Raw genomic sequence first — 121,068 nt, forward strand, 5'->3', positions numbered from 1 at the left:
TTCTCGAGTTCCCTGTCTCCTTCTCGTGTTCGCTCTTGATAGCCGTCGTAGTAGACTATCGCTCGACGATGCTTACGATAGTCGGAGGGCGTATGAGACGTGCGCTCTTCCGGATCGGCTAGATCGGTCCCCGTGCGCGTTGGCGCCGGTCACCTGATCGCCACGACTCCCCTGTTGGTTCCTAGTGTTCCGGTGTACGCCCTCATCCGAGGCACGACCAGTATGCTTAGTCATGTATACTACGTTCCCACGCATTGTACAGTACTATGCCGCCGTATCGTCCTAGATCGATATCCAATCTATCATCCTATCCACCATCGTCGTCCTATCCGACACCCTGTCCGTCATCCGGCGTCCTTTCGCCTCTACGGCTCTCTTCGTCCACTGCTCGATTCTTCACAGGTTATGAGCCCTGCCATGCTCTAGCGTCAAGAGCCGCTACCTGTTCGATCCCCACGGCTCTATCTTCATCTTTACTCCCCATCATGCCCTAGCGTCGAGAGCCGCTCTGCGCATCTTCATTTTCATCCACCATCCATCCTCTGCCGCTCTTCCCTCGGCCCCCACTCCTTCATCAAGATTCAAGGATCATCTCCTCCGACATCGGCATCCACATCCCCTGCTCCATCCACAGCACCATCTTCACCATCGCCGCTGAGCCTCTGCTCGCCGATCGGTTCGTCTTTGACATCACTCTTTCTGTCATGGATTGAGTCGTCACCACCCCGCTACGCGGACGCTGTGCCCCGCGCGATCATGAAGACATCGCCGGCATCGCGCGCGCCTCCTTCGGACTGGCGCGCTTGTGCCGATCAAGACGGTCCGGTGCTGTAGGACCACGGAGGGTTTGCGGATCGTTATCCGCTTGGAGATCCACGTTGCAGGATCGGTGGGAGTTTGGCTATTGCAGGGCCGCTGAGATATTCGGTCTGTCCCCATCCATCACATTCTCTCTGCGTTGGACATTCGTTGCTATCATTGGGAGCGGAGACAATCCCGGTACTGTTTACGGTGCTCTTACCTCAGACGTTCGTGCATGTCGATATGACTGCCATAGTCCATCCTCCTACGTATCTTGCTCGGTGAGAGTTTGCGGTATCTATATTTTTCTACGTATCATCTATTGCGTCTCTACCTCGGCTTCGTGCGGGTGGGAGTGTTGGTTCCTAGTGTTCCGGTGTACGCCCTCATCCGAGGCACGACCAGTATGCTTAGTCATGTATACTACGTTCCCACGCATTGTACAGTACTATGCCGCCGTATCGTCCTAGATCGATATCCAATCTATCATCCTATCCACCATCGTCGTCCTATCCGACACCCTGTCCGTCATCCGGCGTCCTTTCGCCTCTACGGCTCTCTTCGTCCACTGCTCGATTCTTCACATCCCCTTCCTCATCCGTCTCCTCGTCTCGGTCCCGCTGTATCCTCCACGTCTCCCCTCGTATCATTGACTCGGACTACCCTACGTATATATAGTAGTACAGGTGTAGGGCGAAAGCTCCAGTGTTCCGAAGAATCCCAGACCTTACCCCTGTCTCTCCCTTCGTGAACCTCTTCCCCCGTGTCGCACCACCGGCCCGCTTGGACCGCGAGCGCGACAACACCCCTGACTCGAGATAAATGAGTCAGCTGGTCCCAAGCATGCGCGCGACATGCCGATGCAACGAGGATTAAGGCAGGACTGCCGCAGTGCTTCGCCGCGCCGCCGATGACCACATCCCATGGTCCATGCGCGGTGTGGACAGAATTATCGCCCCGGAACAGTATGCACCGACGATCTTCGCAACCTCAGTCGGTCACAAGAGCACGTCCGCGTGAATAGCAGAATCCATGATACTGAAGAGCAGCAGAGCAGCCGGCATCAATATCCAGGAGTAGCACCTTGAGCGCAGGAAGGCTGCAGACTCACATGATCACCGCGGTGCGCTCGACCACCATGTCCAGGAGGACGTGCCGAACAGAGGGTTCTGGGATCATCGTGCAAGACGCGAAACAGCAAGAAACGAGCATTCGGTTGTGTTGCGGCTCTAGACTCGGAGGGGGAACTTCGAGGGGAGCTTCCGTAGACGACATGCGCCGCGTGTTTTGGTGGGGACGCAATTGGCTCGATACGCAGGCACCAGCGCCGCATTCTGTCGGTATCGGCGGCCGTCTCTTCCTCGTTTGCTGCAGGCGTTCATGAGCGATATATCGTCTTCTGTTCCCGCGGCGTTCGTTGATGTCGCAGTGGGAGAAGTTCGGGCCCGAGTCACTCGTGCCAAAGGGGATCGTGGTGTTATCCCCCGCGATGCCTGTGGACACGTCACACGGTGCTGCGGCGGATTGACGGACTCATCTTCCGTCGAGGCGGCGGAGCGAAATACGTGGAAGGCGGGACCGTGCAGGTGGAGCGGGCGCGGCTGACCAGGCGCGGCGTAGCCAATAGGATGGGGAAGAAGACATGGCGAGGACGTCCGCGCCGCCAGGATCCGGAGGGGGACGGAAATGCGCGGGAGTCGGCACCAAGCGATACGAGCTCGCGGAGCGCATTGGGCGCACAACGCGCACCCCGTTTTCGTCCTTCGTCTCGTCGAGACGCTGCCCCGGAGATGAGCGTCGCCGTGCGCACGGCAAGCAGATGACAATCTGCAAGCGCCGATGACGACGCGCCTGTTTACGCCCTGCGGACCGGCGAGCGCCGGACACCGGAACACCCGCAGGCCGGGAGGCGCAGGTCTGCTCTTCGTCCACACTTCTCCTCCTCTCCAGCTGTCTCAAGCCTTGCACCTCTTCCCTGGACGCAGACGACACGCTCTTGTTTCCTCTCGTTGGTCCTCGCGTAGCCAAGTTCCAACCCTTTGAGACCAGGGTGAGTCGTCCGACTTAAAGGGTGCGTTTTTTTCAGTTTGCGTATCGTTGTGTCCACAGGTACTGAACACGCTGTCTAGCTATCTCCCTGGCTCTTTATAGCAGATCTAGGCTCCTCCGCCACCTGTCATCGAATCCAGATTAGTATGTATCTGCCATTATCTTCATTCTTTGTCAGGGCCCTTCTGAACTCCGGTTCCGCTCAGGACTGTCGGCCACCTCATCAGATCGGTGACCACCCACTCTCCACAACCATCCGACGGACTGGGTAGTTTGGGCGAGAGCGTCCGGTGGCTGAGGTCAAGAGTGAGTCCACAGCCGCACCCTCTCCCCATACCGTGACCAACGCCTGCCCTGCCCTGTGGCTGATGTCGATTGCTTACCCTCGCAATCGCCGTGTCCTCTCAGACGTGCGCGGTCTCGCTCTTTCATGGTATGGTTACCATCGGCAGGCGATGCCAGTCGTACAGTCGCATGTTCAATGCCTCATCGAAATACAAGACGTTGTCTATGAGTGTCGACCCGTTCAACGTGTACGTCGCTCGGGAATCCCTGGCGGGTGCGCTCAGGAAGCAGCCGAAGGTGAGTTCAGGTCATCCCTTTAGTTACCGCGTCCCGCAGCCGACGCTCCCCTGCGATGTCCATTTTGTCATGCAGTTGCTGACGGGGTTTTTAGCGAACTTTAGGTCTCGCGCTCGGACGAGAGTATGTCGCTACGTAGGCTGCCTACAAGCCGGCGTGGCGGACACTCCCGTAGCCTCCTCGACGTCTCAACCCGAAGTCGGAAGGGCAGTCAATGGTAGCAGAGGAGCTTTCTGCACTTTGGCTCCGCGCGACTACTGAGAGGTGTGTATCGTGCTACGATCGCGTGGGGCGACTTGTGCTGATGATGGTTCCATTCAGTCCGCACCTATAGCTTCTCTCTTCCCCGGTCTCTGCGCAATCACAACTTCTTGCGTTTGCGGCTGCTCCGGGGTCTTTATCCTCGCCTGCCCGTTGGGAGATCTTCATTGTCTTCCGCCACTCGGTCTCTGTTCCAGAACAACCCCGTCGAACATTCCTGTTCGACTGGTCAGAACCCACGAGACGAAGGACCGCTCGGCCAGTCGACTACCAAGAGCCTCCCACGTGCACATGGCAAGATGATCGTCTCGAACAAGGACTATGCCGCGAAAGAACTCGACGCTTCTACTCGCGTCGCGATGCTTGCGAAGGACAACACCCCGTGCACGCTCACTGCTCAGCCGAAGTCCGGCGGAGCGGCGGGTCCACCACCATCGACGCGTCTGCTGCAAGATGCAGAAGCACAAGGAGGGCTAGGGTCATCTCGCACGCCGCGTCGGAGTTCCAGGCACACTCTAATGTGTCCAACGAGTACCGCAGAAGCTCCAGAGTCCTCAACAAGGCCCCACCCGACGCGATGGATGTCGATCCCCCATCTCCACACAACGGCCCGACGACGAAGGACAGCACACAGCTCACGGTTCCGGTCTCTGTCGGCCACTGCGAAGTTGATGTCCCTGTCGCCGGCTTCACCCCGAAGTTCATGGATATCGACGCCCGCTCCCGTCGCCTCCAATCCCCACACGCTACTGCACCCGTCCGACGCGGTTCCGCCCCCAATATCACAGGCTTCGCCCGAACTCGTGAAGGAGGTCCGTCGCGCGGCGATGGGCGTGTCGCCGACTGCCTCCCGCGCACCAGTTGCCGCATTCTGCCTGACAGGAGCCAGCGGCTGCACGTGTTCGAGTGGTGGCAACAGCGGCGGCTCCGCGGGTCCGAGCAGTGGGAACGCGCGAACCTCCCCGTCCTGCGGCCAAGCTCGCCAGCGATGAGCGCATTGGACGGCACTCCCGAGTTCCGTCATCGGAAGGACGGGGAGGTCGTGCGTCAACGTCCTGGTCGACGAGCTCAACCCCTTGTCCCTCTTCGACGCACCCCGCGCCGTCGGTGGGCTATACGGTTGCTAGCTCGTCTTCGCCGCCGCAGGCCGAAGGGTCTTTGTCCTCAGACCTGTCGCTCGCCGCCCAGCTGTAACGGGTCTAGAACTCATGGCGGTCGGAACTCCAGTCTCCGAACGAGTGGCACTCGCCCTCGCCCCCTGCAGTGCTCACCGCTGCCGCGGGCACTTCCTCCCCCGCTCCTGTCCTCCTCTGCCAACGCCAAAATCCGCGGATGGCATTCCAGACCTCGGATGGACGCCCCTCGTCTGACGGCACGATGCGGGTCGCGGAAGCGTCGCCGCCGCCCCACGACGCGCGCAAGCTGCACTCGGACTCGTCGCCATCGTTGCTGTTAACGTACGACCCCGACCCGACCCGACCCGGAGTGTGATCAAGGACGGATGAGCCCCCGCTAGATCCGGCGCTAGAATGTCATTGTTCACGCGCGATCGCCGAGGGCTCTTCGATGGTTCAAGTCGACGAGGAGAAGCGGCGCGGCGGGCGAAGCACCGCGCACACGCATCCGCGTCCACATCCTCAGCGGGACCGTCTCCTCCAGCCCCCTCGACACGGCCGCAGCCCACCGACCCTCGCCGCTCAACGCCAACCTGGGCACGCACAACCCGATGCGCTCTCTCCATCTCCCCGCGTCGCCCTTCGTGCCCCACGCATCGGGCTCCGACCACCCCATGAGCCCCGCGTGCGTGCTGTTGAAGACGCGGAGCGTCTCGGAGATGCAGTCCGGCGACCTCGCGTCCGACGCAGGCGCGAGTCGAGGACGGCAGAGGTGCGACAGAGGAGTAACTACATATCCAATGTAGTGCCATGCATGTCGTACAAATCGCAAGCGTCATGAAGTACCAAGTATATATATATATATATGAGAGTCAGCGTGGCGGAGGCACTCGACGGACGGATCGCTCGCTAGTCGCGACGCTGCTCGTTGACGTCATCGCTCAGATGATGACACGACGGCGCCGATAGACGCCGTAGCCGGTCGCGGCACGCGCGTCGGGCACCCCGTCTCACTTGTACCCGTCGCCCGCCTGCAAGCCCTCCCGTACGACACCGCAGACGGAGAGGAGAAGATGAAGTGTGCCGGTACGTCAGCTCACGCCCTCGTTCTTGGGTTCCTCCCCGCGCGTCCCTCACTCTTGCGCGCGCGTCCCTCACTCTTGCGCGCCCGTCCGTCGCTCCGGTGCGTCCATTTTGATGTGCCCACGGCGATGACTTGGCCATGGTGCCATGGTGGAAGGCGTCGACGGCCGCAGGGTGTTTCTGGAGGGTAGATTCCGCTGGGGTCGTGTTCTGGAGGAATGGGCGCAGCTCATTCGTGCCAGAGGGACTCGAGGAGGCGTGGCGACGGTCCTGACGACGTCCCACAGGTGCAATACACATACTCTATGCCGCGGTGCACGCAAGTTCGGGCTCAAGACGCGCTCGCGCGCAGACATGAAGATCCGGACAGAACGATGAATTCAGCAGGCCTAAAGCAGTGCGCTGCCAGGTGTGTGCGGCCTTGAACGTTGAATCCTCAGCCACCGTTCACTGCGTGCCCGAGAGAAGGTGAAAAGCACCTTCTTGTGTGGTCAGTTTGGTGTTTCACCAACGAAGACGGTCACAAGGTAGTGATGGGTGATATATGTAGGGAATATCCCCATGCCTAGAATCACCAAAGAACTCGACATTACTCACCACGCGACGTTGACCGAGTTCGAACGGCGGGCGCTTCAAACTCGCAGACGTTTTAGATGGGACACTCGGATTCACGCAATCTCTAATCGGCTCGGAGTCGCACCCAAAGTGAAGTGGAGTGGGATATATTACGGGCCGGGCCTTATGGAGGCACATCTATGATCTATCTCTGATCTACCCATTACACAGGCGTGTTGTTCCAGGTGACAAAGTCCGCGGGTTCGTTGAGCACGGATGCGGGCGTGAGGCTTCGTCACGCGTGGGTCGCATGGCAGCGACCACGGCGCTGTCATTCTTCTAGGTTCGTTCCGGGGACACGCGGGCGTCGTGGATGCGTAGGCGTCCGTCGCCGCGTCTGAGAGTCATGCGTCCTCCTTCAGCCACTCCCCGTCCGTCGAGGTGTTGCGCTCCGTGGCGTCCGCGGCGAGAAGGAACTAGGCGTCCGCGTCGGAATCAGCGTCGGCATCCTCGCCCTCCGCATCCGCATCCGCATCCATGGTGTCGGAGGCGGACAACTTTCAGCCGCGAGACGAGCTGCTACCTGTGTTCTTCGTCGCGGCCGTGGGCTTGGGGCGCAGGGAGCGGTTCACAGACAGGCTGGACGAGCTTCGCGCGTGGCCGTTCATCGACCCGTTCGGCTTGTGGGCAGAGGACGGGTGGCGCCAGCGGTCGTAGTCGTCGTCCTGAGGGAGCATGGCAATGCTGAGTGGGGTATGGCTGCGGTGAGATGAGCGGTGGTACGGCGATGCGCCGTTCTCGCGCTCGTAGTCCTGGTCGCGATCTTGCCGGGAGTAGACGCCGCTCGAGGAGAGCCCGTTCAGGCCAGGGGCGCACGACGAGTGAGAAGGGTAGGTGGGGAGGGTGTCGGTCCGGTGGACGGAGCGGTCTGAGCCCGAGTGCAAGCTGCACCCGTTGGTGTACAAGCCTGGGGCTGCTTGCGGAATGCCCAAGGGGTGGATCGCCACAGGCTGGTTGTGAAGGTGGGCGTCCAGACTCATCGAGTCCAACGTCCCGCGACGTTCAACGCGCTTCATTTTCTTGCGGCATCTGCTGAGCGTGTCAGGAGAAAGATGTGAGGGTGATGCAGCGGCGGTTGCTCACCGATCGCAGACGGTGCCGGGGCCCTCAGGACTAGAGCCCCACTTCTCGACGCACTTGCCGTCCTTGTAGCGGCCGGCGGGTCCACACTGGCGGCAGAGGCGTTGGCCCAGGTTGTTGGTCGCGGGAAATCCACCGCCTCCGATGGTGGCCGGATCCGAGATGATGCTCCCGTCCGGACCTGCAGGACAGCCAGTAGAGCGCAAGGTGGCTACATCGCAGAGGACTCACCCATCGCCATGATGCTCCCGTTGCTTCCCAAAACGCCCGGCTTGGGCTTCTTGACGCTCGGGCCGGTTTGCGGAGTCATGAAGATGTGGGTCGTCTGTGTTTGACCCGACAGCGACTGGCTGCCCTGCATGGCCATCCCAGGGTGCTAGAATTCATGTGGATGGACCTGCGCCCGCGTGGCATGTGGTAATCAGCGTGGCTGGGCGACGAGGAGCGGCCGTGCGGACCCTGCAGTTGCTGCGGGGGCATCCCATCCGCAGTCGCAGCGTCGATGAGCATGTTGTCGAGGCTCATGGAAGTCTCGCGCGAACCGCTGCGCGAGCGCCGAGGAGCGTCCATGAGAAGTAGAGCGAGGCCCGAGGGTGTCGAGGCTGAGAGTGGTCCCCGTGCGAGTGGCGGGGATCATCGTGCGGGCGGGTGGGGTAAGAGTAGTGGGGGCGGAGGCCGGGCGGACTCTCCTTGGAATAGAACATGACAAAGCGGGACGCGATGAGCTCCTGGAGAGTCCATCCACGGCTATGCCAACGGCTTCTTCGGAAGGCGTCCCACATCTTGCCTGAATCAGTGTCGACGTCGCTGAGGTAGACGTAGCAGATGGCGGAGACGGCGTAGTAGCGGAACATGGAATTGATGCCTTCCGAGAGCTCGGCACTGCATACAGCACGTGTCGACCCAAGCGTACCCATACCCGAGCTTTTGGGCACGCTCAAGGAATGATCGAACTTTTGGAGTGAGGCGATCGCGTGGGTTGAACCATGGTGGTGACGATCGGTGTGGCTCAGCACGTCCTTGGACGGGTGCAGGAGCAGGGGACAACGGTATCGAGGAGGACCTTGGATCTGAGTCTGTCGAGGGGTCTTGGGTCTCGGATGTCAGCGCGGAGGAGAAAATATGTGCTTCAATTGCGCTCACCTGGCTCGCATTCAGTCCCGGGTGTCCTCCTATCTCGGCGATTCCCGTCGGTGCGATTGCGGACGACGGGGGAGGTCTCGGAACGGCAAGGAGGGGGCAACTCGAGCGTCTGCATGATCTGGGATTCCACTCTACGGAGAGCATCTTCCACGTCTTTGCGAGCCGCAGATTCTTTTGAGATTGCATCGGAGATAAGAGCGCGAAGATCGTGGCGGAGAACGGCCGCTTCTTCAGAGACTGCCTGGGAGATGAGAGATCGCAGCTCAGCTCGGAGCAAGGGACGTTGGTCTTCTGGGAAGAAGGTGCTGTTGGATTCTACGTTCAGCTTTTGAACCTTTTGAAATGTGTCTTCCTCTCCTCCCCAGGTGTGTGACAGGATGGCATATCCTCCACGAACATCTTCAGGTTGAGGAAAGAAGACGAGGTTCGCGCGCGCGGTACCCAGGAGCCACATCGCTTCTATCACGAATATTAGCATGCGCGTGGCATGCGCGGGTAAGCACGAACACCAGGTGAGAGTTGAGGTGCACAGTTCGCGGGAGGAGTACAGACACTTCGGGAGCATGAGTGAATGCGATACAGAGCATCGGAAGAGCGGACGTACAGCGAGTATCCAAGACGGTCGATGGGGTTTTCTGTACTTGATATCGCGGATGGAGTCGATGGCTGGGAGGGGATGTAAGATGGACGAGGGGAGATGTGAGATGGGTCGAGACCGAGACGGTAGAGGGCAGGTCGCGGCGAGAGAGACCGCGGTCCCACACGCCCACAACGCGAAGTTCGAACATGCGGTGAAAGCAGCCGAGAGCGTCGGAGCGTCTCTCTCTCTCCTGAGATATGACGGCCAGCAGAGCCCGGGCCGGCTTCGCGCTCCCGGGGCGTGATGACCTGCCTTTCCTCGAACGTGTCAGATGTAGATATCGATGTCGTGCGTGTTATCCGCTAGGCGAAGCTGAGAGCGCTCTATGTCATTCGTCGAGAGGTAGATGTGGCCCGATACTACCTCGGGGGAATGTACGCACGCCGGTAAGTGGCGCCCCAGATGTTCGACGATGTTTGGATCACCGGAGCAGACAGTAAACGCGCGCGAGTCCCTCCGCACCGCTCGTGGATGCACGCGAATGTGCACAACACGCCAGCTGAGCGAGAAGCGGGGGATTAGAGAGCCGTTCAACGCCGTCTCCCGGATGAGCAAGCGCGGCAGTGGCCGCACAACCTCGGAGGTAAATATGCACTCCTGAGATAGATGGCCAGCTGATCCCACATGACTTGGCACCGCGGTGCGCTCGACGACAACGCCTAATATCGAGGAATACGTACCGAACAGAGGCCCGTTCGGAACAGGCTTACACAATGTCGTGGTGCGGCTCAAGAATCGGAAAGGAAACGGCGGGGAGAAGCGCTTACACACACGACATGTTCCGTGTGTTTTGTGTGGATGGTGAGAGCAAAGAGTCGGAGTTGATGCAGTTCACTCGCGGCGCCCACAGGCACCAGCGCCAACGATATCACGGTCCGCATTCTCCGAGGCGTAGACGCGCATCGCCATCGGGCTCAGCTCCGTCTGAGAAGAGCAGCTCGTCCTCTTTCCCCGCCACGCTCCCTTCTCATACCACTCCCATTGCGTACACACCTTTCCTCAATTGTGCCACGACGCACTCGCTCAACGCGACACCGCAGCTGCTTCTATAGGTTGTGTCGTCTGTGCAACGTCGCAAGCCGAGAGACGGGTGCCAGTGCGCGAGGGTTTTTGTCGCATGGGATATACTTGTGATGTGTCGTTCATCCAAGGTGCGTCTCTCCGTCTGAAACAACTTTCTGCAGCTGGCCAAACTTCTGCTCTTCGCCACAGACGTCATCAGCCCTCCAGGTCGGCCTTCGAGACACGCTTTGAAGTTGGGTCCTTCCATCTTGGCTATTCCAACTGGGCGACGAGGATAGGCGAATCCGGATACACCTGAGGATGGATGGAGGGGTGGAGGCCGTCTGCCGTACGTTTGGATCGTCCTCCTACTCCATACCTGTTGTCTTACGGCCGTCGTTTCTCTGCTCAGGACCCGACGGACCCAAAGATCGCTCACTTAAAGGCGTAATCCATGCACGAGATGGGTGGAGGCGTTTCAGTCGCTATGGTCGATCACGAATAGCAGGATCATGGTGCTCGTGTGGTACGTCCTGCTCCTTGGATGTTTCGTCCGGTCTCGATCTCCCCATACTGCTCCGAGAACACCCTGTTCTGACACCCTCGCATATAGTCGGAGGCAGCGTCCGATATATGTGTGCCTCTTAAAACGCATCGTCCAACCCCCAGCTAGTGCTTCCGTGATCCAAGCCCTCTCACACGCCCCGTGGTATGTCTCCGTTCCTTTTACACCATCTGCGCTGGGCCTCATCTCTACGAGTCTTCGTTTGCAGTTCCATACCACTCCCAGGAACGACGACTCGTCCCCTTCCTCGCGGGCGCCATCGAACCCATACTGAAGCGGCGGAGATCCGGCCGACGAAGGTCCCAGGTGACGGATGAAGTTCTGGGCGGGACGACAATGCGCGGTGACGTACTCGAAACGCCGATCGTGCAGGAAGTTCCCGTCTCTGCGTTGCTTTTCTCAAATGCTGTCCTATTGTTACAACTGGTGAGCGACACACTAGACCATATTTTCGCGGCACCAACTCCCCTCTCATTACAGCCTGTTGCGCGCTCTCGAAAACCTGTCGACTCGACTCTCTACGGACGCACCCGAACTTCCTCCTTGGCTGAGCGTTACGCCCGAATCGATCTTCATGGTGTTGCGAACGCTCGAGCTCCGACTGGAAACAAAGAAGTCGACCAAGCCCACAATGTCGGGCCACGCCCGCCAGAGTTTTCGCGCAAACCCACTCACACCGTTCAGCGGTATACCCGGGGTGGTCGAGAACTTGCGGTCGCGCGTGGACATCAGCGTTGCGCATGAATTGGAAAGCATCAAGTACAGCTTCCTCCGGCTCACGGACAACGAGATCGTGCAGATGGATGTTGTCCCGCCCGACGTTCCGCGCTCGGCGAGTGCACGCAAGTGGGTGAACGACAACATCGAGAGGATCATCGACGTGGTCCACAGACTCAGTCCGGCCAGATTGGAACCCGCCTCACAAGTTGTCGCGACACAACCCTACGCGCCCACAGAGGTGTCTGTCAAAACGAGACGACACGTGGGGCGCCCTCCGACGAGCCTCCTCGCGCCCCACCATCCCGGCTTCCCCGTTCCGACGCACTCAGCGTGCTCGCCGTGCGAAGCGGGGCCGTCCTCACAAAGTGAAGTTTTATAGGATCGCCAAATCGTTCCATCTGCCGATAGAGCTGCACGATCGCCGTCCTGGTGTGGCACGCGCGTGGGAGGAGATTGAGGAGAAAGGCGGGTTGGTGCCAACCCTGAGGCGGAAGGTGATATTTGTCCGCTTCGCCCTGTCTATATTTTATCTGAGGCTTTTGACCCAGGTTGTTTCTCGCTTGGAAAGAGATTGACAGACACATTGCCTATATCGACGGGGCTCCACCAGGCCGATGTCCTCGGCGGAGGACTCCTCGGACTCGAGGCCGCCACAGCCGGGCACCGCTCCCACTACTCGCTCTCCCGCCAGCTCGACACCCAGGGCGGCGACATCTTCCGCCAGCGGATCGAGGGTATGCGCGTGCGCTTTCCCGGCGGGACCTTCGCCGTCCGCGTCTACACCTCCTCCCCTCGGAATCCGACTCCGCGGGCGCGCGTGATAGGCGTCGAGCTCGCGGACGGCACGACGGACCCATGCGACCTCGCGTCTTCGCGATCGGGATCACACCCCGGGACGACGTCGCGCGCGCGGCGGGGCTCGCTGACGTAGATGCCCCCGGATCGTCGTGCGTCCCTCGAATTAGTGGTTCCGCTAGCGCTTCTTCGACCTTGACGCACGTGTTGCTCTGCAGGACGGCCTCGTCGCCGCCGTCGGGAGCCTCCCCGCGCTCCGGGTGCTCGTCGTCAGCATCTTGTGCTACCTCGTCGCGGACCCCCCGGGCGCGCGAACGAGCGGATGCAGCTCGGGGAGCAGTGCACGGAGTTCGAGCTGTATGCGGACAGGGTAGGATGGGTAATCCCGGACCCGGGGTACGGAGGCGGTGGGGTGAGTAGATCTGTCGTTGTACACGGATTTTGGGCTCATTTCGTGTGTTTTCAGGGACGAGATTTCTGCAGAACCGCGCGGCACGGAGCATGTGGCTGGGGAGGTTATCAGCGAGGGTGCCGTGCACGACGAGTTGCGTTCAGAGTAGGGAGGGTGATGTTCGTCGACCCTCCGTATCGTGCCACGCGTGTTACGTTTGGCTCTACCTCTTGCTGTGCTACCATGCGCGAAATAAACATCCGGGTTGTTGTTCATGCCGAGCGCGCCCATCGGGTACACCAAGACCTTGCAGATGAGGCCGAGATTTCGATTGTCCAGAAACGGTCGCCTACATGGGTTGTTTTTCCATGTCCACGCACGGGTCCCCGTCCGCAGATGGCGCAATCGGGGTGTTTGAGACGCATGTGTCCATCGAAGGCTACGACTGTACATACTACATACACGTTATTCGAGGCTCTTCAGATCTTCCCCTGATTCGGGATTGCCGTGTCCTCGGTACCCCGCCTATCCCTCTAGCTCTCTGAACCCTACCGGCTTCATCAGCTCTTCGCAAAAGCGCACATCGGCAGGACAAGACATACCTTGTAGTTCGTCACCCGCTGCCAATTGACCCTCCTCAGCAGCCGCTCCATCACCGTCACGCCAGGAGCCTACTTGTCCGGGGGCGCGTTGGCAACTGCCGTAGCGATCCGCTCGCTCTGCTCTCACAGCGCGCACAGCTCGATGGTGTCGTTCGGGCGGGTGAAGAACACGACGGAGTGGCGTTCGTACTGGGCCTGCTCCCGTGAAGGCGGGCTGGGAAGGGTGTGAGACGCGGGGTATCGGATAGGCACGTCGCGCGGACAAACTCACACGACACAATGGATGTTGGATCGTAGGATGCCGCCAGAGAAGATGTTGAAGGCGTCGCCAATGTTGCAGATCGCGTGTCCGGGTAGGGGCTGAGTGATGAACGACTGCGTGAGCATGAGCGCGGCAGATCGAGAAGGGTCGCTGGCTGACCTTGATGTAGAACCACTGGTCAGACCCGGGCGGGAGCACCTGCAAGCCGCCGAGGCGGCTGTGCAGCAACAACTGTGGAGAGGGACGTTGGTATTACGCGAGGGGACACGCGGGGAATCACTCACCAAGGTCCCAAAGTCCGTGTGCGCCGTCAGGAACGTCTTCTCCGGCCCAAGATACGGCGGCGCCCTGAGGAACCGCGCAATGCATCCGCTGAACCCCTCGACCTTGTGGAGAGATGCGAGCGTGCCCCCAGGGAGTCCGAGCTTGTCCTTGAGGACGCCGATGATGCGGTTGTTGATCGCGAGCGACTTCTTCACAAACGGCGTGATGGTGGACTGCATCAGTGCGTTGACGACGGAGGGATACATGCGGCGCGCGACGGCCGGCCAGGCGAGCGCGTCGTCCTTGAAGATGTTGACAAACTCAGGTACGTCGCGCGTGCCTTTGTCTGCCTTGTAGCCGCGCCGATGCGGAGGTTGGTGCAAAGTGCAAAGGCAAGCGGTTGGAGAGAACGTACCCGAACGAAACACCCTGCTCAAAGAGGAGCTTCTCTTTGAGGGTAAGAGCGATCGTCTCTTCGCCCATCGCAAACATACCTTCCGCTTCCTCGTGTACGCCGTGGTTCATGAGGCTTGGAACGGATCGCCGGTTAGTCGTAACGTTCACTCAAGCACAGAGCAGCCACTCACTACTAAAACCCCGTCTCCGCAGCCTTCCAGAGCCTCAATCTCGTCCGCATCTCGAGCTTTGATACGCTCATAGTCGATCACGAAGAGGGGGCTGGTGGGAACGTCCTGGGGGGAAGGCGGGTACGGTGTGAGACCAGGCATCGCGACAGGTATTCAGGGAATATGGATAGCAGCGTACCTATGCTCCTTCAGTTCATGAGAAGACCAGTCTCGGCACTCCGGACTCCGCGAGAAATGTGCCAAACTTGCAGCATGATCTCATAAATCGGAGAGGGATGAAGTGGCGAAGTGAGAGCAAGGTGCGTCTCGGTGGGGGTTCCGCGGGGCAAGATAGATGTGGGTGTGGAGTGGTTCAGTGGGTGTGGAGGAGGTAGTGGATGTCCGAGCCGAGACTCGAGAACGCGGCGCCAACACACGCGACGGCTGATGTAAGCGATCGGGTCCGACTCGTCGCTCGTGTGCAAGCCACATCTTTCAACTTGTTCTTCAGCCAAGGTGCGCTTCTACTTATATCGATGCCGAACATGCGTGTATGTTCGTGCCACCATCATCAGACTTGTTTTAGCTGACGTCCCCCCTCCGTGTTCAGGTACTTCGTCGCCACAACTACGCATACTTCTTGGAGCACTTGAACGCAGGCTGCGGGACCGCACGAGTGGAAAGAATTTGACGCGACCACATGAGCCACGACTCTCGACAGGCTGGCCGTACGAGCTCCTTGAAGAGCACACAACTCGACCATGTGACATCGGAAAGCTCTCGCGCCCTCCGCAAAGGTCGACAAAGTACACCCACCTAGATGGACAGCGGCGGCGACGCCTCGCGAACTGCGCGTTGCGGAAAACTCGGCCAGCCATGTGCCGCGAACACGAGAGCGGTGGCGTCCGTTGAATCCCGACGCCGGCCGTACCAAAACGCGTGCGAGCACGGTCATAGCGCGGTGCATTGTGGACTAACCTTCCGGAGCGGCCGCCCTCTGATCCTGCTACTCCCCTCGACGACGTTTCACGCGGGCCAGTCTGCGTGGGATTGCGGCCACAAGTACCCAGCGCGACCTGGCTCCCGCCTGCTGCTCGCCGTCGCGCCCCAACCGCCGGACGTCCTCTCCGCCACCCCGCGGCTCTCCATCCTTCACGGCTTCATCCTCTTGATTCCCAACGCACGGGAAAAGACGTTCCCCTCGACGTCCCTCACGACCGTGCATCTTCCCGCCGAGCACACCGTCGTCGTCACGCGCTGCTCCCAATAGTGCGCCGTCTCTTCGACGCCCTCCGCCTCGACTCCCTGCGGGCACCTCACCACCAGGCGCATTCAGCCGCTCTCCTGGTTCTTCATCACCATCTCGACGCGTCTCCGGCGCCCACGCGCGTGAGCCTCGACGCCTCACATGACGACCTCACTCGAGTCGCCACCTCTACCTCCGGCCGCGGGCGCCTGTGATGGCACCCCCGCTGCAACCGCACACCCGACGCGCACGCATTCCCCGCGCGCTGGCCCGAGCGTGGCCTCTCCTCCGCCCCCTTGCTCCCCTCCGCACGCGCGCTGCGCCTCTGCCCCGAGACCGACGCATTTCTCGCGCTTGCCACGCTCCTTAAGCATCCAACCGGCCTCGAAGCCCCTACCGTGCGCCTCGGACTGTCTCCGCGACGACTCCTAGTGGGAGCCACCACCGCATTCCTGCACGCGGTACGAGCCGAGCCGGACGCGGGGGAGGCGGTCTGCTCGGCCCTACGCATGTTCCCGCTCGAGCTGTGGCCGCCGCGATGCCGCGCGGACGTAGTCGCACTCACTTCCCTAGGCCAGGTGGTGGGTATACTACAACAATGGTGAGAATACGCACATGACAGCGACACAGATGGAGAACTGACCACAACACTCGCACAGCAAGGTCATCCACTCTTGAGAATACGATTCTCAGTGTGCGCGGTCCTGAGTGCTGTTTGGGTTGTAAGTGAGTTCATTGGACATTATTGGACTTGTCTCGTACTTACACTCACACACGTCCGTATAACGGGCCTATCGACTGATACACACGCGCTGTCGCCGTACGGTGGAACACACCTTCGAGCAGGCTAACGCCCGCGCGATCATCTCCGCGCTTGGTCCTCGTCTTCGCGCACCTAGTCTATTCCGGCTCGCGCACCCTTCGCTATCCGCCCGCGGATACCACAGGACTACCGCGTGGGCATATAGCATGGGCCCGTCAAGATGCGACACATGCGATCGCACCGCGGCGTCATCCGTGCACTCTCGCGGTCTACACCGCGCGCACTCGACCACAACCACCCGCGGCGCGGCGCCCTCTCCCTCTCGCGATGGCACCCCGTAGCCGTAATCGTACGTCCTCTTTTCACTTGATTGCCTATCAAACGCTCCGGAATATCCACCTTCTTCGTCCCCTGTTCATTTCTCTCTGTCTTGGTCCACCTCCGTCCATCTCCACGCTCTCTCTCGCTTCTTTCGTCGTATCACCCGCATCGCGGATTTATAGTTGGATTCGGTACAGTATCTTCTCCTAGATACGCCCTCGCGCCGCGCGCGCTGTATGTATGGAGGCTTTGAGTCAACTTTCCCCCTGAGGCCGCCCTATTCTCGCGTGTGCGGTATGCTCATTCAGCTTCGCCTTGATATCTTCTCGCTACACCTCGACCTCGCCCACGCACACGCCCAAGACCCCTTCCTGAATCTCGCCCTCGCGTCCTTCATCTTGCCAGCCCGTGTGCGCGAGCTCGCCTCCCCTGCGTCTATTCCCTCATCCTCGTCCACTTCGCGTGCCCCGCGTTCAGCCTCCACGCAGGGCGTCGTATCTTGCTTCGTTTTTACCTCACTCGATATCCTGAGCCTTGCGGTTACACGAGATCGCTCCCTCGCCCTCACACCTGCTACTGACTCCACGCCAGAGTTAGCGCCACATCAGTGTGCAACAGCATCGTCACGACCGTTCCATGCGCGGTGCTATCGATAGACGGAACTGTTGGTTGGCTCTAGAAAATGTGCGGTGATATTTACAATAGGCCGCGCTCTACGTCTCGTACCACCAGACCTGAAGCTGTACACAAATCGATTTCTTCATCTAAACAAGAGGAATCATTCCAACCGGAATTTCACTTGCAGCGTTTCTCTACCCAACGGACTAGGAAAGAACAATAATACGACGTCCCAAGCCACACCCTGCGCTCGGCGCTCCACTGGCCATGGTCCATTCATATCGATATGATCCGTTTCGCATGAATGTGCAGCCGCAGCGGCCGGGGCTTCTTCATCGCTGTCGGACAAACGAAGGATGCAGAAGCGTGGTCGGCGTGGTACGCCTGGACCTGGCGTCTCCGTGGCGATCCAGGATGACTGAGAGGTTGGGCTGGATGAGCGTGGGTCACGGTTGTCGATGGCGGACTCGGTACGAGAGCATGTCCCAAGAACGACTACAAGTGTTGCAGAAACGATGTACTTGAAATGAAGGGAGACGTTTTCAGTGGAAGGAGGCGGCGGCAGGGTGCTTCTGTCACCGTCGAAGACCATGAATCTTTTCCGGAACTGGAGGAAGTCGCGAAAGACAAGGTGAAAGGCGGAGCCGGTAGTGGTGGCTTCGCAGAAGCGCCTCAGCGACTCCATCCCTGCGGTTTCGCCCTCGAAGAGGCCACCGGTGTACGGAGGGAGGGCTACAACGCGGAGATCGGTCATCGTCCAGCCATGTGAGTCGATCGCCGTGCTTGATTCCCACAGCGACACAACGGGTTCCTCTGCGGGCTGGTAGTGTGGAGCAGCGCTAGCGTTGACGTCGTCATCCACCCTTTCAAGCAAGAGGAAGACGGGGTCGGGATCTCGGCAGAATAAGTCAACGAGGAGGAATCTCTCTGTATCATCCAGAGGTAGAACAGCCGCGTGGAGCTCGATCCCGCCTGGTGACACGGAGAACACGGGAGCATGAAGTTCTGCGGTCGCGCTTGCGATCGAACCGTGCTAAGATGGTCGTCAATGTAGTACAGCGTAGAATGGCATCCATACCAACGTACCTCATTTTGTCCCGTCTGAGAGCGGGCGCTTGTGTCGTAGAACACAGGACGATTTTGGTACAAACGCTGAAGGATGAGAGGATGGCGACGGGTTCGGATAAAGTTCGGCGAAGTCTGAAGGGGGAGAAGATGACGACGCGTTCGGCTTTGAGGTGTTCCCTGAAGGTCCGATTGGAGTTGTTTCAAATTGCCCGTATACCGTCGATCTCCCAGAAGAAATATCGAAGGATCCTGCGAAGTCTTCAAGATCTCCATAAAGAGCCGGCAGAATGCGTGCTGCCCTTCGCCGTAGAGCGTCGGCATATTGACCCCGAAAAGCCCGAAGAGGCTGTAGGCACCGTCTTCCGGCCTCGTGGTTTCCCGATGCGCCGCCCAGAACATGCGCGTCGCGATGCTCGCGTCGGTAAACGGGATCTCGAAGCGGAGGACTGCCGTGGAGACTCCGGTTGCTTGTTGCAGGTGATCGGCGAGCTCGTACTTGGTGCCCAGACAGATCCACTCCTTGGAATAGAACACGAGGATGCGGGACGCGATGAGCTCTTGGAGTGTCCAGCCCCGCGAGTGCCAGCGGCTCCATCGGAAGTAGCGCCACATGCGACGTGAACGAGTGTCGGAGTATTCGACGTCGCTGAGATAGACGTAGCAGATGGCGGAGACGGCGTAGTAGCGGAACATGGAATTGATGCCTTCCGAGAGCTCGGCGCTGCTCTCCTTGTTGATACAGCATGTGTCGACCCAAGCGTACTCATGCCCGTGCCGTTCGGCGAGCTCAAGGAATGATCGAACTTTTGAAGTGAGGCGATCGCGTGGGTTGAACCATGGCGGTGACGACCGGTGTGGCTCAGCGAGTCCTTTGACGGGTGTAGGAGTAGGGGAAAACGGTATCGCAGGGGCACGTGGGTCTGAATGTGTCGAGCGGCCTTGGGTCGAGTCGTATGTCAGCGCCGACTCGGAGGATAAGTGAGCTTTGATTACACTGACCTGGCTCGCATTCAACGGTATCGGATGCTCGATTCCCTTCGGTAGAATCACAGACTACGGGGGAGGAATTGGTACGGCAAGGAGGAGTCAACTGAAGTATCTGCATGATCTGGGACTCCACCCGATGGAGAGCATCTTCCAAGTCTCTGCGAGCCGCAGATTCCCTTGAGACTGCTTCAGAAATTAGAGATCGGAGCTCGGTTCGAGGCAAGGGATGTTGGTCTTCCGGGGAGAAGGTGCTGTTGGATTCTACGTTCAGCTTTTGAACCTTTTGAAACGTATCTTCTTCCTCCCCCCAGGTGTGCGACAGGATGGCATAGCCTCCAGAAACGCGCTCAGGTTGGGGAAAGAAGACGAGGTTCGCGCGCGCGGTTCCCAGGAGCCACATCGCTTCTATCACGAATATTAGCACATGTATGTCACGCGAGAGTAAGCACGAATACCGGGTGAGAGGTGATGTGCACAATTTGCGGGAGGGGTACAGAAACTTGGGGAGCATGAGAAAATGCGATACAAAGCATCAGAAGAGGGGACGTACGATGAGAGTATCCAAGACGGTCGATGGGTTTTGCGGTACTTGGGTTCACAGAGGATGTCGATGGCTGGGAGGAGACACAAGATGGACGGGAGGAGACGTGAGATGGGTCGAGGGCTGAGGGCGAGACGCAAGAGGCCAAGTTGCTGCAAGGGCGACCCCGGTCTCATACACCGACCGCACGCTCCGCCATGCGGAACATGCATGCGATAGCCTCGGAGCACTTCCGATGCTTCTGCTGAGAAATGAAAGCGAACACAGTGTGGGCAGGCTTCGCGCTACCAGGGCGAGATGACCTTCCCTGCCACGAAGATGTCAGGTTCTGATAACGTGCGTGTTCACCCTTGGGCGAGGCTGAGAGGTATGTCATTCGTCGCAAGGTACATGGTGTGGTCCGATACCCAGATGTTCGCCGACGCTTGGATCGCCGGAGTGGACTCCAGTAACCGCGAGTGTCTCAGTCGCGCTCGTTATAAATGAAAGTGTATGCGCGCGAATGGGCACCATATGCCAGTGGTGGGCGAAGCGGGGGATCGGAAAGCAGCTCGACGCCGTCTCCAGGAAGGAGAACCGCGATGTTCTAGATCTCCCAGCCGCACAGCCCTGGTTTGAGCGGAGATGAACACCCCTGAGACAAATGAGTCAGCTGGTCCAGGCATGCACAAAACATACCGTTGCAACGAGGGTTCAGGCAGGTCCGCGGCAGTGCCCCGCCGCGTTGCCGATGACCCCAGGAGGGTTGTGCACAGAAGCATCGCTGCGGAGATGTTTGCACCGATGATCTTCGCAACCTCAGTCGGTCACAAGAGCACGTCCGCGTGAATAGCAAGATCCATGATACTGAAGAGCAGCGGGGCAGCGGGCATCAATATCCCGGAGTAGCACCTTGAGCGCAGGAAGGAAGTGAGGAGCGAGCTGCAGACTCACATGATCACCGCGGTGCGCTCGACCACGCGGACGATAACGCATGTCCAGGAGGACGTGCCGAACAGAGGGTTCCGGAATCAGAGTCGAAACAGCGAGAAACGAGCATTCGGTCGTGGTGCGGCTCTAGACTCGGAGGGGGAACTTCGAGGGGAGCTTCCACAGACGATATGCGCCGCGTGTTTTGCGGGGGACGCAATTGGCTCGAAACGCAGGCACCAGCGCCAACCAGCCCACGGTCCGCATTCTGTCGGTATCGGCGGCCGTCTCTTCCTCGTTTGCTCCAGGCGTTCATGAGCGATATATCGTCTTCTGTTCCCGCGGCGTTCGTTGACGTCGCAGTGGGAGAAGTTCGAGCCCGAGTCACTCGTGCCGAAGCGGATCGTGGTGTTATCCCCCGCGATGCCCGTGGACACGGTGCTGCGGCGGATTGACGGACTCAAGGCGGCGGAGCGAAATGCGTGGAAGGCGGGACCGTTCAGGTGGAGCGGGCGCGGCTGACCAGGCGCGGCGTAGCCAATAGGATGGGGAAGAAGACATGGCGAGGACGTCCGCGCCGCCCAGGATCCGGAGGGGGACGGAAATGCGCAGGAGTCGGCACCAAGCGATACGAGCTCGCGGAGCGCATTGGGCGCACAACGCGCACCCCGTCTTCGTCCTCCGTCTCGAGACGCTGCCCACGGAGATGGGCGTCGCCGTGCGCACGGCAAGCATAGGACAATCTGCAAGCGCCGATGACGACGCGCCTGTTTGGGCACTGCGGACCGAGCGCCGCCGGACGCCGGAACACCCGCAGGCCGGAGGCGCAGGTGCTACGCTCTCTCCTGCTCTTCGTCCACACCCTCGCGCCTCTTCCCTAGACGCGGGCGACGCGCTCTCGTTTCTTCTCGGTGGTCCTCGCGTGGTCAAGTTCCAACCCTGTGAGACCAGCAGGAGTCGCCTTCACAGGGTGCGTTCTTTTGACAGTCTGCGTATCGTTGCGTCCACAGATACTGAACAGGCGGTCTAGCCATCTCGCTGGCTCTTGACAGCAGAGGCCCACTCGCCACCTGTCATCGAATCTAGCTCGGTACGTATCTGCCAGTGTCTTCATTCTTTGCCAGGGTCCCTCTGACCTCCGGTGCAGGACTGTCGGCCGCCTCGTCAGTGAACACCCGCTCTCCGCAATCATACGACGGCCTGGGAATCTCGAGCGGGAGCGTAGGATCGACGGCAGTGGCTGAGGCCAAGGGTGAGTCCACAGCTGCGCCCGTTCCCCACACCACGATCAACGCCTACCCTGCCCTGTGGTTGTGTCGACTGCTTACCGTCGCAATCGCCGCGTCCTCTCAGACGTGCGCGTTCTCCCTCATCCATAGTTTGGTCGCCATCGGCAGGCGATGTCAGTCGTCGAGGCGCATGTTCAATGCCTCATCGAAATACAAGACGTTGTCAACATTCATGAGCGTCGACCTGTTCAACGTGTACATCGCTCGGGAATCCCTGGCGGGTGCGCTCAAGAAGCAACCCAGTGTTAACGGTGAGTTCAGGTCATTCTTCTGGTTACCCCGTACCGCAGTCGGCGCTCCCCTGCGATGTAGTGCGGTAGCTGACGGGTCTTTTTTGGCGAACCTTTACTCGCTAAGGGGTCTCGCGCGCGGACGAGAGTATGTAGCTGCGTAAGCTGCCCACGAGCTGGCGTGCCAACACTCCTGTGGCTCCCTCGACGGCTCAACCTGAAGAGGGAATGGCAGTCAAAGGTAGCAGAAGGGCTTGTCGCGCTTCGACTTCGCGCAACCGAGGTGTGTATTGTGCTACGATCACATGGATTCACTCGTGCTGAGGATGATTCTATTCCAGCCCGTTGGGACAACGATGTGTTTCACGCGTCCCCACCTATAGCTTCTCGCCTCCCGAGGTCGAGTACTGGTCTATAACGGAGACAATCCTGCTTGCAACTAAGCCGCGGTGCGTTGTTTCGCTTTTTTGATTTTCCATGCACTTTCTAACATATCGAAGATAACAGATGTCCAACATTCTTGACAGCAGTGGACCAACGACTCGCACGGATCATCGATGTCGCAGGATCCTCTCTGCGCAATCGTAACTTCTCGCGTTTGCGGCTGCTCCGGGGTCTTATCCTCGCTCGCTCTTGGGGAGATCTTCACTGCCTTCCGCTACTCGGCCTCTGTCCCACAGCAACACCGTCGAACATGCCTGTTCGACCGGTCAACCCCACGGGACGAAGGACCGCTCGGCCAGTCTACTGCCAAGAGCCTCCCACGTGCACATGGCAAGACGATCGTCTCGAACAAGGACTGTGCCGCGGAAGAAGTCGAGGCTTCTACTCGTGTTGCGATACTTGCGAAGGACAACACCCCCGTGCTCCTCCACTGCTCATCCGGAGTCCGGCGGACTAGTGTGTTCATCGCCATCGACGCCGTCCGCGGCAAGATGCAGAAGCACAAGGAGGCCTATGTCGACGACCTTGTCATCTCGCAAGCCGCGTCGGAGATCAGGGCCACTGAAGTGTGTCCGACGAGCAACGCAGATGCACCAGCGTCCCCAGCGACGCCCCCAGCAACGCGGATCCCCCGGCTCCATCCAACTTCCCAACGGTGACGAAGGGACGACGCACAGCCCACGGTTCCGGTCTCTGTCGGCGACTGCGAAGTTGATGTCCCTGTCGCCGGCTTCACCTCGAAATTCATGGATGTCGACGCCCGCTCCCGTCCGCTCCCTGTCGCCTCCACGCCCCACACGCTGCCGCGCTCGTTCGACGCGGTCCGGTCCCCGACACTGCAGGCTTCGCCCGAGCCCGTGGAGGAGGTCCGTCGCGCGGCGATGGGGGTGGCAACAGCGGCGGCTCCGCGGGTCGGAGCAGTGGGAACACGCGAACCTCCCGTCCGGCGGCCAAGCTCGCCAGCGATGAGCGCGTCCGGGCTCCGTCATCGGAAGGACGGGGAGGTTGTGCGTCAACGTCCTGGAATCGACGTCGACGAGCGATACGGTTTCTAGCTCCTCGACACCGCCGGAGGCCGAAGCATCTTTGTCCTCGGACCTGTCGCTCGCCGCCCAGCTGCAACGGGTCCACTCCTGGTGGTCCGAAGTCCACTGGTCGAAGGAGGGGCACTCGCTCTCGCCCCCCTCCAGTGCTCGCCGCTGCCGCGGGCCCTTCCTGCCCCGCTTCTGTCCTTCTCCGCCAACGCCAACAATCCGCGGAAGGCGTTCCAGAACTCCGGTAGCCGCCCCTCGCCCGACGGCACGACGCACGTCGCAGAAGCGTCGCCCGACCCGCGCAGGCTGCACTCGGACTCGTCGCCGCTGTCGCTGTCGACGCACGACTCCGAGCCGACCTGGCATGTGATCGAGGACATGCGCAAGCAGCGGATGAGCCTTTGCTAGAGCCTCTTTGCTCATCACGCGATCATCAAGGGGCTTTCTGGTGGTCTTCGACGAGGAGAAGCGGCATGGCATGCGAAGCACCACGCGCGCGCATCCACATCTGCGTCCTCAGCAGGCCCGTCTCCCCCAGCCCCTCACGGCCGCAGCCCACCCGCCCTCGCCGCTCAACGTGCACGCACAACCCGAGGCGCTCCCTTCATCGCCTCGCGTCGTCCTTTGTCCCCTGCGCAGCGGACTCCGACCACTCTGTGAGCCCCGCGTGCGTGCTGTTGGAGGCGCGGAGCGTCTCGGAGACGCACTCCGGCGACATCGCGTCCGACGCAGACGCGAGTCGGCAGAGGGGCACAGTTACAGACGACAGGGGAGTAGCTTGATATCCCATGTAGTAACAAGTGTCGACAATATATGTAGCGGTCTGCAGCAATCGCAAGAGTCGCAAAATGCTATGAGAGTCAGCGTGACAGCAGGCACTCGGCAGACGCATCGACGCCGGTCGCCGACGTCATCGCTCAGATCTCAGATGGCACGACTCCGGCCCGGATAAACGCCGTATCCGGTCGTCGCCGCCGCGTCTGCGCACTCGCTTGTCGCCGCACATCCGCCCTCTCTCGCACACTCGCCCTCGCCCGCTCGCCCGCACGACGTCGCAGACAGGTCTAGAGGAGGAGATGGGGCATGCCGGTACGTCAGCTCACGCCCTCGCTCTTGTGTTCCCCCCCGCATCTCTCGCTCGGGTGCGTCCCTTTCGATGCCCCCACCGCGATGCACTCGCAATATGGAAGGCGTCGACGGCCGCAGGGTGTTTCTGGGGGCCCGGGGGTAGATGGCGCTGGGGTCGTGTTCCGGAGGAATGAGCACTCTGGTGGCGGACAGGGGTCTAGCATCCTTGTTCTGTGGACAAGTGATGATGAACTAGGCCGCTTGAGGAGTTCTGTCCGGGCTCAATACGTGCCAGAGGTACTCGATGAGGCACGGTGACGGTCCTGACGACGTCCCACAGACGCAAGACACGCGCTCTATGGTGCGGTGCGCGCAAGTTCAGGCTCAAGACGCGCTCGTGTGCAGATATGAAGATCCGGATGGAACGATGAATTCCGCAGGACCAAACCAGTGCGCTGCCAGGTATGTGCGGCCGTTGAAGCCTCGCCCATCGTTGCTCACAAAGTCACTTCTCAGCGTCCGCGACGCCCGCCACATTCAAGACCGTCGTCTCGTGGTCGGCCATTTAGTCTACGACGTCAACTTCATACGCAGGCCGTGGGACCGCGCGAGTGGAAAGAAGAAGTTGACGCGGCCGCATGGGCCACACCCCCCGACAGGCTGGCCGCACCAATTGCTTGAATTGAGCACACAACCCGACCACGTGCCATCGCAAATCCCTCGCGCCCAAGGTCGACGGAGCACACCCGCCTCGATGGACAGCAGCGATAGCTCGCGAACTGCGCGTCACTGAAGACTCGTCCGGCCCCGTATTCCGTGAACACGAGAGCTGAAGCGTCCGCTGAATCCCGATGCTGGCCGTACCCAAAACGTGTCCCAGCACGGCCGTAGCGCGGTATGGACGAACCTTCCGGAGCGGCCGCCCTCTGAGCCCGTTCCGTCGACGCCGTCCCGCGCGGGCCAGTCTGTGGGATTGCGCCCACAAGTACGCAACGCGGTGATCCAGCTCCCAGGATCCCATCTGTTGCTTGCCGCTGCGCCCCATCCGTCGGACGTTCCCTCTCCGCCGCACTCCGGCTCTCCGTCCTCCACGTCTCCAACCTCTTAATCCCAAACGTACGGGAACAGACGTTTCCGTCGACCCCCCTCCAGACCGTCCATCTTCTCGCCGCGCGCACCGTCATCATCACGCAGTACCCCCACTGGCGCGCTGTGCTCGCCGTCGGATACGTCTCCGCCGGGCGCATCCAGCCGCGTCTTGCGACACAGATCACACTAATTCGCCTCAACGACATCGCTGCGGCCATCAGGGCCATACAGTCAAAGATGACCATCTAATTCGTCGACGGTGGGCTTTTTGAAGATGCGTATGGGCGATTCGAATCGGTTAGAGGCGTTCCTCTCCCACCTCACGCGGATGCGGAGGAGTAACGTTCCGTAAGTCGACGTCTGTCTCCTTTATGGCTTTATCTAACGCACGTGGACCAGGGACTGCACCCATGATCCCATGACCACCACCATCTACCTTCTGCACCGCGACGTGCCTCCAAGATGGCCATCAAGCACCTGTGTCGTGAAACTGTTTGCCATCGGGGAAGAATCCGACGGGGCCTTTCGTACGTATGTTGCTCGCTCGCTTGCTGTTGCACTAGTCATGCTGAACATTCCCAACAGGTACACTCATGCTCCCTGACGAGGTACTTTGCTACACGAGACGCAATCGGATCGACTCCTTCGCCATCATAGACGGGGTCTGTCATAGGTCGCCAGCCACTCCCCACTCCCGCATCCCCTCGCCGAGCTCGCGACGGGTGTCAACACCTGGCCACGCGCGTGCTCGGCAACACCTTCATCCTTGGACGCACACGCCATTCTCCGATGAACGTCTGCCTTCCCCCGAACGTGGTCGCGTTCTTCGGCCTCTCCATGCGCCTCCAACGCGTCGGCCACCTCACCTACTGGCTCTCCGGGTTTCACGCACGCATCCTCAGCGGCTCCACGGCACGTTCCCGATCTCGGATCGCAAGCCGCGGCGCATGCTCACGGACCCGGTGGCTCGTCAACCTCGACATCGTGCTCGAGACCACGCTCGCCGCCCTCCGCTTCTCCGCGCTCCCAGCCGGTTTGGTGCGCGCGCGGACATCGCCGTGCGGGAGGCGCCGCTCGAGCCAACGAGCGCAATGCACATGTTCATGACGGGGCACCCGCCCCCGTGGTGGAGCTGTGCACGCTCCTCGTCCTGTGCCGCGTGGACGCCATCTCTCTCGGCTCGCTCGCCGAGGCCGACCTGGTCCGGCGCGTGTTCGAGGACCGGCCGTGGGGGCCGGTGCTAGGGACCCAGGGACGGCATTCGTGCTCACCGAGCTCGAGTACGTGCACCGCAGCAAGTCCGTGCGGGTCCGGATGAGCGAAAGGCGGGTGGTACGGATGCGGGGTGAGAGGCGGCATGCACGGTGCTGTGCCGAGGCGAGAATCGGTCCCAAGGTGCGCCAGCCTTTTTGCGTTCAGAGGTGATCGTTTGATTGACGTTACTAGAGCTTAGGGTTTGAGACGAACGAGCAAGGCTTTCTGCTCCGCCGGTCCATGGCGACTCGTTCTTCCGGATGCGGGTCGCAGATCTAGAGCGCAGCGCAGCGCTCGACGAAACAACCTGCGGCCCATCGGTTTGAACCTGCTCCGGACGGCGGGCGGGACGCGCTGCTGCTCGATCGCGCGCTGCCAGCTGTGCGGCCTGCAGCGTGCATTAAGCCTAGTCCGACGGGGGCGCGCCCGAAGCTTTCGAGAAAGCTTCAAGACCGTCAAGCCTGCGGGAAGGGATACCGGCGGGATGCAATCGTGATCGGGCTCGGGCGCAATCTCCACCCGAATTACTCGTGTCGAGGGGGAGCGAGCAGGGTGGATGGCGTGACCGTGCAGGTGGGATGTATGCCGGAGTCTGTTCAGTTTGCGCGGGGGCCCAGGGGACGCTGCAGGCGAGACTCCGCGTGTCTAGACACTCGTCATCTGTCAATGCGTAGAGTGCGTTCGCAAATATTGAGTCGGAGACTTTCCTCGTATCTGGAAAAGAACCTACAGGCCTGACGCTACCTGCACGGCGTACGTGCGGCTTCGCCGCTCGCACCTTGGCGCTACTTGTTTTGTCCGTCCGTTGTGGCGCGAAATGATGGCCCTGGAAATGTCTCAGAATCGCCCAATCCGCAAGGTGTGATCGCATCAGATGAATCCGCCACCATCCGTGTAGCCTTATAAAAGCATGAGGACCGATGGGGTTGTTCCCCTCCGTCCGCCCTCTCCTCTGACTCAGGGTATTCTCTACTGTCATGCTCGTCTCATCGACATCAGCCACGCACTGGCCTGAGGAAGTCCCCGCGCTTTGCTCAAAGACCCTTCATCTCGTCGTGGTATGGGATGCATTCTAAAAACTTTCCCGCATGGCTGCCACTCATAAAGATGCTTCGTTTGAGCTAGGTCAGGCGGCGTTCGGTCGGTCTGCACTGTGTGCGACCGCCGCGCGGACACCGACAACTCAGAGGTCGAAGAATGGCGAGAAAGATGTGCGGTAAGCGACGCTTCACACGGGTCATCTGCACTGCTACTGCTACCGCCGCAAAGGGGCCCTCCGCGGCGGTTGGCACGGCGACGACCACAATGAGACACGATATTAGAGGCGTCCGAGATCGCGCGCGGCCGCCTGTCCCTCAGCCGCAAATGGTGGCAAGTGCTCGCTGACGGGCGCGACCACCTCTAAGTGTGCCTGCGACGTTCGGACTGGATCCAATATTGAAGCTCGGAGAACGACGCGCTGCAGTGCTCACAAGAAACGGGTACGCATCCTTCAGTTCAATGCGCAATCGCCGGGTGGCGGCAACGCATGTCACCGTGTTTGGGTCATGCCGATCGTCGAGCGCAACGGCTCACAGCTGAAAGATGATGACATGAGACGACGACGACTGAGTGCTACACTGTGCTACACCATGATGCAAGATACTCAAGCGACCGATGCGCTCATGCTCGGTACCACCCGGGCTAGCATTCCAAACAACCCCGTCCGTGCCCTGCATCACCTGCATGCCATGTTCGTCAGCCGCACACAAGTGTGTGAGAGTCAGTGTACGTACCTTCTGGTTGTTGATGGGCATGTCCTTCATCCAGCGCGTGAGCCACTCGTGAGAGGTCCATGCGAGGTCGAAGATCTCGCGCAGGTTCGGTGTAGCGTGAGCAACCGTATCACTGATGATCGCGCTTTGATCTGCGAGCGTAGCCATCTGGACGCTGTTTCCGGGTCGAGTGAAGTAGACAAGGGAGTATCACTCGTACAGCGTCAGCTGTTCTCCAGGAGGTCTGTTCAGATCTGAGTCAGTGGAGACAGAGTGCGCGTGTGACGGAACGCTTACACGATGCGGTGGAGGTTGGACCTGAGAAAGCCACCGCTGAGGATTGTCAGCGCATCTCCGATCGCGTGGCTGGGAACAGGCTGTATCGCGGCGAGACGGCTGTCAGTTCCATACCAGCGCGATCGTGCGAAGGATACCTACCTTGCGATACCGCCACGTCCGCGTGCCGGCAGCCCCCCAAAACAGTCACGAAAGAACGACAGGTGGTCAAATTAGGTATGAGCGGTGAGCGTCGCCTTGGCTTCGTCGGTGCCCTCGAACGGCTCGCGCGGCCGGCTCCGCGTGACCCGCACCTCGCTCCCGCCCCACTCCTCCTTCCGATGCTTGCATGCGGACGTACTGCGCGGCAGCCTGAGCTTCTCGTTGAGAATCGCGAGCATCGTCCCGTTCACCTCGATCGCGCGCCGGACGAAGGGGCCCACCGCGTCGCCCATGCGCGCATTCACCAGGGCGGGTAGGCATATGGCGCGCGACCATGGGACACAAGCGCGTCCTCCGCGGCGACGTTGAGGAACTCAGTCGTTCGCCCGCCGGCTGTTCGTCGGGTGTATCATCTTGCGGCTGCAGACGTTCGTACGCGCGCGTAGTTTTGCTCAGGGGGCGCGCGAAAGAGCGGGTGCATCTGGGGCCACAGTCCACTGAGTTTGAGCTGTATGCGGATAGGATGGGCAACCACGGTCAGCCCTTGGCAACAGCGCACATCAGCGGAACAGGACACACCTTGCAGTTTGTCACCCGCTGCGATTTGACCCTCCTCGCCAGCCACTCCATCGCCGTCACGCCAGGGGCGTACTTCCCCGGGGGCGCGTAGGCGACCGCCGCAGCGATGCGCTCGCTCTGCCCGGACAGAACCCGCAGCTCGACGAAGTCGTTCGGGGGTGAAGAACACGACCGAGTGCCGTTCGTACTGGGCTTGCTCCCGCGGAGGCGGGCTGGGAAGGGGGTGAGCCGCGGAGTATCAAATGGGAATGTCGTGGACAAACTCACACGACGCGATGGATGTTGGAGCGTAGGATGCCGCCGGAGACGATGTTGAGCGCGTCGCCAATGTTGCAGGTCGCGTGTCCGGGCAGGGGCTGAGCGACGGACGACTGCGTGAGCATGAGCGCGGCGGATCGAAAAGGATCACTGACCTTGACGCAGAACCATTGGTCAGACCTTGGCGGGAACACCTGCAAGCCCCCGAGGCGGTTGTGAAGGAACGATTGAGGGAAGCGATGTCAGTGCAACGCGAGGGGCCACAAGGCAAACCACTCACCAGGGACCCAAAGTCCGTGGGCGCCGTCAGGAACGTCGTCTCCTGCGGCCCGGGATACGGCGGCGCTCTGAACTCCTCGACCTTGTGGAGAGACGCGAGGGGGCCCGAGCTTGTCGTTGAGGACGCCGGATCGCGAGCGACTTCTTCACGAACGGCGTGATGGTGGAATCCATTCGCGCGTTGACGGCGGAGGGGTACGTGCGACGCGCGACGGCCGGCCAGGCGTGCGTGTCGTCCTTGGAGATGTTGACAAACTCAGGCACGTCGCGCGTGCCTCTGTCTGCCTTGTAGCCGCGCCGATGCGGAGGTCGGTGGAAAGTGCAAAAGCAAGCGGTTGGAGAGAACGTACCCGAACGAAACACCTTGGTCTCCCTGCTCAAAGAGGAGCTTCTCCTTGAGGGTAAGAGCGATCGTCTCTTCGCGCATCGCAAACATACCTTCCGCTTCCTCGTGTACGCTGTGGTTCATGAGGTTTGGGAAGGATCACCGGTTAGTCGTAACGTTCACTCAAGCACTGCGCAGTCACTCACTACCAAAACCCTGTCGCAGCCCTCCAGAACCTCTCAACCTCATGCGCATCTCGAGCTCACAGTTGATCACGAACAGGACAGGTGGGGGCATCCTGAGGGAAAGTCGGGTAGTGTTTCAGACCAGGCATGGCGACACTGACTCAGGGAGTATGGATCGCAGCGTACCTATGCCCTTTGAGTTTATGAGACGGGTGTCGGCACTCCGGGCTCCGCGAGAAATGTGCTAAACTTGCAGCATGATCTCATGAATCGGAGGGGGATGAAGTGGCGAAGCAAGAGCAGGGCGCGTCTCGGTGGGGGTTCCGCGGGGAAGGATAGGGGTGGTGAGAGGAGGTAGGAGGAAGTGGATGTCCGAGTCTCGACAGGACTCGAGAACGCGGCGCCAACACGAGACGGCTGATGTAAGCGATCGGGTCCGACTCGTCGCTCGTGTGCAAGCCACATCTTTCAACTTGTTCATCAGCCAAGGTGCGCTTCTACTTATATCGATGGCGAACATGCGTATATGTTCATGCCACCATCCTCGGACTTGTTTTAGCTGACGTCCCCTCTCCGTGTTCAGGTACTTCGTCGCCACAACTACGCATACTTCTTGGAGCACTTGAACGCAGGCTGCGGGACCGCACGAGTGGAAAGAATTTGACGCGACCACATGAGCCACGACCCTCGACAGGCTGGCCGTACGAGCTCCTTGACGAGCACACAACTCGACCACGTGACATCGGAAAGCTCTCGCGCCCTCCGCAAAGGTCGACGAAGTACACCCAGATGGACAGCGGCGGCGACGCCTCGCGAACTGCGCGTTGCTGAAAACTCGGCCGGCCCCATGTGCCGCGAACACGAGAGCGGTGGCGTCCGTTGAATCCCGACGCCGGCCGTACCAAAATGTGTGTGAGCACGGTCATAGCGAGGTGTGGACGAACCTTTTGGAGCGGCCGCCCTCTTATCCTGCCACTTCCCTCGACGACGTTCCACGCGGGCCAGTCTGCGTGGGATTGCGGCCACAAGTACCCAGCGCGACCTGGCTCCCGCCTGCTGCTCGCCGTCGCGCCCCAACCGCCCGACGTCCTCTCCGCCACCCCGCGGCTCTCCGTCCTTCACGGCTTCATCCTCTTGATTCCCAACGCACGCGAAAAGACGTTCCCTTCGACGTCCCTCCCGACCGTGCATCGTCACGCGCTGCTCCCAATAGCGCGCCGTCTCTTCGACGCCCTCCGCCTCGACTCCCTGCGGGCACCTCTCCGCCGGGCGCATTCGGCTGTTCTCCTGGCCCTTCACCACCATCTCGACGCGTCTCCAGCGCCCACGCGCGTGAACCTCGACGCCTCACATGACAACCTCACTCGAGTCGCCACCTCCACCTCCGGTCGCGGGCACCTGTGATGGCACCCCCGCTGCGACCGCACACCCGACGCGCACGCGTTCCCCGCGCGCTGGCCCGAGCGTGGCCTCTCCTCCGCCCCCTTGCTCCCCTCCGCGCGCGCTGCGCCTCCGCCCCGAGACCGACGCATTGCTCGCGCTTGCCACGCTCCTCAAGCATCTAACCGCCCTCGAATTCGCGCGAAGCCCCTACCGTGCGCCTCGGACTGTCTCCGCGACGACTCCTAGTGGGAGCCACCACCGCATTCTTGCACGCGGTACAAGCCGAGCCGGACGCGGGGGAGGCGGTCTGCTCGGCCCCACGCATGCTCGCGCTCGAGCTGTACCCGCCGCGATGCCACGCGCGCGCGCGCGCGCGTCGTCGCACTCACTTCCCTCGCATCCTCCATGCCGACTGTGGCACCCGCTCTTCACAGCGTGCCATTTCGCTACTACACGTACTGGTCCTCTCTCCGAACCCCACGGCCTCTCTCGATATCAACCACGATCCCTCGTGCAGCTCACCCCGACTCCACCTCCAGCGGTCCACGGCTGTTGATATCTGAACGAACCAGGACCACTGCGTCACCCAGCGCGCCGTAGCGTTGGCGACGTTCTGACATCGGATCCCATGTGAGTGCCGTTTGTTCAATTCTCTTGAGAATCCCCTGTCTAGGTCGCCGGATCTCTCTCCACACCCGTCGCGCTATCCCGCTAATTTCTGCGCCCATTTCCCCAATCAGTGTCAGGTCACCTTGACACAGATTCGAGCTGGGAAGCGGGGTGACGTCACTGCGACGTCTGATCTGGACGCGTGCCCTTCTCATCTATACTCCAAGGTGAGTATATGCGCAGGTTGAATGAGGATGCGGGAGGATCAACACGTGCTGGGACCCAGTTTTCAGGCAGGGCGCGTCTTCAGACGAGCTTCCTCGCATCTGGAAGGGTGGACGAGCATGCTACGGCAGATTCGGGATTACGCGGAGAGACGGCCCGCGGAACCGAGGCGCTCTCCCCATGTTCTACAACCCGATGCACGTTTGGCCTTTCTTTGAAAGCGGTCATTGGAGACTGATGACTCTCTTCTGCAGAAATCCCACCCAAAAATTCTTCCCAGTAGGCGGGACTCGTCTGCGGCGTTGGTCCTGTAACAGACGCGCGCGATATTGATAGACCGGGACGGACGATGTGGTTGATCTATTCAACCTGTTGGACATCGGGAGTTCGCCGACGGACCGCCTCTCCGAGCTTGGGTTCCTCCTCGGAGGTGTTGGACTCAATGGTACGTACTCCGAGATACCCTCGTTTGATACAGTGCACTGACTCACCTATCTACAGACCGTCTCGTCTTCGGAGCAGCGTCCCGACGACGACCAAGGAACAAGCCGGCCCCTTCGCCCTCCTCGACATCCATAACGCCACCGTTGGGCGGGACCTCTGCCTGGTTATGCCTCTCGCCCAACTCAACGCCGCCTCAGATCTGACGGAGCGCATCGGGATCCAGGCTACTCTGGTGTGAACGTACTCCGGTGTGAGCATTGGGTTCATGGTACACGCGCTGGAAATATCGCACGCTCACTCACCGCTAATCCCGTTGCATAGGCCCCAGTTCTTGCGCAGCGAAGCCAGTGGATGGCGCATGGCGCGCTCGCGCCGGCAGCCGCATGCTCTCGATCTCCTTGAAGCGGACGTGTCCATGTTAATACAAGATCAGGAGACCGGGCACACTAATATAACGGTGAGAATACGCGGATGACAGTGACACAGATGGAGAACTGACCACAGCACTCGCGCAGCGAGGTCATCTACTCTTGAGAACTCGATTTTCAGTGCGCGTGGTCCTGAAGGCCTGAATGCTGCTTGGTTGTAAGTGAGTGCACTGGAAATCATTGGACCCGTCTCGCACTGACCATCACACCTCCGTATAACGGGTCTCTCTACTGATACGCACGCGCTGTCGCCGTACAGTGCAGGAGCACGAACCCTACACCGTCGACCAGGCTAACGTACGCCCGCGCGATCATCTCCGCGTTCGGTCCTCGTCTTCGCGTACCTAGTCTATTCCGGCTCGCGCACCCTTCGCTATCCGCCCGCGGATACCATATGACTACCACATAGGCATATAGCATGGGCCCGTCAAGATGCGATCGCACCACGGCGTCCTCCGTGCACTCTCGCGGTCTACACCGCGCGCACTCCACCACCACCGCCCGCGGCGCAGCGCCCTCTCCTTTTCGCGATGGCACCCCGTAGCCGTCCTCGTACGTTCTCTTATCACTTGATTTCTTACAAGACTCCCCCTTCTTCGTCCCCTTTTCATGTCTCTCTCTCTTTCTCCACCTCCGTCCATCTCCACGCTCTCTCTCGCTTCTTTCGGAGTGTATCCCCGTCACGGGCTCATAATTGGCTTCGGTACAGTCTCTTCTCTTAGATATATACGCCCTTGCTCCGCGCGCGCTGTATGCCTGTAGGCTATGAGTCAATTCTCCCTCAATTCTCGCGTGTGTGGTGTGCACATCCAGTTTCGCCTCGACTTCTTCTCGCTAAACCTCGACCTTGTACACGCACACGCACACGACCCCTTCCTGACTCTCGCCCTCGCGTCCTTCATCTTACCAGCCGGTGTGTCCGACCTCCTCTTCCTCACGTCTATTCCCCCGTCCTCGTCCACTCCGTGCGCCGTGCGTTCTGCCTCCACGCGGGGCGTCGTATCTTGCCTTTTTTTCACCTCACTCAACGTCCTGAGCCTCGCGGATACGCGAGATCGCTCCCTCGCCCTCACCCCTGCCACCGAGTCTACGCCAGGGTTGGCGCCGCATCAGCGTGCAACAGCATCGTCACGACCGTTCTTAGCGCGGTGCCATCGATAGATGGAACTGTTGGTTGGCTTTGGAAAATGTACGGTGATGTTTACAATAGGCGGCGCTCTACGTATCGTACCACCAGACCTGAAGCTGTACACAAATAAATTTCTTCGTCTATCGTGACCTGACTCGTTCAAACCGGAATTTCACTTGCAGCGTTTCTCTACCCAACGGACTAGGAACGAACGATAACACGACTGCCACTCCCGCCAAAAATTCGTCTTCCGACCGCCGCACTCGGCGCTCCACTGGCCATGGTCCGTCCATGTCAATATGATCCGTTTTGCACGAATGCGCAGCCCCAGCGGCTGGGGCTTCTTTATCGCTGTAGGACAAACGAAGGATGCAGAAGTGTTGTCGGCGTGGTACGCCTGGACCTACTAGCGTCTCCGTGGCAATCCGGGATGACAGAGAGGTTAGCCTGGATGTGCGTAGGTGGTTGTCGATGGCGGACTCGGTACGAGAGCATGTCCCAAGAACGAGCGTTGGATGGCGGTTAAAACAAAGAGAGACGTCTTCGGTGGAAGGAGGCGGCGGCAGGGTGCTTCTGTCACCGTCGAAGAAAAGTCCAATTTTCTGGAGCTGGAGGAAGTCGCGAAAGACAAGGTGAAAGGGGGAGCCGGTAGTGGTGGATTCGCAGAAGCGCCTCAGCGACTCCATCCCTGCGGTTTCGCCCTCGGAGAGGTCACCGGTGTACGGCGGGAGGGCTACAACGCGGAGATCGGTCATCTTCCAGCCATGTGAGTCGATCGCCGTGGTTGATTCCCGCAGCGACACAACGGGACCCTCTGCGGGCTGGTATAGCGGAGCAGCGTGAGGATTGAGCTTGGAGTCGTCCACCCTTTCAAGCAACAGGAAGACGGGGATGCGATGTCGGCAGAATAAGTCGACGAGGAGGAATCTCTCTGTATAATCCAGAGGCAGAACGGCCGCGTGGAGCTCGATCCTGCCTGGTGACACGGAAAACGTGGGAGCACGGAGTTCTGTGGTCGTGCTTGCAATCGAGCCCTGCTAAAATGGTCGTCAATGTAGCACAGCGTAGAATGGCATCCATACCAGCGTACCTCATCTTGTCCTCTCTGCGATCGGGCGCTGTGTTCATATCTAATTACCTCAGGAACAGGGTAGATTAGGCTAAAGGTCGGCGAAGGCTGAAGGGGGAGAAGATGGCGACGAGTTCGGCTGTTGGGTGTTCCCTGGAGGTCCGATTGGAGGTCTTCCAACTTGCCCACATCCCGTCGTCTTCCCAAGAGAAAACTCGAAGGATCCCGCGACGTCTTCGAGATCTCCATGAGGAGCCGGCAGAATGCGAGCCGCCCTTCGCCGTAGAGCGTCGGCATGTTGACCCCGAAAAGCCCGAAGAGGCTGTAGGCGGCGTCTTCCGGCCTCGCGGTTTCCCGATGCGCCGCCCAGGATATGCGCGTCGCGATGCTCGCGTCGGTAAACGGGCTCTCGAAGCGGAGGACTGCCTCGGAGATCCCAGTTGCTTCTTTTAGGCGATCAGCGAGTTCGTACTTGGTGCCCAGAGAGATCCACTCTTTGGAATAGAACACGAGGACGCGGGACGCGATGAGCTCTTGGAGAGTCCAGCCCCGCTTGTGCCAGCGGCTTCTTCGGAAGAAGATCCACATTTCGTCTGGATCATCGTAGGAGTATCCAACGTCGCTGAGGTAGACGTAGCAGATGGTGGAGCGGGCGTAGTAGCGGAACATGGAATTGATGCCTTCCGAGAGCTCGGCACTGCTCTCCTTGTTGATACAGCACGTGTCGACCCAAGCGTACTCGTGCCCGTGCTGTTCGGCGAGCTCAAGGAATGATCGAACTTTTGGAGTGAGGCGATCGCGTGGGTTGAACCATGGTGGCGACGAGCGGGATGGCTCAGCAAGTCCTTGGACGGGTGCGGGGGTAGGGCGAAACGGTGTCTCGGGAACGCGTGGACCTGAACCCGTCGCGTGTGTCAGCGCCGACGAAGAAAGATGAGGTTTCATTACGCTGACCCGGCTCGCATTCAGTACTCGTCTCTTCTCTCTCTCGGGGATTCCCTTCAGCGCGATCGCGGACGACGGAGGAGGCGCTAGAAGGACGTAGACAGTATAACAGCAACGCGAGCGTCTGCATCATCTGGAACCCCACCCAATGGAAAGCACCCCACAAGTCTCTGCAAGCCGCAAATGCTTTTGGGACTGCCTCGGAAATGAGAGATCGTCGATCGTCGCGCCGAGCCGCCGCTTCTTGAGAGATTGCCTGGGCCATGAGAGATCGGAGCTCGGCTCGGGGCAAGGGGCGTTGGTCTTCCGGGGAGAAGGTGCTGTTCGATTCTTCGTTGAGCTTTTGAACTTTTTGAAATGTCTCTTCCTTTCCTTCGAGCCAGGTGTGCGACAGGATGGCATAGCCTCCAGGAACGTCTTCAGGTTGGGGAAAGAAGACGAGGTTCGCGCGCGCGGTGCCCAGGAGCCACATCGCTTCCATCACGAGTATTAGCACGTGTATGCCACGCAAGGGTAAGCACGAATACCGGGTGAGAGGTGATGTGCACGATTTGCGGGAGGGGTACAGAAACTTGAGGAGCATGAGCAAATGCGATATAAAGCATCGGAAGAGGGGACGTACGATGAGAGTATCCAAGACGGTCGATGGGTTTTGCGGTATTTGGGTTCACAGAGGATGTCGATGGCTGGGAGGAGACACAAGATGGACGGGAGGAGACGTGAGATGGGTCGAGGGTCGAGGGCGAGATGCAAGGGGCCAAGTTGCTGCAAGGGCGACCCCGGTCTCATACGCCGACCGCACGCTCCGCCACGCGGAACATGCATGCGATAGCCTCAGAGCACTCCCGATGCTTCTGCTGAGAAATGAAAGCGAACACAGTGTGGGCAGGCTTCGCGCTACCTAGGGCGAGATGACCTTCCCTGCCACGAAAATGTCAGGTTCTGATAACGTGCGTGTTCACCATTGGGCGAAGCTGAGAGGTATGTCATTCGTCGCGAGGTACATGATATAGTCCGATACCCAGATGTTCGCCGACGCTTGGATCGCCGGAGTAGACTCCAGTATCCCGAGTGTCTCAGTCACCGCCTCGTTATCAATGACAGTGTATGCGCGCGAATGGGCACCATATGCCAGTGGTGGGCGAAGCGGGGGATCGGAAAGCAGCTCGACGCCGTCTCCTGGAAGGAGAACCGCGATGTTCTAGATCTCCCAGCCGCACAGCCCTGGTTTGAGCGGAGATGAACACCCCTGAGACAAATGAGTCAGCTGGTCCAAGCATGCACAAAACATATCGTTGCAACGAGGATTCGGGCAGGTCCGCGGCAGTGCTTCGCCGCGTTGCCGATGACCCCATGCCACGGTCCAGGAGGGTTGCGTACAGAAGCATCGCTGCGGAGATGTTTGGACCGACGATCTTTGCAACCTCAGTCGGTCACAAGAGCACGTCCGCGTGAATAGCAGGATCCATGATACTGAAGAGCAGCGGGGCAGCGGGCATCAATATCCCGGAGTAGCACCTTGAGCGCAGGAAGGAAGTGAGGAGCGAGCTGCAGACTCACATGATCACCGCGGTGCGCTCGACCACGCGGACGATAACGCATGTCCAGGAGGACGTGCCGAACAGAGGGTTCCGGAATCAGAGTCGAAACAGCGAGAAACGAGCATTCGGTCGTGATGCGGCTCTAGACTCGGAGGGGGAACTTCGAGGGGAGCTTCCGTAGACGACATGCGCCGCGTGTTTTGCGGGGGACGCAATTGGCTGGAAACGCACTGTCGGTATCGGCGGCCGTCTCTTCTTCGTTTGCTCCAGGCGTTCATGAGCGATATATCGTCTTCTGTTCCCGCGGCGTTCGTTACTCATGTAGAAGGGGATCGTGGCGTTGTCCCCCGCGATGCCCGTGGACACGGTGCTGCGGCGGATTGACGGACTCATCTTCTGTCGAGGCGGCGGAGCGAAATACGTGGAAGGCGGGACCGTGCAGGTGGAACGGACGCGGCTGACCAGGCGCGGCGTAGCCAATGGGATGGGGAAGAAGACATGGCGAGGACGTCCGCGCCGCCCAGGATCCGGAGGGGGACGGAAATGCGCAGGAGTCGGCACCAAGCGATACGAGCTCGCGGAGCGCATTGGGCGCACAACGCGCACCCCGTCTTCGTCCTCCGTCTCGAGACGCTGCCCACGGAGATGGGCGTCGCCGTGCGCACGGCAAGCATAGGACAATCTGCAAGCGCCGATGACGACGCGCCTGTTTGGGCCCTGCGGACCGGCGAGCCCCGGACGCCGGAACACCCGCAGGCTGGAGGCGCAGGTGCTACGCTCTCTCCTGCTCTTCGTCCACACCCTCGCGCCTCTTCCCTGGACGCGGGCGACGCGCTCTCGTTTCTTCTCAGCGGTCCTCGCGTGGTCAACCCTGTGAGACCAGCATGAGTCGCCTTCAAAGGGTGCGTTCTTTTAGCAGTCTGCGTATCGTTGCATCCACAGATACTGAACAGGCGGTCCAGCCATCTCGCTGGCCCTTGACAGCATCGGCTCCTTCGCCACCTGTCATCGAATCTAGCTCGGTACGTATCTGCCAGTGTCTTCATTCTTTGCCAGGGCCCCTCTGACCTCCGGTGCCGCTCAGGACTGTCGGCCGCCTCGTCAGTGAACACCCACTCTCCGCACTCATACGACGGGCTGGGAATTTCGAGCGAGAGCGTAGGGTCGGCGGTGGCTGAGGCCAAGGGTGAGTCCACAGCTGCGCCCTCTCCCCACACCGCGATCAACGCCTACCCCAGTGCCCTGGGGTTGATATCGACTGCTTACCGTCGCAATCGCCGCTTCCTCTCAGACGTGCGCGTTCTCCTTCATTCATAGTTTGGTCACCGTCGGCAGGCGATGTCAGTCGTCGAGGCGCATGTTCAATGCCTCATCGAAATACAAGACGTTGTCAACACTCAAATACTCATGAGCGTCGACCTGTTCAACTACGTCGCTCGTGAACCCTTGGCGGGTGCGCTCGAGAAGCGACCCAGTGTTAACGGTGAGTTCAGGTCATTCTTCTGGTTACCCCGTACCGCAGTCGGCGCTCCCCTCCGATGTAGTGCGGTAGCTGACGGGTCTTTTTTTGATGAACCTTTACTCGCTAAGGGGTCTCGCGCGCGGACGAGAGTATGTAGCTGTGTAGGCTGCCCACGAGCCAGCGTGCCGACACTCCTGTGGCTCCCTCGATGGCTCAACCTGAAGAGGGAACGGCAGTCAAAGGTAGTAGAAGGGCTTGTCATACTTCAACTTCGCGCAACCGAGGTGTGTATTGTGTTACGATTACATGGATTCACTCGTGCTGACGTATTCCAGCCCGCTGGGACAACAATGTGTTTCACGCGTTCCCACCTATAGCTTCTCGCCTCCCCGGGTCGAGTGCTGGTCTATCACGGGGACAATACTGCTTGCAACCAGGCCGCGGTGCGTTGTTTCGCTTTTTTGATTTTCCATGCACTTTCTAATATATCGAAGATAACAGATGTCCAACTTTCTTGACAGCAGTGAACCAACGACTCGCGCGGAGGACCCTATTGGCAGCTCGAGCACGGATCATCGATATCGCAGGATCCTCTCTGCGCGATCGTAACTTCTCGCGTTTGCGGCTGCTCCGGGGTCTTATCCTCGCCCGCTCTTGGGGAGATCTTCACTGCCTTCCGCCACTCGGCCTCTGTCCCACAGCAACACCGTCGAACATGCCTGGACCGGTCAAACCCACGAGACGAAGGACCGCTCGGCCAGTCTACTACCAAGAGCCTCCCACGTGCACATGGCAAGACGATCGTCTCGAACAAGGACTGTGCCGCGGAAGAAGTCGAGGCTTCTACTCGCGTTGCGATACTTGTGAAGGACAACACCCCCGTGCTCCTCCACTGCTCATCCGGAGTCCGGCGGACCGGCGGGTTCATCGCCATCGACGCCGCCCGGCGCAAGACGCAGAAGCACAAGGAGAGCTAGGTCGAGGGCCCCATCATCTCGCAAGCCGCGTCGGAGTTCCAGGCCTATTCAGGTGTGTCCCAGCGCTCTCAGCGAGGCCCCCACCGACGCGATAGATCTCGATCCCCCGGCTCCATCCAACTTCCCAGCCACGAAGGACGACACACAGCCCACGGTTCCGGTCTCTGTCTGCGACTGCGAAGTCGACTCCATGGATGTCAACGCCCGCTCCCCTCCGGCCCCTGTCTCCTCCGAGTCCCACACGTTACCGAACCTGCCCGACGCGGTCCGGCCCCCGACACTGGAGGCTTCGCCCGAGCTCGTGGAGGAGGTCCGTCGCGCGGCGATGGGCGTGTTGCCAGCTGCCCTCCGCGCAGACGTTGCCCCGTTCTGCCCGTCAAGGACCAGCCGCACGTGTTCGAGCGGTGGCAACAGCGGCTGCTCCGCGGGTCGGAGCAGTGGGAACACGCGAACCTCCCGTCCGGCGGCCAAGCTCGCCAGCGATGAGCTCGTCCGGGCTCCGTCATCGGAAGGACGGGGAGGTTGTGCGTCAACGTCCTGGAATCGACGTTGACGGGCTCAGGTTCCCGTCCCTCGTCGACACCGCCCGTGCCGTCAGCGAGCGATACGGCTTCTAGCTCCTCGACACCGCCGCAGGCCGAAGCACCTTTGTCCTCGGACCTGTCGTTCGCCGCCCAGCCGCAACGGGTCCACTCCTGGTGGTCCGAAGTCCACTCGTCGAAGGAGGGGCACTCGCACCTCCAGTGCTCGCCGCTGCCGCGGGCCCTTCCTGCCCCGCTTCCGTCCTTCTCCGCCGACGCCAACAATCCGTGAAAGGCGTTCGAGAACTCCGGTGGCCGCCCCTCACCCGACGGCACGACGCACGTCGCAGAAGCGTCGCCCGACCCGCGCGAGCTGCACTCGGACTCGTCGCCGCTGGCGCTGTCGACGCACGACTCCGAGCCGACGCGGCATGTGATCAAGGACATGCGCACGCAGCGGATGAGCCTCTGCTGGAGCCTCTTTGCTCATCACGCGATCGCCAAGGGGCTCTTTGGTGGCTATCGACGAGGAGAAGCGGCATGGCATGCGAAGCACCACGCGCGCGCACCCACATCTGTATCCTCAGCGGGCCCGTCTCCCCCAGCCCCTCACGGCCGCGGCCCACCCGCCCTCGCCGCTCAACGTGCACGCACAACCCGAGGCACTCCCTCCATCGCCTCGCGTCGCCCTCTGTGCCCCGCGCAGGGGACTCCGACCACTCTGTGAGCCTGCGTGCGTGCTGTTGGAGGCGCGGAGCGTCTCGGAGACGCACTCCGGCGACATCGCGTCCAACGCAGATGCGAGTCGGGGACGGCAGAGGGGCACGGTTACAGACCACAGGGGAGTAACTTTATATCCAATGTAGTACCAAGTATCGACAATAAATGTAGCAGTCTGCAGCAATCGCGAGAGTCACAAAATGCTATGGGAGTCAGCGTGGCAGCAGGCACTGCACTCGGCAGACGCATCGACGCCGGTCGCTGACGTCATCGCTCAGATGGCACGACGGCCCGGATAAACGCCGTATCCGGTCGTCGCCGCCGCGTCTGCGCACTCGCTTGTCGCCGCACATCCGCCCTCTCTCGCACACTCGCCCGCACGACGTAGAGGAGGAGATGGAGCATGCCGGTACGTCAGCTCACGCCCTCACTCTTGCGTCCCTCCCCGCATCTCTCGCTCGGGTGCGTCCCTTTCGATGCCCCCACCGCGATGCACTCGCAATATGGAAGGCGTTGACGGCCGCAGGGTGTTTCTGGATGGTATATGATGCTGGGATCGTGTTATGGAGGAATGGGCACCCTAGTCGCGTACAGGAGTCTACCGTCCTTGTTCTGTGGACAAGTGATGCTGAACTATGCCATTTCAGGAGCTCTGTATGAGCTCAATACGTGCCAGAGGTACTCGATGAGGCACGGCGACAGTCCTGACGAGGTCCCACAGACGCAAGACACACGCTCTGTGGTGCGGTGCGCGCAAGTTCAGGCTCAAGACGCGCTCGCGTGCAGATATGAAGATCCGGATGGAACGATGGATTCCGCAGGACCAAACCAGTGCGCTGCCAGGTATGTGCGGCCGTTGAACGTTGAAGCCTCGCCCACCATTGCTCAAAACATCACTTCTCAGCGTCTGCGATGCCCGCCACATTCATGACCGTTGTCTCGTGGTCCGTCATTAAATCTACGACATCAACTTCATGCGCAGGCCGCGGGACCGCGCGAGTGGAATGAAGAAGTTGACGCGGCCGCATGGACCACACCCCCCGACAGGCTGGCCGCACCAGTTGCTTGAATTGAGCACACAACCCGACCACGTGGCATCGCAAATCCCTCGCGCCCAAGGTCGACGGAGCACACCCGCCTCGATGGACAGCAGCGATGCCTCGCGAACTGCGCGTCACTGAAGACTCGTCCGGCCCCGTATTCCGTGAACACGAGAGCGGAAGCGTCCGCTGAATCCCGATGCTGGCCGTGTCCAAAACGTGTCCCAGCACGGCCGTAGCGCGGTGTGGAACCTTCCGGAGCGGCCGCCCTCTGAGCCCGTTCCCTCGACGCCGTCCCACGCGGGCCAGTCTGCGGGATTGCGCCCACAAGCACGCAACGCGGTGAACCAGCTCCCAGGATCCCATCTGTTGTTTGCCGCTGCGCCCCGTCCGCCGGACATTCCCTCTCCGCCGACCTCCAGCTCTCCGTCCTCCACGTCTCCAACCTCTTAATCCCCAACGTACGGGAACAGACGTTTCCGTCGACGCCCCTCCAGACCGTCCATCGTCTCGCCGCGCGCACCGTCATCATCACGCAGTGCTCCCACTGGCGCGCTGTGCTCTCCGTCGGACACGTCTCCGCCGGGCGCATTCAGGGCCATACAGTCGAAGATGGCCATCTAATTCATCGATGGAGGGCTTTTGGAAGAGCTGATGAATATGTGTATGGGCGATTCGAATCGGTTAGAGGTGTTCTCCTCCCACTTCACGCGGGTGCGGAGGAGTAACGTTCCGTCAGTCGACCTCTGTCTCCTTTATGGCTTTATCTAACGCACGTGGAACAGGGACTACACCCATGATCCCATGACCACCATCATCTACCTTCTGCGCCGCGACGTGCCTCCAAGATGGCCATCAAGCGACTATGCCGTGAAACTGTTTGCTGAACACCGTCGGGGAAGAATCCGACGGGGCCTTTCGTACGTATGTTGTTTGCTCGCTTGCTGTTGCACTAGTCATGCTGAACATTCCCAACAGGTGCACTCATGCTCCCTGACGAGGTACTTCGCTACACGAGACGCAATCGGATCGACTCCTTCGCCATCATAGACGGGGTCTGTCATAGGTCGCCAGCCACTCCCCACTCCCGCATCCCCTCGCCGAGCTCGCGACGGGTGTCAACACCTGGCCACGCGCGTGCTCGGCAACACCTTCATCCTTGGACGCACACGCCATTCTCCGATGAATGTCTGCCTTCCCCCCAACGTGGTCGCGTTCTTCCGCGTCTTCATGCGCCTCCAACGCGTCGGCCACCTCACCTACTGGCTCTCCGAATTTCACGCACGCATCCTCAGCGGCTCCACGGCACGCTCCAGATCTCGGATCGCAAGCCGCGGCGCATGCTCACGGACCCAGTGGCTCGTCAACCTTGATATCGTGCTCGAGACCACGCTCACCGCCCTCAGCTTCTCCACGCTCACCGCGCTCCCAGCCGGTTTCGCGCGCGCGCGGACATCGCCGTGCGGGAGGCGCCGCTCGAGCCGACTAGCGCAATGCACATGTTCATGACAGGGCACCCGCTCCCGTGGTGGTCGCCACAGGCGCCGTTCCAGCTGTGCACGCTCCTCGTCCTGTGCCGCGTGGACGCCATCTCTCTCGGCTCGCTCGCCGGGGCCGACCTGGTCCGGCGCGTGTTCGAGGACCGGCCGTGGGCGCCAGTGCCAGGGACGGCGTTCGTGCTCACCGAGCTCGAGTACGTGCACCGCAGCAAGTCCGTGCGGGTCCGGATGAGCGAAACGCGGGTGGTACGGACGCGGGAGGAGAGGCGGCATGCACGATGCTGTGCCGAGGTGAGAATCGGTCTCAAGGTGCGCCAGCCTTTTTGCGTTCAGAGGTGATCGTTTGATTGACGTTACTAGAGCTTAGGGTTTGAGACGAACGAGCAAGGCTTTCTGCTCCGCGGCTCGGTCACAGATCTAGAGCGCAGTGCAGCGCTCGACGAAACAACCTGCGGCCCATCGGTTTGAACCTGCTCCGGACGGCGGGTGGGACGCGCTGCTGCTCGATCGCGCGCCGCTAGCTGTGAGGCCTGCAGCGCGCAAGCCTAGCCCGACGGGGGCGAAGCTTTCGAGCAAGCTTCAAGCTTTCCGCCAGACCGTCAAGCCTGCGGGAAGGGATACCGGCCGGATGCGATCGTGATCGGGCTTGGGCGCAATCTCCGCACGAGTTACTCGTGTCGAGGGGGAGCGAGCAGGGTGGATGGCGTGACCGTGCAGGTGGGACGTATGCCGGAGTCTGTTCAGTTTGCGCGGGGGCCCAGGGGACGTTGCAGGCGAGACTTCGCGTGTCTAGACACTCGTCATCTGTCAATGCGTAGAGTGCGTTCACAAATATTTAGGAGACTTTCCTCGTATCTGGAAACTACAAGCCTGGTCACGCTACCTGCACGGCGTACGTGCTGCTTCGACGCTCGCGCCTTGGCGCTACTTGTTTTGTCCGTCCGTTGTGGCGCGAAATGATGGCCCTGGAAATGTCTCAGAATCGCCCAATCCGCAAGGTGTGATCGCATCAGATGAATCCGCCACCATCCGTGTAGCATTATAAAAGCATGAGGACCGATGGGGTTGCTCCCCTCCGTCCGCCCTCTCCTCTGACTCAGGGTATTCTCTACTGTCATGCTCGTCTCATCGACATCAGCCACGCACTGGCCTGAGGAACATCAGCAAAAAAGCATTTTAATTGGAACGGCTTGGAAGTGAATCAAATGTCTAGGATATTATAAAATGTTTAAGCGTTCAATAGATAGCTGTTCTGGAGGGTTGCAAGTCATTGCAATGTCTGGTCGAAGTCATTGGAAGCCATTCCAATGTTCACTGCTCCGAGTTTTCCTGGCACCGTCGGCTGTCCGAACTTTGTCCACACATCAAATACGACGGGAAGAAACCTTTTTATTGATCGGAATAACTATCACATACAGATATGCATACATAGAGCGGGCCTATAAGCGTCAACACCCACACTGCCCACCACTGCCATACGGGCGGTTGCACGTACCCACATGTGTGAAGAATCGAGCAGTGGACGAAGAGAGCCGTAGAGGCGAAAGGACGCCGGATGACGGACAGGGTGTCGGATAGGACGACGATGGTGGATAGGATGATAGATTGGATATCGATCTAGGACGATACGGCGGCATAGTACTGTACAATGCGTGGGAACGTAGTATACATGACTAAGCATACTGGTAGTGCCTCGGATGAGGGCGTACACCGGGACACTAGGAACCAACAACATGCACACGACGACAGCGCACATTCATCCTCGTGTTGATGTCCCTCGCGCACGCGCGTAGGAACGGCACGACGCGCTCGCTCGAGCCGCGGAGGCGCCGCCCAGTCGCCCGGAGAGCGCGACGCTCCCGACGCGCTCGCGCCCGAGGAAGTCCGCGAGGAGTGGATCCCTCGCACACTCGTTGCAGGCAATCCGTCGGACCATCCACGCAGCGTGCGCTTAAGCCTGATCGCGGTGGGGTTATTGTGCGAGTGCGGGGACGCAAGTGTTGAAGTGGCCGAGCTTCCGCCGCATCCGCTCCTCCTCGGAGGCGACAATGCGCGAGAGCTCCCACATACAACCTGTCAAACGCCAATCAGCGTCGGCATCCCGTTCAACAGGTATAAAGGGGGAAAGGGGGTGTGCGAGAGGGCAAAGCGAGACCGCAGACCCACCTTTCGCGATGGACTTGGACACTCGCATGCACTTCTGGAAGCGCGGGAACCGGGGTGACGACTCCACGCCCTCATCCTCTGGCACATCCAGCATCTCAACGTCGTCCACCGGAGCGCTCCCGGCTGTGATGATCCCCTCCTTGCCCGACAACAGCGCGAACGCGGGCGTACGCCGCAGCCGCTGGAAGAGCCTGTTGTCCGTTGTGTGCAGACAGGCAAGCCGCCGGAGCTCGTCCAACGTTGTGTTCATGAGCGGTGCCATGTGCATCAGGAGCGCCGTCACCACCGTCGACGAGATACGAGGTGATTGTCTTGAACATGAGCAGCAGTAGAGAGGGGTGTGCAGGTCCGTGAACATGGGTGGGACGTGCGGCAAACTTGGGTACTTGGGAACTTGTTTCAATGCAAGAACATAGTGGGAACTCACCAGATCGCAATCCGCCTCATCCATGTCCATGACCATCCACTTGATTTCCGCCGGGCCACTCTTCAGCTAGCCCATCTTCGAGCTGAGGGAGGGGCTGAGGGACTTGTGTGTGAGCCCCATGAACTCGAGGAGGTAGATGAACCACTCACCACGTAATGGCACGCATCAAAGGCGAGAGCAAAGGTGTGGAATATGCGGGGGATAATCGGCAGGATGTCGCAAGAAAACGTGTGCATAGATAGACCACAAACTCACCGGTACCCTTCTCCCCAATCTCAATCAGAGTGGTGGATGTATGCGCACATAGACATGAGGTACTGGCGAGTGAATAAGTGGGCTGTCATTGTGTGGGATGGGGAAGGTGAACGGCGCATATGGAAACAAACAGATAAGGTGAGGGCGACAAGACAGATGGGAAGGAAGAAGAAGGGCTGGTGAGGACACGACGGGACTTGGCCGTGAATTTTTGTAGCCGCCCGATCACGTGGTTTCCGTGCGCATACTACTTCCAGCCCTCACGCGCACGGCTCACGCCCACCTCGCTTCCACCCGCGCACTGTCTGTGCACTCTATACGGCTATTGTTGCAGATGTAAAAGCGTTGGATCATCATTAACCTAACATTTCCAACAACACCTGGTATTTTTTTCACCACCTACCGGGATTTCATTGGAATGACTTGCATAGGTTTGCGAGACATTGGAAAGGCTTGGAATGTCCTACGGACATTCCAAGCTTTTCCAATGTATCGGAGGTTTTTGCTTTTTTGCTGATGAAGTCCCCGCGCTTTGCTCAAAGACCCTTCATCTCGTCGTGGTATGGGATGCATTCTAAAAACTTTCCCGCATGGCTGCCACTCATAAAGATGCTTCGTTTGAGCTAGGTCCGGCGGCGCTCGGTCGGTCTGCATTCCGCGCGGACACCGACAACTCAGAGGTCGAAGAATGGCTAGAAAGATGTGCGGTAAGTGACGCTTCACGAGTCATCTGCATTGCTACTGCTACCGCCGCAAAGGGGCCCTCCGCGGCGGTTGGCACGGCGACGACCACAACGAGACACGATATTAGAGGCGTCCGAGATCGCGCGCGGCCGCCTGTCCCTCAGCCGCAAATGGTGGCAAGTGCTCGCTGACGGGCGCGACCACCTCTAAGTGTGCCTGCGACGTTCGGACTGGATCCAATCTTGAAGCTCGGAGAACGACGCGCTGCAGTGCTCACGAGAAACAGGTACGCATCCTTCAGTTCAATGCGCAATCGCCGGGTGGCGGCAACGCATGTCATCGTGTTTAGGTCATGCCGATCGTCGAGTGCAACGGCTCACGGCTGAAAGATGATGACATGAGACGACGACGACTGAGTGCTACACTGTGCTACACCATGATGCAAGATACTCAAGCGACCGATGCGCTCATGCTCGGTACCACCCGGGCTAGCATTCCAAACAACCCGGTCCGTGCCCTGCATCACCCGCATGCCATGTTCGTCAGCCGCACACAAGTGTGTGATAGTCGTTGTACGTACCTTCTGGTTGTTGATGGGCATGCTCTTCATCTGGCGCGTGAGCCACTCGTGAGAGGTCCATGCGAGGTCGAAGATCTCGCGCAGGTTCGGTGCGATGTGGGCGACCGTATCGCCGATGATCGCGCGTTGATCTGCGAGCGCAGCCATCTGGACGCTGTTTCCGGGTCGAGTGGAGTAGACGAGGGAGTATCGCTCGTACAGCGCCAGCTGTTCTCCAGGAGGAGGTCTGTTCAGATCTGTGTCAGTGAAGACAGAGTGCGCGTGAGACAGGACGCTTACACGACGCGGTGGAGGTTGGACCTGAGAAAGCCACCGCTGAAGATTGTCAGTGCATCTCCGATCGCGTGGCTGGGAACAGGCTGTATCTCGGCGAGACGGCTGACAGCTCCATACCAGCGCGATCGTGCGAGGGATACCTACCTTGCCATACCGCCACGTCCGCGTGCCGGCAGCCCCCCAAAACAGTCGCGCAAGAACGACAGGTTGCCAAAGTAGGTATGAGCAATGAGCGTCGCCTTGGCTTCGTCGGTGCCCTCGGACGGCCCGCGCGGCCGGCTCCGCGTGACCCGCACCTCGCTCCCGCTCCACTCCTCCTTCCGATGCATCCATGCGGTGCGCGGCAGCCTGAGCTTCTCGTTGAGAATCGCGAGCATCGTCCCGTTCACCTCGATCGCGCGCCGGACGAAGGGACCCACCGCGTCGCCCATGCGCACGTTCACCGGGGCAGGGTAGGCATATGGCGCGCGACCATAGGACACAAGCGCGTCCTCCGCGGCGACGTTGAGGAACTCGGTCGTTTTCCCGCCGGCTGTCCGTCGGGTGTATCATCTTGCGGCTGAAGATGTTCGTAGTTCTGCTCAGGGGGCGCGCGAAAGAGCGGCTGCACCTGGGACCACAGTCCACAGAGTTTGAGCTGTATGCGAATAGGATGGGCAATCACGGTCAGCCCTTGGCAACAGTGCACATCGGCAGGACAAGACACACCTTGTATTTTGTCATCCGCTGCTACTTGACCTTCCTCAATAGCCCACTCCATCACCGTCACGCCGGGGTGTACTTCCTCGGTGGTGCGTTGGCGACTGCCGCAGAGATGCGCTCGCTCTCCGCGGACAGTGCACGCAGCTCGACGGCGTCGTCGTTCGGGTGGATGGTACTGGGCTTGCTCCCGCGGAGGCGGGCTGGGAAAGGAATGAGACGCGGAGCATCGGTGCGTCGTGGACAAACTCAAACGACGCGACGAATGTTGGAGCACAGGATGCCGCCAGAGAAGATGTCGAGGGCGTCGCTGATGTTGCAGATTGCGTATCCGGGCAGAGGCTGAGCGACGGACGACTAGGTGAGCATGAGCGCGGCGAATCGGGTGGGATCAATGACCTTGACGTAAAACTACTACTGGTCAGACCCGGGCGGGAGCACCTGCAAGCCGCCGAGGCGGTTGTGCAGCAACGACTGGGGAGAGCGATGTCGGTACAATGCAAGGGCATACAATGCAAATCACTCACCAAGGACCCAAAGTCAATGTGCACCGTCAGCAAGGTCTTCGCCTCCGGCCCAGGATACGACGGCGCTCTGATGAACCGTGCCGTGCATCCGCTGAACCCCTCGACCTTGTGCAGAGACGCGAGCGAGCCTGCAGGGAGTCCGAGCGTGTCGGTGAGGACGCCGATGAGGTGGTTGCTGATCGCGAGCGAGTTCTTCACAAACGGCGTGACGATGGACTCCATCGGCGCGTTGACGGCGGAGGGATACATGCGGCGCGCGACGGCCGGCCAGGCGTGCGTGTCGTCCTTGAAGATGTTGACAAACTCAGGTACGTCGCGCGTGCCTTTGTCTGCCTTGTAGCCGCGCCGATGCGGAGGTCGGTTGGAGAGAACGTACCCGAACGAAACACCTTGGTCTCCCTGCTCAAAGAGGAGCTTCTCCTAGAGGGTAAGAGCGATCGTCTCTTCGCCCATCGCAAACATACCTTCCGCTTCCTCGTGTACGCCGTGGTTCATGAGGCTTGGGACGGATCACCGGTTAGTCGTAACGTTCACTCAAGCACTGCGCAGTCACTCACTACCAAAACCCCATCTCCGTCGCAGCCCTCCAGAGCCTCTCAACCTCATGCGCATCTCGAGCTCACAGTCGATCACGAACAGGACAGGTAGGGACATCCTGAGGGAAAGGCGGGCAAGGTTTCAGACCAGGCATCGCGACACAGACTCAGGGAGTATGCATCGCAGCGTACCGATGCCCCTTGAGTTCATGAGAAGGGTGTCGGCACTCCGTACTCCGCGAGAAATGGGCCAAACTTGCAGCATTATCTCATGACTCGGAGAGGGATTAAGTGGCGAAGCAAAAGCAAGGCGCGTCTCGGTGGGGGTTCCGCGGGGCAAGATAGATGTGGGTGTCGAGCGGTTCAGTGCGTGTGGAAGAGAGAGTGGATGTCCGAGCCGAGACTCGAGAACGCGGCGCCAACACACGCGACGGCTGATGTAAGCGATCGGGTCCGACTCGTCGCTCGTGTGCAAGCCACATCTTTCAACTTGTTCTTCAGCCAAGGTGCGCTTCTACTTATATCGATGGCGAACATGCGTATATGTTCGTGCCACCATCCTCGGACTTGTTGGAGCTGACGTCCCCCCTCCGTGTTCAGGTACTTCGTCGCCACAGCGACGCATACTTCTTGGAGCACTTGAACGCAGGCTGCGGGACCGCACGAGTGGAAAGAATTTGACGCGACCACATGAGCCACGACCCTCGACAGGCTGGCCGCACGATCGAGCTCCTTGACGAGCACACAACTCGACCATGTGGCATCGGAAAGCTCTCGCGCCCTCCGCAAAGGTCGACGGAGTACACCCGCCTCGATGGACAGCGGCGACGCCTCGCGAACTGCGCGTTGCTGAAAACTTGGCCGGCCCCATGTGCCGCGAACACGAGAGCGGTGGCGTCCGTTGAATCCCGACGCCGGCCGTACCAAAATGTGTGCGAGCACAGTCATAGCGAGGTGTGGACGAGCCTTTTGGAGCGGCGGCCCTCTGATTCTGCCACGTCTCCCCTCGACGACGCCCCACGCGGGTCAGTCTGCGTGGGATTGCGGCCACAAGTACCCAGCACGACCTGGCTCCCGCCTGCTGCTCGCCGTCGCGCCTCAACCGCCGGACTTCCTCTCCGCCACTCCGCGGCTCTCCGTCCTTCACGGCTTCATCCTCTTGATTCCCAACGCACGAGAAAAGACGTTCCTCTCGACGTCCCTCCAGACCGTGCATCTTCCCGCCGAGCACACCGTCATCGTCACGCGCTGCTCCCAATAGCGCGCCGTCTCTTCGACGCCCTCCGCCTCGACTCCCTGCGGGCACCTCTCCACCGGGCGCATTCGGCTGCTCTCCTGGCCCTTCACCACCATCTCGACGCGTCTCCGGCGCCCACGCGCGTGAGCCTCGACGCCTCACACGATGACCTCACTCGAGTCGTCACCTCTACCTCCAGTCGCGGGCACCTGTGATGGCACCCCCGCTGCGACCGCACACCCGACGCGCACGCATTCCCCGCGCGCTGGCCCGAGCGTGGCCTCTCCTCCGCCCCCTTGCTCCCCTCCGCGCGCGCTGCGCCTCTGCCCCGAGACCGACGCATTACTCGCGCTTGCCACGCTCCTCAAGCATCCAACCGCCCTCGAATTCGCGCGAAGCCCCTACCGTGCGTCTCGGACTGTCTCCGCGACGACTCCTAGTGGGAGCCACCACCGCATTCCTGCACGCGGTGCGAGCCGAGCCGGACGCGGGGGAGGCGGTCTGCTCGGCCCTACGCATGCTCGCGCTCGAGCTGTACCCGCCGCGATTAGGGAATAGCACGGGTCGGGTACGGGTAACCAGAGCGTACCCTTACCCCACCCGCGACGTACCCTGACCCTCGTCTGCGGGTACGGGTTTTGACGAGCACGGTACCTTTCATCATTGCTGGTGCGCAGTAGACGTGAGCGTTTCATCAGCACCGGGGGACATTGTCATGCAACAGGAAAGGACAGACGTATGACGAGCTAGGAGATGTGACCATTGGGTTCATAGCACACGCGTTGAGGTAAGATGGGATATCGCGCGTTCGCTCACCGCTAATCCCGTTGCATAGGCCCCAAGCGACCAGCTTGTGCGCATAGAAGACATCGCGCGCTCGCGCCGGCAGCCGCGTGCTCTCGATCTCTTTGAAGCGGACGTGCCCGAGTTAATAGAAGATCAGGAGGCCGGGTATACTACTACAATGGTGAGAATAGGCAGAGTATAGCGACACAGATGGAGAACTGACAACAGCACTCGCTCAGCGGGGTCATCCACTCTTGAGAACACGATTCTCAGTGCGCGCAGTCCTGAGTGCTGCTTGGGTTGTAAGTGGGTGCACTGGAACTTGTTGGACTTTTCTCATACTGACCACCATACCTCCTTATAACGGGCCTATCGACTGATACCCTCGCGCTGTCGCCGTACGGTGCAGGCGCACGAGCACAACATCTTCAACCAGCGTAGCGCCCGCGCGATCATCTCCGCGTTCGGACCTCGTCTTCGCGCATCTCGTCTATTCCGCCTCACGAACATATCGGGACCCGCACGCAGCTATGTTATGAATATTGCGTACGCAAAGCTCATGGAGCTGTCAAGACGCGACGCATGCGAACGCACCGCAGCGTCCTCCGTGCACTCTCGCGATCTACTCCGCGCACACTCGATCACCACTACCCGCGGCGCGGCGCCCTCTCCCTCTCGCAATGGCACTCCGTAGCCGTCATCGTATGTCCTCTTATCACTTTATTGCCTATAAAACGATCCGGAACATCCACGTTCTTCGTCCCCTTTTCATTTCTCTCTGTCTTGGTCCACCTCCATCCATCTCCACGCCCTCTCTAGCTTCTTCTGCAGTGTCCCCAGCGCCACGGATTTGTAATTGGCTTCGGTACAGTATCTTCTACCAGATATGCCCTCGCGCCGCGCGCGCTGTATGTATGTAGGCTATGAGTCAACTTTCTATTCTCGCATGTGCGGTGTGCTCATCCAGCTTCGCATCGACTTCTTCTCCCTACACCTTGACCTCGCCCTCGCCCACGCCCACGCCCATGACCTCGTCCTGACCCTCGCCCTCGCATCCTTCATCATCTCGCCTGCCCGTGTGCGCGACCTCGTCTTCCCCGCGTCTATTCCCCCATCCTCGTCCACTTCGTGCGCCGCGCGTTCGCCCTTCACGCGGGGCGTTGTATCTAGCTTCTCGATCGATTTCCCGAGCCTCGCGGTTACGCGAGATCGCTCCCTCGCCCTCACCCCTGCCATCGACTCTATGACCCGTCGCATCAGCGTGCAACAGCATCGTCACTACCGTTCCATGCGCGATGCCAGCGATAGATGGAACTGTTAGTTGGCTCTAGAAAATATACGGTGATGTTTACAATAGGCTGCGCTCTACGTCTCGTACCACCAGACCTGAAGCTGTGCACAAATCAATTTCTTCGTCTTCCATATCTACTTGACAAAGCGGAATTTCACTTGCAGCGTTTCTCTACCCAACGGACTGGGAGAGAACGATAACAAAATTGTCCCAAACCAATACATCTGTCGGCGCTCCACTGGCCATGGTCCGTCCATGTCGATATGATCCGTTTCGCACGAATGTACAGCCGCAGCGGCCGGGGCTCTTTCACCGCGGTAGGACCAACGAAGGGTGCAGAAGTGTGGTCGGTGTGGTACGCCTGGACCTGGCGTCTCCGTGGCGATCCGGGATGACAGAGAGGTTGGCCTGGATGAGCGTGGGCCACGGTTGTCGATGACGGACTCGATACGAGAGCATGTCCCAAGAACGACAACGAGCATTTCATCCCGCGGCAACCGGGAAGATTTGAAATAAAGGGAGACGTCTTCGGTGGAAGAAGGCGACGGCAGGGTGCTTCCGTCACCGTCGAAGACCATTTTAATGTTCTGGAGCTCGAGGAAGTCGCGAAAGACAAGGTGAAAGAGGGAGCCGGTGGTGGCAGATTCGCAGAAGCGCCTCAGTGACTCCATCCCTGCGGTTTCGCCCCCGGAGAGGCCACCGGTGTACGGAGGGAGGGCTGCAACGCGGAGATCGGTCATCGTCCAGCCATGTGAGTCGATTGCCGTGCTTGATTCCCGCAGAGACACAACAGGGCTCTCTGTGGGCTGGTATAGCGGAGCAGCGCCAGCGTTGACTTCGTCGTCCACCCTTTCAAGCAAGAGGAAGACGGGGTCTGGATCTCGGCAGAATAAGTCGACGAGGAGAAATCTCTCTGTATCATCCAGAGGTAGAACGGCCGTGTGGAGCTCGATCCCGCCTGGTGACACGGAAAACGTGGGAGCACGGAGTTCTGTGGTCGTTCTTGCAATCGAGCCCTGCTAAAATGGTCGTCAATGTAGCACAGCGTAGAATGGCATCCATACCAGCGTACCTCATTTTTTCCTCTCTGGGAGCGTGCACCTGGGTGGTAGAACACCGTAGGAACAGGGCGGAATTGGCCACTGAATGTCGGCGAAGGCTGAAGGGGGAGAAGATGGCGACGAGTTCGTTGGAACACTCTCCGGAGAACTGATTGGAGGCCTCTCAAGTCGTCCTCATACCGTCGTGTTCCCAAGAGAAAAATCGAAGGATCCTGCGAGGTCTTCGAGATCTCCATGAGGAGCCGGCAGAATGCGAGCCGGCCTTCGCCGTAGAGCGTCGGCATGTTGACCCCGAAAAGCCCGAAGAGGCTGTAGGCGGCGTCTTCCGGCCTCGTGGTTTCCCGATGCGCCGCCCAGGATATGCGCGTCGCGATGCTAGCGTCGGTGAATGGGCTCTTGAAGCGGAGGACTGCCGCAAGGATACCAGTTGCCCATTCTAGGCGCTCGGCGAGCTCGTACTTGGTGCCCAGACAGGTCCACTCCTTGGAATAGAACACGAGGACGCGGGACGCGATGAGCTCTTGGAGAGTCCAGCCCCGCGAGTGCCAGCGGCTTCCGTGGAATTCGGTGCGCCACATCTTGTCTGAATATTCGACGTCGCTGAGGTAGACGTAGCAGATGGCGGAGAGGGCGTAGTAGCGGAACATGGAATTGATGCCTTCCGAGAGCTCGGCGCTGCTCTCCTTGTTGATACAGCACGTGTCGACCCAAGCGTACTCATGCCCGTACCGTTCGGCGAGCTTAAGGAATGATTGAACTTTTGGAGTGAGGCGATCGCGTGGGTTGAACCATGGCGGTGACGACTGGACGGGTGTAGGAGTAGGGGAAAACGGTATCGCAGGGGCACGTGGGTCTGAATGTGTCGAGCGGCCTTGGGTCGAGTCGTATGTCAGCGCCGACTCGGAGGATAAGTGAGATTTAATTACACTGACCTGGCACGCATTCAACGGTATCGGATGCTCGATTCCCTTCGGTAGAATCACGGACGACGGGGGAGGAATTGGTATGGCAAGGAGGAGTCAACTGAAGTATCTGCATGATCTGGGATTCCACCCGATGGAGAGCATCTTCCAAGTCTCTGCGAGCCGCAGATTCCCTTGAGACTGCTTCAGAAATTAGAGATCGGAGCTCGGCTCGGGGCAAGGGACGTTGGTCTTCTGGGGGGAAGGTGCTGTTGGATTCTGCGTTCAACTTTCGAACCTTTTGAAACGTGTCTTCTCCGTCCGCCTTGAGCCAGGTGTGTGAGAGGATGGCATAGCCTTCACAAACGTCTTCTGGCTGGGGAAAGAAGACGAGGTTCGCGCGCGCGGTGCCCAGGAGCCACATTGCTTCTTTCACGAATATTAGCACGGGCGTGTCACGCAAGAGCAAGCACTAATACCGGGTGAGAGTGGAGGTGCACAATTCGCGGGAGAAGTACAGACACTTGGGGAGCATGAGCGAATGCGATACAGAGCATCGGAAGAGCGGACGTACGATGAGGACGTGAGATGGGTCGAGGGCTGAGGCAAGACAGAAGAGGCCAAGTTGCGGCGAGGGCGACCCCAGTCTCAGACGCCGACCACACGTTCCACCATGCGGAACATGCACGCGATAGCGTTGGAGCGCCTCCGATGCTTCTCCTGAGAAATCAAAGCGAATAGAGTGTGGGCAGGCTGGCTTTGCGCTCCCAGGGCGAGATGACGTTCCCTGCCACGAACATGTCAGGCTCTGATACCGTGCGTGTCCACCATTGGGCGAAGCTGAGAGATATGTCATTCGTCGCAAGGTACATGATGCGGTTCGATACGCAGATGTTCGCCGACGCTTGGATCGCCGGTGTAGACGTCTCTGGCAGTAACTGCGAGTGCCTCAGCCGCGCTCGTTATAAGTGACAGTGTATGCGCGCGAATGGGCACCGGATGCCAGCGGGGTGCGAAGCGGGGGATCGGAGAGCGACTCAACGCCGTCTCCAGGAAGGACAAGCGCGATGCTCTAGATCTCCCGGTCGCACAACACTGGTTTGAGCGGAGATGAACACCCCTGAGATAAATGGGTCAGCTGGTCCCAAGCATGCGCAAAACATACTGTTGCGATTCAGGCAGGTCCGCGGCAGTGCCTTGCCGCGTTTTCGATGACCCTATGCCACGGTCCAGGCGGGTTGTGTACAGAAACATCGCCCGGAGATGTTTGGACCGACGATCTTCGGAACCTCAATCGGTCACAGGAGCATGTCCGCGTGAATAGCCAGATTAATGATACTGAAGAGCGGAGCAACCGGCATCAATATCCAGGAGTAGCAGCTTGAGCGCAGGAAGGAAGTGAGGAGCTAGATGCGGACTCACATGATCATCGCGGTGCACCCGGCCACGCGCGCGATAACGCATGTCCAGGCTTAAGACGTACTGAACAGAGGGTTCCGGAATCAGGCTCGAAACAGCGAGAAACGAGGATTCGGTCGTGGTGCGGCTCTAGACTCGGAGGGGAAACTTCGAGGGGAGCTTCCACAGACGATATGCGCCGCGTGTTTTGCGGGGGACGCAATTGGCTCGATACGCAGGCACCAGCGCCAACCAGACCACGGTCCGCATTCTGTCGGTATCGGCGGCCGTCTCTTCCTCGTTTGCTCCAGGCGTTCATGAGCGATATACCGTCTTCTGTTCCCGCGGCGTTCGTTACTCATGCGGAAGGGGATCGTGGCGTTGTCCCCCGCGATGCCCGTAGACACGGGTGCTGCGGCGGATTGACGGACTCAAGGCGGCGGAGCGCATCGGGCGCACAACGCGCACCCCGTCTTCGTCCTCCGTCTCGAGACGCTGCCCGCAGACATGTGCATGAGCGTCGCCGTGCGCACGGCAAGCAGAGGACAATCTGCAAGCGCCGATGACGACGCGCCTGTTTAGGCCTTGCGGACCGGCGAGCGCCTGACACCGGAACACCCGCAGGCTGGAGGCGCAGGTGCTACGCTCTCTCCTGCTCTTCGTCCGCACTTCTCCTCTCCAGCTGTCTCAAGCCTTGCACCTCTTCCCTGGACGTGGACGACACGCTCTTGTTTCCTCTCGTTGGTCCTCGCGTAGCCAAGTTCCAACCCTTTGAGACCAGCATGAGTCGTCCTTAAAGGGTGCGTTTTTTTTTCAGTTTGCGTATCGTTGTGTCCACAGATACTGAACAGGCTGTCTAGCTATCTCCCCGGCTGTTGATGGCAGATCTAGGCTCCTCCACCACCTGTCGTCGAATCCAGATTAGTATGTATCTGCCATTATCTTCATTCTTTGTCAGAGCCCCTCTGCACTGGGTGGCGCCAGAATACCCTGCCACTGGCGTTCATATCAATGACAACATACACCGCTACTGGCGTTCGGATAAGCTCATATGAGTGGGCGCTCTATACCTGCTACTACCGTCTATATGTACCACATAGCCACACATATGAGTGCCCTCACACCCTGCCACCTATACATATTATAAAAGTGGCTGCTTATATGAGTGCATTAGTGTCTTTCCCTCATATGAACTTTGTAGCGCCTTGCCACTCATATGAGCTCGTCCCCTCATATGAGCTCGTCCCCTCATATGAGCTCGTCCCCTCATATGAGCTCGTCCCCTCATATGAGCTCGCCCCCCTCATATGAGCTCGCCCCCCTCATATGAGCTCGTCTCCTCATATGAGCTCGCCCCCCTTATATGAGCTCGCCCCCCTCATATGAGCTCGCCCCCCTCATATGAGCTCATCGGCGTCTCACCCCTCATATGAGCTTATTAATATCCCACCCTTAATATGAATGCACCAGCATTCCACAGCTCCCATTAGCACATCTGGGAACTGGCATACTCTATTGCATGCCTGTGTGTATAGGTGCACCCATGCTGGAGCAATTCTTCAGCTTATCATATCACTGAGACACAGGAACTGCACTCTGAAAGGACAGGAAACTGCACCAGCTGTGCAACCGAAACAGACAGAATGGGTGCCCATTAGTTCCATTTTTATTCACACAATGCGCAAAGAGAGAGCAAGAAACCTATGATAGAAAGCGCAGGGCTCAAGCCGATCTCCGCAATCGGCAATTGACTCCCCCCGGGGGTCACCTCCGGGCCGCTAATTGACTCCCCCCGGGGGTTGATCTCCGAGTTTTTGATCACCTGTGTATCTCCGAGTTTTTGACCACCTGTGTATCTCCAACTTTTTGATTGCCTGTGTATATTGTCAGCCTTCATTACCAGACTGCCTGTATCTATTACCGAGTTTTTGGACATCTGTGTGTATTACTGCTTTCATTGCCGAGTTTTTGATTGCTGGTGCCTGTTACCGGTCCTCATTACTAACTTTTTGACTGCCTCAATCCATCACTGAGTCTTTGTTCACCTCCAGCCTTTGATACCGAGTTTTTTATCACTGATATTGGTAATATTAGATGAGTTAGTCTGCCTGTACTAAACACCCTCTCCCTAGGAAGTCACCCTTCACAGCTGCATGTGTTGATGGAAATTGACCAAGCTGTTTTCTGGGTCAGGTAGTAGCATGCAAGAGCTGTGGGTGTGCAAATCTGGAAGGCAGTAGCTGCAAAAGTGAGGGAGTAATGGGGTATGATATTCTAAAATGACATACCAAACACAGACCTGGGATGAGAGTGAATCACATCCCAGACACCTAGATATATTCACAGAGGATGGTTTAAATGCAATGCAGAAGAGAGCGCACAGAAATCAGGATTTCCGATGAAGATACAAGATATGTGTGGAAAGTGGAAGTTCTGAGAAAACACAACATGCATAAGTTCATGTGCAGACATTATATCAACAGGCTATTTGCTGCATCACAATTGGGTACTATTGGGGTGCTCAGATCGGAATTTGCAAGCTTATCGGTGATGATATGCATATGGGGCACCATATGTCATTATTTCATGACATACAGTATCCTGACACAGCATATGCTCCGATTAGAATGCTAAGACATGGAATATAACGGGGTAGAACATAGCTATCCAACGCAGAAAAGACCTTGAAAAACGGTTGAGAATCAGTGGAGATGTGCAAGGTGAGCCAGAAGTGTGGTTTGCGTGAAAAGCGAGGTCAGAGTCATTCAGCAAACCACACTTCTGGCTCACCTTGCACATCTCCACTGATTCTCAACCGTTTTTCAAGGTCTTTTCTGCGTTGGATAGCTATGTTCTACCCCGTTATATTCCATGTCTTAGCATTCTAATCGGAGCATATGCTGTGTCAGGATACTGTATGTCATGAAATAATGACATATGGTGCCCCATATGCATATCATCACCGATAAGCTTGCAAATTCCGATCTGAGCACCCCAATAGTACCCAATTGTGATGCAGCAAATAGCCTGTTGATATAATGTCTGCACATGAACTTATGCATGTTGTGTTTTCTCAGAACTTCCACTTTCCACACATATCTTGTATCTTCATCGGAAATCCTGATTTCTGTGCGCTCTCTTCTGCATTGCATTTAAACCATCCTCTGTGAATATATCTAGGTGTCTGGGATGTGATTCACTCTCATCCCAGGTCTGTGTTTGGTATGTCATTTTAGAATATCATACCCCATTACTCCCTCACTTTTGCAGCTACTGCCTTCCAGATTTGCACACCCACAGCTCTTGCATGCTACTACCTGACCCAGAAAACAGCTTGGTCAATTTCCATCAACACATGCAGCTGTGAAGGGTGACTTCCTAGGGAGAGGGTGTTTAGTACAGGCAGACTAACTCATCTAATATTACCAATATCAGTGATAAAAAACTCGGTATCAAAGGCTGGAGGTGAACAAAGACTCAGTGATGGATTGAGGCAGTCAAAAAGTTAGTAATGAGGACCGGTAACAGGCACCAGCAATCAAAAACTCGGCAATGAAAGCAGTAATACACACAGATGTCCAAAAACTCGGTAATAGATACAGGCAGTCTGGTAATGAAGGCTGACAATATACACAGGCAATCAAAAAGTTGGAGATACACAGGTGGTCAAAAACTCGGAGATACACAGGTGATCAAAAACTCGGAGATCAACCCCCGGGGGGAGTCAATTAGCGGCCCGGAGGTGACCCCCGGGGGGAGTCAATTGCCGATTGCGGAGATCGGCTTGAGCCCTGCGCTTTCTATCATAGGTTTCTTGCTCTCTCTTTGCGCATTGTGTGAATAAAAATGGAACTAATGGGCACCCATTCTGTCTGTTTCGGTTGCACAGCTGGTGCAGTTTCCTGTCCTTTCAGAGTGCAGTTCCTGTGTCTCAGTGATATGATAAGCTGAAGAATTGCTCCAGCATGGGTGCACCTATACACACAGGCATGCAATAGAGTATGCCAGTTCCCAGATGTGCTAATGGGAGCTGTGGAATGCTGGTGCATTCATATTAAGGGTGGGATATTAATAAGCTCATATGAGGGGTGAGACGCCGATGAGCTCATATGAGGGGGGCGAGCTCATATGAGGGGGGCGAGCTCATATAAGGGGGGCGAGCTCATATGAGGAGACGAGCTCATATGAGGGGGGCGAGCTCATATGAGGGGGCGAGCTCATATGAGGGGACGAGCTCATATGAGGGGACGAGCTCATATGAGGGACGAGCTCATATGAGGGGACGAGCTCATATGAGGGGACGAGCTCATATGAGGGGACGAGCTCATATGAGGGACGAGCTCATATGAGGGGACGAGCTCATATGAGTGGCAAGGCGCTACAAAGTTCATATGAGGGAAAGACACTAATGCACTCATATAAGCAGCCACTTTTATAATATGTATAGGTGGCAGGGTGTGAGGGCACTCATATGTGTGGCTATGTGGTACATATAGACGGTAGTAGCAGGTATAGAGCGCCCACTCATATGAGCTTATCCGAACGCCAGTAGCGGTGTATGTTGTCATTGATATGAACGCCAGTGGCAGGGTATTCTGTCGGCATGCGCTGCCCTCTGAACTCCGGTTCCGCTCAGGACTGTGGCCACCTCGTCAGATCGGTGACCACCCACTCTCCACAACCATCCGACGGACTGGGTCGTTTGGGCGAGAGCGTCCGGTGGCTGAGGTCAAGAGTGAGTCCACAGCCGCACCCTCTCCCCATACCGCGACCAACGCCTACCCTGCCCTGTGGCTGATGTCGATTGCTTACCCTCGCAGTCGCCGTGTCCTCTCAGACGTGCGCGCTCTCGTATGGTTGCCATCGGCAGGCGATGCCAGTCGTACAGTCGCATGTTCAATGCCTCATCGAAATACAAGACGTTGTCTATGAGTGTCGACCCGTTCAACGTGTACGTCGCTCGGGAATCCCTGGTGGGTGCGCTCAGGAAGCAGCCGAAGGTGAGTTCAGGCCATCCCTTTGGTTGCCGCGTCCCGCAGCCGACGCTCCCCTGCGATGTCCATTTTGCCATGCAGTTGCTGACGGGGTCTTTAGCGAACTTTAGGTCTCGCGCTCGGACGAGAGTATGTCGCTGACTCGCTACGTAGGCTGCCTACAAGCCAGCGTAATAGACACTCCCATAGCTCCTCAACGTCTCAACCCAAAGTCAGAAGGGCAGTAAATAGTAGCAGAAGAGCTTTCTGCACTTTGGCTCCGCGCGACTGCTGAGAGGTGTGTATCGTGCTACGATCACATGGAACGACTTGTGCTGATGATGGTTCCATTCAGTCCGCACCTATAGCTTCTCTCTTCCCCGGTCTCTGCGCAATCACAACTCCTTGCATTTGCGGTTGCTCCGGGGTCTTTATCCTCGCCTGCCCGTGGGGAGATCTTCATTGTCTTCCACTACTCGGTCTCTGTTCCAGAACAACCCCGTCGAACATTCCTGTTCGACTGGTCGGAACCCACGAGACGAAGGACCGCTCGGCCAGTCTACTACCAAGAGCCTCCCACGTGCACATGGCAAGACGATCGTCTCGGGCAAGGACTATGCCGCGAAAGAACCCGACGCTTCTACTCGCGTCGCGATGCTTGCGACGGACAACACCCCGTGCATGCCCACTGCTCAGCCGGAGTCCGGCGGAGCGGCGGGTTCACCACCATCGACGCGCCTGCCGCAAGACGCAGAAGCACAAGGAGGGCTAGGGTCATCTCGCAAGCCGCGTCGGAGTTCCAGGCACACTCCAATGTGTCCAACGAGTACCGCAGAAGCTCCAGCGTCCTCAACAAGGCCCCACCCGACGCGATGGATGCCGATCCCCCGCCTCCACACAACGGCCCGACGACGAAGGACAGCGCACAGCTCACGGTTCCGGTCTCTGTCGGCCACTGCGAAGTTGATGTCCCTGTCGCCGGCTTCACCTCGAAGTTCATGGATGTCGACGCCCGCTCCCGTCGCCTCCAATCCCCACACGCTACTGCACCTGTCCGACGCGGTCCCGCCCTCCGTCGCGCGGCGATGGGCGTGTCGCCGACTGCCCCCCGCGCATCAGTTGCCGCATTCTGCCTGACAGGAGCCAGCGGCTGCACGTGTTCGAGTGGTGGCAACAGCGGCGGCTCCGCGGGTCCGAGCAGTGGGAACGCGCGAACCTCCCCGTCCTGCGGTCAAGCTCGCCAGCGATGAGCGCGTTGGACGGCACTCCCGAGTTCCGCCATCGGAAGGACGAGGAGGTCGTGCGTCAACGTCCTGGAATCGGCGTCGACGAGCTCAAGTCCTTGTCCCTCTTCGACGCACCCCGCGCCGTCAGCGGGCTATATGGTTGCTAGCTCGTCTTCGCCACCGCAGGCCGAAGCGTCTTTGTCCTCAGACCTGTCGCTCGCCGCCCAGCTGTAACGGGTCTAGAACTCATGGCGGTTGGAACTCCCGTCTCCGAACGAGTGGCACTCGCCCTCGCCCCCTGCAGTGCTCACCGCTGCCGCGGGCACTTCCTCCCCCGCTCCTGTCCTCCTCTGCCAACGCCAAGATCCACAGATGGCATTCCAGACCTCGGATGGACGCCCCTCGTCTGACGGCACGATGCGGGTCGCGGAAGCGTCGCCGCCGCTCCGCGACCCGCACAAGCTGCACTCGGACCCGTCGCCACCGTTGCTGTTAACGTACGACCCCGACCCGACCCGACCCGACCCGGAGTGTGATCAAGGACGGATGAGCCCCCGCTAGATCCGGCGCTAGAATGCCATTGTTCACCGCACGATCGCCGTGGGCTCTCCGATGGTTCAAGTCGACGAAGAGAAGCGGCACGGCAGGCGAAGCACCGTGCACACGCATCCGCGTCCACATCCTCGGCGGGACCGTCTCCTCCAGCCCCCTCGACACGGCCGCAGCCCACCGACCCTCGCCGCTCAACGCCAACCTGGGCACGCACAACCCGACGCGCTCTCTCCATCTCCCCGCGTCGCCCTTCGTGCCCCACGCATCGGGCTCCGACCACCCCATGAGCCCCGCGTGCGTGCTGTTGAAGACGCGGAGCGTCTCGGAGATGCAGTCCGGCGACCTCGCGTCCGACGCAGGCGCGAGTCGAGGACGGCAGAGGTGCGACAGAGGAGTAACTACATATCCAATGTAGTGCCATGCATGTCGTACAAATCGCAAGCGTCATGAGGTACCAAGTATATACATATATATGAGAGTCAGCGTAGCGGAGGCACTTGACGGACGGATCGCTCGCTAGTCGCGACGGTGCTCGTTGACGTCATCGCTCAGATGACATGACGGCGCCGATAGACGCCGATGCCGGTCGCGGCGCGCGCGTCGGGCACCCCGTCTCACTTGCACCCGTCGCCCGCCCGCAAGCCCTCCCGTACGACGCCGCAGACAGAAAGAAGAAGATGAAGTGTGCCGGTACGTCAGCTCATGCCCTCGCTCTTGGGCTCCTCCCCGCGCGTCCCTCACTCTTGCGCGCCCGTCCGTCGCTCCGGTGCGTCCATTTTGATGTACCCACGGCGATGACTTGGCCATGGTGCCATGGTGGAAGGCGTCGACGGCCGCAGGGTGTTTCTGGAGGGTAGACGGCGCTGGGGTCGTGTTCTGAAGGAATGGGCGCCGCTCATTCGTGCCAGAGGGACTCGAGGAGGCGTGACGACGGTCCTGACGACGTCCCACAGGCGCAAGACACGCTCTATGGTGCGGTGCGCGCAAGTTCGGGCTCAAGACGCGCTCGCGCGCAGACATGAAGATCCGTACGGAACGATGAAATCCTTGGGACCAAAGCAGGGCGCTTCCAGGGGTCTTACTCGCTGTTGCTCACAACATTGCTTTTCAACGTCCGCGACGCCCACCACATTCAAGACCCGTCTCCACCACCGTCATCGACGCTCCGACCGGCGCACTCCTTACCGCAGAGGTAGGTACAATCAGGTTCGTTCCTGATTCTAATCACTACTATCCTTAGTGGTATCACACTCTTAACCAAGCCACGGGCGACCCCGCGGACCCCATCTATTCTAGCCACAAGGGTCCGCTCATCTCCTACCTGTATGTTTTTGTTATGCCCCAATAGCTCCTGGCTTCGTCTCATGATATTCACACTCCCAGTGCCAAGATCCCGGATGCAACGCAGTCGGACGTGACCGGGACTGAAGTGGTTCAAGATCGCGGAAGAAGGGCTCAAGCCCGACGGGACGTAGGCGACGGACAAGATGATCGCCAACGCGGGCAAGGTAACGCTAACCGTCCCCGAGTGCATCGAGGACGGCCAGTACCTCCTCCGCCACGAGATCGTCGGTGCGTCGGCCGCTTCGTGCGTCGTTCCCACATGGGTGCTGACCCGCGCGGCGCCCTGCAGCGCTCCACGCCGCTTCGAGCTACCCCGGCGCGCAGTTGTACGCGCAGCTGAACATCAAGGGCGAGTCCGGTGCCAAGACGCCCTCGACGGTCTCCTTCCCCGGCGCGTACGCTGGCTCCGACCCCGGTGCGGCTTTTGTTCATGGATAGGTGCCAGAGCGTCGAGCTCATTCGGCATTTCCCCCGCGCGTTCGCAGGCATCGCCATCAGCATCTACTACCCGACCGTCAAGAACCACACCATCCCCGGTGCGTTCGGTGTTCATTTTGTGCTCTTCCCCTCGGCACTCGGATCCGCGACGGGCCTCGGGGATCATGTTGACATATACTGACCTTTTGCGATGCGACGACAGGACGTGCATTGTTCACCTGCTGAGCGCGCGTGGGATAGCAAAGCTCTTGGGCCCTTCGCAGGGGTCGACGGAGTACACTCGCCTCGATGCACAGCGCCGATGCCTCACGAACTGCGCGTTGCTGCAAACTCGTCCGGCCCCGTGAAGTTCCGTGAACGAGGGCGGAAGCGTCCGCTGAATCCCGATGCTTTCCGTGCCCAAGACGTGTGCGAGCATGCACGTCGCGCGGTGTGGGCGAACCATCCGGAGCGGCCGCCCCTCGATCCCGTCACTACACGACGACGCCCCACGCGGGCCAGTCTGTATGGGATTGCGGCCACAAGTACACAACCCGATTTCGTCGCGCGTCAGCTGCAGTACTTCCTCTCCGTCACTCTCCGGCTCTCGATCCTCCACGTCTCGATCCTCTTGATTCCTAACACACGGGAAAAGAAATTCCCCTCGACTCCCCTCCCAACCGTCCATCTTCTCGCCGCGCGCACCGTCATCGTCATGCACTGCCTCTAATGGCGCGCCGTGCTCACTCTCCTCGACGCCCTCCTCCTTCCGGCCGTCGTGCATGTCTCCGCCAGCACATCCAGCCACCTAGCCCTCCACCACCGTCTTAACGCGCCCGCGCGCGTGAGCCTCGACGCCTCGCATGACGACTTCACTCTCCTCGCCCCCTCCACCTTCGGCCGCGGCTGCCTGTGGTGGCACCTCCTTGCTCGCGCGCTGGCCCGAGCGCGGCCTCCCCTCCGTGCGCGCGCTGCGCTTCCGCCTCGAGACCGACGCCCCGCCCGCGCTTGCCACGCTCCTCGAGCACACAACCGCGCTTGAAGATCTCATCTAGGGCACTCCCACCGCCGCATGCCTGCGCGCGGCGCGAGCTGATCCGGACGCGGGGAAGGCTGTCTGCCCGGCCCTCCGCATGCTCGCGCTCGAGCTGTACCCGCCGCCTAGGCTCGATCATCCGGCCCCTTTTCGTCTTGACCCGCCGCCGATGCCGCGGTCGCGCGCGGACATTGTCGCGCATGCCGACTGTGGCACCTTCCCTCACTGTACAAGCTGCCTTATCATATGGGACAACCGCGGCTGTTCTTGACAGCGATCGATATCACCCACGACCACCTTTGAATCCCCTGTCTAGGTCGCTGGATCAGGCGATCTCTCAACACCCGTCGCACGATTCCGGTATTTTCTACGCTCGTTTCCCCATCCGTGCGAGGCCTCGAAGCGGGGTGACGTCACTGCGGCGTCTCATCTGGACGAAACTCAAAGGTGGGTACTAATTGAGGAGCTCCATGCGGACTCACATGATCACCGCGGTGCGCTCGACCACGCGCGCGATAACGCATGTCGAGGAAGACGTGCCGAACAGAGGGTTCCGGAATCATCGTGCAAGACTCGGAGGGGGCCCTTCTAGGGGAGCTTCCATAGACGATATGCACTGCGTGTTTTGGAGGAAAGAGTAAGTATTCGATCGAAGTGGACTCAATTGGCTCGAAACGCAGGCACCGGCGCCAACCAGACCACGGTCCGCATTCTGTCGGTATCGGCGGCGGTCTCTTCCTCGTTTGCTCCAGGCGTACATGTGTAATTCGTTTCCCTTTTCCGCAACGTTCGTTGATGTCGCAGTGGGGGACATTCGAGGCTGAGTTACTCATGCCGAAGGGGATCGTGGCGTTATCCCCAGCGATGCCGGTGAACACGACGTGGTGCTGCGGCGGGTTGATGAAGTCATGAGGCGGCAGAGCGGACTACGTGCGGGCGTGACCGTGCAGGTGGAACGGGTTGAGGAAGGAGACATCGTGGCAAGGACGCGCCGCAAGGATCCGAAGGGGACGGAAACGCGGGGGGGTGGGCACCAAGTCATGATACGAGCGCGCGGAGCGCATCGAGCGCACGATGTGCATCCCGTCTCGATCGTCCTCTTTCTGGAGACGCTGTTCACGGACGAACGTCGCCGTGCGCATCGCGACTTGCAAGCAGAGGACAATGTCGACGACGACGCGCCTGTCCAGCGGTCCGGCGACTCCGATCGCGAGCGCCAGCACGCCCGCAGGCCGGAGACACCAGTGCTACGCTCTCTCCTGCTCCTCGTCCACACTCTGCGCCAGCTGCCTCCAAGCCTCGCGCCTCTCCCCTCGACGCGGGCGACACGCTCTTGTTTCCTCTCCTTGGTCCTCGCCTGCCCAAGTCCCAACCATCTGAGGTCGGTATGAGTCACCTTCGCGGGGTGCGTTCTTTCCGTCTGCGTATCGTTGCCGTGTCCACGGATACCGAACATGCGGTTTAGCCGTCTCGCTGGCTCTTGACAGTACGGGCACCTGCACCATCTGTCACCAAATCCAACGCGGTACGTACCTGTCACCACCTTCATTCTGCGTCAGAGCCCCTCTGAACCCCGGTTCCGCTCAGGACTTCGGCCGCCATCCATTCTCCGCAACCATTCCGCGGACTGGGGAGTTTGAGCGAGAGCTTCCTGTGGCCGGGGTCAGGGGTGAGTCCGCAGCCGTACTCTCCCGCCATACCGCGACCAATGTCGATTGCTTACCCTCCCAATCGCCGCGTCCTCTCAGACGTGCCCGCTCTCGCTCAGCTTTCATAGTATGGGCGATTTCAGTACCCGAGTCGCACGTTCAATGCAGTATCGATGTATGGGCGAAATACAAGACGTTTTCAGCGCTGGTGAGCGTTGACCTGTTCAACGTGTATGTCGCTCTGGAACCCTTCGCGGGTGTGCTCAGGAAGCAATCCAGTGCTGAAGGTGAGTTCAGGCCATTTTTTTCGTTACCGCGTCCCGCAGTTGGCGCTCCTCTCCAATGTACATTTTGCCGTGCGGTTGCTGACGAGTCTTTTTAGCGAACTTCTACTCGCTGGGGGCCTCGCGCTCGGACGACGGTGTCTCGTTGCGTAGGCTGCCTACGAGCCGGCGTGGTGGACACTCCCGTAACCTCCTCGACGGCCCAACCCGAAGAGGGAAGGGCAGTGAATGGTAGTAGAAGGGCTTGCTGTGCTTCAGCCCCGCGCAACTACTGGAGGTGTGTGTTGTGCTGCGATCATATGGAACGACTTGTGCTGACGATGTTTCTATTTCGTCCGCAACTATAGTTTCTCGCTTCCCCGGGTCGACTATAGGCTAGTGGTATACAACGGAGACGATACTGCTTGCAACCAAGCCATGGTACGTTGCTTCGCTTTTTGATGCTCGATGCACTTTCTGACATATCGCACATCATAGATGCCCATCATCCTTAACCGCCGTCAACCGGCTCGAGCACGAATGATTGATATCGCAGGATTCGGATATGGCATATCGTCCCCGGTCTCTTTGCAATCGAAAATTTTCGCATTTGCGATTACTCCGGGGCCTTTCTCCTCGCCTTCCCGTTCCCCGCTTTCCGATACTTGGTCCCTATCCCAGAGCAACGCCGTCGAACATGCCTGTTCGACTGGTCAGAACATTAGGCGAAGGAGTGCTGGGCCAATCTACTTCCAAGAGCCTCCCACGTGCACACGTCAAGACAATCGTCTCGAACGAAAGAAGCCTCGGCCTCTACTGGCGTCGCGATTCATGCGAAGGACAACACCCCTCCACCGCGCAGCCGGGGTCCGGCAGAGCAGCAGGTTCATCGGCTTGACGCCGTCAGGCACACGATATACAAAAAAAAGGAGGGCTAGGTCGAAGGCCCTGTCATCTCGCAAGCTGCGTCGGAGTTCTAGGCATACTCCGGTGTGTCCAACGAGTACTGCAGAAGCACCAGCGAGGCCCCCACCGACGCGATCGATGTCGATCCCCTGGCTCCATCGAACGGCCCAACGACGAAGGACGACGCACAGCCCACGGTTCCGGTCTCTCTCGACGACCGCGAAGTCGATGTCCCTGTCGTCGGCTCCACCCCGAACTCCATGGATGTCGACGCTCCCGTCCGGTCCCTGTCGCCTCCAAGCCGCACACGCCCCTGTACCCGTCCGACACGGTCCCGCCCCCCAACATGCAGGCTTCGCCCAAACTCGTGGAGGAGGACCGTCGCGCGGCGATGGGCGTGTCGCCGGCTGCCCCCCACGCAGAATTCGAGCTTCCGCACTCTGCCTGACGGGAGCCGGCGCGTGTTCGAGGGGTGGCAATCGCGGCAGCTGCGCGGCTCCGAGCGGTGGAGGCGTGCGAGACCCCTCGTCCCGCGACCACGCTCGCCAGCGATGAGCGCGTTGGACGCTGTCCGAGCTCCAGGCTCATCGGAAGGACGGGGATGCTGTGCGTCAACTTCCCGGAATCGGCGTCGACTGGCGCAAGTCCCTGTCCAGGCTCGTCGACTGCGCCTGCGCTGTCAGCGAACGATGCGTTTACGAGCTCGTCTTTGCCGTCGCCGGCCGAAGCGCCTTTGTCCTCGGACAAGTCGCTTGCCGCCCAGGTGCAACGGGTCCGTCCACGGCGCCGGGAGGTCCAATCGTCGAAAGAGGGACATTTGCCTTCGCCCTCTGCAGTGCTCGCCGCGCGCACTTCCTCCCGTCTTCCTCCGCCAACGCCAACATTCTGCGGGAGGCCTTCCAAACCTCCGGTGGCCGCCCCCCGTCTGACGGCACGACGGACGTCGCAGAGGTAGTGCCCTACCCGCACAGGCCGCACTCGGACTCGTCGCCGCTGTTGCTATTGACGTACGCCTCCGAGCCGACCCAGCGTGTGATCCAGGACATGCGCAAGCAGCGGATGAGCCTCTGCTGGAGCCTCTTTGCTCACCACGCGATCACCCAGGGCTCTTCGATGGTTCAAGTCGACGAGGAGAAGCGGCACGGCAGGCGAAGCAACGCGCGCGCGCATCCACATTCGCATCCTCATGGGACCGTCTCCTCCAGCCCCTCACGGCCGCAGCCCATGGCCCGCCCTCACCGCCCGGATTCAACCTGGGCACGCGCAACGCAACGCGCCCTCCACCGCCTCACATCGCCGTTTGCGCCCAACGCAGCGGATCCCGCGCACTCCGCGAACCCGGCGTGCGTGCTGTTGGAGGAGCGGAGCGTCTCGGAGACACTCTGGCGACCTCGCGTCTGGCGCAGGCGCAGTTCCTGGGCGGCAGAAGTGCGGGGCGAGTCCGACCGAGCCTCGAGCTCTCAAGGAGTGCCTCGACGGTACTTGTAGACTCGAAGGATTCGAGCCGCGAGCTTCAACTCGTCCTCAACTTAACTGGACTTTCTCGCCCCCTTCAAGTCCTTGGACCCACAACTTTTTTTCCGGCACCACGGACTCGGATCGGCCGGGCGGCATGAAAACCGTGGCGTTCACCAAGCATTCACCTTCCTGGCTCTCGTGCTTTCTCTCCGAGTAGGCTGAGTCACAAGCCGCTACAATCGTGCCACGCCCTCCTCAACGATCTGTTCCTGCTTGCGTCCTCCTGCCCTATCCGCACGCTCTACATCAAGGGACCAACTTTCATCGTCAAAGCCATTCGGGCCTGTGCACCTCTCCCTCGAATATTCGACGTTGGCGTTATGGCGCGGGGCATCGTCCGCGTCATGGGCCGCGCCTGCACTCTGCAGATCGAGTGCCTAGAAGCGACTCTCATCGCCGGCTACCACGCGGCCACTCCCGCGGACGTCGACACCCCTGCAATCGTCGTACGTCCTCCAAATTCGGTTCCGCCCGCGCTCCTTCAACGCTGACGCCGGTGTTGCTCCGCAGGACGGCCTCGTCGCCGCCGTCGGGAGCCTCCCCGCGCTCCGGGTGCTCGCCGTCAGCGTCTTGTGCCATCTCCTCGCGGACCCCCCATGCGCGGCCGAGGCGTTCATGCGCGCCCTCGACCTGGACGCGTTCGCGCACCGGCTGTGCGTCGTATGCCCCACCCTGCAGACGGTCTTCGTTCTGCTCAGCGGGGTACGCGGGCGCGCGAACGAGCGTATGCAGCTTGGACCGCAGTGCACGGAGTTTGATCTGTATGCGGATAGGAAGGACAAACCCGGACACCGGGGTACGGAGGCGGTGGGGTGAGTGGATCGATCGTTGTACGTGGATGTTGGGCTGATTTCGTGCGTTTGCAGGGACGAAATTTCTGCAGAACCATGCGACGTGGAGCGTGAGGCTGGGGAGGTTTCCAGCGAGGGTGCTGTGCAGGATGAGTTGCGGTCCTCACGAGGGTGGGGACGGTGATGTTCGTCGACCCTCCGTATCGTGTCAATATTATACATACGTTGTTACCTTCGGCCCCACGCTCAGGAGGAAGCATTCAAGCTGTACCATGCGCGAAATAACAATCTGGGTTGTTGTTCATGCTGAGCATGCTCGTCGGGTACACCAAGATGTTGCAGATGGGGCATAGACTTCGAGTGTCCATAAACGGTTGGCTGCACGCGTCGTTTCTACATTTTCACGTATGGATACACATCCGCAGACGGCGCAATCGGGGTGTTCGCAACACATGTATTCATCGAGAGCTACGACTGTACATAGTACGTACACGTCGTTCGAAGCTAGTCAGATCTTCCCCTGGTTCGCCTCAGTACCCCGCCTATCCGTCCAACTCTCCGCACCCCACCGGCTTCATCAGCCCTTCGCAACAGCGCACATCGGCGGGGCGGGACGCACCTTGTAGTTCGTCACCCGCTGCGACTTGACCCTCCTCAATAGCCCACTCCATCGCCGTCACGCCGGGGTGTACTTCCCCGGTGGTGCGTTGGCGACTGCCGCAGAGATGCGCTCGCTCTCCGCGGACAGCGCCCGTAGCTCGACGGTGTCGTTCGGATGGGTGAAGAACACGACCGAGTGCCGTTCGTACTGGGCTTGCTCCCGCGGAGGCGGGCTGGGAAGGGAATGAGACGCGGAGCATCGGCACTTCGTGGACAAACTCACACGACGCGATGGATGTTGGAGCGCAGGATGCCGCCGGAGATGTTGAAGGCATCGCCGATGTTGCAGATCGCGTCTCCGGGCAAGGGCTAAGCGATGGACGACTAAGTGAGCATGAGTGCGAGGAATCGAGAGGGATCACTTACCTTGATGTAAAACCACTGGTCGGACCCGGGCGGGAGCACCTGCAAGCCGCTGAGGCGGTTGTGCGGGAACGACTGGGGAGAGCGATGTCGGTACAAGGCGAGGAAACGCAAGGCAAATCACTCACCAAGGACCCAAAGACCGTGAACCGCGCCGTACATCCGCTGAACCCCTCGACCTTGTGCAGAGACGCGAGCGTGCCCGCAGGGAGCCCGAGCTTGTCAGTGAGGACGCCGATCAGGTGGTTGCTGATCGCGAGCGAGTTCTTCACAAACGGCGTCACGATGGACTCCATCGGCGCGTTGACGGCGGAGGGATACATGCGGCGCGCGACGGCCGGCCAGGCGTGCGTGTCGTCCTTGGAGATGTTGACAAACTCAGGTACGTCGCGCGTGCTTTTGTCTGCCTTGTAGCCGCGCCGATGCGGAGGCCGGTGGAAAGTGCAAAAGCAAGCAATTGGAGAGAACGTACCCGAACGAAACACCCTGCTCAAAGAGGAGCTTCTCCTTGAGGGTAAGAGCGATCGTCTCTTCGCCCATCGCAAACATACCTTCCGCTTCCTCGTGTACGCTGTGGTTCATGAGGCTTGGGAAGGATCACCGGTTAGTCGTAACGTCGTTCACTCAAGCACTGCGCAGTCACTCACTACCAAACCCTATCTCCGTCGCAGCCCTCCAGAACTTCTCAACCTCATGCGCATCTCGAGCTCACAGTCGATCCGAACAGGACAGGTGGGGACGTCCTGAGGGAAAGCCGGTTAATTTTTCAGACCAGGCATAGCGACACCAACTCAGGGAGTATGGATCGCAGCGTACCTATGCCCCTTGAGTTCATGAGAAGGGTGTCGGCACTCCGTACTCCGCGAGAAATGTGCTAAACTTGCAGCACGATATCATGGCTCGGAGAGGGATGAAGTGGCGAAGCAAGAGCAAGGCGTGTCTTGGTGAGAGTTTCGCAGGGCAGGATGGGTGTGGATGGGGAAAGGTAGGAGGAAGTGGACGTTCGAGTCTGCCCGCCGAGGCTCGAGAACACGGCGCCAACGCGCGTGAGAGCTGATGTAAGCGGGGTCTGTTGGTCGGGTGCAAGCCACATCTTTCAACTTGTTCATCAGCCAAGGTGCGCTTCTATGTCGATGGCGAACATGCGTATATGTTCGTGGCACCATCCTCGGACTTGTTTTAGCTGACATCCCCCTCCGCGTTCAGGTACTTCGTCGCCACACTTCTTGGAGCACAACGCAGGCTGCGGGACCGCACGAATGCACGACCGTTCCATGTGGGATGCTAGCGATGAATGGAACTGTTGGTTGGCTCTAGAAAATGTGCGGTGATGTTTACAATAGGCCGCGCTCTACGTCTCGTACCACCAGACCTGAAGCTGTACACAAATCAATTTCTTCGTCTATCATACTATATTGTCGGGCATGACAAAGCGGAATTTCACTTGCAGCGTTTCTCTACCAAATGGACTAGAAGAGAACGATAACACTACTCCCCCAAACCAACGCTGCGATCGGCGCTCCACTGGCCATGGTCCGTCCATGTCGATATGATCCGTTTCGCACGAATGCGCAGCCCCAGCGCATCAGTAATCCCGCAAATGTCTGGTTGCCTGGACTGTCTGGACGAAAAAATCCAGACAGTTCAGGCAGCCGGCAGGCAGTCAGACAGCCAGGCAACTGGGGCTCAAATCACGCCTCACATTCATCCCGCTCTCCCCTCTCCACGTGCCCCCCGTTCGCCGCCCCTCTGCAGCCGAGGAACCCGCCCACCGCGCATAATGCACTCCAGCCTACTGCACGAGCTCGCCCTCCCACCTGGCTCGTCCCGATCATCCTCCAGCTCTTCCGCCTGCTCGCCATCGTCCCCGTGCGCGTCAGCACGCTCTCGAACCTCAACCTCATCTCTTGCCCCCAAACGGGCGCGTGGAGATGCGGCTCGACCACACCGTCGCTGTGCTCTGGACAGTGCGTCCACTCGTCTGTCGTGGTTGCGTGTGGGAGTGCTGACGGCGTGTGAGCAGTCAATCTTGATAGGCTGACAATGCCTGTAGATCACTAGTGCATTGCTGAAGCAGTGACGGGTGTACTACTCGCCGTTCGCCACACTCGTCTACAATGTGCGCACCCCGATCGGGACTGTCAATGGCGCGCGAAGCACGACCTTGAGACCCGCCGCCTAAATACCTCGTCGTCAGGACCTCCCATGTCCCTCAATGCGCTCGCCCGCCTCCTCGCCCTCCCCGCTGGGGACCTTCCGCGGCCTCGGTCCATCACGTAGTCGATCTGGTGGGTGTCGAGCACGCCTCCAGGGGCGCGTACCACCACCACCAGCCATAGCGCGCGCTACACACGGTCCGCGCGGAGTGGCTCAGCGTAGTGGTTGTCCGCCGCAATCAGTGTGTGCAGATGCACGTGCAGCGCAGTGAGGAGTGTGGCGAGGGTGAGCGTCGACGTGGGCGAGGGGGCGGGATCGACGTACGGGAGGTCCTGTTGGAAGAGGCGGATTAAGGGGCGTGAAGGGTGCGTGAGGGGGACGGGGGAGGAGCTGAGGTCATGGCGGGTGGTGGAGCCGTCGCCCACGACGAGCAGGATCTCGAGGGCGTGAGTGAGGGGGTTTCGGAGTTTGTGGTCCACGAGGATGATGGCGTGGTCAAGGGGATGGCCTGTGCACGAGCAACAGAGATCATGCTGAGATAGAGCGAAGGAACGCGAGAACTGGAACAAGCACACACCGTCTATCACGCTCGCATCCTCTTCCGCTGGGGGGCGAGACCGATTATCAGCGATCAGCCCTGCAGAAACTAGGTTGTTCAACAACCTTAGCATACACAGGACACACCTGTGAAATGGCACACCACGCTGTGAGAGAGAGAGCAGGAGGCGGGGACAGAGGCGAAGTTGCGGGATGAAGAATGAGAGCGTGCGAGGCAAAGCGCGATCAGACGCGCGTACGTACACGTACGCGTCGAGTGGCAGAGGCAGCCGGCGCCAAACAACGCCGCATCGATCTCTTTCCCTTCTACCGTCTGCCTCCCTCCGCACTCTCCTGCCCGGAACGACTTCCAGGCGCAGAAACCGCCATAGAACGTCCCTCAACCACCCGAGAAATAGCTTCCAACAATGCCAAGTAAGCCTGTAGTCCATACATCCCTGCAGGCGACTGACCTCGACTTAGCCATCAGAGCTCACACGGCAGGTATGTACTACCTTTCCTCACGCACACGCACCCTGCACCATCCCCCGCACGCATTTTCGCCGTCACGCCGTCCCAAACCCCTTCCAACATCCATGAAACCGTCCCTTTACCTTGTATACAGTCTGGACCCGCCCATTTTGGCGCATATATGCGCCAAAACGGGCGGGTTTTCCCTTCGTGCCATCACCACAGGCAGCAGGTCGCCTGTCAGGCGAACGTCGTTGCCGTGAACGCCGTGTTGAATGCGGCGTTGAGCTCACACGAGGGTATCCAAGGTGTGTATGTTCAAAATATGTGCATATAATCTACTTATATGTAACACGAACTCCCCTGGGACCACGTCCGACTTCCCGTGCTGGTGCTGGTGCAGTGAGCGTATGCTCCACGCGCGCCCGCCCCATGCATCGGGAGTTCCCGCGGCGTCGCCTGCACGCACAGGTCCCTGCGGCGGGCTAGCGTCCCCCACGGCGTCGACATCCCGTCCGCTACGACCATCCGGATACTGCCCCTGCTTCGTGACCCCGCGCCGGCCAGCCGCGGGCGATAGCGATGTCACGAATGACGCATTGTCGAGCTCTGGCTCCGAGTCCGGCTCGGCGCGGGCTCGCGGCGCACCATGCGCAGCGCGGATGGGCGGCGACCCCGTCGTTATCCCCACCATCGTTCGAGTTATCCGAACGCGAATGCAAGAAGACCTCCATCGCCCAGCTCAACCCATCCTTATCCTCACATCATGCGCCCAAGAGCCCGCGCGGCGCGTCCGCAAAGCTCGCGTCTGGTCTCGTCCCCCACGTTCCCCGCCCACCCGGCTCGCATCCGGTTTCGGCCGCGTCAAGCGTCCGCACCTTCCCTTCAAACCCCCCTGCCTCGTCGCTCTCGCCCAACGACGCCGTCCCTCGCAGGTGCACGGCGCATTGTCTCGACCCCGAGCGTGTACCCCTTTCCCTCCCGCGCGGCCGCGATAGGTATGGCCTTCGACTCGTCCTTTTGCACACTCACGCACAGGTCCGACACGCCCCCGGGCGTCCCTCAGCCTTTTGCGCAGACACTATGCTCCCTCCAACCCGAACATCTGAACGGCCCGCGCGCGCATAGTCCCGATTCGGGAGCTGGACCCGTTCGCGTACGCCGCTGCGACGCCGTAACGCGGGCACGCGCTGCAGGAGGGAGAAGGACGACGAGATGAGGGTGCGGGCGAGTGCCGCATGCTGGTAGCGTACGGCGAGCGTGTCGACAATGACGATGGGCGCGGGCGCGTTGGCTGGCCCAAACGACTGTGAGCGTGGGCCTGGCGAGCGTGCTGACGACGACGAGGGGCACTGGCGCGCTGGCGCCGCGTGCGCCATCAATGTCTACGGCCTAATCATTGTCCTATTGTACTAGAAATCGCATTGATTAGTTTTCAAAATGGATCTGTTTGCTGCTTGTCGGAATCAGGCTGCATCAGCGACCTGGGAGTACGGTCTCCCGGTCATGTCTGAACTCCTGGTTGTCTGGTTCGGTTGTCTGATTTAGGTCTGGTTCAGCAGTCCGCAAAATCATGTCTGGTTTTTTTCATCTTGTCTGGTTCTGTCTGGTTCGCCTTCCCAGGCAGAGCCAGACAGAATCAGAGACTTGCGGAATTACTGATGCGGCCGGGGCGCTTTCACCGGTGTAGGACAAATGAAGGATGCAGAAGTGTTGTCGGCGTGGTACGCCTGGACCTGGCGTCTCCGTGGCGATCCGGGATGACAGAGAGGTTGGCATGGATGAGCGTAGGTGGTTGTCGATGGCGGACTCGGTACGAGAGCATGTCCCAAGAACGACTACGAACCTTCGAAGATAGCGGCCCATAAAACAAAGGGAGACGTCTTCGGAGGAACAAGGCGACGGCAGGGTGCTTCTGTCACCGTCGAAGACCATTTCCATGTTCCGGAGCTGGAGGAAGTCGCGAAAGACCAAGTGAAAGGGGGAGCTGGTAGTGGTGGCTTCGCAGAAGCGCCTCAGTGACTCCATCCCTGCGGTTTCGTCCTCGGAGATGTCACCGGTGTACGGAGGGAGGGCTACAACGCGGAGATCGGTCATCTTCCAGCCATGTGAGTCGATCGCCGTGCGTGATTCCCGCAGCGACACAACGGGGCTCTCTGTGGGCTGGTATAGCGGAGCAGCGTGAGCGTTGAGCTTGTCGTCCACCCTTTCAAGCAAGAGGAAGACGGGCCCGTCGGGATCTCTGCAGAACAAGTCGACGAGGAGGAATCCCCCCGCATCATACAGAGGCAGAACGGCCGCGTGGAGCTCGATCCCGCCTGGTGACACGGAAAACGTGGGAGCACGGAGTTCTGTGGTCGTGCTTGCAATTGAGCTGTGCTAAAATGGTCGTCAATGTAGCACAACGTGGAATGGCATCCATACCAGCGTACCTCATCTTGTCCTCTCTGCAAGCGGGCACTGGGTTCGTATCTGATTACCATAAGAATAGGGTATCGGTATAGGCTATTGAAGGTCGGCCAAGGCTGAAGGGGGAGAAGATGGCGACGTATTCGGCTGTTGGGCGTTCTCTGGAGGTCTGGTTGGAGGTCTTCCAATCCGTGCACCCTCTTGAATCGTCTTCCCAGAAGAAATATCGAAGGATCGCGCGAAGTCTTCGAGATCTCCATGAGCAGCCGGCAGAATGCGAGCCGCCCTTCGCCGTAGAGCGTCGGCATGTTGACCCCGAAAAGTCCGAAGAGGCTGTAGGCGGCGTCTTCCGGCCTCGTGGTTTCCCGATGCGCCGCCCAGGATATGCGCGTCGCGATGCTCGCGTCGGTAAACGGGCTCTCGAAGCGGAGGACTGCCGCAGATATCCGAGTTGCTTTTTCTAGGCGATCGGCGAGCTCGTACTTGGTGCCCAAACAGGTCCACTCCTTGGAATAGAACACAAGGACGCGGGACGCGATGAGCTCTTGGAGAGTCCAGCCCCGGAAGTGCCAGTGACTACATCGGAAGGAGTGCCACATCTTGCCTGAATTAGTGTCGGAGTATTTGACGTCGCTGAGGTAGACATAGCAGATGGCGGAGACGGCGTAGTAGCGGAACATGGAATTGATGCCTTCCGAGAGCTCAGCACTGCTCTCCTTGTTGATACAGCACGTGTCGACCCAAGCGTAATCGTAATCGTGCTTTTCAGCGAGCTCAAGGAATGATCGAACTTTTGGAGTGAGGCGATCGCGTGGGTTGAACCATGGTGACGACGAGCGGGATGGCTCAGCGAGTCCTTGCCAGACGGGTGCAGGAGTATGGGAAAGCGGTATCGCGGGAGCCCATGGATCTGAATCTATCAAGCGACCTTCGTATGTCAGCGCCGAGTAGGGAAAACGAGTTTTCATCATTACACAAACCTAGCTCGCATTCAGTACTGGATGGTCGTCTGTCTGGGCGATTCCCACCCGCGTCGTCCTGGACTAATCCAGGAGAAATTTCGGTACGGCGGGAAGGGCGTAGGTGTAGTAGCAATTTGAACTTTTGCATGATGTGTGATTTCACTTTATGGAAAGCATTCTTCAAGTTTTTGCAAGCCGCAGATTCTTTCGGGACTGTCTCAGAAACAAGAAGGCGCAGCTCATCGCGGAGAACGGCCGCTTCTTGAGAGACCTCCTGGGAGATGAGGGTTCGTAGAACGGCCGCTTCTTGAGAGATTTCCTGGGAGATGAGGGTTCGGAGAACGGCCGCTTCTTCAGAGACCGCCTGGGAAATGAGAGATCGGAGCTCAGTGGGGGGCAAGGGACGTTGATCTTCGGGGGAGAAGGTGCCATTGGATTCTGCATTCAGCTTTTGAACCTTTTGAAACGAGTCTTCCTCTCCTCCCCAGGTGTGCGACAGGATAGCATAGCCTCCAGGAACGTCTTCAGGTTGGGGAAAGAAGACGAGGTTCGCGTGCGCGGTGCCCAGGAGCCACATCGCTTCTTTCACGAATATGAGCACATGTATGTCTCGCGAGGGTAAGCATGAATACCGGGTGAGAGGTGATGTGCACGATTCGCGGGAGGAGTACAGACACTTGGGGAGCATGAGTGAATGCGATACAGAGCATCGGAAGAGTGGATGTACAATGAGTATCCGGACGTACAATGAGTATCCAGTAAACGGGGTTTCCTGTACTTGATATCACGGAGGGAGTCGATGGCGGAGGGGATGTAAGATGGACGAGAGGAGATGTGAGATGAGTCAAGAGCGAGACGGTAGAGGGCAGGTCGCGGCGAGGGAGACCGCGGTCCCACACGCCCACAACGCGAAGTTCGAACATGCGGTGAAAGCAGCCGAGAGCGTCGGAGCGTCTCCTGTGATATGACGGTCAGCAGAGTCCGGGCCGCCTTCGCGCTCCCGGGGCGTGATGACCTGCCTTTCCTCGAACGTGTCAGACGTAGATATCGATGTCGTGCGCGTTATCCGCTAGGCGAAGCTGAGAGCGCTCTATGTCATTCGTCGAGAGGTAGTACACGATGTGGCCCGATACTACCTCGGGGGAATGTACGCACGTAGCGCCCCAGATGTTCGACGATGTTTGGATCACCGGAGCATACAGTAAACGCGCGCGAGTGCCTCCGCCCTGCTCGTTAGCGACAATGTATGCACGCGAATGGGCACGACACGCCGGCTGAGGGAGAAGCGGGGGATTAGAGAGCCGTTCAACGCCGTCTCCCGGATGGGCAAGCGCGATAGTGGCCGCACAACCTCGGACGTAAATATGCACTCCTGAGATAAACGGTCAGCTGATCCCAAGCGTACGGAGGCCGGCCGCGACATACCGTTACAACGAGGATTCAGGCAGGTCCGCCGCAGTGCTTTGTTTGCCGACAACGATACATGCTGCGTTATGGGCAGAAGCACGCCCGAAGCTTGCGCTGGAGATCTACAGGCCCTGCGGCGTGAATAATCAGATTACTTGTTAAGAGCGTCGGAAAAGCCGTGATAAATATCAGGGGGTGCGTATATGCGAAGTTGAGTACAGGAATGAGGATAATAGCTTGCTAAGGACCCACCGTCATGACCACCGTGGTGCGCTCGACGACGACAGCGTGTATCGAGGAATACATGCCGAACAGAGGCCCGGTTCGGAACAGGTTTACACAAGGTCGTGGTGCGGCTCAAGAATCGGAAATAAAACGGCGGGGAGAAGCGCTTACACACACAACATGTTCCGTGTGTTTTGTGTGGATGGTGAGAGCAAAGAGTCGGCTGCTGGTTCACTCGCGGCGCCCACAGGCACCAGCGCCAACGAGATCACGGTCCGCATTCTCCGGGGCGTAGACGCGCGGAGCCACCATCGGGCTCAGCTCCGTCTGAGAAGAGCAGCTCGTCCTCTTTCCCCGCCACGCTCCCTTCTCAGACCACTCCCATTGCGTACACACCTTTTCTCAATTGTGCCACGACGCACTCGCTCAACGCGACACCGCAGCTGCTTCTACATGTCGTATCGTCTGTGCAACGTCTCAAGCCGTGAGACGGGTGCCAGTGCGCGAGGGTTTTTGTCGCATGGGATATACTTGTGATGTGTCGTTCATCCAAGGTACGTCTCTCCGGTTGAAACAACTTTCTGCAGCTGGCCAAACTTCTGCTCTTCGCCACAGACGTCATCACCCCTCCAGGTCGGCCTTCGAGACACGCTTTGAAGTTGGGTCCTTCCATCTTGGCTATTCCAACTGGGCGACGAGGATAGGCGAATCCGGATACACCTGAGGATGGATGGAGGGGTGGAGGCCGTCTGCCGTACGTTTGAATTGTCCTCCTACTCCATACCTGTTGTCTTACGGCCGTCGTTTCTCTGCTCAGGACCCAACGGACCCAAAGATCGCTCACTTAAAGGCGTAATCCATGCACGAGATGGGTGGAAGCGTTTCAGTCGCTATGGTCGATCACGAATAGCAGGATCGCGGTGCTCGTGTGGTACGTCCTGCTCCTTGGATGTTTCGTCCGGTCTCGATCTCCCCATACTGCTCCGAGCACACCCTGTTCTGATACCCTCGCATATAGTCGGAGGCAGCGTCCGATATATATGTGCCTCTTAAAACGCATCTAGTGCTTCCGTGATCCAAGCCCTCTCACACGCCCCGTGGTATGTCTCCGTTCCTTTTACACCATCTGCGCTGGGCCTCATCTCTACGAGTCTTCGTTTGCAGTTCCATACCACGACGACTCGTCCCCTTCCTCGCAGGCGCCATCGAACCCATACTGAAGCGGCGGAGATCCGGCCGACGAAGGTTCCAGGTGACGGATGAAGTTCTGGGCGGGACGACAACGCGCGGCGACGTACTCGAAACGCCGATCGTGCAGGAAGTTCCCGTCTCTGCGGTGCTTATCTTAAATGCTGTCCTATTGTTACAACTAGTGAGCGACACCCTAGACCATATTTCCGTGGCACCAACTCCCCTCTCATTACAGCCTGTTGCGCGCTCTCCTCGAAAACCTGTCGACTCGACTCTCTGCGGACACACCCGAACCTCCTCCTTGGCTGAGCGTTACGCCCGAATCGATCCTCATGGTGTTGCGAACGCTCGAGCTCTGGCTGGAAACAAAGAAGTCGACCAAGCCCACAATGTCGGGCCACGCCCGCCAGAGTTTTCGCGCAAACCCACTCACACCGTTCAGCGGTATACCCGGGGTGGTCGAGAACTTGCGGTCGCGCGTGGACATCAGCGTTGCGCATGAATTGGAACGCATCAAGTACAGCTCCTTCCGGCTCACGGACAACGAGATCGTGCAGATGGATGTTGTCCCGCCCGACGTTCCGCGCTCGGCGAGTGCACGCAAGTGGGTGAACGACAACATCGAGAGGATCGTCGACGTGGTCCACAGACTCGGTCCGGCCATATTGGAACCCGTCCCACAAACTGTCGCGACACGACCCTACGCGCCCACGGAGGTGTCTGTCAAAACGAGACGACACGCGCGGCGCCCGCCGACGAGCCTCCTCGCGCCCCACCATCCCGGCTTCCCCGTTCCGACGCACTCAGCGCGGTCGCTGTGCGAAGCGGCGCCGTCCTCACCAAGTGAAGTGTTATGGGATCGCGAAATCGATCCATCCGCCGATAGAGCTGCACGATCGCCGTCCTGGTGTGGCACGCGCGTGGCAGGAGATTGAGGAGAAAGGCGGGTTGGTGCCAACCCTGAGGCGGAAGGTGATATTTGTCCGCTTCGCCCTGTCTATATTTTATCTGACGCTTTTCACCCAGGTTGTTTCTCACTTGGAAAGAGATTGGCAGACACATTACCTATATCGACAGGGCTCCGCCAGGCCGTCGTCCTCAGCGGGGGACTCCTCGGACTCCAGGCCGCCACAGCCGTGCACGACCTCCCCACCGTATCACCCGTCGCGATCGTGCACCGCTCCCACCAGCCGCTCTCGCGCCAACTCGACGCCCAGGGCGGCGACATCGTCCGCCGGCGGATCGAGGGCATGTGCGTGCGCTTTCTCGGTGGGACCTTCGCCGTCCGCGTCTACACCTCCTCCCCTCGGAATCCGACTCCGTGGGCGCGCGTGATAGGCGTCGAGCTCGCGGACGGCACGACGGAGCCATGCGACCTCGCGTCTTCGTGATCGGGATCACACCCGGGACGACGTCACGCGCGCGGCGGGGCTCGCTGACGTCGATGCCCCCGGATCGTCGTACGTCCCTCGAATTAGCGGTTCCGCTAGCGCTTGTTCAGCCTTGACGCACGTGTTGCTCTGCAGGACGGCCTCGTCGCCGCCGTCGGGAGCCTCCCCGCGCTCCGGGTGCTCGTCGTCGGCATCTTGTGCTACCTCGTCGCGGACCCCCGGTGCGCGGCCGAGACGTTCATACGCGCCCTCGACCTGGACGCGTTCGCGCGCCGGCTGTGCGGCGCGTGCCCCACCCTGCAGACGGTTCGTTCTGCTCAGCGGGGTGCGCGGGCCCGCGCACTCGCGGGTGCAGCTGAGGCCAAGCTGAGGCCGCAGTGCACGGAGTTCGAGCTGTATGCAGACAGGATGGGCAATCCCGGACACCGATGTACGGAAGCGGTGGGGTGAGTGGATCGATCGTTGTAAGTACACGGGGTTTCGGCTGATTTCGTGCATTTGCAGGAAGGACTCTCTGTGGAATCACGCGACATGGAGCGTGAAGCTGAGGAGGTTGTCGGCGATGGTGCTGTGCAGGACGAGTTGCGGTCCTCGCGAGGGTAAGGACGGTGGTGCTGGTCGACCCTCCGTATCGTGCCATGCGTGTTACGTTTTGCTTAACGTCTTCCTGTACTATCATTGCGCGAAATAGGTTGTCGTTCATGCCGAGTGCGCTCCTGGGTACACATGGACCCCGCAAATGAGGCTTAGACTTCGAATGTCCAGAAACGGTCGGCTGCACGCGTCGTTTCCACATGGACATGTATGGATCCTACGCAATCGGGGTGTTCGCAATGCCTGTGTTGATTGAGAGCTACGACTGTACATACTACATACACGTTATTCGAGGCTGCTCAGATCTTCCCCTGGTTCGTGTCCTCGGTACCCCGCCTATCCCTCCAGCTCTCTGAACCCTACCGGCTTCATCAGCTCTTCGCAACAGCGCACATCGGCAGGACAAGACACACCTTGTAGTTCGTCACCCGCTGCCACTTGACCCTCCTCAGCAGCCGCTCCATCACCGTCACGCCAGGGGCCTACTTGCCCGGGGGCGCGTTGGCAACCGCCGTAGCGATCCGCTCGCTCTGCTCTCACAGCGCGCACAGCCCGATGGTGTCGTTCGGGCGGGTGAAGGACACGACGGAGTGGCGTTCGTACTGGGCCTGCTCCCGTGAAGGCGGGCTGGGAAGGGTGTGAGACGCGGGGTATCGGATAGGCACGTCGCGCGGACAAACTCACACGACACGATGGATGTTGGAGCGTAGGATGCCGCCAGAGAAGATATTGAGGGCGTCGCCGATGTTGCAGATCGCGTGTCCGGGCAGGGGCTGGGCGACGGAAGACTGCGTGAGCATGAGCGCGGCGGATCGAAAAGGGTGACTGACCTTGACCTAGAGCCACTGGTCAGACCCGGGCGGGAGCACCTGCAGGCCCCCGAGGCGGTTGTGCAGTAACCACTGGGGAGCGGGATGTCGGTACAATGCGAGGGGCCAAAAGACGAATCACCCACCAAAGACCCAAAGTCCGTGTGCACCGTCAGGAATGTCATCTCCTCCGACCCAGGATACGACGGCGCTCTGATGAACCGCGCCGTACATCCGCTGAACCCCTCGACCTTGTGCAGAGACGCGAGCGTGCCCGCAGGGAGCCCGAGCTTGTCAGTGAGGACGCCGATCAGGTGGTTGCTGATCGCGAGCGAGTTCTTCACAAACGGCGTCACGATGGACTCCATCGGCGCGTTGACGGCGGAGGGATACATGCGGCGCGCGACGGCCGGCCAGGCGTGCGTGTCGTCCTTGGAGATGTTGACAAACTCAGGTACGTCGCGCGTGCTTTTGTCTGCCTTGTAGCCGCGCCGATGCGGAGGTCGGTGGAAAGTGCAAAAGCAAGCAGTTGGAGAGAACGTACCCGAACGAAACACCCTGCTCAAAGAGGAGCTTCTCCTTGAGGGTAAGAGTGATCGTCTCTTCGCCCATCGCAAACATACCTTCCGCTTCCTCGTGTACGCCGTGGTTCATGAGGCTTGGGACGGATCACCGGTTAGTCGTAACGTTCACTCAAGCACTGCGCAGTCATCTCCGTCGCAGCCCTCCAGAGCCTCTCAACCTCATGCGCATCTCGAGCTCACAGTCGATCACGAACAGGACAGGTGGGGACATCCTGAGGGAAAGTCGGGTAAGGTTCCAGACCAGGTATCGCGACACTGACTCAGCGAGTATGGGTCGCAGCGTACCGATGCCTCTTGAGTTCATGAGAAGGGTGTCGGCACTCCGGGCTCCGCGAGAAATGTGCTAAACTTGCAGCATGATCTCATGAATCGGAGGGGGATGAAGTGGAGAAGCAAGAGCAGGGCGCGTCTCGGTGGGGGTTCCGCGGGGAAGGATAGGGGTGGTGAGGAGGAGGAGGAGGAGGAGGAGGTTGGTGACTTCAGCCCCTCCAGCAGTGCCGCAACACCACTGGGTGAGAGGAGGTAGGAGGAAGTGGATGTCCGAGTCCTGTCGAGACTCGAGAACGCGGCGCCAACACACGCGACGGCTGATGTAAGCGATCGGGTCCGACATCAGCAAAGTAGGCGCGGAAACGGTAGCGTCTGATAGTGCATGGGGGCATTCGTAGCGTACGATAGTTAGTGATAGCGAAGACAATAGACAGTAGCTGAGCATCCAAGTAATGCAGCAACTCGTAGTGTACTATCGTCTGCTTCTTCCACTATCAAATGATGATCATACCTCGCGGACAGTGCTATCATTTCTGGGTGCGCATGCGACCATATATCGGTCATCTGCGGCGCATGAAATGATAGTGCCTCACGATAAAGTGTCAGATTTAGCGGAGGAGATGACAGATAACTGCGGAACACTATCGCCTTCCGTCGCACACTGGGGCGCACGTATAATTCCAATCACACAATAATCCATTCGGGGTAAATACGAAACAGCCGGTATTCTACGCAACAGAAACATGAGCAGAACAAAGAACTTACATGGTCGGCGATGTGGCCGAGCTTGAAGCCTCTCGTCCAGCACGTCTCCCCGAATTGACGGAGTGTTCCCTATTGTGAGTACTATCGGAGTGGTCAGTAATGTAGAAATTTCGTATCTGGGGATTGCTTACCTGATAGAGAAATCAATGTGGAGAGCGCGGAAAGGTCGGTTGAGTGCGGCAAGATAGACAGGTCGGGCATGGAGGGGCGCCATGGGCGCGAAAGGGTGAATTGGTTGGGCGTGGAGAGGTGGATGGTCGCGTCGGGGAAGGGGGAGGGAGGCGGGGGAAGTCAGCGGGAGCGGACACAGGGAACGCGGAGGAAGAAAGACGCACCCGGGAGAACTGGAATGCCTTCACGAGCCGGATCGTCCCCTCGACAGAGCGGCCCACAGGGAGGTCGTTGATCGTAATTTACTTGTCCAGCTCCACCGAACGCACAATCAGTCGTGATTCCCGGACGTATGCCGCTCCACCAAGGACGTACCTGAGGGTACCCTATACGGTCGATAATGAGGAGCCCACAGAGGGCGATCCCCTCGTCCTCGATGAGGACACCGTAGTCGTGGGAGACGGACATGTGGGCCGACTCGAGACCGCTGCTTGCGCGGGGCAATCGCCCAGGTGAAGTGCGAGTACTGTGACTTGTCGGTCGAGGCCGCTGTGGACTTGGTGAAATGAGCGGCTGCAGAACTGATCTCGGTAGAGAAGGAAGAGGAACACAAACCATTGAGCTGCTGACTCTGCAGAACGGGTGGCTGCTCAGGGCGGACACGTCGCGCGCGTTCAGCAACGCCTACCGGAAGTGGTCGCGCGCAGATCTAGCAGCAGGAGCTCAGGATGCGCGGGCTCAACCATGCGGTACACCGTGATATCCTGCTCGCCTGCCGCACTCGGACGTTCTGAAGACATACCTGTACACCATGTTCACACGGAGCCGGTGGCTGCCGCACCACCTCCACATCGCCTTGAATCCCCGGTGGCAAGCAAATGGTCAGTGTTGGGTCGCTGGCTCGCGTGGGAACGCGCGGCGCCGCGTCGAAACTGTCGGCGAGGCTGAGGAATCAGGCCTCACATGTGACCGACCCGTGGCCATAAGCAACGTAAGTACTCAAGCGTACCTTTGTACCCGCAGTCTTGAGGGCGCGGGTTTTCGCTGGTGTGAGTGCGGTGTCGATGCCGATGTCGACAGAAGTGTGTACGTGAGTGAGATGATGATGAATGAGGAAAAACTGACCGTGTCTAGATACATCGCGCGCGAGTGTGAGTGGCACATTGCGCTTGGGGGATGATGGTGGTCGCGGATAAAGCCCAGTAGGTGTGCAACCCAGCACACGCGCCCATGTCTGTGGCAAACAATAGAGAGGCCAAAGCGGGACGCCACTGCGGCGCCGCCGCATCGGGTCACAACAATTAGCAAAGAAATCACCGTAAGCAACTTTTAGACCTCAGAATGTCGCTACTAACACGGACCTCTGTACGTCTCGGGCCCCAGCGATATATATATCTTGACTTAACTCTCGACCCCTCGCCCAGTGCCCTGTGCGGGAGTTTGCCGCGCAGCTCGTGACAACAAGAGCATCGAACAGAGCGCTCCGCTGACTCTCGTAGTGGTGGTCCGCAGAGTAGGCCTTGCTCCAGTTCACGGGCTCGCGCTCGCAAGCGTCGTGCGGAAGGTCGAGGTCCTCCAGGGGAGTGTCCCAGTTTTTCTCCCGCACATATTCCGCCACCGCGAGTGTGAGGAATTCGTTCTCCGCGTGTGATGGCCCAACACTTGAGGCTGCCCGCCCCGCTGTTTGGGGAAGGCTGGGTCGCTTCAACTTATGGGGTGCGCACCTGGTGGGGAACAAGCCACAGAAGCACACCTTATGCACATTGGTAAACGGAAATGATATCAGACGGAATGTGAAAGGCCGAGACAATGCTCAAATGAGCAAGAACTTCACGGCGCCCGCCGCCGCCGACTCGATGTTCCGCGTTCGGATCGCGTGTCCTAGAGAAGCAGACATTCTGATGAAGAAGAGGATTTGCGTAGCAAAAATAGGAGACACAGAGAAACGAAAGGGAGAAAAGGCGTCAAGAAAGATTAGGGGAACAGAGGATGGGGCTCGCCATCGATGCCGGACAGAGGCCTCCGCGCGCGGCGCGTAAGCGGAACAGGCGCCCGCGCTGACGTCCGTCCGCATATCGTCGCGCGCATCGCGTTCTCTGCCGCGCGCAGTGTTCGCGTCCTCACGAGCCGACCGTATAGCTAAATACGAACCTCTTATGCACCCCGCGCGCCCCGTGATTCAAATATTCACCCTTGAAGGAGCGCATGATCGTCTACTATCATCGACTACAGCTTTCTGTTCAAGCTACTTGTGCCTGTAGTATATCCATCATATCCTGTCTGCGGCCACAAGATTTGATCGAACCTCATAGTAAAGACGAATGGATATCAGCTGCTACCGTTCTGCCATCATTATTTGTCGCGCAGACAATAGACGGCCTGTCCCGATCTGGCAGAGTCGCACGCTATCGGGCGCTACCGTTAAAAACACCTTTTGCTGATGGACTCGTCGCTCGTGTGCAAGCCACATCTTTCAACTTGCTCATCAGCCAAGGTGCGCTTCTACTTATATCGACGGCGAACATGCGTATATGTTCATGCCACCATCCTCGGACTTGTTTTAGCTGACGTCCCCCCTCCGTGTTCAGGTACTTCGTCGCCACAACTACGCATACTTCTTGGAGCACTTGAACGCAGGCTGCGGGACCGCACGAGTGGAAAGAATTTGACGCGACCACATGAGCCACGACCCTCGACAGGCTGGCCGTACGAGCTCCTTGACGAGCACACAACTCGACCACGCGACATCGGAAAGCTCTCGCGCCCTCCGCAAAGGTCGACGAAGTACACCCAGATGGACAGCGGCGGCGACGCCTCGCGAACTGCGCGTTGCTGAAAACTCGGCCGGCCCCATGTGCCGCGAACACGAGAGCGGTGGCGTCCATTGAATCCGGACGCCGGCCGTACCAAAATGTGTGCGAGCACGGTCATAGCGAGGTGTGGACGAACCTTTTGGAGCGGCCGCCCTCTTATCCTGCCTCTTCCCTCGACGACGTTCCACGCGGGCCAGTCTGCGTGGGATTGCGGCCACAAGTACCCAACGCGACCTAGCTCCCACCTGCTGCTCGCCGTCGCGCCCCAACTGCTGGACTTCCTCTCCGCCACTCCGCGGCTCTCCGTCCTTCACGGCTTCTTCCTCTTGATTCCCAACGCACGGGAAAAGACGTTCCCCTCGACGTCCCTCCCGACCGTCCATCTTCCCGCCGAGTACACCGTACTCATCGTCACGCGCTGCTCCCAATAGCACGCCGTCTCTTCGACGCCCTCCGCCTCGACTCCCTGCGGGCACCTCTCCGCCGGGCGCATTCGGCTGCTCTCCTGGCCCTTCACCACCATCTCGACGCGTCTCCGGCGCCCACGCGCGTGAGCCTCGACGCCTCACATGATGACCTCACTCGAGTCGTCACCTCTACCTCCGGTCGCGGGCACCTGTGATGGCACCCCCGCTGCGACCGCACACCCGGCGGGCACGCGTTCCCCGCGCGCTGGCCCGAGCGTGGCCTCTCCTCCGCCCCTTTGCTCCCCTCCGCGCGCGCTGAGCCTCTGCCCCGAGACCGACGCATTGCTCGCGCTTGCCACGCTCCTCAAGCATCCAACCGCCCTCAAATTCGCGCGAAGCCCCTACCGTGCGCCTCGGACTGTCTCCGCGACGACTCCTAGTGGGAGCCACCACCGCATTCCTGCACGCGGTGCGAGCCGAGCCGGACGCGGGGGACGCGGTCTGCTAGGCCCTACGCATGCTCGCGCTCGAGCTGTACCCGCCGTGATGCCGCGCGGACGTCGTCGCACTCACTTCCCTCGCATCCTCCATGCCGACTGTGGCACCCGCTCTTTACAGTGTGCTATTTTGCTACTATATGTACTGGTCCTCTCTTTGAACCCTATGGCCTCTCTCGATATCAACCACGATCCCTCGTGCAGCTCACCCCGACTCCACCTCCAGCGGTCCACGGCCGTTGATATCTGAACGAACCAGGACCACTGCGTCACCCAGCGCGCAGTAGCGTTGGCGACGTTCTGACATCGGATCCCATGTGAGTGCCGTTTGTTCAATTCTCTTGAGAATCCCCTGTCTAGGCCACCGGATCTCTCTCCACACCCGTCGCGCTATCCCGCTATTTTCTGCGCCCATTTCCCCAATCAGTGTGAGGTCACCTTGACACAGATTCGAGCTGGGAAGCGGGGTGACGTCACTGCGACGTCTGATCTGGACGCGTGCCCTTCTCATCTATACTCCAAGGTGAGTATATGCGGTTGAATGAGGATGCGGGAGGATCAACACGTGCTGACGCCCAGTTTTCAGGCAGGGCGCGTCTTCAGACGAGCGTCCTCGCATCTGGAAGGAGTGGACGAGCATGCTGCCCAAGATTGGAGATTACGCAGAGCGACGGCCCGCGGAACCGAGGGCGCTCTCCCCATTTTCTACAACCCGATGTACGTTTGACCTTTCCTTGAAAGCGGTCATCGGCGACTCATCCTCTCTTTTGCAGAAATCCCACCCAGGCAAGCTTCAGTAGGCGGGATTCGTCCGCGGCGGTGGTCCTGTAACTGACACGCGATATTGATAGACCGGGACGGACGATGTGGTTGATCTATTCGACCTGTTGGACATCGGGAGTTTGTCCGCGGACCGCCTCTCCGAGCTTGTGTTCTTCTTTCGAAGTGTTAGAGATGGTACGTACTCCGACATACCCTCGTTTTGGTACAGTGCACTGACCTATCTACAGACCATCTCGTCTTCGGAGCAGCGTCCCGGCGACGACCAAAGAACACGCCGGCCGCCTCACCCTCCTCAACATCCACGGCGCGACCATTACGCGGGACCTCTGCCTGGTTGTGCTTCTCACCTAACCCAACGCCACCTCAGACTCGACAGAGCGCATCGAGATCAAAGCTACCCTGGTGTGCACGTACTCCGGTGTGATCATGCGGCCTAGGGAATGGCACGGGTCGGGTATGGGCAAACGGAGCATGCCCTTACCCGACCCCCGACGTACCCTGACCCTCGTCCGCAGGTACGGGTTTGGACTCGGAGCACGGTACCTTTCATCATTGCTGGTGCGCAGTAGACGTGAGCGTTTCATCAGCACCGGAGGACAATGTCATGCCACAGGAAAGGAGAGACGTACGACGAGCTGGGAGGTGTGAGCATTGGGTTCATAGCACACGCGTTGAGGTAAGATGGGATATCGCGCGTTTGCTCACCGCTAATCCCATTGCATAGGCCCCAAGCGAACCAGCTCGTGCGCAGCGAAGTCAGTGGATGGCGCATCGCGCGGGCAGCCGCGTGTTCTCGATCTCCTTGAAGCGGACGTGCCCGTGTTAATAGAAGGTCAGGAAGCCGGGTATACTACTACAATGGTGAGAATACGCAGATTATAGCGACACAGATGGAGAACTGACAACAGCACTCGCACAGCGAGTTCAACCACTCTTGAGAACACGATTCTCAGTGCGCGCGGTCCTGAAAGCTGCTTGGGTTGTAAGTGGGTGTACTGGAACTTGTTGGACTTGTCTCATACTGACCATCATACCTCCTTATAACGGGCCCATCAACTGATACCCTCGCGCTGTCTCCGTACGGTGCAGGCGCACGTACACAACATCTTCAACCAGCCTAGCGCCCGCGCGATCATCTCCGCGTTCGGTCCTCGTCTTCGCGCATCTCGTCAATTCTGCCTCGCGCACATATCGGGACCCGCACGAAGATATATTATGAATATTGCGTACGCATAGCTCATGGATCTGTCAAGACGCGACGCATGCGAACGCACCGCAGCGTCCTCCGTGCACTCTCGCGGTCTACTCCGAGTCCGCGCACACTCGATAACCACTACCTGCGGCGCGGCGTCCTCTCCCTCTCCCTCTCGCAATGGCACACTAGAGCCGTCATCGTACGTCCTCTCATCACCTGATTTCCAATCAAGCGCTCCGGAATATTGACCTTCTTTGTCTCTATTTCATTTCTCTCTGTCTTGATCCACCTCCGTCTATCTCCACGCTCTCTCTAGCTTCTTCCGCAGTGTCCCCCGCGCCACGGATTTATAATTGGCTTCGGTACAGTGTCTTCTCCTAGATACTCCCTCGCGCCGCGCGCGCTGTATGTATGTAGGCTACGAGTCAACTTTCTATTCTCGCGTGTGCAGTGTGTTCATCCAGCTTCGCGTCGACTTCTTGTTGCTACACCTTGAGCTCTCCCACGCCCACGCCCACGACCCCATCCTGACTCTCTCCCTCGCGTGCATCCTTCATCATCTCGCCAGCCCGTGTGCGCGACCTCTTCTTTCCCGCGTCTATTCTCCCGTCCACTTCGCGCGCCGCATGTTCGGCCTCCACGCGGGGCGTCGTATCTTGCCTTTTTTTCACCTCACTCGATATCCCGAGCCTCGCGGTTACGCGAGATCGCTCTCTAGCCCTCACCCCTGCCACTGACTCTACACCTGAGTTGACGCTACATTAACGTGTAACAGCATCGTTACGACCGTTCCATGCGCGATGCTAGCGATAGATGGAACTGTTGGTTGGCTCTAGAAAATGTGCGGTGATATTTACAACAGGCCACGCTCTACGTCTCATACCACTATACCTGAAGCTGTACACAAATCGATTTCTTCGTCTACCATATAAATGGCACCCTGACTCGTTCATGCCGGAATTTCACTTGCAGCGTTTCTCTACCCAACGGACTAGGAAAGAACGATAATACAACTTCCCCAAACCAACCCTGTGATCGGCGCTCCACTGGCCATGGTCCGTCCATGTCGATATGATCCGTTTCGCACGAATGTGCAGCCCCAACGGCCGGAGCTTCTTCACCGTTGTAGTACCAACAAAAGATGCAGAAGTGTTGTCGGCGTGGTACGCTCGGACCTGCATCAGGAAAAACCCAAATCCATAATGAGATGTTACTGAGGCTTGTGAGGGATAATGAGCTCGATTATGGTGTTATGCACAAGTATTGTTTTTCGCTTACCCCTCTGCTAATGAGAAACCATTACACGGAGAAGGAAAATTTAGTTGCGAGAGCAGGCCCTCACCAGATGCACTTAGTCTCATTCATGCCCGTAAATCACAGCTTCAAGCACTGGATATCGAGCAGTAGCACTCATCACACATAACATATGGGGCAAAAATGAACATTGATTGGATATCTGAGATGCAGACGAGACCAGTATTTAGCAACAGCGACATAGATGTACCTATCAACGAGCAATGACGACGCAATGTAAACGGTATCGGGGCCTGCTAGACCTGCGAAAAAGCGCACAGCAGTTGCTGAGAGCTCCGTCGCGAGGGATTACCAGTTGGACGCGCGCGCGAATGCGATATGCACGCGGCTTGCGCCGGGAGCCACAGACGAGCACTCACGCCCGCCATCGCCGCGAGAGACGACGAAGATGCCCTCGACTAGCGGGACCTTGGGCCTGCTCACGGTCGCATGCCGCCAGGTACCAACGACCGTGCACCCGCCGACGACGTACGCGCGAGACGCTGGCACTCATGCTGCAGCCGCAAGCTGGAGGGACCTGGACGACGACCAGGAGGCTGTTCCGGGGCGGACACGGCCAGGGAGCGTGTACGCGCGCCAGTCCCACGTGTATCGCGCGGGGGTCTGATTGTGTGCGCATGAGCGCGGGGGGACGACGGGCGAGGAAAGAAGATGAGAGAAAAGCCGAGGCGAGGCAGCGAAGGAGGAGGAAAGGATGAGGGAGGGCTCAGAGCACGCCCGGGGAAAAACGGGTCAGTAAAGGAGAACGGAAGGAGGAAAGTACACTACCTCACCGGCGACAGATGTCCATGTCCAGGATCGTCGGGCTCGCCGCACACGAGTGCGCATCGTCCGGCTCGTGTTCTTCGTCATCCTCGATCATGACGGAAGCCGACAAAAGGATGCACCGTAACCGTCGCACCTTGATCCGTCCCTTGCGCTCTTCGATCCAGAGCAAGTCTTGCCCGTGTGGGCACGAAATGGCCGCCAGACGAAAGTGGACACGCGCTGCTGGCTGCGCCCTCCAAACGCCGCGGTGGTACAAGTGCGCACTCGCCGACAGAGACAATGTAGTTCCTAGAAGAGCAGCGGGTGAGCAGGGGCACGGGCGGGAAATCGCGGCGGGGGCACTCGCGGATTCCGACGTGGAGGATGGGAGGTGGTGAACCGCCGCGCTCAAGACGTGTTAACCTCAAGCGAGGAGGTAGGCGTCGACGATAGCGCAAGCGAGACCGATCTGGCAGAGAAGTGGCTCAAGGAGTACGACCAGTTGTTGGTGTCACTCCTCTCGCCCGCACCGCGAGTCCATGCGATCATAAGAGTGAGACACTCACCACCTGGATGCCAAAGTTGCACAGGCTGACAGCATCGGGGATCTTGGGCTCCGTGTAGATGTGTGTTGTCGACCTGTTCGTGAGATCGTGCACCCGGAACCCGGATGTCAAATGTGCTGGACTCACGTGCGGTGTCACCGCGGAGAGACGAGGAGTGACCATGGGCCCTCGACGGTGGGGTTGAGTTGCAAAGGGACGTCCACGTATTGGGACCGTAAAAGCTGAGGGAGGAGCCGGTCGAGTCTCATCGTCGTTGACGTCTCATAGGTTGTCGTGGTCGTGGTCGACGTCGTACGCAACCCAGACGAATCCACGGCAGCGCGCGGCGGCGAAGAAATACGTGATCTGGGGCATGGCCGGTGGGGTGGCAGGATGGAGGTCTGAGAAGTGCGCGGCGGAGAACAACAACGCCGCTAGGAGATGGGGAGTTTGACAAGGTGGAGGTGGTGGAGGAGGCTGGCACATGTGGGGACGCGCGTCGCGCCGCGCGCGTTGCCATGGGCGCTACTGACTCAACTGAGTCTGTGTGCCTGATACATTCGAGAACGAGAAGCGCGCGTGTAGTCCGTGCGCTAAATATTCCGCACTTCGACTAGGGCTGCTCAATTCTCAGCTCGAGCAGCCAGCCTGCCCGCTCGAGTAGCCAGCCCGCGCGCTTGAGTCCGTCCGGCGCGCTCGGCGCCCAGTTACGCGGCGCGACTGCCGCGCAAGCCGGTGATGGATGCTGGCAGGCCGTACAGACGCCGATGAGGTGGCCTTCGTCTTTCTTGCCATTTGTGTTCGTCTCTCCCTTCTCCCACGCGCGAATTCCGGCCTTCTGTGTGCAATTGCTGAGCGCTGATGAACGAAGATCACGGCCGTGACATGCGGTAAGTACATGGTGCTATCGCTGATGTCATTAAGAACCCCCGTTGAACGAACGCTCGCAGGGCCAGTCACGGCAGCTGCGCGCAACATCTTCCAGTGCCTCCCGAGCATACAAGAGCCCCAGAGGTCAGTCGATTGCATACAGGATGCCGTTTACGTGATGTCACCTGATATTGGTTTCTAGTTACCTCACTCGCAGGTCGAGGCTTTCGATGCCAGTTCTGAATGGTTTAGTCACTTCCCTTTGGACGACTTTCGTCACTACACACTCTCTCAAACCGATCTCCACGAGGTGCGTGAGCTGTACTACTTATATATCTTTGAATACTAACAAGCAATGGGTATAGCTGGGCTTGGGCAGTATCCACAGTACTGAGTCTGTTGCCCCGCGTCATCCGTTGCGGAACCACGATGTGATACCACAGTACCCATCCACCCCACCACTGCCATATCCTTCTGCCCCGCCGCAAACATATCCTTCCGCTCCGCCGCATCAGCATTCAAGCGCATTGCCGCCTCAGCGCGGTCCTCCATCACCTGCACGAGGCTTGGAACCTCTTCGGCGCGCACATCCAGATGGTGACGACACACCAGCCCCATCACAAAAGCGTCAACGCCGCGACGAGAATGCAACCCCGACCGAACGGGTCCCGCCACCCCTGGCCGCACCAGCAGGCACACTGGGGAGCGGGAAGAACACCGGTGCTAAGAGGTCGGTAGCTTCGACAGGCCCTCAACCCGACAACAACACGGAGAGCGGCTCTGGGAGCCGGTGGAGCGAGAAAGAGAGCACCTTCGTGATCGACATGGTGCTCGGCCCTGACCCTATCGCACCTTATAACGATATCAAGAAGTCAGGCAAGAGGTACTTCGAGAAGGTATGACTGCGTGCGACATGTACGACACTACGAAAGCAGCTGACCTATCACCGGCCATCTGACCCGCAGATCGCTCTTCATCCCAAAGCCCCATGGGGCCCAGGCAAACGCACTTGGAGTGCCGTCAAAAACCATTACGAGCGTCTTCTCAAGCTCTTTGCCGCTATTGTCGCGTTCGAGAATATGACGGGGCTAGATGGTGACGTCGACATCCCCCAGCCCCCGGACTGGGAGACGATGACGATCGAGCAGGCTCAAGCCCGCCTCGCGAAGGCCAAGGAGAAGAAGAGCTTCTCTGGCTTGACCGGTGGGATCTGGTTGCACTGGCACAGGGTTGGGTGGTATGATCGCTTCAACGACCAGTAGGTGGTGCATACACTCGTACAGTCTGCTATTACTGATCTGTTTCAATCTTGTTCCCGATTAGGCTCTCCTCCCATCCGCAGGTTGTTAAGCAGTCATCATTCACCGAGGATGTCATGTCAGATGAATCGGACGAGTTTCTGATAGGCGGTGATGATGCCGAGAGTGCTATTCTGATCAGTGTGTGACTTTCATTCTCAGTTCTTACGTGACGTTCATGAATAGCATATATGGCAGATGATGACGAGCACGCTCAGTCAGAGCTTGGTGGAACACAGCAGGCTGTGGACTCAGCAAGCTCTCATTCGGACCCGTTATCCGGACTCGTTTCAAAGCTTGCGAAACAGGGTGTAGAGAAGAGACAGCTTGAGGCTGCCAAGTCTCCTTCAAAAGTTGCCTCGTTGGCAACCTCGACTTCCGACATGCTCGTCTCTATGACTGCCACACTCCAGGACTCTCACAAGATAGCCACGGAGCAGCTCAAGCTCCAAACACGTCAGGTGACCTCCATGGAACAACGTCAGGAGCGCAGACTGGTGATGGAGGAGCATCAGTTCCAGGACCGGCGCGACGACCGTGCGGAGGCTAGAGACAAGGCTAAGCGCGAGGCCGAGGAGAAAGCGCAGCAAACACTTGAGGAGAAGATGAAGGAGAAGGTTAACATGGCTAACGCACTCCTTGCTAACCCCTCCATCGATCCCGAACTCCGCAAGGTGGCTTCAAAGGTCGTGGCCGATTGGTTGACGAAGCCGATGGAATAGATGGTCGACATGTTTCCCCAAGCTCCGATTCACTGGTATAGCATTACATCATTATCTCTGTTATATGTAGCCCGATACATATCGCTCGCTATGTTCATCACGCCCGACGCATCGCGCCTACCGATGTGCTTGTTACTTGGACACTCCCGAGTCCCGAGTCCCGACGCGTCACGCCTGTGGGGGCTCACAAGGCTGTGGCCTTGGCGGTCTGCCATGCGCCCTGCGGCTCTAAAACATTTTACGGAGCATGTTGGGGAGCTGTGACGGCCGTGCACGGTGTTCTTAAGGCTTTCGGGGCCCCCAGAAGACTCAGACAAGCCTCGGTCGACTGGAGGAAAGGGCGCTTGGGCATTGATTTTCGCCACACTGGGCGTCTCGCAGGCTCGCAGCACACAACGACTTCCGCGCACCCTATCTCTCTGTCCACTCCTCCGGATCTCCCTCTCTCTGTCCTCTTCATCGTCCTTTGCTCCACCTCTGCGAACGCACTCAATCATTTCCGGGGGGTCCCGGTCTATTACGCCCAGCTGGCCACGCTCGATATCGTCCGCCGGTATGTCATGCTATCAGCCCTCTGCATGCCACACCCAGCTTCGCTGTGGCCACTGACCTCGCCGGGCGTGTGTCATATGCTGCTCTGGGACACAACAATTCCTGTTGCTGCCATGAAAAGCGCCGCAAACGCCGCCCCCCACGGCGACGCACGCACCTACCTCAAGAGCAAGAGACTCGCTTCCGGGGGCGCCCTCCTTCGACCCTCCCTCAAATCCTTTCACTTCGCCTAACACCGTCTCTCGCGCTGCTCCAAGTCGCCTCCACGTCCCCTACGGCTCCTGCGCTGCACCGTGTCGCACCGCGTCACCTTCAAGTCACCCTCACGCCCCCGCGTCTCCCGCGTCCCCCGCATCCCCCGCGTCCCCCTGCGTCACCTGCATCTCCAGTATCCCCGCGCTGCCTCTACATCCCTCGCGCTGATAAGCTTTACGCGCCGCAGCTGGAGTGTGAGGGGGACACGCCCCGCAACTCTACACCCTCCTCGTACTATGATCACCAGACTCCATCGCCGCCCAGCCCTCCGAATTGAAGACCTACCGATGCCCCCGCAAGCCTGCAAGCCGCCTTCTGCTCGTCTCCATACGGGACTCGGCCCAGGTCGGCCTCACCATCGTCGCGGCATCCGCTCGTTCGACGTGCTGGACGACGGCTCGTGCGACAGCACTGCCGACGTTGTGCTCAAGAGGAACGTTGGCGAGGGCGGCGTCGTCCGCCACGGGATGCTCCACAGGCACGGGTGGCGGCTGCTCATGGTCGATGCGCATGGGACGAACCAGTTCAAGGACATGGAGCTGCTGTGGAAGACAATGGATGAGATTTCGCGTCGGCAGCCGCACGCACCTAGTGAAGACGAGGTACGTTGTCATGTTGCTCGTATTCTGCCATACGTACCGACACCGCCCTTTTCCGCATTCAAGCCCTCGTACACGGGTTTCGAACGAGCCCCTCCGCACCAAATTCCGTCAAGTCGATGTCTCTCGACGTCCCCATCATCCTTCCCCATCTCTCTGCAACCATGCAACACTTCCTCCCCCCACATCTCCACGACCACCCGTCCGTTTCGGAGGCGTCTACTACTGTTCGATTCGTCCGTTCAAGAGCTTTCGAACGCGCCTCAGATCGTCGCAATCGGACCGCTGGCCGTTGGAAAAGTGCACGCTTCGCCACCCCTTCCTCCCCATCATTCCCTCATCAAGATCCTTCCCTCCCACATCGTCGGGCTGCTGAACGAGCCGCGCACCGCTCCCGCCCCGGCTGTCCCCTCGTTCCCAACGCCCCGAGCGACCGACACACCCACGACACGCAGCGCGGCTTCAAGCACCCGTCGCGAATCTTCCCGCACCAGCACCTCGCCACGCGGATATCCAACGGGGATCCCAAGCTCGCCGTGTGTATGCGGGCTTCCCGCCTCCACCGCTTTGTGAGTCCAATACACTCGGGGTTCCCGCTGTCTGAACCTTCTGCGCATTGTGCATGCCGCACGCTACAGGGTCTCCGACTCTCTCAGTGGTGTCCACGTGGTGGCGTTGAGCAAGGAGGACTTGTTTTGCGCGCAGTGGCTGACACATAGTTCTCCTCGCGCACTGGCCGCGCCTAACTCCGTGTATGGTGCGTCCTCTCTTCCTCCCCCGATCTCGTCCCCCACCAATATATCTCCTGTGTCTGTCCGCGATACCCTCAACCCCGCACTTGCCTCCACACCTCCACTCCTCTACTCAACCGTGATCTTCGCCACCTCCATCTTATGGGCCTGTCCTGTGCGCCTCTAGTGTATGCCGTATGATCCGCAGCTGCATGGATTATGAATGTCATGTACCTAGAGAGAAAACAAGTCGCTCATTATATGTAGTCTCATTGCTCGTCCCTGCTCCAACAGCCAGTCATCCGGCTCATGAAGCCGGTCCCTCAGCTCATCCAACTCGTCAGCTACCTCATCATCACCGTCACCTAGCAATGGTGTGTCTGGCACTGTGGCGTCGTTGATCCCAGCCAAGTGATCCATTGGTTCGTCGGTGAGAGCAATGCAAATGTTGTGCAATACCATCATTGCGGCAACATTACGATATGTGTCCTTGATATCGTTGGCAGGATTGAGTGAGTAGAGGGCTGGAAACCGTGTCTTGAGACGGCCGAATGCATGCTCGACTTTGATTCGGATTGAGGAGAGACGAAAGTTGAAAGCACGTCGGACACGTCTCGCTTCTCCTACGACCTCATCGACTTCAGGTTCTGTGAAAGGTCGGAGGAGATATGGGGTGCACGGATAGCCTGTCATCATTGTTAATATTGTACACCAAATTCAGGAGACAAGTCACATTGACTCACCCTTGTCAGCAAGGAGATACTGGTTGGGTCCGAAGAATTCTTCACGATTCTCCCAAAGACGAGACTGTTTCCAAACTGACACATCGGGAACTGAACCAGGCCATCCCATGTCGAATGATATAAAACGGCACTTATGGTCGACAACTGCCTGGATATTGAGCTGTGAATAAACAACTGAGGTCAATTATCCCCATTTAATGGAAGATGATGAGATTTTACTGCGTAGAATTTCTTGCGACAGTAGTATGTGGGGCCGGCAACTTTTGGAGCTTCTGTCAGTCGTATCAAGGATCCGTCCACGATGCCAATGCAGTGCTGAAAGCCATAGTGTTCTTGTATGTACGAGGAGATGACTTCACGTTGTTCACCACGGGGCCACTGAAGCAAGCCTTGCCTTCCAAGCTTCCGAAGAGCCCGAGCGACCCTCTTGCAGTAATCATAGACAGTTCCAGCTCCAATTGCGAGCAGCTTTGATGCGAGCATTGCATCACCACCACGTTGACTGTACCGAATGAGGAATGCTGCCAGCTGAAAGGGGATGGGACGTTGAGGCTTTCGGCCAGTCGACTGGAAGATTGGGTCCCGAGCGAGGAGTTCTACAATGGCGTGAAACGTATTTGCACTGATTCTAGTAGTAGCTCGTGTGAGAAATGACGGTGAGTGTAAATGAAGCGAAGTCCTTGTACCTAAATGTGTGTCTGAACAGCCTATCTGGCCACTGCAATGCCACCGGAAAGAATTCCCGGCAACGGGGGATCTGGTTGTATCGACCTCGTGATGAGTTGCCTATGATTGCGGCTGCGGTGCTGATCATAACAAGTGAGGTGCAGATGAGAGCGTCTTCAACAGGTGATTGACAGCCAAGTGGCAGCAGGAATGTGTCTTCTTCGACATCTTCAGCATTCTCGGAGTCGGGGTCGTTGTCGTTGTCGTCATCGTGCTTCGGAGCCTCCCAACGCAGCCGCTTAAGGTCACGGAGAATCACAGCTGTGAAGTACATGCTTGTACCAAGAAACATGAATAGCTCTTCGACGTCGCGCTTCCGCTTGAAGGCCGCAGGCATAGTGGCCCGTTCCGGAAGTCACAACTGGCAGTGTGGGCGAGTGCAAGTGTCACAGTGATGAGGGAGAATGGTGGAAATGGCGGAAAATACAGGCGCCAGTGGAGGGAGGAGGCGCAACCAAATTCGGCATCCATCACCGGCTCGCGCGGCAGTCGCGCCGCGTAACTGGGCGCCGAGCGCGCCGGACGAACTCAAGCGCGCGGGCTGGCTACTCGAGCGGGCAGGCTGGCTGCTCGAGCTGAGAATTGAGCAGCCCTACTGTGACTGCCATCACTCTCCTAGCTTCGTTCCTTCCGCCTCCCCATGGCTGTCGTCTCTTCGTACGTCCTCCCATTATCCGTGCCATAATTCATGTCACCCCCTACAACACCGCGTCCGCGCCAACATCCACATCCACTGACAAAACGGAGCTACTTCGCCGCCGAAGCCCATTCCTCGTCCCGTTCCTAGGCACGCGGGTGCGCCGCCGTACAGCCCGAGCTCCTCTTTGCCAGCTCACACCATCGTCTGTCGGAGTCCACATCCCCCGCGTCTAGCACGTGGCCTGCATGCTCCATCGACGCCGTTTGGTTACGACGTCCACGTTCCTCGAGGTTATCTAATACCGGATGCTGGGCATGAAGATCAGGCGCGATGTGGTCATCAACTCATGTGTGGCGAGCGCGACGGGTGCTTCTGTCTCGACCCAATCGTCAGCCATGGCACCACGGTCAACACCTTACACCCAGCTCACCCCAGGCGCGGTTATCCCTGACGACACAAAGTCCCGGAGCGTTTGTCGCGGGCCCGCTCATGATCACCTTCCTCATCAAGTCCGCCGCGCACCTGCCACCTTGGTTTGCCGCCCTCTTCGCCCTCCTCCCAGCCCGCGCCGAAGGGTAACACGTCGACACGCTCGAACGCATCATAGTCCAATGTCCACGTCGTCTTCAACTTGGGCTACGCACACGCGCCCCACACGCACTCCGCGAGCAACGCCGCGATCACTGCACGGCTCGACTCGCTGAGCTACGCCCCGAACCCGCATCAGCAGGTCTACTCGTCGGGCTGCAACTTCCCCGCCTCATTACCCACGGGCCACCGCGCCCCGCCCGCAATCGTGTTCGTCGCAAAAGGCAAGCAGCATGTGCGTGGAGAGTTAGGCGACGGGATGCCGGGATTGGGTGCACATCCAGGTACGTTCTCTTTGCATATTGTAGAGCCTCTGCCGAAAAACCAGTATCGTAGGTTCGGGTATCTGTACACTGTCTTAGTACTTAGATCATAAAGCAATGACAGTTTTCTGTAAATTCCATCTATGCTTGCTGAGCGCTGATGTGTGAACAGCGAGGGAACTCATACACCATCGCTACTAGCTGTCAGGATCCAGTCGAGTGTATCGTTATTGGCTAACTGCATATACAGATATCCAATACAGCTACTCAAGCACGTCAAATTATACATCATCCACCCCATAAGCGATCGGAAGGAAGGCGATAGTTTGACAAAGCGTCTGTAAACTGCGGTGAGTTGAAACAGCTGCAGTATTTTGGCGTATATCGGCTTACCAATATATTACCTCTCAATAGGGATTTGGGTTTTTCCTGATGTGGCGTCTCCGTGGCGATCCGGGATGACAGAGAGATTGGCCTGGATGAGCGTGGGTCACGGTTGTCGATGGCGGACTCGGTACGAGAGCATGTCCCAAGAACGACTACGAGCCTTCCAAAATAGCCGCGAGAAAAACAGAGAGAGACGTCTTGGGTGGAAGGAGGCGGCGGAAGGGCGCTTCTGCCACTGTCGAAGTCTATGCCATCTTCCTGGAGCTGGAGGAAGTCGCGAAAGACAAGGTGAAAGGGGGAGCCGGTAGTGGTGGTTTCACAGAAGCGCCTCAGCGACTCCATCCCTGCGCTTTCGCCCTCGGAGAGGCCACCGGTGTACGGAGGGAGGGCTACAACGCGGAGATCGGTCATCGTCCAGCCATGTGAGTCGATCGCCGTGCTTGATTCCCACAGCGACACAACGGGTTCCTCTGCGGGCTGGTAGTGTGGAGCAGCGCTAGCGTTGACGTCGTCATCCACCCTTTCAAGCAAGAGGAAGACGGGGTCGGGATCTCGGCAGAATAAGTCGACGAGGAGGAATCTCTCTGTATCATCCAGAGGTAGAACAGCCGCGTGGAGCTCGATCCCGCCTGGTGACACGGAGAACACGGGAGCATGAAGTTCTGCGGTCGCGCTTGCGATCGAACCGTGCTAAGATGGTCGTCAATGTAGTACAGCGTAGAATGGCATCCATACCAACGTACCTCATTTTGTCCCGTCTGAGAGCGGGCGCTTGTGTCGTAGAACACAGGACGATTTTGGTACAAACGCTGAAGGATGAGAGGATGGCGACGGGTTCGGATAAAGTTCGGCGAAGTCTGAAGGGGGAGTAGATGGCGACGAGTTCGGCTGTTGGGCGTTCCCTGGAGGTCCGATTGGAGGTCTTCCAACTTGCCCACATCCCGTCGTTCTCCCAAGAGAAAAATAGAAGGATCCCGCGACGTCTTCGAGATCTCCATGAGGAGCCGGCAGAATGCGAGCCGCCCTTCGCCGTAGAGCATCGGCATGTTGACCCCGAGAAGCCTGAAGAGGCTGTAGGCAGCGTCTTCCGGCTTCGTGGTTTTCCGATGCGCCGCCCAGGATATGCGCGTCGCGACGCTCGCCTCGGTAAAGGGGATCTCGAAGCGGAGGACTGCCGCGGAGATTCCAGTCGCTGCTTGTAGGCGATCAGCGAGCTCGTACTTGGTGCCCAGACAGGTCCACTCCTGGGAATAGAACACGAGGACGCGGGACGCGATGAGTTCTTGGAGAGTCCAGCCCCGCTCGTGCCAGCGACTACATCGGAAGGAGCCCCACATATATTCTGAATCAGTGTCGGAGTAGTATCTGACGTCGCTGAGGTAGACGTAGCAGACGGCGGAGAGGGCGTAGTAGCGGAACATGGAATTGATGCCTTCCGAGAGCTCTTCACGTTTCTCCTTGTTGATACAGCACGTGTCGACCCAAGCGTACTCGTGCCCGTGCTGTTCGGCGAGCTCAAGGAATGATCGAGTTTTTGGAGTGAGGCGATCGCGTGGGTTGAACCATGGTGGCGACGACCGGCGTGGCTCAGCAAGTCCTTGGACGGGTGCGGGAGTAGGGCGAAACGGTATCTCGGGAACGCGTGGACCTGAACCCGTCGCGTGTGTCAGCGCCGACGAAGAAAGATGAGATTTCATTACACTGACCCGGCTCGAATTCAGTAGTCGTCTCTTCTCTCTCTCGGGGATTCCCTTCAGCGCGATCGCGGACGAGGGAGGAGGCGCTAGAAGGACGTAGACAGTATAACAGCAACGCGAGCGTCTGCATCATCTGGAACCCCACCCAATGGAAAGCACCCCACATGTCCCTGCAAGCCGCAAATGCTTTTGGGACTGCCTTGGAAATGAGAGATCGGAGCTCGGATCGGGGCAAGGGACGTTGGTCTTCCGGGCAGAAGGCGCTCTTGGATTCTTCATTCAGCCTTTTAACCTTTTGAAACGAGTCTTCCTCTCCTCCCCAGGTGTGCGACAGGATAGCATAGCCTCCAGGAACGTCTTCAGGTTGGGGAAAGAAGACGAGGTTCGCGCGCGCGGTGCCCAGGAGCCACATCGCTTCTTTCACGAATATTAGCACAGGTATGTCAGGCGAGAGTAAGCACGAATACCAGGTGCGAGTTGATGTGTGCGATTCGCGAGAGCTACAGTAGTGATTCGCCAGGTGCATCCGTTGTGACAGCCTATCGGCAAGTGCGGATGCATCTGGTGCCGGCCGGCCCGGTTGAGCTCGACACCGCCTTCCCCAAGCGCGCTCGCGCACCCCCAGGTGCGACGCTGTCCCGAGATGTCCGGACACCGGCGCCTCAGGCCCTGCCACCTGAGCTCGCTGTCTCCGACAGTGAGCTCACCTCCCTCTTTGTTTCACACCATATTTTGCATATGATTAGTGATGGAAATATATTTATTAGTAAACTACTACATAGGCGCGCTAGTAAGTAATACCACGCCCCACGACAATGCGCAGGCAGAGGCAGAGGTGGGTGATACAGAGCAGGGCAGCACGAGGCGAAGGGTCGGGACAAGGCGGAGGTGGAGGACAACGACGACGTGGGCGACGTGAACGTGGGAGACGCGGAGGCGGGTGACGCAAAGGTAAGTGAGCTGGAGGTGAGGGACGCGAAGGTGGAGGAGGGCGACACGAAGGCGGAGGAGAGCGACGCGGAGGGCTCGCGGGGGACGCGGTGGGCCGGGACGAGGCGGAGCAGGTGGTGGGCGACGCGGGCGGGGGTGCGCGATGCGAAGGCGGAGGAGGCGCAGAGCAGCTGGGTGACGTGCGCGCACGCGGGCGGAGGACGGGGCAGGAGGGCGACGCGGGCAGGCGGGCAGCGCGGAGGAGGCGGGCGGCGTGAAGAAGGGCAGTGCGGGGGAGGCAGGCGACGCGGGGCAGCGCAGAGGCGGAGGAGGGTGACACGGAGGAGCGCGGTGTGGACAGGGGCGTTGACGCAGGCGGAGGATGGCGACGCGGAGGAGGGCAAGGAGGAAGGCGACGCAGAGGTGGGCGATGTAGAGGAGGGCGACGCAGAGGAGGGCGGTGCAGGCGGGAGACCCGGGCGGAGGACAGCGGCGCGGAGGAAGGGGACGGCGGCTTGGAGAGCCGGGAGGAGGAGTACGTCCGGGCGGACGTCCTCGGCCTGTGGTAGTTGTCGCCGGGCGGGAGGGGGAATTGGTGGGTGTTGGGAATGCAGGAGGGCAGAGCGAAGGACTCACCAAAACAAGGGACACGGCACGTCGCCGCGGCCCCTATATCCTCGTCTCCATACTTCGGACGTCCTCGTGCGGTGTGTTTGTCGTGAGTGCGGTTGGGAAGGTGGGTATAGAGTGGGATCGAGGTTGAGGTTGAGGTCGAGGGAGGGAAGGAGGAGTCACCTGGTGACACCAAAGTCCAATAACAGACGACAGTCGACCGTATGGTCGCTATCGTCTGCCTGGGCAGAGCGGGGAGGCTGGGCGTAGCGAGGGTAGCGGAGGAGAGCAAGGACGGTGAAGGGGAGGGACGCGATGCGCGCCACGCGTCCTTGCCGCCCACCGAGGCGCGTCTCCACGGGCGCGCATCACGGATCGCCAGATCCGTCCAGATGCATCCGTAGCTGCCGATAGGCTATCGCAACGGATGCACCAGGGAAATCACCTGTGCTCGCGAGAGGACTACAGGCACTTGGGGGGCATGAGCAAATGCGATGCAGGGCATAGTAGGAAGAGCGTACGTACAATGAGAGTATCCAAGACGGTCTATGGGTTTTATGGCACTTGATGTCACAGAGGATGTCGATGGCTGGGAGGAGACACAAGATGGACGGGAGGAGATGTGAGATGGGTCGAGGGCCGAGGGCGAGACGGAAGAGGCCAAGTTGCAGTGAGGGCGACCCCGGTCTCATACGCCGACTGCACGCTCGGCCATGCGGAACATGCATGCGATAGCCTCAGAGCACTTCCGATGCTTCTCCTGGGAAATGAAAGCGAACACAGTGTGGGCAGGCTTCGCGCTACCAGGGCGAGATGACGTTCCCTGCCACGAACATGTCAGGCTCTGATAACATGCGTGTTCACCCTTGGACGAGGCTGAGAGGTATGTCATTCGTCGCAAGCTACATGATATAGTCCGATTCCCAGATGTTCGCCGACACTTGGATCGCCGGAGTAGACTCCAGTAACCGCGAGTGTCTCAGTCGCGCTCGTTATAAATGACAGTGTATGCGCGCGAATGGGCACCATATGCCAGTGGGGGGCGAAGCGGGGGATCGGAAAGCAGCTCGACGCCGTCTCCAGGAAGGACAAGCGCGATGTTCTAGATCTCCCAGCCGCACAACCCTGGTTTGAGCGGAGATGAACACCCCTGAGACAAATGAGTCAGCTGGTCCAAGCATGCACGAGGCATACTGTTGCAACGAGGATTCGGGCAGGTCCGCGGCAGCGCTTCGCCGCGTTGCCGATGACCCCATGCCACGGTCCAGGAGGGTAGTGTGCAAAAGCATCGCTGCGGAGATGTTTGCACCGACGATCTTCGCAACCTCAGTCGATCACAAGAGCACGTCCGTGTGAATAACAGGATCCATGATACTGAAGAGCAGCGGAGCAGCGGGCATCAATATCCAGGAGTAGCAGTTTGAGCGCAGGAAGGAAGTGAGAAGCTAGCTGCAGACTCACATGATCACCGCGGTGCGCTCGATCACGCGCGCGATAACGCATGTCCAGAAGGACGTGCCGAACAGAGGGTTCCGGAATCAGACGAGAAGCGGCGAGAAACGAGCAATCGGTCGTGTTGCGGCTCCAGACTCGGAGCGGGAACTTCGAGGGGAGCTTCCGTAGACGACATGCGCCGCGTGTTTTGGGGGGGGACGCAATTGGCTCGATACGCAGGCACCAGCGCCAACCAGACCACGGTCCGCATTCTGTCGGTATCGGCGGCCGTCTCTTCCTCGTTTGCTCCAGGCGTTCATGAGCGATATATCGTCTTCTTTTCCCGCCAGGTTCGTTGATGTCGCAGCGGGGGAAATTCGAGCTCGAGTTACTTGTGCCGAAGGGGATCGTGGCGTTATCCCCCACGATGCCCGTGGACACGGAGCTGCGGCGGAGTGACGGACTCATCTTTCGTTGAGGCGGCGGAGCGAAATACGTGGAAGGCAGGACCGTACAGGTGGGATGGGCGTGGCTGACCAGGCGCGGTGATACGCACGCGCCGCCGCTGTACGGTGCACCGCGACTACACTAGCGCCCACGCGCGGCCGTCCACCTCGACCTCGCTCGTTTTCACGCACCTCGACCTCTCCACCGCGCGCACCCATCGCGATCAGCCCGCGAGCACCCCATATCGACGCTCCAGCATTCCAGGCCAGACGCGACGCCCACGGACACACCGCGGCGCAGTCCACGCACGACCGAGGCCGGCACGGTACACACTCGATCCACGTACTCTACATATTCTCTCCTTTTCTACGTTTCATCCATTCCCTATTCTTTCCCTGCGCACCTGTACATTTACTTTCGCTCCTGTCTCCTACGTTTCCGGCTCAGACATTCATTCTCGGTATCGACCTCGGACATTTTTCGTGTCATAGCTTCGACTGTACATTGCTATCTACATACTCGCCCTGTGCGTCGCATGTACTTAGGCTCACGTTTTGCTTATGGATGCACAGTTCACTCTCCCGCTGTTAAGGTACGGGCGCGCAGGGCGCGCACGTGCCGGATTTCGGTGCCGGAGTTCGGCGTACCGGCCGAATTTCGGCCACGCTGCGAGCAGGGCTCGGGCGTCTTGACTTCGGCGAAGTATTTCGCCGAACTTCGGCCATCAGATCGGGCGATCTGAGACCATACGGACTCTTATGTACTCTACGCGCGTCCCACGGACGCCAGCTTACCTCTACCCGCACTACCGCTGTATTCGTTACCTCAATCGAAGGTTTGGACGAGTCTGGCACCGGTGCGATCGTATATTGTCATTTTACATCTTTTTTGACTCCCCGCTACCTCTACACGAGGTCTACTGAATACTATGAGTCACAGGTCGCCCCAACAAGACCATTTCGGCGCGTCGTCGTCGTCTGCAGCCCTCGATATGACTGCAGGCGCGACACGCAGCCGTCCCTACACCCCAATCCCGTCTCGCCCTTCGAGCTCAACACTTGCACGCGGCGAAACATCACATTCGCCACGTTCGCATGCTCCCAGCGACGACGACACAACATATCGCCCATCTGCCCGAGTGCGCGACGCCGGAGTGCCTATCACAACGCCTCCGACGCCGACCCCTCGGGCCTCAACATCAACAGGAGTACGTGGATTCGGTGAGTATCCCATTGCCGCACCTTCCCCGCGGCGAGATGCCTCCTACTCTACGTACCATGACTCGATTATGTCGAGTGCGCAGGCCGGGCCATCAGCGGACCCTCGACGGTTCGCTGAAGACTCGCCTGCCGAGCGTGCGTATGCCGCACGCCCTGCCGTCGAAAATACCCAGGCGGAATTAATGCAACACCGCAACCGCCTGGTGTCAATTTCGGCGCGATTGGACGCGTTCCACCGTGATCTTGGCGCCGAAATTCACGACGCCATGTCACGGACAAACCGTGTTCTTGGAAACGCAACCAGCGCGCTGCTGGACGTCGACGGGGTAATCAGTAGAAATAAATTTATTGAACGACTGCCCTACCGAAGCCCAGCTACGATTGCGCGCGAACTGGAACGTGAGCGAGAGCAGGTAGCACGCGAGCAAGAGAATCGTGTGCTCCGCTCCACGCTTCACGCTATGCATGAACAGGACCCACTGCGGCCAGCAACACCAATCGCTGAGCGGCCGCCGTCCCGGATTGACGAAAGGAGCCATGCTACACATGGGAGTGGCCGAACTTCGCATAGCTCTGTGATAGAAGGCTCTGCCTCTCATAAAAGTCGGCGAAGTGCGGCTGCACCCACGCATAATGCTCCCCAACCGCTGCCTGACAGTGATAGCGAAGTTCGGAGACAACAGCCACCGAATTTCGCTCTTGCTAGCCAGGACGCGCGACGATATGCGCAACCGGAAGTTCCTGTACGTGCTCCCTCACCTGAGGATCGCTACCGTGACTATCGGTCCACGTATACGCAAATTCTGGATCAGCAACACGAGGACGCGAAGCAACAGCTGCGATTCGAAGCTGAGCAATCGCGTCCAACGTACGACCGCAATGCGGCAAGCAATGCGCGGTTCGCAAAGGCATCGAGCACATTGTATGCTCCTGGCCTAAGTGCAAGCCGTGCACCGTACCCCGCAATCACAAGAACCCATGCGCCTAGTGGTTACTACTATCAGGGACAACCTGTGCAGGTAGTACCCTCTGCGCATGTGTCCGCACCCACGCCGAATTCACAATTGCCTGGCACGCAGCACCTTGATGTGCTGATGCGGCGAATTGTGGAGAACATCCGCTTCAAAGTCGGGGACGCAGCATTCCGCTGCCTCAGGGTGCAAAGCAGCCTAAACCGGACATGCCAGACAAGTACGGTGGTGAAGATGACCACCAGAAATTTGTGCTCTGGCTGGACGGATTCCTGAATTGGCTCAGGGCGTACAACTTGTGCGGCCCTGATGCCGATGAACATCGTTCGCGGCAAATTCGGCCATGCCTTGAAGGACGAGCGATTGACTGGTGGACCCAGTCAATAGACCGCCCTGGCGTGCCGCATCTGTCGTTTGAAGAGATCATCTGCAAGATGCACACGCACTTTGTGCACTCCAGTACGGCCGCGAAAGCAACCGAGGAGTTCGCAAAGTGTATGTACTCGCATCGGAAGGGTGTACTCACATTTGCCTCGGATCTCCAACGCCGTGCAGGCGAAATGATCGAACACCCCACAGACTACGAGATGAAGCTCCGTCTGTTCCATGGGTTGCCCGAAAATATTCGCACTCACCTGGGCGTGAACCGGAGCATCAACCCTGAGTACAACTCATGGCTCGACATTGTCGAGAATGCACGACAGCTTGAAGAGTCCCTGAGGGTGGTTAGCTCGACGCCGCGTACGGGAACGTATGGTGCGGCGTCCAGCACACCATCGTCAAAGGATGACCGCAGCAGTCGTGAAGGCCACAAGCCGAACCACCAGCAGGATCGCCGTGATGGAGAACGCGGCCGAACGCAATCGCGCGACCGCAGCCACCAAAATCACGGTAACAAGTCAGCGAGCCAAGGATCACGCCGAAATTTCTCAAATAATCGACGTGATCACTCGAGCTCAAAGCGTGAGCATTCCACTGGAGCAGGAGGACGTCCATCTACTCCAGGTGTGAAAGCCGCCGAAAATGCGTGCTTTGCTTGCGGAAAGACAGGTCACTATATGCGTGATCCTGTGTGCCCCAAGTACAGCGAAACAATGAAGAGCGAGGGCCCGAAAACCACACGCTTCCACGCGCAGCGAATTGTCAGAGATGACGGCCGCAGCGAGGATGCGTGGGGTGGGTCACAATATGAGTCGGGCTCAGAATCCGATGGAGCGAAGCTCGCTCCAGAGGGGGAAGATCCAGACTCTGAAGGATCGGAAATTGTACGCTCCTACGCGATGCGCACGCTTCCGAACCTCCGCTTTGGTGCCATGCGTACTACGCCACACGCCGAATTTTCTGCGAATATTCGGCGTAAGACTAATACGCCTTCTACGGCACAGCCGGAACGATCTCCGGCAGACCAGGCGGCACTCTGTTGCCTGGTCGATATCAACGGACTTCAAGCGTACACACTGTTCGATACAGGCAGTACGACCGACGCACTCACGCCGGAATTTGTGCACACTACCCGCGCAAAACGTATTGTGCTGGACGAGCAGATTGTACTGCAACTCGGGTGCTCAGGTAGCCGATCTAAGATCAACTACGGTGCTCGAGTACCTATGAAGCTAGGACCGATTGATGCCAAAGACGTGTACTTTGACATTGTCAACCTAGATCGCTACGACTGCATCATTGGGACGCCGATTATGAATAAGTACGGCATAGAAGTGAGCTTCGCCAGCCGTACTATCAAAATCGGCGACCAGATCATTGAGGCGTTCGACTACGACCAGGATGAGAAGTACTGGGCAGGGCGTAAGACTACCTCTGCCAGACAATCACCCCGGAAAGCGAACAAGCCTAAGAGCAATTGACTATCGCCGTCAGCAACCACTACGATGCGCCCTAAAGCGACAGTCGAAGAGGTTGCAGATGACGAAGTTAATAACAAGCGAACTAACACGCTTGCGCAAGATAGTGCGCACATACTCGAGGACTTGAATGAAGAATCAGACGAGCCCCCGAGTATGCATACCACTGCCGATGTGACAACAGATGAGCGTGAGGAGGAGGATGAACCCGCCGAAATTCCTCCTGCGCCACCTAGAGTTGCATACATCTATCGTGAAGACCATGAGACACGTGATTTAGGCCGTCTTGAGCCCAAATTGAGGTCAAAACGCGCCGAAATTACGCCGGAAATTCGGTTTCGGGACCGTGTCGTGTTGCACTCGGATACGGGTGTGATGCGGGACCGTTTCGGACAGCCGGATCCTTACGGTGCCAATGAGGAGCTGGAGGCGTCAGTGGTTGAGTATCTGAGAAACATGGATTCTCGACTCACCGACGCCGACGTTCCCCACCTCCGTGAGAAGTGGCAGAAGGAAACCGAGGACCTCACAGGCCCTATCCCTGCCGAACTTCCACCTTGGCGAGAAGTTAACCACCGAATTCCGCTCATTGATGAGCAGAAACGGTATAACTATCACCACCCTCGCTGTCCGGACGCGCTGAAGCAACAGCTGCGCGACAAGATGTGTCGTGGAACGGACTCTGGATGTGCCCTATGTATTATTTTTCGCCTTTTCCTCACCTTTTCTCTGCCTGTTACTATATTGGAAGGTTGTTCCCGCGCTTAAGCGCCCGTATCGCGGACTCTCTTAGCACTTGCACTTCGTGTCCTAGCCCTCATCTCGACCTCTTGGTCTTTGTGGGCTAGGTGAGTATCTCGATTGCCTGTATGTATGTAGAGCTATGTTAACTTGGTCTTTGTGGGCTAGACATCCCTCGTGTGACTCTAGTTTGCGTCTGCTTTGCGCCTAGTGCCGGCAACGCCTCTGCACCACTACATCGAGGTCATCCAACCTCCATCTCTACCCATCCACCCCTCCCTCTCCTCCGATTGGCGTTCGCGGCCCGCTCCCGCGTCATTAGGTCGAGATCTAACCAGTGAGTGCTGGCATCAAAGCATCGGATCGCCCCCACTCGCGCAAGCATCGTCCCCACCCTGTGCCACTCGCCCCGCTCTTCCCCTACCCTGCATACCTGCCGGAGTTATAAGGCTCTGAGCGTATCGCAGTCTCCCTGGGTCTGTTGAGCTCGAGTATCACACTCTGAGAACACTACCCCGCTCCCGGCCGACGACTCTATCCGCGCAGTTGGTCATCCCGACTGATTGGCTGCCCGGAAGCCTCAATAGGTGTTCACTTCCCCGGAGCGTACCCTGGTTCCTAGAGCACGGTGGCTTGCGCAGGTCATCAGCACGCGGTTGACACTGAAGACAACCGGCACGTCCACATCGTCCGCAACGAGCGAAACGACCTCCTCTGGCGAGAGTGCGACAACCAACCGTGTCCTCATATCCGTACCCCTGTCACCTACACGACCCGCAGGGCTAGATTCGACGAGACCCACACTCCTATCACCCCTAGTCATGGATCCAGCAGTTTCAGGCCCTCATGCAGGCCCTCACCGCGAACCAGCAGCAGTTGGTTGCCGGACAGGCCAACCTTACGCAGGCGGTGACAATCTGGCAACCGCGTTCCAGAACCTGTCCACCACCCTCCCCAAGCTATGACGAATGCGACGGTGGCTTCGAACGTCAACACCCAAGCCACGAAGGACGCGACAAAGGTCGCGAACAAGCCCCAGCCGTACAACGGCAAGACCAGTTCGGATGCACGCCGCTTCGTAGCATCCTTCCAAGTCTACGCGATGCAGATGGGGCCATCTGAACACTGCCAACGCCACGGGCGGCTTCGATCGCGACGACGCGAAGTGGATCAAGTCGGCTCTCACTCTCCTCACCGATGACGCTGCGATCTGGGCTACCCCCTACCTGGAAACGATCGGTAACGGGCTGGCGTGTTCAACAACGACTGGACGACCTTCAGAGCGGCGTTCAAAACGCGATTCGAGACGGCCGACGAGGCAGTCGACGCGAAGGCAGCCCTGCAGGCTCTTCACCAGCGTAGCCTCTCCGTCGTCGAGTACTACGCGCGGTTCAATGAGCTCGCGGACAGGACGGCTACAGCCAGACCGACCTCCGCGACAGGTTCTACGAGCACCTCTCCTCGGAGATCAAGACGAGTTGGTGCATACTGCTCGCAACACTTGCTGCGCTCCCCGACCTGTTCAGGTCGCTACGGACCTCGACATGCGCATTCGCACGCGCAAGGCTGAGCGTGCGCGCGAACAGGGCAAGTCTGTTGCGACCCCGACTGTCCCTCGTACCGCCACGGGCAGTTCGCATCTGTGGCAACTCCCTCGACCATGCGCGCCTCCCGCGACCCCGACGCGATGGACATTGATGCTGCCAAGCTGAGCGAGTTCAGGCGGTCGATGAACGGCAGGTGCTGGGGCTGTGGTGCGACCGACCACCAGAAGAAGGACGGCAACCACTCGAACGAGACTTGTCGCTGGTGCGGAGGCCGTGGCCATCGCGAGAGCGTTTGCCAGAGCAAGGCACTGGGCAGGCCACGCTTGGGCGGTCAGCAGCGCGTTGCAGCTACCACCGAGGACAGCCCGGTCGCGTCGACCTCAACGGCGAACTCCAATGTGCAGGGGATCAACGCAATCCTCGAGCAGATGCAGCAGATGACGGAGCAGCAGAAGATCCTCCGTGGCGAGCTTGAACTGCTCCAAAAGTCTTTTCCGAACGGGCCCGCTTAAGAGCTGCGCGGCAGCGGCGCCCCCACCAAGGTCTCTTCTTCTTCTTTCCCTGAACCTGTACCTAGCGCGTACGATACCGTAGATAGCTGTACTATACCTGAAGCAAATCGATCGGTTCGCATTTTCGCACTAGCGTGATAGTAAAAGGAAACGATAAGAGTGTTAAGACCGCAGCAATGATTGACTCTGGTGCGACTTCGCTTTTTGTTAGTAAAAGGTTCATAGATAGGCATGGTATTTCGGTGCACCCGTTGTTCAAGGAGATCACAGTGCACAATATCGACGGTACAAAGAACAAAGCAGGCAGTATTACGCATTTCACAAGGCTTACGTTAGGTATGGGTACATATAGCGAGCGTCTCGATTTCTTAGTTACAGATCTGGGACCAGAGGACATGATTCTTGGCTTGCCTTGGTTACGTACGGTGAATCCGGAGATAGACTGGGAGAAGGGAGAATGCGGATTGAGACGGACGAGGAGGAGGAGGAACGGCCTGCGTTCGAGCGTATCAACGCGAACCGGGCACAGCGACGGAAGTGGCAGAAGGCAGGAGTGTTGGAGGATGCGAGGGAGGAGGTGTGGTGTGCGGCAGGCTACACCTATTCGACGCAGCTGGCAGAGGCTGCCAACAAGGGGAAACCTCAGAAGACGTTCGAGGAGATGGTCCCGGAGGAGTATCGACGCCACGCTAAGGTGTTCTCCGAGGTTGAATCAGAGCGTCTCCCTGAGTCGAAACCTTACGACCACGCGATCGACCTCAAGCCTGATGCGCCTGAGTCGATCCGCTCCAAGGTTTTCCCCATGCCTCTGAACGAGCAGGAGGAGCTTGATCGGTTCCTGGAGGACAACATGCGCAAGGGATACATCACACCTTCTAAGTCCCCCATGGCGTCTCCAGTCTTCTTTGTCAAGAAGAAGGACGGGAAGCTCCGGTTAGTACAGGACTACCGGAAGCTGAACGACGTCACTGTCAAGAACCGCTATCCGCTTCCTCTCGCCTCAGACATTGTGAACCGGCTGCGAGAAGCGAAGTACTTCACCAAGTTCGACGTGCGCTGGGGGTACCACAACGTCCGGATCAAGGAGGGTGACGAATGGAAGGCTGCCTTCGTCACTAACCGAGGGTTGTTCGAACCCAAGGTTATGTTCTTCGGGCTCACCAATTCGCCGGCCACCTTCCAAGCGCTGATGAATTCGATCTTCGCGGATCTCATTGCGCAGGGCAAGGTAGCGGTGTACCTGGACGACATCCTCATCTTCACGGACACCCTAGAGGAGCACCGTCGACTGGTTCATGAAGTACTTCAGCGGTTGGAGGAGCACGACCTCTACCTGCGCCCTGAGAAGTGCGAGTTCGAGCGGGAGGAGGTGGAGTACCTGGGGCTGGTGATCCGTCAGGGCTCGGTCAGCATGGACCCGGTGAAGGTCAAAGCCGTGCGCGACTGGCCAGATCCTCGTAACCTGCGAGATCTGCGCGGTTTCCTTGGATTTGCCAACTTCTATCGTCGCTTCATCAAGGACTTTGCTAGGCTGGCTCGTCCCTTGAACGACTTGACGAAGAAGGACGTCGCGTGGACATGGGAGTTCGCGCAGCGTCAGGCATTCCGCGCGCTCAAGGACGCCTTCATCAGCGAACCGGTTCTCGCTACATGGGCACCAGATCGACCCACCAGACTCGAGGTGGACGCTTCTGGATTCGCAACGGTGGTGTTCTGCTCCAGAAGCTCCCCGACGGCCTATGGCACCCGATCGCGTTCCGCTCAGAGTCCATGTCGGATGCAGAGCGCAACTACGAGATCTACGACCGAGAGCTCTTGGGGATCATCCGAGCATTGGAGGACTGGCGCCACTACCTTGAGGGCCTTCCAGATCCCTTTGAGATCATCACGGATCATCGGAACCTCGAGTACTGGCGTACTGCTCAGCATCTCTCACGGCGGCAAGCGCGATGGTCAATCTGGTTGGCACGCTTCGACTTCGTCCTCACCCACAAGCCTGGGAAGACGAACACGCAGGCAGATCCTCTCTCGCGTCTCCCCACTCATCAGGTCACGGACGCGGAGGACAACCAGGAGCAGGTCGTACTCAAGCCAGAACGGTTCGCTCAGCTAGCTGCAACCATCTGCAGCGACACCGATCTGCTCGAGCAACGCATCCGTGAGTGCACCAAGCGCGAAGTGGAGGTTAGAAGCGGGCTTGCAGCGCCGCCTCGCAGGATGGCAAGTGGAGTAGCCGAGTGGGAAGAGCACGGGGGCCTGGTGTATCACGAAGGTCGCCTATACGTGCCGGCCGACCCAGAGCTCAGACGAGAGGTTCTTCGGCGATGCCACGACTCGGTCACAGCTGGACACCCTGGACGCAGCAGCACCCTTGAGCTCGTCAGCCGACACTACTGGTGGCCTGGGATGGCGCTCTTCGTGGCCAAGTACGTGCAGGCTGCGAGCGCTGTCAGCGCTACAAGCCAGCTCCACATCCACGCTCCACCCTGCATCCGCACGACGTCCCTGAGGCCCCCTGGAAGGTGGTGGGAGTAGACCTGGTCACTGGGCTCCCAGAGTGCGAAGGGTTCAACGCCATCGCGGTGTACGTCGACCACTACAGCAAACAGTGTCACGTCCTCCCCACACGCGACAGCGTCGACGCTGCTGGCATTGCAGACCTGCACTACCGCGAGATCTTCCGCCTACATGGTGTCCCTCGGAAGATGTGTCGGACCGTGGTCCCCAGTTCGCCCGCGTAATGCACGAACTCTACGGCAAGCTCGGCATTGAACATGCACTCACCACCGCGTACCACCCTCAGTCTAACGGACAGACCGAGCGAACGAACCAGGAAGTAGAGCAGCACTTGCGCCTGTTCGTACGCAAACGGCAAGACGACTGGGTACGCTATCTGCCAACGCCGAGTTCGCGCTGAACAGCCGAATCCACTCTGCACACAACCACACCCTTCGAGGTCATGTACGGGTACAAGCCAGACTTCACGGTACCAGTGGGAACAGAGACTCGCTTCCCTCATCTCGAGGATCGTCTAGAGGGCATGCGCCAAGCACAGAAGGACATTGAATCAGTGCTGCGCGCAGGCAAGGCGAAGATGAAGGTCCACTTCGCAGAGGAACACCCTCGTGATCGGAAGGCATTCGAAGTCGGAGACAAGGTCTGGCTTAGCGCAAAAGACATCAGTGTGCACCAGGCAACGCGCAAGCTTGGTGTCCGGCAGCTGGGACCCTACAAGGTGGTCGAACGCGTGGGTGACCTAGCCTATCGTCTCGAACTCCCACCCACGCTCAAGATCCACCCGGTCGTACATGTGGATCGGCTGTCCAAGTATGGAGGGAACGAGGTGAACGGGCGACGAGCACCACCGCCAGAGCCAGTGGAAGTGGACGGAGAGGAGGAGTACGAGGTGGAGAGGATTCTGGACAGTCGGTTCTTCAACCGCCGGCTTCAGTTCCAGGTGCGGTGGAAGGGATACGGAGAGGGGACGACTCGTGGGAACCAGCGGCGAATGTCGCCAATGCCCCAGAGAAGGTCGCAGAGTTCTACGAGCGCAATCCCAACGCGCCTCGCAAGATATCTGCGACTCTATTCGCCGCGCTGCCATGGAGGAGGGTTGAGCACCCTGAGCATGCAGAAACGGAGAAGGAAGACTGGCAGGAGGGGAGGATCATGTCCATCCGGGACGGATGGGTTTTAGGAGGGGGGTAATGTCGTGGAACGGACTCTGGACTCGCCCTATGTATTATTTTTCGCCTTTTCCTGCCTTTTCTCTGCCTTACTATATTGGAAGGTTGTTCCCGCGCTTAAGCGCCCGTATCGCGGACTCTCTTAGCACTTGCACTTCGTGTCCTAGCCCTCATCTCGACCTCTTGGTCTTTGTGGGCTAGGTGAGTATCTCGATTGCCTGTATGTATGTAGAGCTATGTTAACTTGGTCTTTGTGGGCTAGACATCCCTCGTGTGACTCTAGTTTGCGTCTGCTTTGCGCCTAGTGCCGGCAACGCCTCTGCACCACTACATCGAGGTCATCCAACCTCCATCTCACCCATCCACCCCTCCCTCTCCTCCGATTGGCGTTCGCGGCCCGCTCCCGCGTCAAGATGGACACCTACCTGAACGCGGGATGGTGGGAGATGAAGCCTGCTGCTCAAGCGGCTCCACTTCTCTGCATCCCGAAAAAACCGGCAAGCTTCGTACTGTCGTTGATGCACGCCAGCGCAACGACAATAAATCAAGGACGTTACACCGTTCCCGGACCAAGATGCGATCCGGAACGACGTTGCGTCTGCAGCTTACCGAAACTAAGATTGACATGTCGGACGCGTACGAGCAAATCCGCATCGATGTCAATGACATATGGAAGACGGCGTTCTCCACCATCTATGGTACCGCCGTCTCGCACGTCATGCAGCAGGGGAGACTGTAATGCGCCTAGCACATTTCAGCGCCTGATGACATGGATATTTCGCGAATATATCGGAGTTTTCGTCCATGTATACCTGGACGACATCTTCGTATTTTCGCGATCCGTCGCTGAACATGAGGCACATTTGCGGCCTTTACCAAACTGCGCGAACAGCATCTGTTTCTCAGCAAGTCCAAGCTTGACGTTTATTCGCTTTTAATGGACTGTCTGGGACACAAGATCGACAATCGCGGACTGCACGCCGACACAGACAAGTTGTCGCGCGTCGTCCGTATTGGCGGCCAATGCGTTCGCTGAATGGTGCAGAGATTTCTCGGCCTTGTTCAGTATCTAGCGCACTTCCTACCCGATGTTTCGGCGTATACTTCGCCGCTGGAATCCATCT

At 59.1% G+C, this 121,068-nt stretch overlaps 28 protein-coding genes across 28 annotated transcripts; 14 read left to right on the forward strand and 14 right to left on the reverse strand.

Moving 5' to 3' along the window:
* Positions 1–3,360: 3,360 nt before the first annotated feature.
* On the forward strand, positions 3,361–5,184 carry BXZ73DRAFT_107142 (uncharacterized protein; the record flags this gene model as incomplete). Its single annotated transcript, XM_048016840.1, has 5 exons — positions 3,361–3,432; positions 3,537–3,555; positions 3,754–4,099; positions 4,153–4,735; positions 4,921–5,184. The coding sequence occupies 5 exons, from the start codon at positions 3,361–3,363 to the stop codon at positions 5,182–5,184; spliced, it is 1,284 nt and encodes a 427-aa protein (XP_047872027.1).
* Positions 5,185–7,006: 1,822 nt separating this feature from the next.
* BXZ73DRAFT_107143 (uncharacterized protein) lies at positions 7,007–9,294 on the reverse strand (the record flags this gene model as incomplete). Its single annotated transcript, XM_048016841.1, has 7 exons — positions 7,007–7,535; positions 7,590–7,767; positions 7,818–7,962; positions 8,129–8,662; positions 8,730–8,966; positions 9,127–9,185; positions 9,237–9,294. The coding sequence occupies 7 exons, from the start codon at positions 9,292–9,294 to the stop codon at positions 7,007–7,009; spliced, it is 1,740 nt and encodes a 579-aa protein (XP_047872028.1).
* A 2,273-nt stretch (positions 9,295–11,567) lies between these two features.
* BXZ73DRAFT_107144 (uncharacterized protein) lies at positions 11,568–12,587 on the forward strand (the record flags this gene model as incomplete). The annotated part of the gene is made up of 2 exons (XM_048016842.1): positions 11,568–11,819; positions 12,267–12,587. The coding sequence occupies 2 exons, from the start codon at positions 11,568–11,570 to the stop codon at positions 12,585–12,587; spliced, it is 573 nt and encodes a 190-aa protein (XP_047872029.1).
* A 980-nt stretch (positions 12,588–13,567) lies between these two features.
* BXZ73DRAFT_93043 (Clavaminate synthase-like protein) lies at positions 13,568–14,698 on the reverse strand (the record flags this gene model as incomplete). Its single annotated transcript, XM_048026568.1, has 6 exons — positions 13,568–13,658; positions 13,716–13,804; positions 13,866–13,937; positions 13,991–14,316; positions 14,399–14,499; positions 14,535–14,698. The coding sequence occupies 6 exons, from the start codon at positions 14,696–14,698 to the stop codon at positions 13,568–13,570; spliced, it is 843 nt and encodes a 280-aa protein (XP_047872030.1).
* A 4,079-nt stretch (positions 14,699–18,777) lies between these two features.
* On the reverse strand, positions 18,778–19,939 carry BXZ73DRAFT_34052 (heterokaryon incompatibility protein-domain-containing protein; the record flags this gene model as incomplete). The annotated part of the gene is made up of 2 exons (XM_048017839.1): positions 18,778–19,410; positions 19,805–19,939. Coding segments are annotated over 2 exons (768 nt in total), but the record flags the coding sequence as incomplete, so codon positions are not given.
* Positions 19,940–21,339: 1,400 nt separating this feature from the next.
* BXZ73DRAFT_36775 (uncharacterized protein) lies at positions 21,340–21,534 on the reverse strand (the record flags this gene model as incomplete). Its single annotated transcript, XM_048017892.1, has 1 exon — positions 21,340–21,534. A coding segment is annotated over one exon (195 nt), but the record flags the coding sequence as incomplete, so codon positions are not given.
* Positions 21,535–23,065: 1,531 nt separating this feature from the next.
* Positions 23,066–24,394, forward strand: BXZ73DRAFT_107147 (uncharacterized protein; the record flags this gene model as incomplete). The annotated part of the gene is made up of 3 exons (XM_048016843.1): positions 23,066–23,518; positions 23,630–23,818; positions 24,143–24,394. The coding sequence occupies 3 exons, from the start codon at positions 23,066–23,068 to the stop codon at positions 24,392–24,394; spliced, it is 894 nt and encodes a 297-aa protein (XP_047872033.1).
* Positions 24,395–26,417: 2,023 nt separating this feature from the next.
* On the forward strand, positions 26,418–27,676 carry BXZ73DRAFT_107148 (uncharacterized protein; the record flags this gene model as incomplete). The annotated part of the gene is made up of 6 exons (XM_048016844.1): positions 26,418–26,491; positions 26,543–26,670; positions 26,729–26,751; positions 26,801–27,181; positions 27,276–27,423; positions 27,597–27,676. The coding sequence occupies 6 exons, from the start codon at positions 26,418–26,420 to the stop codon at positions 27,674–27,676; spliced, it is 834 nt and encodes a 277-aa protein (XP_047872034.1).
* Positions 27,677–28,968: 1,292 nt separating this feature from the next.
* On the reverse strand, positions 28,969–31,174 carry BXZ73DRAFT_107149 (uncharacterized protein; the record flags this gene model as incomplete). The annotated part of the gene is made up of 11 exons (XM_048016845.1): positions 28,969–29,118; positions 29,173–29,326; positions 29,372–29,395; positions 29,449–29,528; positions 30,026–30,097; positions 30,169–30,364; positions 30,436–30,524; positions 30,582–30,620; positions 30,707–30,815; positions 30,860–30,982; positions 31,056–31,174. 11 exons carry the CDS (start codon positions 31,172–31,174, stop codon positions 28,969–28,971), a joined length of 1,155 nt encoding a protein of 384 aa, XP_047872035.1.
* Positions 31,175–33,612: 2,438 nt separating this feature from the next.
* On the forward strand, positions 33,613–34,114 carry BXZ73DRAFT_107151 (uncharacterized protein; the record flags this gene model as incomplete). The annotated part of the gene is made up of 3 exons (XM_048016846.1): positions 33,613–33,711; positions 33,769–33,881; positions 33,934–34,114. The coding sequence occupies 3 exons, from the start codon at positions 33,613–33,615 to the stop codon at positions 34,112–34,114; spliced, it is 393 nt and encodes a 130-aa protein (XP_047872036.1).
* Positions 34,115–36,524: 2,410 nt separating this feature from the next.
* On the reverse strand, positions 36,525–37,919 carry BXZ73DRAFT_93044 (heterokaryon incompatibility protein-domain-containing protein; the record flags this gene model as incomplete). The annotated part of the gene is made up of 3 exons (XM_048026569.1): positions 36,525–36,551; positions 36,692–37,336; positions 37,797–37,919. 3 exons carry the CDS (start codon positions 37,917–37,919, stop codon positions 36,525–36,527), a joined length of 795 nt encoding a protein of 264 aa, XP_047872037.1.
* A 1,567-nt stretch (positions 37,920–39,486) lies between these two features.
* On the forward strand, positions 39,487–42,240 carry BXZ73DRAFT_82091 (uncharacterized protein; the record flags this gene model as incomplete). The annotated part of the gene is made up of 9 exons (XM_048023643.1): positions 39,487–39,861; positions 39,942–40,010; positions 40,045–40,281; positions 40,306–40,471; positions 40,579–40,599; positions 40,786–40,893; positions 40,997–41,372; positions 41,491–41,951; positions 41,990–42,240. 9 exons carry the CDS (start codon positions 39,487–39,489, stop codon positions 42,238–42,240), a joined length of 2,064 nt encoding a protein of 687 aa, XP_047872038.1.
* A 2,272-nt stretch (positions 42,241–44,512) lies between these two features.
* On the forward strand, positions 44,513–45,847 carry BXZ73DRAFT_82092 (uncharacterized protein; the record flags this gene model as incomplete). The annotated part of the gene is made up of 4 exons (XM_048023644.1): positions 44,513–44,632; positions 44,759–45,143; positions 45,221–45,516; positions 45,641–45,847. 4 exons carry the CDS (start codon positions 44,513–44,515, stop codon positions 45,845–45,847), a joined length of 1,008 nt encoding a protein of 335 aa, XP_047872039.1.
* A 1,332-nt stretch (positions 45,848–47,179) lies between these two features.
* On the reverse strand, positions 47,180–47,731 carry BXZ73DRAFT_107154 (uncharacterized protein; the record flags this gene model as incomplete). The annotated part of the gene is made up of 2 exons (XM_048016847.1): positions 47,180–47,280; positions 47,374–47,731. The coding sequence occupies 2 exons, from the start codon at positions 47,729–47,731 to the stop codon at positions 47,180–47,182; spliced, it is 459 nt and encodes a 152-aa protein (XP_047872040.1).
* A 1,353-nt stretch (positions 47,732–49,084) lies between these two features.
* On the reverse strand, positions 49,085–51,316 carry BXZ73DRAFT_82094 (uncharacterized protein; the record flags this gene model as incomplete). Its single annotated transcript, XM_048023645.1, has 7 exons — positions 49,085–49,168; positions 49,320–49,545; positions 49,740–50,127; positions 50,304–50,497; positions 50,572–50,651; positions 50,822–51,150; positions 51,286–51,316. 7 exons carry the CDS (start codon positions 51,314–51,316, stop codon positions 49,085–49,087), a joined length of 1,332 nt encoding a protein of 443 aa, XP_047872041.1.
* A 4,613-nt stretch (positions 51,317–55,929) lies between these two features.
* On the reverse strand, positions 55,930–57,058 carry BXZ73DRAFT_35856 (heterokaryon incompatibility protein-domain-containing protein; the record flags this gene model as incomplete). The annotated part of the gene is made up of 2 exons (XM_048017871.1): positions 55,930–56,489; positions 56,881–57,058. Coding segments are annotated over 2 exons (738 nt in total), but the record flags the coding sequence as incomplete, so codon positions are not given.
* A 5,902-nt stretch (positions 57,059–62,960) lies between these two features.
* Positions 62,961–67,274, forward strand: BXZ73DRAFT_107156 (glycosyl hydrolase family 61-domain-containing protein; the record flags this gene model as incomplete). Its single annotated transcript, XM_048016848.1, has 14 exons — positions 62,961–63,032; positions 63,137–63,155; positions 63,361–63,682; positions 63,760–64,096; positions 64,153–64,374; positions 64,475–64,728; positions 64,793–65,077; positions 65,921–65,975; positions 66,024–66,106; positions 66,167–66,197; positions 66,259–66,355; positions 66,417–66,542; positions 66,613–66,663; positions 66,862–67,274. 14 exons carry the CDS (start codon positions 62,961–62,963, stop codon positions 67,272–67,274), a joined length of 2,367 nt encoding a protein of 788 aa, XP_047872043.1.
* Positions 67,275–70,189: 2,915 nt separating this feature from the next.
* BXZ73DRAFT_107157 (uncharacterized protein) lies at positions 70,190–72,891 on the forward strand (the record flags this gene model as incomplete). The annotated part of the gene is made up of 6 exons (XM_048016849.1): positions 70,190–70,195; positions 70,473–70,681; positions 71,235–71,741; positions 72,074–72,362; positions 72,427–72,728; positions 72,783–72,891. 6 exons carry the CDS (start codon positions 70,190–70,192, stop codon positions 72,889–72,891), a joined length of 1,422 nt encoding a protein of 473 aa, XP_047872044.1.
* Positions 72,892–73,383: 492 nt separating this feature from the next.
* BXZ73DRAFT_107158 (uncharacterized protein) lies at positions 73,384–74,312 on the reverse strand (the record flags this gene model as incomplete). The annotated part of the gene is made up of 5 exons (XM_048016850.1): positions 73,384–73,540; positions 73,591–73,676; positions 73,734–73,805; positions 73,859–74,126; positions 74,203–74,312. 5 exons carry the CDS (start codon positions 74,310–74,312, stop codon positions 73,384–73,386), a joined length of 693 nt encoding a protein of 230 aa, XP_047872045.1.
* Positions 74,313–79,516: 5,204 nt separating this feature from the next.
* Positions 79,517–80,843, reverse strand: BXZ73DRAFT_31230 (heterokaryon incompatibility protein-domain-containing protein; the record flags this gene model as incomplete). Its single annotated transcript, XM_048017805.1, has 2 exons — positions 79,517–80,149; positions 80,724–80,843. Coding segments are annotated over 2 exons (753 nt in total), but the record flags the coding sequence as incomplete, so codon positions are not given.
* A 2,635-nt stretch (positions 80,844–83,478) lies between these two features.
* On the forward strand, positions 83,479–85,083 carry BXZ73DRAFT_107160 (uncharacterized protein; the record flags this gene model as incomplete). The annotated part of the gene is made up of 4 exons (XM_048016851.1): positions 83,479–83,743; positions 84,167–84,476; positions 84,591–84,786; positions 84,985–85,083. 4 exons carry the CDS (start codon positions 83,479–83,481, stop codon positions 85,081–85,083), a joined length of 870 nt encoding a protein of 289 aa, XP_047872047.1.
* Positions 85,084–85,610: 527 nt separating this feature from the next.
* BXZ73DRAFT_107161 (uncharacterized protein) lies at positions 85,611–86,537 on the reverse strand (the record flags this gene model as incomplete). Its single annotated transcript, XM_048016852.1, has 6 exons — positions 85,611–85,701; positions 85,759–85,847; positions 85,905–85,910; positions 85,944–85,976; positions 86,030–86,351; positions 86,428–86,537. The coding sequence occupies 6 exons, from the start codon at positions 86,535–86,537 to the stop codon at positions 85,611–85,613; spliced, it is 651 nt and encodes a 216-aa protein (XP_047872048.1).
* Positions 86,538–90,524: 3,987 nt separating this feature from the next.
* BXZ73DRAFT_107163 (uncharacterized protein) lies at positions 90,525–92,464 on the forward strand (the record flags this gene model as incomplete). Its single annotated transcript, XM_048016853.1, has 5 exons — positions 90,525–90,827; positions 91,917–92,047; positions 92,117–92,126; positions 92,182–92,291; positions 92,341–92,464. The coding sequence occupies 5 exons, from the start codon at positions 90,525–90,527 to the stop codon at positions 92,462–92,464; spliced, it is 678 nt and encodes a 225-aa protein (XP_047872049.1).
* Positions 92,465–96,775: 4,311 nt separating this feature from the next.
* Positions 96,776–98,804, forward strand: BXZ73DRAFT_82102 (uncharacterized protein; the record flags this gene model as incomplete). Its single annotated transcript, XM_048023646.1, has 7 exons — positions 96,776–96,804; positions 96,865–96,928; positions 96,987–97,094; positions 97,150–97,680; positions 97,750–98,042; positions 98,108–98,223; positions 98,269–98,804. 7 exons carry the CDS (start codon positions 96,776–96,778, stop codon positions 98,802–98,804), a joined length of 1,677 nt encoding a protein of 558 aa, XP_047872050.1.
* A 1,094-nt stretch (positions 98,805–99,898) lies between these two features.
* On the forward strand, positions 99,899–101,310 carry BXZ73DRAFT_82103 (uncharacterized protein; the record flags this gene model as incomplete). The annotated part of the gene is made up of 3 exons (XM_048023647.1): positions 99,899–100,213; positions 100,666–100,779; positions 101,236–101,310. 3 exons carry the CDS (start codon positions 99,899–99,901, stop codon positions 101,308–101,310), a joined length of 504 nt encoding a protein of 167 aa, XP_047872051.1.
* Positions 101,311–101,968: 658 nt separating this feature from the next.
* BXZ73DRAFT_82104 (uncharacterized protein) lies at positions 101,969–102,747 on the reverse strand (the record flags this gene model as incomplete). Its single annotated transcript, XM_048023648.1, has 2 exons — positions 101,969–102,280; positions 102,415–102,747. The coding sequence occupies 2 exons, from the start codon at positions 102,745–102,747 to the stop codon at positions 101,969–101,971; spliced, it is 645 nt and encodes a 214-aa protein (XP_047872052.1).
* A 698-nt stretch (positions 102,748–103,445) lies between these two features.
* BXZ73DRAFT_107166 (uncharacterized protein) lies at positions 103,446–104,139 on the forward strand (the record flags this gene model as incomplete). Its single annotated transcript, XM_048016854.1, has 3 exons — positions 103,446–103,520; positions 103,658–103,873; positions 104,074–104,139. The coding sequence occupies 3 exons, from the start codon at positions 103,446–103,448 to the stop codon at positions 104,137–104,139; spliced, it is 357 nt and encodes a 118-aa protein (XP_047872053.1).
* A 1,099-nt stretch (positions 104,140–105,238) lies between these two features.
* Positions 105,239–106,397, reverse strand: BXZ73DRAFT_32604 (heterokaryon incompatibility protein-domain-containing protein; the record flags this gene model as incomplete). The annotated part of the gene is made up of 2 exons (XM_048017823.1): positions 105,239–105,874; positions 106,278–106,397. Coding segments are annotated over 2 exons (756 nt in total), but the record flags the coding sequence as incomplete, so codon positions are not given.
* Positions 106,398–121,068: the final 14,671 nt, after the last annotated feature.

Source organism: Epithele typhae (genome assembly GCF_022376455.1).
Source record: "Epithele typhae strain CBS 203.58 chromosome Unknown BXZ73scaffold_101, whole genome shotgun sequence".
In the NCBI taxonomy this organism is placed as follows: Eukaryota; Fungi; Basidiomycota; class Agaricomycetes; order Polyporales; family Epitheliaceae; genus Epithele; species Epithele typhae.